Source organism: Pelmatolapia mariae, linkage group LG17 (assembly GCF_036321145.2).
Source record: "Pelmatolapia mariae isolate MD_Pm_ZW linkage group LG17, Pm_UMD_F_2, whole genome shotgun sequence".
NCBI classification, from domain to species: Eukaryota; Metazoa; Chordata; class Actinopteri; order Cichliformes; family Cichlidae; genus Pelmatolapia; species Pelmatolapia mariae.
In genome coordinates, this window is record NC_086242.1 from 26127320 (window position 1) to 26240073 (window position 112754).

Genomic DNA, 112754 nt, shown 5'->3' on the forward strand with positions numbered 1-112754 from the left:
TTGTGCTTGAACACGTCGAATCTGCGCAGGTTTGACACTGGAGGGCTCCAGCTGCAATCAGGAGAGAAACACAGAAATGATGATCACAATTTAAATATATAGCAAATATGAGATGTTTTGAAAGTTCATATTGGGTTACAGCAGGTTACAGTCGAGTCAATACTACTCACTAACTTTGGAAAAAAATGACAATGTAAGATTAAAAAAAAAATTAAAGCTTTAAATTAGACTGTCTTCTACCTGCAGGTAAAATGAGTGTAGTTACCTGTGGTGGAGAGTGCCCAGAGGAGAAACAGAGAAAACGGCAGCTTCATTGTGATGAACAGGTCAGTTCTGCAGATTAGTTTGCCTGGACTGTGATACTAAAGCTACCACTGGACTTTATATACTGAACAGGTGACCTCACAATTGTATGTGTTCACATTTTTACAGCATGACCATTCATATAATTAACTCTTCTTTCATCAAATCATCATGTCAAAGCACCTTACCACACCTTTCCTCTTCAATTCAACAACAAGTATTCGTGCATCACAATAAACACAGGAATTGTTTTTACATTCTTAGGTTTTTAATAAGTGAGAATGACCTTGCGTCTCATGTTCATTAAGCCATCATCTTTAATTTTGACGTTGAAACCATGATTTACTTTTTGTTGATACAATTCAATTTGTTTATAACAGCTGACGCTTCCAAATAAAATCAGGACCAAATGTTATGAAACAAACCTGGAATAACCTTTCTACAACTAATGAAGGTCAAGCCTAAATGCTTTACATGAAGTATTGTCCACTACATATACTACTAATGATAAATGCTGTCTAAATAGATCAGGGGTTATCAACTACCTTTGTCCAAGGACCAGAATTTTATCAGCACACACTGTGAGGGCCAGATGCTCTCATAAAGTAACAAACTCACATTACCTGTTCTGCAGTAAGCCACTAGGGAGTGACTGCAATATTTTAGGCTTCATATTTGTGAGGCTAATAATGCACGCAGTGCTTTAGTTTGTGGAGTTGACTGGAGAACGGCCTGAATATATGTCACCCTTCAAGAGCCTTAAGTGTTGTGCAATTTGATACAATTTCATACAAAAGCTGAAATTTCTTAGGTATTGAACAGCAGAAATTGGGTTTTCTTGTCAGAGGTCATTGTTGCAAAACAAAATCAATTTTAAAAAGGGGACAGCCACACTGTACATACAATAGACTGGTGCATAAAGCATCTACGCATAACAAGCAAATAAGGCTGAAAATAGTGATGGGAAACAACTCTTGAAGCACACTGGAAGATGGAGCTGTGCGGGAAGGTTCAGGTGGACTTTTGGAAGCAAGAGAGCAAAGATAAAACAAAATTCATGCTAATGTTTTTCAAACTTGAAGAATTAATTTTGTCTTTTGCTGCTGTTTGATAAATTTTGCTTGGAGCCTGGCGAAACTTGCAGTTTTGGAATCTGTGCTTTCAGAGTGAACTCTGGCGATTCTGTGGAAACAGGCAAAAGTGTTTAACAGGTTAAGTAGAAAGTTAATGCAGAAAACCATAGCTTTAATGAAGAATGGACTGATACGTATGTACTCATAGTGCAAACTTTTAGAAATGCTGTACCTGGGTGCCTCATTTGCAAACAAAGAGTCACTGTTGCTAAATAATAATGTAGTTTATAAAGATAGGCTAACAAGTTCCTCTGAAGACAGAGAAATCATAGAAATCATACAGTTTTTGTCATAATGTAGCTTCGAGTTTGTTTGTCTAAGAGAGGGACAAAAACTCAGAGATCCCACAGAGGTCAAAACAAAACAGAAGAAAGAAGTCCAAAAGGAACTATTAAATTGCTAACAAATGTTGTGTTTTTAATTTCAAAATCAATATATCTGAAAAAATAGTGATCATTGTAGATGTCTATTTAATCAACTTTTACTACATAACAGTTTTCATTCCTACTTGAATGCCAGTTGTTGACCATTTCAATATAAAAACTTGATTTTACTCACTAACACAGTACAAACAGTGTGGTGTGATATCTGTTTGATTTTATGTGTAAGTTGAAAGAAAATCATCAGATGTTCCTTGATGCAAGAACTAACAATCATCACCGGGAGGTAACTGTCTGAATAAAATATAAAACAATGATGTTAATCACTCTTTATTTTCTTGCCCCACACCTGCTTCATTTTTTCCTGTAGATCTGGTTTGTTGAGAAACTGACGTCTATGTGATCAATGGTGTAAAACCTGCTGAAGGTGTGGCAGCTGCCTTACCTGATCAAGATCAATACTTGAGCAGTGGAGTAACTGTACTTTTACTCAGCTACTGTACTGAAATGTGTTTTAGCTCAAACATTGATTTTCTGTTTTATGCTTCTATGCTTTGTACAGTTTACTCTTACACGCCTCAAACAGCCAAGAAATCATCTAAACCTCATGATCTACCATCTCAAATGTTTTCAAAAACCGTCATGAAGCACAACTGACGCTGTAACTCTGTCACAGTGTTGTGTTACTCTCTGAATTTACCACACCTGCTGTTGTTAAACGGATGTCATTGCCACGCTCTCTTTGTAATGTAATAATAGCACTATTCAAATCAAACATACAGCATGTTATTTATCAAGTATGATCATGTGTCACACACACCTGACTTACGTAGAACTTCTTTTTGTTCTATTATGGACTTACGCAGAAATAACACAGGTTGTTTCTGATGTACTTAATTAAGGGTTTGGCCATTACAGTAATTCTTCAGCTAATGCCCTGGTATGTCACCTGCACCCCACAGCCGAGTTATCTTTTAATATATGCTTCTCTTTACTATTTCTTTACTTCTTTCTGCTTCCATGTCTTGGATGAAACATCTGAAACACTACTGTGTGACAAACATGAACTATAAAAGGAAGCCTTTGACTGAAACTACAGGGGCAAAAACACAATTTTTATATTCAGCTTGAAATGGACACTTACAATGAATGCCTGTGCAACTGTCCAACTATGCATGGAATAAAATAAAATATAAACAGGGCAGCAAGAATAAATAACAGATAAGAGGAGTATATGCATCTTCACTTAGATCTTCCTGTTCTCCAGATGGCTCAGCATTCTCTGATGGGTGATGGTGATGGCATCCTCCGTGAACTGATTTGGTCTGTACACAAACTGATTGTGGTCAAGAGAGGGAGATAGGCAGTCTCTGATGTGCTGAGAACTTCTCGTCTACTAGTGGGTCCTGTGCTCTGCTCAGCACCATAGAGCCCCGTTGGGTAAACCAAACCAATTCAATTGCTAAAGAGTCAGTGATGGTCTGGGGAGGCATATCCATGGAGGGACCTCTACAAGCTAGGCAACGGAGCTTGACTGCTATTATCAGCAAGAAATCCTTGGGCCCATTGTCAGACCCTGCTCTGTTGCTGTGCATCCTGGGTTCCTCCTGGTGCCCGACAATGCCCAGCCTCAGCATTCTTATTAGCCTCATGCAGGATCTCAGTGATTCCGTGGACCAAGCATGCCTTAACATTACAGCATCCATACAAGCACATGGGGGCCGTAGAAACTAGAGATGGCACGATACCACTTTTTTATGTCAGATACCGATATCATAAATTTGGATATCTGTGATACAGATATAAATCCGTTATAACGTATTTTATAATCAATAAAACATTATTTTTCTCAAATATCTTGCTGCATTTTGTGTAAGTTCATACTCTCAACAGTGCTCAAGTCAGAGCACTGTTGAGCCAACAATCCCTTTAACGTTAACTAGTAATGACTTCATGAGCTTCTTCACAAATAAAATTTTTATCATTAGAGAAAAAATTACCAATAATCATCCCACAGATGTAATATTATCTACAGCTACTTTTAGTACCATCGATGTTAATTTAGACTCTTTTTCTCCAATTGATCTTTCTGAGTTAACTTCAATAATTACTTCCTCCAAACCATCAATGTGTCTTTTAGACCCCATTCCTACAAAACTGCTCAAAGAAGTCCTGCCATTAATTAATTCTTCAATCTTAAATATGATCAACCTATCTCTAATAATCGGCTATGTACCACAGGCCTTCAAGGTGGCTGTAGTTAAACCTTTACTCAAAAAGCCATCTCTAGACCCAGCTGTCTTAGCTAATTATAGGCCAATCTCCAACCTTCCTTTCATATCAAAAATCCTTGAAAGAGTAGTTGTCAAACAGCTAACAGATCACCTGCAGAGGAATGGCTTATTTGAAGAGTTTCAGTCAGGTTTCAGAGCTCATCACAGCACAGAAACAGCTTTAGTGAAGGTTACAAATGATCTTCTTATGGCCTCTGACAGTGGACTCATCTCTGTGCTTGTCCTGCTAGACCTTTGTGCAGCGTTTGATACTGTCGACCATAATATCCTATTAGCGCGATTAGAACATGCTGTAGGTATTACAGGTACTGCACTGCAGTGGTTTGTATCATATCTATCTAATAGACTCCAATTTGTACATGTAAATGGAGAGTCCTCTTCACCCACTATGGTCAATTATGGTGTTCCACAGGGTTCAGTGCTAGGACCAATTCTATTTACATTATACATGCTTCCCCTAGGCAGCATCATTAGAAGACATAGCATAAATTTTCACTGCTATGCAGATGACACGCAGCTCTATCTATCCATGAAGCCAGGTAACACACACCAATTAGTTAAACTGCAGGAATGTCTTAAAGACATAAAGACCTGGATGGCCGCTAATTTTCTGCTTCTTAATTCAGATAAAACTGAGGTTATTGTACTCGGTCCTGAAAATCTTAGAAATATGGTATCTAACCAGATTCTTACTCTGGATGGCATTACCTTGGCCTCCAATAATGCTGTGAGGAACCTTGGAGTCATTTTTGACCAGGACATGTCCTTCAACGCACATATTAAACAAATATGTAAGACTGCTTTCTTCCATTTGTGCAACATCTCTAAAATTAGAAATATCCTGTCTCAGAGTGATGCTGAAAAACTAGTTCATGCATTCATTACTTCCAGGCTGGACTACTGTAATTCACTATTATCAGGATGTCCTAAAAACTCACTGAAAAGTCTTCAGCTAATCCAAAATGCTGCAGCAAGAGTACTGACAGGGACTAGAAAGAGAGAGCATATTTCTCCTGTTTTGGCTTCCCTTCATTGGCTTCCCGTTAAATCCAGAATTGAATTCAAAATCCTGCTCCTCACATACAAGGTCTTAAATAATCAGGCCCCATCTTATCTTAATGACCTTGTAGTGCCATATCACCCTATTAGAGCACTTCGCTCTCGCTCTGCAGGCCTACTTGCTGTTCCTAGAGTATTTAAAAGTAGAATGGGAGGGAGAGCTTTCAGTTTTCAGGCCCCTCTTCTGTGGAACCAGCTTCCAGTTTGGATTCGGGAGACAGACTCTATTTCTACTTTTAAGATTAGGTTTAAAACTTTCCTTTTTGCTAAAGCATATAGTTAGGGCTGGACCAGGTGACCCTGAATCCTCCCTTAGTTATGCTGCAATAGACGTAGGCTGCCGGGGATTCCCATGATGCATTGAGTTTTTCCTTTCCAGTCACCTTTCTCACTCACTATGTGTTAAACCTCTCTGCATCGAATCATATCTGTTATTAATCTCTGTCTCTCTTCCACAGCATGTCTTTATCCTGTTTTCCTTCTCTCATCCCAACCGGTCGCAGCAGATGGCCGCCCCTCCCTGAGCCTGGTTCTGCCGGAGGTTTCTTCCTGTTAAAAAGGAGTTTTTCCTTCCCACTGTCGCCAAAGTGCTTGCTCATAGGGGGTCATATGATTGTTGGGTTTTTCTCTGTATTTATTATTGTGCTATCTACTGTACAATATAAAGCGCCTTGAGGCGACTTTTGTTGTGATTTGGCGCTATATAAATAAAATTGAATTGAATACTCAAGTTTAATAAAACAAAACAAAATTAAAGCTATTCTATTATACCTGTATTCAAAAAATATACTGCACCCAAAATATTTCATACTTCAGCAATACTGATCAATCTAATAAACTTCAACCTACACCATCCTTCCTACTCTGGTATTTTAAAGAGTATTTAGCGAAAATATTAAGCAACCTAACTAATAGGGTTGCCTTTCTCTGAGTTTAAATGCCGGTTTGGAAGCACGTAGCATAGGCTGACCATATTGGCCCAGTCATGAAGAACTTTAATAATACTTTTTGCTTAAAGAAAATTTTAACATATTTAAACGATGCTCTCTGTGCGGTTAACGAATGGTGAAATAAAAATGTCATACAGGCTTTTACATGTCAACAAGGGCAAAAAAAAGCCCTTAAAAACCTCTGGAATTAAATAAGGGTACAGAAATAAGGCCTCATGTGTATGAGAAAAATGACCAGTACCGGGACGAGGGAAATTTCTTTTGCAGTTTGTGTGAAAAGCTGCACTTGCGCTTTGCATCTTTTAAACATCATCAGGCGCGCTTCTGCGCCCTGTCTGTCCCATCTGTGAGCGCAGAACAATCACTCACAAAGCAGCTGCTCGGGGATGATGCCACACATATGGGTCCTCTGTAGGACTATAGGAAAACCCGGACATTTTCATCAGTCTCAAAAATCCCCCCGGACAGAACGTGAAAAGTGGACATGTCCGGGAAAAAAGACGGTTGGTCACCCTAACGTAGCGGTTCTCCAAATGCTTAACCAGACCGCCGACAGGTCTCACACGCCATAGCCGCTCTATCACGTGATGCATACTCCTCCGACGTGCTAAGGATATTAGCTGGGTTACGCTATGTTGCAAGTTTTGTGAAGTGCTTTTTTGATATTTAATGGATCGGATTACATTTTTTATTTCTCTCCGATGTCCGATCCAGTAATTTAGGTCAGTATTGACCCGATACCGATACTTAATATCGGATCGGTCCATCTCTAATACAAACTACTCATGCTAATACAAATGCTGCATTGAAATTTCTGCAAAATGAACTAGGCTACAGCATCATTTTTTCACTTTGATTTTAAATGTGTCTTTTATTTGAGAGATATACAGCAAAATAAAAAAATAAAAATCCCATTTTGAGATGGAGCGTTTTGAAATTGTTTCGTGCAGTGCATATATACAAATACTAGTGTTATGTATAAGGAATTTACAAAAATGTAAATTTTTCTTTTCTTTTTTTTATTAAAATGTATGTAATATGAGTAATATAGCAACACTTCAATGGAAGTGCTTATATTTTTCAGAAACACTGGCAAAGCCCCATTGTATTTTTGCTCTGTAAAATCTGCCACCATCAGGGTGCAGTGTTGCTGTCAGTGAGCCTGTAGTAGAAGGAGAGGGCACAGAATTGTTTCTGACTATTCTCTGGCTCATAATGTTGACCTGGACTTTGTTGACTTTTGTTTGATATCTTTATTAGAATGCTTTTGGGAGAAAATAATTTGGTTAAAGAAGTTATTTATAAAGTCACATTTGGAACAGTAGATGTGACACAACTACTTAGTCATTATGTTACAGTCAAATGAAGACAAACTGAGTCTAAGGTTTGTCTGTGAATGGCTGTGACGGGTGGGATATCCACACACCATTAAATGCTGGCTCTTCTCTGGAACTTAAATTCCAATATTGAGAATTACATTACATTAATAACATTTCAGCACATTAACAGAAAACAAATGACAAAGGTCAAATGTCAGTGCCTAGTAGTCAGAACATCCGCATCACTTTTCGGGTAAAAACAAGTGTTTGATGGGTCCAAATGCACCTGTATTTCCCTAAGTGAAAAAACAAAACAAAACAAATTTTAGCTTTTCTTTAAGGTAGCTTGCATCTATCAAATACAATGTAAACACATCACATTGCTTTACACATACAAATATAAAATTTGTACTTACTGTTAGTAATATTAGAGAGTGTTGCTAAACAAAAGCGATGACTCTGAACATTATGTACACGAAGAAGTTATCATGGTCCTTCCAATTTGCAAGTTTGTTGAATGTCCTTCGTTTCTACTTTATTTAAATGGCATGCACTATTTGTATTCTTGTTTTTCATCAGCTAGATTTGTAATGTATTATGTCTATTTATATAGGATATATATATGAAAAAAAAAAGCACCCATCTCGCCCCTGCGGGCAGTTTTATCCTTCAAGCTCGGGTCCTCTACCAGAGGCCTGGGAGCTTGAGGGTCCTGCGCAGTATCTTAGCTGTTCTCAGGACTGCACTCTTCTGGACAGAGATCTCCGATGTTGTTCCCGGGATCTGCTGGAGCCACTCGCCTAGCTTGGGAGTCACCGCACCTAGTGCTCCGATTACCACGGGGACCACCGTTACCTTCACCCTCCACATCCTCTCGAGCTCTTCTCTGAGCCCTTGGTATTTCTCCAGCTTCTCGTGTTCCTTCTTCCTGATATTGCTGTCATTCGGAACCGCTACATCGATCACTACAGCCGTCTTCTTCTGTTTGTCTACCACCACTATGTCCGGTTGGTTAGCCACCACCATTTTGTCCGTCTGTATCTGGAAGTCCCACAGGATCTTAGCTCGGTCATTCTCCATCACCCTTGGGGGCATCTCCCATTTTGACCTCGGGACTTCCAGGTTATACTCGGCACAGATGTTCCTGTACACTATGCCGGCCACTTGGTTATGGTGTTCCATGTATGCCTTGCCTGCTAGCATCTTGCACCCTGCTGTTATGTGCTGGATTGTCTCTGGGGCATCTTTACACAGCCTGCACCTGGGGTCTTGCCTGGTGTGATAGACCCCAGCCTCTATGGATCTTGTACTCAGAGCTTGTTCTTGTGCTGCCATGATTAGTGCCTCTGTGCTGTCTTTCAGTCCAGCTTTGTCCAGCCACTGGTAGGATTTCTGGATATCAGCCACCTCCTCTATCTGCCGGTGGTACATACCGTGCAGGGGCCTCCCCTTCCATGATGGTTCCTCGCCTTCCTCCTCTTTCTTGGGTTTCTGCTGCCTGAGGTATTCACTGAGCACGCTGTCAGTTGGGGCCATCTTCGTGATGTATTCATGGATGTTTCTTGTCTCATCCTGGACTGTGGTGCTGACACTCACCAGTCCCCGGCCTCCTTCCTTCCGCTTAGCGTACAGCCTCAGGGTGCTGGACTTGGGGTGAAACCCTCCATGCATGGTAAGGAGCTTTCTTGTCTTTATGTCAGTGGCTTCTATCTCCTCCTTTGGCCAGCCTATTACCCCAGCAGGGTACCTGATCACGGGCAGGGCGTAGGTGTTGATGGTCCGGATCTTGTTCTTACCGTTCAGCTGACTCCTCAGGACTTGCCTGACCCTCTGCAGGTACTTGGTGGTTGCAGCTTTCCTAGCGGCCTCTTCATGGTTCCCATTTGCCTGCGGGATCCCCAGGTACTTGTAACTGTCCTCTATGTCTGCAATGTTGCCTTCTGGTAGTTCAATCCCCTCAGTTCTGACTACCTTCCCTCTCTTTGTTACCATCCGACTACACTTCTCCAGTCCGAACGACATTCCAATGTCATTGCTGTATAGCCTGGTAGTGTGGATCAGTGAATCGATGTCTTGTTCACTCTTGGCATACAGCTTGATGTCATCCATGTACAGGAGGTGGCTGACAACCGCTCCGTTTCGTAGTCGGTATCCGTATATATACGTATATGTATATATACATGTATGCATCCATACATATATTCACACACATATTTCCACAAACACGCTTACATCTATATACATACACATACATACCATCTGACTACCAGGTGCATTGAGAGGTGCATTGAGAGGTGCAGTGTGATCAGTGATATTGCACATTGAATGGGTGGGTGCTGTTGCAACTATATTAAATAAGGTTATAATAAATACAGTTTAAAGAGGTAGGGGTGTTGGTTGCATTGAAGTATAAATAGAAATATGATTTATAAATAAGGTGTCATGTCCATCAGTGTTGGCAGTGCAGTTATCCTCCAATCAGGGTGGAGGTAGGGACCTGTAACGTTTACCAGAAAGAAGGAGGGGGGGGGGGGAGAGTGAGTGTCCAGAGTGCGAGGGGTCTTTGATGATGATGCTGGCTTTCTGCTGAAGTCTGCCAGTATAGATGTCTCTGAGGGGCGTTAGTGAAGTGCCGATTGCCCGCTCTGCTGCCCTCACCACCCGCTGCAGTTTCCTCTTGTCCTCCGCGATGCAGCAGTTGAACCAGAGTGTGCAGCCGTAAGTCAGAAGGCTCTTGATGGTGGAGCAGTAGAAGTTTACTAGCAGTCTTTGGGGTAATTGGCCCTGACGTAGTTTCCTGAGGAAGTACAGCCTTTGTTGTGCTTTCCCTACCTGGTGGGAAATGTTTGTAGACCAGGTAAGGTCGGCCGAGATGTGGACTCCGAGGAACTTAAAGCTTTCTACCCTTTCTACCTCCTCCCCATCAATGTAGAGGGTAGAGTGCTTAGATCGCTTTGTTCTCCTGAAGTTGATTACCATCTCCTTGGTCTTGGCTGTGTTCAGATGCAGGTTGTTGTTGTCACACCATTGCTTCAGATGCTGAACCTCCTCTCTGTAGGCTGAATCATCGTTGTTGTCGATCAGTCCTATGATGGTGGTGTCATCAGCAATTTTATAATGGTGTTACTGGTGTGGACTGGTGAACGGTCATGGGTGAAAAGTGAGTATAAGAGGGGAGTGAGGACACAACACTGTGGGACACCCACATTCAGAATGAGGGTGGAGGAGGTGTGCTCTCCCATTCTGACGTTCTGGGGTCTGTTGCTCAGGAAGTCCAATATCCAGCTGCACAGTGAGCTGCTGAGTCCTAAGTTGCTTAGTTTATTAACCAGTTTGTGGGGTTGAACTGTATTGTAGGCAGAGCTGAAGTCCACAAACAGCATTTTAACATATGTGTTACTACTGTCCAGGTGTGTGAGGGCTGTGTGAAGAGCTGTTATTATGGCGTCTTCTATCGACCTGTTTGCCCTGTATGCAAACTGGTATGGATCGAGGTCTGCAGGGATGGCAGCTTTAATGTGCGACATGAGCTGCTCAAAACAATCTAATCAAAACAAAGAACAGAAAACCAAGCTTGGTGGAGAGCCTGCATGATCGTGGGGCAGACGGTCAGCAGAGTCTCACTGAGCCTAGCATGGCTCTCAGTTAAATACCGTCTCCAGGAACAAAAGGCAGTACACAGCTGTTTCACACCTTAAGGTTCACACTCCCTTGCTACCTCCCAGAGTTGTTGAAGAGACAAAAGATTCTCCCTGTGGAGTTGTCTGCTTCCCCCCAACTTCCTTACCAGACCCCCACCCTCTGTCTAACTGCATGAGTGTGAGACATGTTAAAATCCAGTGGCACCAAGGCATTATACAATAAAATAATGTGAATAATACATAAATAAAACAAATTCCTATACAGTAACCTTGTAAACCAAAATATATTAAAATTTTATCTCTGCATCTACAGATGAGAATTTGTGTGTGTGTAAAAAGGATTTGTGCTTGTAAAAAAATATTTAAACGAGTTACAATTTTTTTTTGTTAAGGTCTGGTTGCAGATACAAATCAAAAAACTAAGTGCAAAACTCTGCACTCAGGTTCCCTGGCTGCGTGTGGATTTCAACTTACACATAAAAATTTTGAGGCGACCCAAAACACCTGAGAGCACACACTGAGAGACGGGAGCGAAAAAAGAGAGAAAACAATAAAACACTACACACAGAAAGAAAATAAACAGGTACAAAAATACATGAGCTCTGGGTCCTTAGACCCAGGCCATGATGGCACTATACTGAGAGATCTATGGTTTGATGTGTGGATTGGATTGGTTGTTACTTCATATCAATATCATCTTTAGCAAAAAAGTCAAAAATAAAAAAATTAATTCCCCACTCAGTTTTGTCAGAAGGCCAGTTGGCTGGTAAGTGAAGTGGACCCACAAGTCTGTTTTTTTAACTCAGTAATTCTACCCACAAGTTCTTGGCAGGGAGAGAGAGTCACAGGCGTGGAGTCTACTGCAACAGAAGGAGAGGCGAATTATTGTCAGGCAGAGAATACCGGAAGCAAGATGAATCTTTACTAGAGATCATGCTTACTTGGAAAGCGAGGAGTAATGTGCTCCAAGGGGGAGGCGACCAGGTGAGTATCGAGGTGAGAGGCGAAACGAATGAGCCAAGATGTCCGGCCTTTTCTTCCTGTTGCAGTGATCTGGCTGAGCAGAAGGACAGCCAGGTAAGATGTCTGAGCATTTTAAGGAGGTGAGTTTTGGATGCTTCAAAAGGAGAAATGCCTGTAGCAGAGAAGGTGAGAGTTATGTGCCTATTCTATCCAAGAGAGCAGCATACACTAGAAGGAAGGGTTCTGAGATGTGACACAGTAGAAGGTCCTCTCTGGTTCCTGATTCAGTCCTTTACTTTGACCATTACCTAAGCTTTGCAGCACCTGTGTGTGCTTGCCAATAATGGTACCCTGTTTGGAAATGACAATACGGATTGGGTCTAATGGTTCCATGAGGTCTGTATCCTTCAAATTCAGGTCCTCTACAAGAGACCTGGGAGCCTGAAGGTCCTGCACAATATTTTTGCTGTGTTCTGCCTTTTATAACTTAAACTGCATATTATAGTTGTAAACTGCCCTAGAGCTCCCTCTAGTGGCTGCTTTGTAATATGGGTTTGGTTACTTTGGGAAGTGAAAAAATGAGAACGTGAAGAAGAAATCAAAGATGGCGGAAAGTGATGCCAAAATGTTATCGTTCTAAGCTGATACGGACCTTAAAATGTTGTTGCCTTGGACAAGATATGTCTGTAAGTAGGAGTGACGATAAAATAATTATTATCTTTTGTTTTTTGTAAAAATGGTACGATAATTTGTACATTTGAAAGTTTCATCTTGTTAGCTTGCAATAAGAGTGTAACAAGCTAGTTTACAATGTTAGTTAGCTAATACAGTATTTTGTACTTTCAGTTTTACGATGGTCAAAGAGAAGGCAATGGTCAGAGGCCATTCTTCAATAGATCAGCGCAAAAAGGAAAATAAGTCTGGTTATTGGAGCATCGTTATCTCGCTGTCTAGTTGGTGAAACTAAGCAACTCAGGGCGAGGACAGCACACTGTGCCTTAGGACTGTCCTCCTTTGGAGGTCTCAGATGTTGTTCCTGGGACCTATTAAAGCGACTCGCCCACTTTGGAGGTCCTCCGGTTACCTCAGAAACCAGTGTTGCCTTCAAACTCCACATCTTCTTGAGCTCCTCTCTCAGCCCTTGGTATTTCTGGAGCTTCTCACTTTTTCCTGTTGCTCTTGTCTGTTAATATAGCTATATCTGTTACTATGGCCAGCTTCTTCTGCTTGTCCACCACTACTTTGTCTGGTTGCATCTTTATCTGGTAGTCTCACACAATCTTCGCTCAGTCATGCTCGATCACCCTAGGGGACATATCCCATTTTAACCTTAGAATTTTCAGGCCATAGTCGGCATAGATGTTAATGTATATTATGCAGGCCAGTTGGTTATAGTGCTCCATGTATGCCCCGACTACTATGACCCTGCTGTTATGTGCTGGATTGTCTCAGGGTCATCTTTGCACAGCGTGCACCTGGGGACTTGCTTGGAGTGGTAGAACCAAGCCTATGTTTAGAGCTTGTTTCTGTACTACCATTTGTAGTGCCTCTGTGCTGTCTTTCAGTCCAGCTTTGTCCAGGCACTGGTAGGATTTTTCTGCCACTTCTTCTAACAGCCGGTGGTACATGGGGTCTGTCCTTCCATGATAGTTCCTACCTCTTGTGCCTCTTCTTTCTCTGGTTTCTGGTGCCTGAGATAATCATAATAAGCAAAATATCAGTTGTGGTCACCTCCCTTATGGATTTCTTTGTTTCATTGTGGGTAATGGTTCTGACACTCACTCTTACTACTCCTCGGGCACCTTCCATCTGCTTAACCTACCCTACAGTCTCAGGGTACTGAACTTGGGATGAATTCCTCCATGCATGGTGAGGAGGTTCCTTGTTAGTAGCTTCTATCCCCTCCTTTGGCCAGCTGATAATTCCAGCAAGGTATCTGATCACCAGCAGGGCATAGGTATTGGTTGCCCAAATCTTGTTCTTCCCATTCAGCTGACTCCTCAGGACTTGCCTTACTCTCTGCAGATATTTGGCTGTTGCAGCTTTCCTAGGGGCCTCCTGGGGTGGGTGCTAGGCCCTGTGATGGCTGTAGCTTAAGAGGTAAAATGTGACTCCCAAGCTAGGCGAGTGGCTCCAGCAGATCCCAGGAACAACATCCGAGATCTCTGTCAGGACTCTCAAGCTCCCAGGCCTCTGGTAAATGACCCAAGCTTGAAGGACAGACCGCCCGCAGGGGTTAGAGGGGATTTTTTTTTTTGAGATGCTAATTTATTCCACACCAGAAATTTAATTGTTTAATTATATTATTTGGATCCCTTAGTATCATTAAGATTGATACTTAATATCCATATGTCCAAATATATTTTAAAATATACAAACTTTCATAGTGTGTCCTAATTTAGTCACATGACTACATAGATAGATAGATAGATAGATAGACACTAACCCCAAGTTTTTCTCAAATGCATCCATTGGAGTATGAATTTGTGTGAATGTTAGATAGAAAGCATTTATGTAGAAAAAAAGGTGCTTGCGTAAATGGGTGAATGAGGCAAGTTGTGCAAAGGACTTTGAGTGCTCAGTTAGAGTAGATACATGTTAAATAAGAACCAGTTCATTTACCATTTACTCCTCATTGTTCCCATTTGCTACCCAGAATCATTTATTTCTGCAATCCCTTCTGGTAGTGGAATCCCCTCAGTTCTGACTAGCTTTCCTCTTTTTGTTACCAACCTACTACACTTCTCCAGTCTAAATGACATTTCTATACTAGTAGTGTAGATCAGTGAATCGATGTCTCGTCTCGTTCACTCTCGGCATACAGCATTTATTCAATACTGGAATTTGAGGAATAATGGTACTGTTCATCCGTATCTGTTTCACATGATTGTTCGGGTTTTTTCTAATTGTACTGTAATTAACTTTTACATTTAAGATATTAAGTGTGTGATAGATGGGGCGGAATGATGAATGTCAATACAGGCAGGAGGTAAAAAGGCTGAAAAAATGGTGCAGGGATACCAGTCTCAGCATTTCATGAAGGGCAGAAGCTCCCTTCCACCCCTACACGTTGAGGAGCATCTGAAAAGGCGTTCAGCTTTAAGTACCTTGTTGAACATCCCTCTGAGGACCTGATCTGGAGCCACAGTTTTTTCTTTGTGGTTAACAAGGTGCACACTCTACTTTCTCAGGAAGTCAAGGAACACTGGACTTGGAAACTCAGTCCTGAAACTACTCTACAGATGTGTGGTAGAGAGTTCCCTGTGCTCCTGCATCACTGTGTGGCATGGAATCTGCTCTGTGGCAAAGAAGATGACTCTGCCAGCGGTTGTGAAAGCTACACAGAGGATTGTAAGCAGCAGCCTCCACACCATCAAATAAATCTATACCAGCAGATGTCAGAAATGTTCCCTGTTTAACACTGAAACACAGAAGGATATAGGACGAGGGCTTTATTGTATCTTTATCATCAGCAGGGGCAGATCTAGAGAAATTTCCTAAATTCTAAAGACCTACACCCAAATTTTGTAAACAATAAAGTTCTATACAACCATTTACCTAAAAGTGCAACCAATTTAACTGGAGGTTTTGGGTTGGTTTTTTTTGTTACATCCATTTAAAACTGCTAAATCTAAAATTAGATAAGAATCAGTTGTCACAGTAAGATGCCACACAAACTATTTGTGCCAGTGCAAAAATAGTTTGTCTGCCACAAGACAGAGGAGAACACCACAAGCTTAAACCCTGCAGGTCTGACAAAAGGAGATGCGAACTTACTGTAGTGCTCACTCTGTCAATGTTAACTGTAGCTAGGATCAAAGTGTTAATGCTAGCTTATTTTAATAAACAACACTGTCATATGCGAAACTTGGGTGCCACTAGCGGTGGCAAGAGATTATTTTTAGGGGGAACACATGCCACCCTTGTAGATCCACCCTTGCAGATCCACCATTGATCACTAGTAATATAGATCAGATTAGAGAGAGAGAAATGCAGAAAATAAAAAGCACAAAGCAAAATAAATGAATAAATAAGAAATAGAAATTGTCCTTCTTTCTTTTATTTCCAAAGCATGCTTTGTTATTGCTACACGGATTCGGTTGTATCACCCATTTAGTATTAAATAAATTGCATACATTTACATACATGGAGGAATATACATGTATATATTATATATGTCAAATAAATATAATGAATAATGTCATTTATTTTGGACATAATGGACATAATTGTCCATCATGACAACAAACAAAGAAGTCTTACATACGTATTCCAAGTCAGCTTCAACAAGACTCTTATCGCCTTTTTCATGGACTTCAGTTTAACAGTGGTTTGTAAACACAAGGTTAATATCCAAAAGGTTTTTGAGTCTTGTTAAAGCATCATATGTTCTTTTGTTTGTTTTTGTGTTATTCTGGACTTTAATGAAAGGTAAAGAGAAGGAGTCCAAGCAGCAGATGGATCATTCCCAGTCTGATAGAACAAGCGTCACTTTTGGTTGTAGAGGCAGTTGTTGTAGTTGATGTAGCAGTTGTAGCTGTAGAGCTTGTAGTTGAGGCGGTGGTTGTAGTTATGGCAGTGGTTGTAGTTGTAGTTGGTTTGGTGGTTGTAGTTGTAGTTGGGGTAGTGGTTGTAGTTGTGGCGGTGGTTGTAGTTGTAGTTGGGGTGGTGGTTGTAGTTGTGGCGGTGGTTGTAGTTGTAGTTGGGGTGGTGGTTGTAGTTGTAGTTGGGGTGGTGGTTGTAGTTGTGGCAGTGGTTGTAGTTGTAGTTGGGGTGGTGGTTGTAGTTGTAGTTGGGGTGGTGGTTGTAGTTGTGGCGGTGGTTGTAGTTGTAGTTGGGGTGGTGGTTGTAGTTGTAGTTGGGGTGGTGGTTGTAGTTGTGGCGGTGGTTGTAGTTGTAGTTGGGGCGGTGGTTGTAGTTGGGGCAGCAGTCGTAGTTGGTGCTGCAGAACAGGCAACACCTGATACGGTACCAACGCTCTGCATGAAAGGTAGAGAACCCAGGCTTGAAGCAGCTGCACACAGGTTTGCAGATGCGCAGCCCTGAGCTGGATACGTGGTGGTGCCACTGTTGACTGCAGATCAAAAAGAAGAATTTCAGGATAAGTTTCAAACTGGCTAATTTCAGGGAAGCTTAATATATTTCACACAAAGAACAACTTAACAGCTTTTTAAAATGTTTATTTGTTTGTCTGACTTTCAGGCTTGAAATTTTAAATCTTATCACAGTAACTTTCACACCCAAGGATAACATTTAGTATAAATTAGGGTAAATTTTTCCGCTCTTTTATATGTCAGATGTATGACAAAAGAATTTGAAATCATCTTTGATAGAAAACCGATGACACAACTGATACAACATAAAGACTTACTGGTTGATTGGAAGCATTGGTTCTCCACTCCCTGACACTGTAATGTGGAGGAGCACTGACCGGTGGAAGGGTTACAAAAGTTGCATACTCCGCCATTATTTGACTGAGAAGCAGGATCTAAAACAGAAAAGAAGATGATTTCATTTCAGAACAGAGACTCTTACAACATCAGATTATTGTTTTTATTTCTTAATATTATTCTTATGTCTTCAATGAGCAACATAGTATTTAACTTACTTGGTGGACTTGCTGAGTTGCAGTTATCTGTGTTGCAGCATTGAGCAGAAGCCAGAGCACTTTGAAAACCCAGGTTGACTGAAAATGTCTGAGAGGTTACAGCTGGACACAGGGAGGAAGATGCACATGCCTTGTAGATTTGTGTGACCGGAGTTCCAGATGAAGTAGCTACAAAGGAAAAGTGCAGCTTGTTAATGTTGATGGAATACAAATAGCTTCACAGTGGATGTAATTTAGTGAAATATGATATGAGAAAACATTACCTAGAATGGTAGCTGTAACACACATTGGTTCCGATGAGGAACATGTATTTGCTGTTGTGCTTGAACACGTCGAATCTGCGCAGGTTTGACACTGGAGGGCTCCAGCTGCAATCAGGAGAGAAACACAGAAATGATGATCACAATTTAAATATATAGCAAATATGAGATGTTTTGAAAGTTCATATTGGGTTACAGCAGGTTACAGTCGAGTCAATACTACTCACTAACTTTGGAAAAAAATGACAATGTAAGATTAAAAAAAAAATTAAAGCTTTAAATTAGACTGTCTTCTACCTGCAGGTAAAATGAGTGTAGTTACCTGTGGTGGAGAGTGCCCAGAGGAGAAACAGAGAAAACGGCAGCTTCATTGTGATGAACAGGTCAGTTCTGCAGATTAGTTTGCCTGGACTGTGATACTAAAGCTACCACTGGACTTTATATACTGAACAGGTGACCTCACAATTGTATGTGTTCACATTTTTACAGCATGACCATTCATATAATTAACTCTTCTTTCATCAAATCATCATGTCAAAGCACCTTACCACACCTTTCCTCTTCAATTCAACAACAAGTATTCGTGCATCACAATAAACACAGGAATTGTTTTTACATTCTTAGGTTTTTAATAAATGAGAATGACCTTGCGTCTCATGTCATTAAGCCATCATCTTTAATTTTGACGTTGAAACCATAATTTACTTTTTGTTGATACAATTCAATTTGTTTATAACAGCTGACACTTCCAAATAAAATCAGGACCAAATGTTATGAAACAAACCTGGAATAACTTTTCTACAACTAATGAAGGTCAAGCCTAAATGCTTTACATTAAGTATTGTCCACTACATATACTACTAATGATAAATGCTGTCTAAATAGATCAGGGGTTATTAACTACATTTGTCCAAGGACCAGAATTTTATCAGCACACACTGTGAGGGCCAGATGCTCTCATAAAGTAACAAACTCACATTACCTGTTCTGCAGTAAGCCACTAGGGAGTGACTGCAATATTTTAGGCTTCATATTTGTGAGGCTAATAATGCACGCAGTGCTTTAGTTTGTGGAGTTGACTGGAGAACGGCCTGAATATATGTCACCCTTCAAGAGCCTTAAGTGTTGTGCAATTTGATACAATTTCATACAAAAGCTGAAATTTCTTAGGTATTGAACAGCAGAAATTGGGTTTTCTTGTCAGAGGTCATTGTTGCAAAACAAAATCAATTTTAAAAAGGGGACAGCCACACTGTACATACAATAGACTGGTGCATAAAGCATCTACGCATAACAAGCAAATAAGGCTGAAAATAGTGATGGGAAACAACTCTTGAAGCACACTGGAAGATGGAGCTGTGCGGGAAGGTTCAGGTGGACTTTTGGAAGCAAGAGAGCAAAGATAAAACAAAATTCATGCTAATGTTTTTCAAACTTGAAGAATTAATTTTGTCTTTTGCTGCTGTTTGATAAATTTTGCTTGGAGCCTGGCGAAACTTGCAGTTTTGGAATCTGTGCTTTCAGAGTGAACTCTGGCGATTCTGTGGAAACAGGCAAAAGTGTTTAACAGGTTAAGTAGAAAGTTAATGCAGAAAACCATAGCTTTAATGAAGAATGGACTGATACGTATGTACTCATAGTGCAAACTTTTAGAAATGCTGTACCTGGGTGCCTCATTTGCAAACAAAGAGTCACTGTTGCTAAATAATAATGTAGTTTATAAAGATAGGCTAACAAGTTCCTCTGAAGACAGAGAAATCATAGAAATCATACAGTTTTTGTCATAATGTAGCTTCGAGTTTGTTTGTCTAAGAGAGGGACAAAAACTCAGAGATCCCACAGAGGTCAAAACAAAACAGAAGAAAGAAGTCCAAAAGGAACTATTAAATTGCTAACAAATGTTGTGTTTTTAATTTCAAAATCAATATATCTGAAAAAATAGTGATCATTGTAGATGTCTATTTAATCAACTTTTACTACATAACAGTTTTCATTCCTACTTGAATGCCAGTTGTTGACCATTTCAATATAAAAACTTGATTTTACTCACTAACACAGTACAAACAGTGTGGTGTGATATCTGTTTGATTTTATGTGTAAGTTGAAAGAAAATCATCAGATGTTCCTTGATGCAAGAACTAACAATCATCACCGGGAGGTAACTGTCTGAATAAAATATAAAACAATGATGTTAATCACTCTTTATTTTCTTGCCCCACACCTGCTTCATTTTTTCCTGTAGATCTGGTTTGTTGAGAAACTGACGTCTATGTGATCAATGGTGTAAAACCTGCTGAAGGTGTGGCAGCTGCCTTACCTGATCAAGATCAATACTTGAGCAGTGGAGTAACTGTACTTTTACTCAGCTACTGTACTGAAATGTGTTTTAGCTCAAACATTGATTTTCTGTTTTATGCTTCTATGCTTTGTACAGTTTACTCTTACACGCCTCAAACAGCCAAGAAATCATCTAAACCTCATGATCTACCATCTCAAATGTTTTCAAAAACCGTCATGAAGCACAACTGACGCTGTAACTCTGTCACAGTGTTGTGTTACTCTCTGAATTTACCACACCTGCTGTTGTTAAACAGATGTCATTGCCACGCTCTCTTTGTAATGTAATAATAGCACTATTCAAATCAAACATACAGCATGTTATTTATCAAGTATGATCATGTGTCACACACACCTGACTTACGTAGAACTTCTTTTTGTTCTATTATGGACTTACGCAGAAATAACACAGGTTGTTTCTGATGTACTTAATTAAGGGTTTGGCCATTACAGTAATTCTTCAGCTAATGCCCTGGTATGTCACCTGCACCCCACAGCTGAGTTATCTTTTAATATATGCTTCTCTTTACTATTTCTTTACTCCTTTCTGTTTCCATGTCTTGGATGAAACATCTGAAACACTACTGTGTGACAAACATGAACTATAAAAGGAAGCCTTTGGCTGAAACTACAGGGGCAAAAACACAATTTTTATATCCAGCTTGAAATGGACACTTACAACGAATGCCTTAATATTTTAGATGATGTAAAGTACAATATAAATGACTGAATATTAATAGATTTATGCACCCTTACAATTTTCTTTACAGCGAAACTGGGAAACCATTAAGGGAGAATAGAATAGAATAGAATAGAATAGAATAGAATAGAATAGAATAGAATAGAATAGCCCTTTATTGTCATTGTACATGTACAATGAAATTGTGCAACAACTGTGCAATTGTCCAACTGTGCATGCAATAAAATAAAACAGATAAGAGGAGTATATGCATCCTCACTTAGATCTTCCTGTTCTCCAGATGGCTCAGCATTCTCTGATGGGTGATGGTGATGGCATCCTCCGTGAACTGATTTGGTCTGTACACAAACTGACTGAGGTCGAGAGAGGGACATAGGCAGTCTCTGATGTGCTGAGAACTTCTCATCTTGTAGTGGGTCCTGTGCTCTGCTCAGCACCATAGAGCCCCGTTGGCTAAACCAAACCAATTCATACCTTTAGCATGATTGGTTTGCTAAAGAGTAGGGCTGCCACGATTAGTCGACTAGTCACGATTACGTCGACTATCAAAATCGTCGACGACTGATTTAATAGTCGACGCGTCGTTTGAAGCTTTGTAAGATCACAAAAGACGCAGGAATAAGTAGTAGGATTTAAGAGTGTAATAACGGACTGAAACAGAAGATGGCAGCACTGCATGTACAAGGATGCCAGCTGCCGTTAAACCCCGAAGAAGAAGAAGAAGTAGCTCTGTCCCAGAATTCATAGCGCAGCCCAGCTCAGTTTCCAACAATGGCGGCAGCTAGTTAGTTTTAATATTACTGTTATTATTCTTTCTGGGTCACAAAATAAATGTTTAACATATTTTCAGGCGAGAATGTAACTGTGTAAACCTCAAATATCTGCTCAGTTTATCAAGACACCACATATTTTCAAAAGCGCTCCGACGTTTTCGGAGACGTCTGTTAACCACTAGCTCGATAGCTAGCCGGGGTTCATGGCTCACTAGAGCCCGTGAGAACACTGGACTCCCGGCAAATCGTTTTCAAACCCACCGCCGTCTTTCGCTACTCAGGTTAAACATATATAAGTCACTTAAATAACAATAATTTTATTGTTTGGCTTTTTTTTAGTATTTCATTTGAAACAATCTGCAAATTTCATTTAAATTTAATAAACTATCATCTTGTCTTTATTTTTAGTTAGCACATACTTTAAACACTTAAAGTTGTAAGCTAATGATAGTTATATAAGTGCAGATGCATGCTGGTGCAATAAGCTGTATGTTTTACGTCCAATGGATGCATGATCTGATTAGTCGACTAATCGCAAAAATAATCGGTGACTAGTCGACTATCAAAATAATCATTTGTGGCAGCCCTACTAAAGAGTCAGTGATGGTCTGGGGAGGCATTTCCATGGAGAGACCTCTACAAGCTAGGCAACGGAGCCTGACTGCTATTATCAGCAAGAAATCCTTGGGCCCATTGTCAGTCCCTGCTCTGTTGCTGTGCATCCTGGGTTCCTCCTGGTGCCTGACAATGCCCAGGCTCAGCATTATTATTAGCCTCATGCAGGATCTCAGTGATTCCGTTGAAGCATGCCTTAACATTACAGGCATGCATACAAGCACATGGGGGCCGTACAAACTAGAGATGGCATGATACCACTTTTTTATGTCAGATACTGATATCATAAATTTGGATATCTGCGATACAGATATAAATCCGATATAACGCATTTTATAATCAATAAAACGTTATTTTTCTCAAATTTCTTGCTGCATTTTGTGTAAATTCATACTCAAGTTTAAAAAAACAAACAAAATTAAAGCTATTCTATTATACCTGTATGCAAAAAATATACTGCACCCAAAATATTTCATACTTCAGCAATACTGATCAATCTAATAAACTTCAACCTACACCAGGGGCGATTCTAGGATCAGAGCTTTGGGGGTGCTGAGCACCCAGAGAGCTGCCCAGCCAGGCAAAATAATCTTTACTCGTCAGGATGAGACTTCTTCCCCGTCCCTGTCAGTCCCTGCATCCTTAAATGTCTCCAGTTGTACAGAGTTCCCTCTGACTGTCTCCTTGGTGCATTTAAACCCCTGTTCCTCCCTGTCCTCATCGTCTGTTGTCTTCATCTCCGTTATCAGTCATCATAATTTTACCGTCTCTGTGCAAGTCTGCAAATTTCTTTATTGAATCATAAGATTCTTAAATTCATCAAGTCTCTCTGTGCCGGGGTCTTCGTCACAAAACATGACATCAATGTTTTGTACATTTTAACACAATTTAATCCCCACATTTGTGAAAGAAAAGTAAAACACTTTTTTTAAAGTCTGTAACAAAACCATCAAATTTGATAAAGGTTATATAAATGCTGCAAAAGAAGAATGGATTGGAATAAAAAAAAAATACATATCCTAACCTTAATTACTGGAGGAGAATAATGAATGATGCTCCTATGAGTAAAAAGTAAACTGAGTGCATTTTCTGGACAGAGATTCACTTTTAATGTGTATGTATAATATAATACAGATACATAAAAATGCACTCCAAAAATAGAAGAGTCCTTGAAATGTACAAATGTACAAAATATTGATAGAAAAATTATAAAAATGGATGCAACTTTGCCTATGGTACAATGTATACAATGTATGAAAATATCTTTACTGCAGATACTACTATGGCTCTGCAGATTTTTTTCTTTTATTTTAACCTATGTCGCCTCACCTTGACGTTGGCTTATCTGTCTATCACTTTTGGTGGTCAACTCTCTCGAGCAGTTTAACGGTTTCTGTTTTCCCTGTCACTGTTCCCTGTCTGTTTTCTTCCCTGGTTCTTCCTGACCTTGTACTTTCTGCTCACGTTCCCCTCTTTCGACTCTCCCTCTTTGGACTGACAATCATACACAATTAGATTGTATTCAATTAGATGAAAAAATTACATTAATATGAAAAAAAAAAATACTATTGAGATCACTAATAAAAAAAGGTCCTCTCTCAGTGCACTTTCAACCAAAAGGCAAATAACCAAACCACATGTACATCTAATAAAAGATATAAATATTGAAACACTGATCCAACATGATCCTTTTTTGACGGATCATTTGATCTTACACTTTTACCTGAATGTGGCTCCTGGGTTTAATATCGGCACATACGACAAAATAACCAGCTTCTCTCATTCCATTTCAAACAGGACAGTGGTAACAACAGTAGGCTAAGGATAATTTTAAGTTTTCGATTTTAAATAGGCTGTATAAATTTCAATGGGAGCAGCAGGACGGTCAGATGTCACTGATTTTACTACAGAGTAGAATGGATTGTAGGGTAGCAAACATCGTCGGAAAACACGTTTTCAACACTGCAGGTTACCTGGGTGTAATGTTTTTCAGCTAAAAAGAAACATGGTCTGACTCCTACCTAACTATATACAGAGTAACTGAAGGTTAAATGCAGCTAATATGTCCTGTTTTACGCCAGGCACTTACACCTCCGCTCCGCTGCGTCTCAGCCACTATTGCTCTGGCAGAAAGGGCGCTAGAGCCAGAGTAGGGGAGAGGCGAGCTGGAACAAACCATTTGGGGAGGGGGTTATCTATACTTTTGTTGTTAAAATGTTCCATCTCAATTAAGTACTGTATGCTTTTTGTGTGTCACACAAACAGCAAATATTGTCAAAAAAAGTAAGAAATCTTTGGGGTGCTTTGATTCATTTTCAAAATAGGCTAAAATTGCCCCTGACCTACACCATCCTTCCTACTCTTGTATTTTAAAGAGTACTTAGCGGAAATATTAAGCAACCTAACTAATAGGGTTGCCTTTCTCGGAGTTTAAATGCCGGTTTGGAAGCACGCATAGGCTGACCATATTGGCCCAGTCATGAAGAACTTTAATAATACTTTTTGCTTAAAGAAAATTTTAACATATTTAAACGATGCCTTCTCTATGCGGTTAACGAATGGCGAAATAAAAATGTCATATAGGTTTTTACATGTCAAAAGGGCAAAAAACCCCTTAAAAACCTCTGGAATTAAATAAGGGTACAGAAATAAGGCCTCATGTGTATGAGAAAAATGACCAGTACGGGGACAGTACGAGGGAAATTTCTTTTGCAGTTTGTTTGAAAAGCTGCACTTGCACTTTGGCATCTTTTAAACATCATCAGACGCGCTTCTGCGCCCTGTCTGTCCCATCTGTGAGCGCAGAATAATCACTCACAAAGCAGCTGCTCGGGGATGACGCCACACATATGGGTCCTCTGTAGGACTATAGGAAAACCTGGACATTTTCATCAGTCTCAAAAATCCCCCCGGACAGAACGTGAAAAGTGGACATGTCCGGGGGAAAAAGACGGTTGGTCACCCTAACGTAGCGGGTCTCCAAATGCTTAACCAGACCGCCGACAGGTCTCACACGCCATAGGCGCTCTATCACGTGATGCATACTCCTCCGACGTGATAGGGATATAGAGATTGAAAATGTGACGTCATTCAGGGGTAAAACCGCAAAGGATTCTGGGAACGAGTGGCAAGCGGTACTAGCGCACGCAGGCTTTCATATGAAAACAGTCACACAGCGATAAAAAGAAACAAAGAATGGCAAGAAGCTGTTGTATTATTAACTGCAATAGCCGGTCGCATGACAGCCACGGGAAGCCGACGGATAAAGAGATCGGTTGTTATCGGATTACGTCGTGGTAGAGAAATTGTTCAAGCCATGTTTCCAATGTAACAAACAGCCGACGGATGGCCTGGATTGCAGCCATTCGAAGACCAAATATTAGTGATGGTGAGATGAAGCCTTGTTATGAACTGAAGCTTTCCATCCAACTGGTCGACTCATGGTTCGAAGCATTGTGATGATTCATTTGCTCTACTGCGCCATCAAGTGGACGATTCAAGTGAAACAGGCTCTGTGATAATAATGATGTGATGTGTAAACCTCTAAACTGAATAAATAAATTGTTTTCGTGGTTATTTATCCCGAATATTGTCTCAGTATGTCTGATACAAAAGAGAAACTGGAAACTATCAGGACAGAGTTTTGGTATGATCGTGTAACTGTTAGGGCTGTGTGTCGTCACTGATTTCTAGAATCGATTTGATCCACAATTAGATTCAATTCGGGGAAATTTTGCCTCAGACAGTCAGAAATATATAATTCAGATCATGCATCAGTACATTTCTATATTTTTATATCTATAATAAGAAAGCTGACACTTGCGAGACTTTATCAAAGGTGTAAACATCACAGCAGATGCCTTTGTGCCAAAGTAACTGAGGATAAAACACAGAAAAACGTGAAGGCGATTTTCCTGGCCTGGGATTTTATAAAAATATTCTGCAGTAGATCAAAAACAAAAGAAAACCATTAATCAACACATGGACGTTACCTGATGCTGCTGAAGTGAAGCAGAGCAAAGTTACAGAGGTTTGATTAGAGACACAACTAAGCGTTTTGCAATTTTGCATAATTTTAAAAAGTTTAAATTTGTTCAGTATTGAACGGCAGAAATTAGGTTTTCTTTTCGGAAGTAAGTAAAAGGAAAAAACCAGCGGCCGACAGCGCTGTCAACAACGGTAGACTTGTGCGTAACAAGCAAGCGAATAATGAAGAAAACAGATTTTTAGATGGGAAACTGTTCTTGAAGTACACTGAGAGAGAGAGAGAGAGAGAGAGAGAGCTGTGCATGAAGTGTGATTTTATTGTGGTGGAAGCAAAACAGCAAAAGTAAGAGGGAATTCATAACGATGGTTATGTGAAGCGTAGTTTGGATCTTCTTTTGCTGCTGGTTCGGTCAATATTGTTTGGAGAGAGATAAAACTAACAGCTTTAGAATCAGCGCAAAAAGGGCGTGAACACAAAGCCCGGACCCGCCGAAACATCAGAATCAGCGAGCTGTCGGTTTTCAGCCCAGATCGTGTATGTGCCGTCGGGTGAGAAAGGCGACATCTCACTGATTGTGATCCATCGGAGGCTCTGCGCTTTGTGTCTACATCTATGTGCAGAAGTGTACCTGCTCTCATTTACTGTTCTAGCTGTTTGGTGGTTGTTGAAATTTTGTGAGGTTTAACCTGAGATTCTGGCATTTCGGGCAAAATACATTTATATTAAAAAAAAATGATTCAGGATTGTAATGAATCGATATCAAGTTATCCAAGCCAGAATCGATTTTAATCGATAATCAAAACCCACCCCTAGTACCTGTGTAATCATGCTTATGTACATTTGGATAATGACACAAACTAGTATGTGGCGCTTCACTTTTTCAAAAACTAAAAGACAGAAATCAGATTATAGGATCTGTAGTGTTATTTATATTATGGTACTTATCATTAGTGATATTTATTACTGTGTGCTTTATTAGAAGAGATGAGATTTAAAAAAATCTCTTCCTTGCTGGTTCCATCAAAGAAGAAATGCTCAATTAACTATGTAGCACGTACGTAATCCAATTCCAAAACACAATGTGATGGGGGAAATCCGCTGTTTTGCTGCCCATTTTATTTCGAATCTGGCGCGAACCGGCGAGCCAGTTACTGAATCAGTCACATGGTACGGACTGCCCGCGAGGCCTCGAATGTCACTGCATACGTAATCGAAGCAAGCCTCGATACGCGCTTCACAAAAACTCCCCCGAGATTACCCGACACAGATATCGAAGCTTCGACACACAGGACACATCACTACCAAATATAATGTCCCAGAACACTCCAGCTCACATGTTAGTCTGCTCCAAGCATTTCCACAAAGGTAAGTCTTCTGTTGTAGTTATTACGTAATTTATCATAACATAATTGTTGATGTAGGTTACAAATAAGTCTTATATTGATTTGAATTGAATTCGTTGCGCTATGCTGCTTTGTTCACTGTGGCTTTGCGGGCTAATGCTTGTTGTGTTTTGTAGGAAAACCAGCCTACAAAATGCTGGAATGCGATCCAGACTGGGCACCCTCTATCAACCTGGGGCATACCAAGTTTAAAGCTGCTACCACAGCGAGATTTGATTGGTTAAGAGAGAGAGCGATATCAAAACAGCCATGAAAAGTCCTGCATATATGTGCCCAAGTGTTGTATTGAAGCAATCAAGTGATGAATAACTGTTTTCCAGTATGTTGTTTTGCAATGTTTTGTTTTGTTTGTTTGTTTGTTTTTTGAATTGTTGATATATTTTTTTTTTTTACCGAAGCAGCTAATAAAGCATAATGGAATACAATTTTGCCTCTTTCTTGTAAGATTCTATAATAGAATGAAACAATAATGCCAGTTATAAATAAAGACAATAAATTGAATGAATTACGAGACACTCATTTTATTTCTATTAGATCTGAAAATGTTGTGTAATACTACAACCTGAAACGACAAATAGATTGCGTTTGCCTGTACAGGAGATAGAGGGGGGAAAAAAATTAACAACAGCTGTGAAATGGAATAGTCCAAATCACCAAAGTAAACTGGACTTGGGCTTGTTGCAGGGGTCTGAAGTTACTAAACATTTTGTGAGTGTATGCACTCACACTTAGGACCATATAATAATAAATATGTGCGTGATGAAAGTTGGGCAGCACGCTAACGTCCTTACTCCACTCAGTATGCTTGTATGGGTCTGACCCTTTCACTCCTTTGATTTTTTTCCTCGTCCTTTTTTTTTTTTTTTGCCTTTTCGTCAAGTCTGTCTTTGTACAGACCTGCCGTGTTCTCCGTCGTTTTGTACATAACTGTTTTTGGGGCAAATAAAATGCAAGTGGGGATTAAAACCGCAGAATTAATGATTACCGGTGCTGGAAATACTAGGGCTTGATGCAGTGTTTTGATTTTGCTGCCACGGGTACCCACAAAGCAATGCGCGAAAGTCAAGTGGTCTGTCAATCTCTGTCTGTCAATCTGGGTTACGCTATGTTGCAAGTTTTGTGAAGTGCTTTTTTGATATTTAATGGATCGGATTACATTTTTTATTTCTCTCCGATGTCCGATCCGGTTCTATTAAGTGAAAACTCTCACTGACCTCCACCAGCTTACCAACTCAATGGTCAATGAGATATAGCCAATAGCTAAAAGCTGATTTTGTTATACTGTATGTTAAAGACTGCTGTGAATTAGACAGAAATCTTTAATCAGAGCCATCTTTATTCATTCCGGCTGCAGCTCACAAGCTGCCAACCGCACATAATGCTACACCACAACTCTCAACTCCTGCTTCCCCGTGGTTTTAAATATGGCGGGCGTGATAGCGGATGCCGTGCAGGTGCGTCCGCACGGTACCGCCGACCACGCCTCACCACAAAGACCTACAACAGGGGTGTCCAATTCCAGTCCTTTAGAGCTACTGTCCTGTAGCTTTCAGACACATCCTTGTTCCAACACACCTGAATTAGATGAATGGCCTGCTACCAGGCCTTTGCCAAACTTGAAGGCATGCTGAGGAGGTAATCCAACCCTTTGATTCAGCTGTGTTGGAGTAGGGATGCATCTAAAAACTGCAGGACAGTAGCTCTGGAGATGGATACCCCTGCTTTACTATATATATTTACCACCTCTCCAGTCTTTAATTTTATACTTACATTTCAAATCCCACAGGTACTCCTCTATGTTTGTCCCTTTGTGCGTTCTGTTGTACTTATTCAGATTTTCAAAATTGTTAGATTTGAAGCACAGGCGTCAGTATTGAAATGTTTCACTAAAGCAGTTGCATGATCCTGAACATAAAACTCATTTAAGACACTTGTTGGTTTAAATCAAATATGACGAGGAAATAGAAGTGCAAGCAGTGCAAATAGCAAAAAGCTTGTGGTTCAAAAGTAGTCCTTCTGTCCAAATGGCAAAAATACCTGCTTCACTAAATTTCAAACACAAACCCTACACCCATAATAACTCAGCGGATGTTTTGAAGACACTTCTTCACTTTTTTCCCCCCCAAACCAGATTAACAAGTTTGCCACATAGTACAGACGGCTTCTTGCACTTATATACTCATAAAACACTGACTTCCAAATATATTTTGTGGAGAATGTTATTGAGAAGCTGTAACAGATATACATTGCATTTTGATTTCATGGTTGACTGATTCTTATGTGTCCAGAGTCAGGTGATACGACAAGGTGTTGCATTCCTTCACTTTTTGCTGCAAATTATTTTCACTTTTTATTTTCTCTGTCTTTAGCATTGCTACTATACTGTCAGCCAGTCATGAAATCCTGCAGGTTAGAGCACAAACATGATCCCTGCACAATCTCACTGAAGATTTGCTCACATCTCCCAACTCAATAAAGTCAGCATCAAAACACAAAAATATCTCATAACTTGAAAAATCCAGCAGCATAGCAGTGATGAATTGAGCCCATAAACAGTACAGCATTTTCACTACTGTGATGCACTTACTTTATTTTTCATATGTTAATCTTACAAAATCCTTCATATACATAATGATCTTCCTGGTGGTGCTGTTGCACAAACAGGTCTGTTAAAAAACATTATAAAAATATGGCTTCCAATTGATGTATATTTATTATATTATAGTATTCATAATGACACTGTATCCAGGGTACTGTAAATTCTGTTTGTCAGTTTCACATTCCACTTTACGTTTATGTAAGATTTATTTCTGTTACATGTATCAATGATTTGGATCAAACTTTCATGTAATTTGAAAGAATGTGTCATACCTATCACAGAGGTCCGCCAAACCTCCTCACTCAGGTAAAAGGTCTTAGGTTCCTCCGTGCTCAAAGTTGCTCTTAAACTGCTAATATCTATATTACATACTAATATTTGTGGATATATGCCCTAGTCACAAACAAACCAACTGAAGGTAGATTAAGATTCCATCCATCCATTCGCTTATCCTTTTCAGGGTCGTGGGGCGCCCTGGAGCCTATCCCAGCTGTCATAGGGCGAGAGGCGGGGTACACCCTGGACAGGTCAGCAGTCTATTGCAGGGCTAACACACAGTGACAGACAACCATTCATGCTCACACCTATGGGCAATTTGGATTAATCAATTAACCTAGCCTCACAAACTGTCTTTGGACAGTGGGAGGAAGCCGGAGGGAACCCACACAAACACGGGGAGAACATGCAAACTCCACACAGAAAGGCCCCTGCCTGATGGTAGAATTGAACTCAGGACCTTCTTGCTCTGCGGCAACAGTGCTAACCACCATGTCACCCGGTATGTTAAGATTAGATCACATTTTAGTTACACAATAAAAAAGCACAGTTTCAGAATTTCCTACATGCATTATGGCCTCACACACAGGAGATTTCCATGTAGGTATGGCAAATATAAAAGGCTTAGACCCTTTGCAGATGAACTGTTAGAGGTACAGGTGTCTCTCCTAAAATGATAGTGTTTGAAGAACGCAGCTGTAAGACTAAGAATGAGTTGCTCCTTGTAAGCATATGTTTGTGCTATCATGAATTCAGAACTATCAGGATTCCCACATAACTGATAAATTCTTGATCCTTGAGTCATTTGGGTTTAAATTACCATTCAGATGTTTTTTTTCTCAAACTTGGTATTATCACAAAATAACTTGGTGCATGGTCGGAAACTACAGTGCTATCATTGTTTACTCTCTTACATACATTAGAGTTCCAAAGCTGCAGAAATACCAAATATAAAATGGTGTTCTGAAGTGTTTGAAGGTTGTATCTGCATGATCCTCAACATAAAACAGGAATATATAGGACAACATTTGACTATCTTACTTTAATAAAATGTACTGCATGTAGCAAAGTCATTGTAGGTAACTAAAACTAAACTCAAAAACTAAAATTAGATGTGAAAAAATATTTTAGTTAACTAAAATAAAAATATAAAAATAAACTAACTGAAGTGATTTTGTGAACTTGCAGAATTTAATAAAATAAAATAGAAATATAGAGGAAATATTAGTTTTAGTTCCTGTTAGTTTGGTCAAAATGTTATTACAACTTGCCTGATTTGACATTTAATCAGACACCGGATGTCTAAAAGACTGTAAATTAACTGCTTTCAAAAGCTTTTTGTTTCTATAGCAACGTTTGTGCTGGTTTTTCAAAACTGTGCCCCTGACACATGCCAGCTCTACAATAATAATGAAAAAGTCTAAAATCAACAATGAAACTAAATAAATAAAGTAAAACGAAATATTTTCAAACCATATAACCTAAACCGAAACAAGAAAAAATCCACTGTGGAAACTAACTGAAACTAAACTGGATCAAAATCAAAAAGTCAAAATAAAATAAAAAATAAAAACTTACTAGAAAATTCTAAACTAACAACTCTGGTATGTAGGACGTTTTTTTCATCCAAGTCAAACAACACATAACAACGCTCATTCCCTTTGGGTGCGCTTGATTCTTGCCTCGAGACATCCTGAGGCCAAGTCACCTGGGAATTTGCACATCCACCAAGGCAATTGACTTTCAGGGCATTATTTACTTTTAAAGGAATAGTATTGTATTTTGTGTGGGGGTTGGTTTTTTTTTTTTTTTTGGTATCTTTTTAAAGAAATTTGAAGTGCAGTAAAAACAAGTGCAAGTGCAAGCTGTTGTTATTTGCTATGTTAAAGCCCATTTCAAAATACTTCAATATAAAACAAGTATGTTGTGAAGTATGTTATGTGGCTGTACTTTGTATGTAACATTCATTTCCTTGTCTGGTAAAATTCATTGAAATGTTTACTGAAAAACATCAAATGAAAAAAGCTAATAGTATATTATAATACTAAACATGTCTCTATATAATTTATATTGTTGTTATGTTATGTTTTATCTATCTGTTTATTCCTCCTGTCTGCTCTGCTGATGTACAGTAACAATGTGAATTTTCCAAATCTGGGGCTAATAAAAGTTATCTTATCTTATTATCACTTTGACATTCATATCAATCTACTAAACTTGAAGGATAGGCCAGAGGTCAACTGTGACATGACGTTCAAAATCTTTATACAATAATTTCTATATGTTGACAATAAAAACCACACTTGTAAGAATGATCGTTTTCACGTTGAAGGACTTTTCCAATCAATAATTCATTAAGTTGACCTTGAAGACCTTGTTGGATGTAAGCCCAATTTTACTGGATTCTTAATTTGACCCCACTCTACAATGCAACACACTGTTTTTTCAGAATTTATTGAGAACCTTTTGAGCAATCATTTTTATAGACAGAATGACAAGCACGTAGGCAAATGCTCTCAAATAAAAAACCTTTTCTTTTAAAATTTCACCAGGAGCTTTTATTATGACGGGGAAGCCTTGTTTAATACAGGAGCAGTTGATTACTTCAAGACCTATCCTATAATGGTACCCGCAGCCACAGCAAATGTGCCATTTCAGAGCCTGTTATGTTACCAATTCTGTTTGGTTGTTTTTTTTTTTTTGGGGGGGGGGGGGGGGGGGGGGGGGTTCTGGTACTATCCTGATGATATATTTAGATTTTGAACCCCTGTCCATCACTTTACCCTATGTGCATATTTTGACTTAGCACCTCGAGGCAGCTGTTGTTGTGATTTGGTGCTATATGAATTGAATTGAACTCAGTTTGCATGTTCTCCCTGCGTTTGCATGGGTTCTATCCAGGTACTCGAACTTCCTCCAACAGTCCAAAGACATGCAGTTGGTGGGGTTAGGTTAGCAGGTTAGCAGGTTACCAGCGACCTTTCCCTGGTGTGGCTGGGATAAGCTTCAGCTCCCCAGTGAACTGAATAAGAGAACTGATGGATGGATGAATCAAACTGAATTGGTAGACTTAAAGCGCAGGTGTCCGTAATGAAATTAAAATGTTTCACCAGTGCAACTGCTCTCACTAATGATCCTGAACATTAAGCAGGAAAAACTTTTATATGTATTTTAATTTATTACAAGGTGCTCTATGTGGGGCAGTTTTTGGTTCAAATCAAACACAATTCTTACCTTTAATATGCAAACGTAAGAATGGAGGTGGAACGGAGGAGGGTTGCAAGGCGGAAAAAAGATGCTTGTACTTAATGAGAAATATAATTCATGAGAAATAATGTCATAGTCCAGATGCCCTAAATACCTGCTTCCTGCTACAATGGGTTCCAAATACAAACTTAAAAACAAGTTCTTGAGGAGTTGTTTGTTTTGACATTTTACCTTTTTTTTTAAAGATGGTTTAAAAAGTTTGGTACATAATTAAAGATAAAGGCAACTTCCTGCTATAGCTCTAACAATTTAAACGGCGGTATTCAGTGATTCTTTGTCGTCCAACAAACAAACTGAATGCATTTAAATACTAATAAGAATTGATTTGCTTTCTGTGTCCTGCAAAATGGCTTTTTGGGTAACACACACACACGCAACAATGTTATCTTTAGCAACCAAAATTACACCTTGAATGAACTCTTGAGTTGTTGATGTGTATCTGGGATCTGATCCAGACAGCTCCTCTTCTACCAGTCTGTCTGCTGCTGCAGGCTGAGTTCCTCTTCTGTCTCCAAAGTGGAACAGCTAACAATAAATACGTGAACAGTACAATGAGACTGATGTACTACTGGCTTTATCTAAATCCAACTTCCTAGAGGATGCATTCAAATAAACCTGATCACTCTTTCTTGAGCAGTTAATATACAATGAGCTAACGCTGTAACAGAAACAACGTGTACTCTGTGGTTATGAGGTTAGTACCAACTAATGCAACCAGTCACTGTCAAACATGTATTTTACTGCAGGTGTAAACTTTGCATCTGACAAATAAAGGCTTCATCCATCTATCATATCCTTGGAGCATAGGGTTGGACTTCACATTTTTCTATCGCAAACCAACAAGTCAAAGACATCTGATTTTTTTTTTGTTTTGTTTTTTTAGGATGACCTGATTCTTATCTAAAAAGTCTTATTTCTGTTTCACTACACTTTTAGATACGGTCAAGTAAAATAACAACATAGGTATTTAGTATGTAAAGATTACACTTAGAATTCTATTATTCTTTTCTAATTTGTCGAGCCTCATGAAATATACGCGTGTTAAATCTGCATTTCAAACCCGTGCATGATATCATCCACTAGGTGGCAGCAGAAAACAAATGACCACATTGCACCACTTAAACACTTCCGGGTAACGTTTTAGATTGTAAACACTTGAGGCTTTAATCTGACTTGTTTAAGGTGTGCAAATAGCAGAAACACATAGGCTGTCGTTTGTGAAACACCACATTTTCGGTTCTCGTGTTTAATACGGAGCATATTTACTCTGCTCGGTTATGTTGTTCCTCCGGACTGCGGCTTTCAGCGCTAGAGCTGTGGCCGCTCTGCGCCGCGGACCAGCCGGCTTAACCGCCTCCAGAGCGACCGCTACGTACGTCCAGGGCCAAAGCCCCACACCACGCATCCGAGAATACTTCTACTATATCGACCATCAAGGACAGGTAAGAAAGTGAACTAGCACTTCAAAAAGTAAACATCCAGAGTCTCCCTTTAGCATTAAACAGCATGTTAACTTTCATTCCTCTACTTGCAGCTTTTCCTCGATGATACCAAAGTGAAAAACTTTGTCACCTGCTTTAAAGGTAAACAAGAAACATACAGCACAGACTTAAACAACTTATAAGGTGTATTACATATGTGGCTGGTCCTTAGCTATGTACATTAAACACATGACGTAGAAATACTTCAGAAAATAAGTGCTTGAGACCACTTATACCAGGTATTTCAGTTAATTATAAAAATGTCTGGATTCTTGGATGCAAGGAGGAACCAGACTAAAGAAATGAGAGGTAACGTGTGACATTTCACAGAACTGTACATTGATTCTTAAATTGCATCCAGCTTGACTACATTGGAGTGTTGTACATTAAACTGGGAAAAGAAAAAAATTAACTTTGTTCGAATCCTTGAGAGACATTTAAATTGTGTTACACTGAGATGATAAAGTGTGACATTTAATTATGGATTTAATATCATATTCTTATGTTATAATAAGAAATGTTTTATACAAACTGTAGTGCGATGTTCATATACAGTTGAATTATTTTATTTTCAAGTAAATTACATTAATAACACTTGTGAGACCATTACTGATGCCCTCATTTTTTATTTATTTATTTATTTTTGCCAGATAAGGAATTCCTAGTCTTCTTCTTCACTCGTCTGCGCATGAATCATAGTGGTCGTTACGAGGATGACTTCCCCTTCCTGTCCCTGTGCGGCAGGGAGAGGAATTTCCTGCGCTGCGATGACCGACCTGTGGTCTTCACCCACCTGCTGCAGAGCCCCACTGGACCGCAGGGCGAGCAGGAGCTGCTATCGTACTGTGGCGGCGCAGAGAAACTCTCCGTCCCGTTCCGCCCTGAGGCGCTGTACATGCATCCTGTCAGCGGGCGAGTTTACCACCCCTGCTCAGAGGTCTCAGGTGGGGTCGGCCTGGTCAGGTCGGCTCTGGCAATTGAACTCAGCCCCTTCTTTGTGTATACACAGGAGCGAGACCAGTCAGGACAGCCTACATACTTTGTGTGGGCAGGACAGAAGCACGCACTGACCAATGAGCTTGCAGGATACTTTCCTGTAGCTGAGCAGGGCAACCAGGGAGAAGTGGGATAATTTGGTAATGATTCCAGACTGAGTTTAAAATCTTCTTAGTGATGGGATGTGTGAGAAATGAGAATCACTAATGGACAATAGTTCCAACATTTTTTGGCTTGCAAACAAAGAAATGCCTCCTTTTGTCTTCTTGTTTGAGGCTGCCGCCCACTAAAGGTGTCACATTTGAATTCTGTTTATGGGCCTGAAGTGATGAAGTTATCCAGACAGTCAAAAGAGTACAGCCGTCTAGTGTTTAGGACTGTTGCATCGCAGCAAGAAGGTACCTAGTTCAAATCCAGGCTGGGGCTTTTCTGTGGGTTATTTACTCTGTTGTGGTCTTCCTGTGCCTGCGTGGGTTTCCTCCTCTTGCTTTTTCCCACAGTCCTGAGATATGTGTATTTTAGGAAGGATATTATTTATACTTCTGTTCAGAAATCTATTAATTAAGCTGTTCTCCTGAGGAAACTTGAAAAGAAATCCAAGTTGTTGTATCACAATAGAATGTGGTGTAAAACTGAGGTTGTTTTAACAGTTGTATATATCATATTATAGTTACAGTTTTTGCAGATTTAGGTACAATTCCTTTTAAAGAAAGATTCAGATGTAGTCTCACTTCTAAAAGTTGAAACTTGATACAAATTCATTCACCGTGTTGAATGCAAAGTCTAAGAGCATTCATTTTAACACTGTAAAATCACAACCAGTGTGAACTGAAGTGTGCTTTGGAAATATTTTGGAATTAAACTAATAACATATTCCAAGGTTTAATTTTCAGTTTATTTTTGTCACATTTCTAAAACTTTAAAATGCTTCTTAAACACAAACTTATTTATGATTCGGTAGTCATGGAGAGGGCATTGTTTAACGTATAGTTTACCTCAGTAATATGGTGGTTTTTACAAAGATGTCACTGTTTCATTAGTCATACTCCTCCATGCTGCCACACAGATAACTGTTTGGAAAATCTGAGGATCATAGTGAAGGAAATGTTGTCATTTTGAATCATTCAGGCAGCACGGTGGTGTGGTGGTTAGCACAGCTGCCTCACAGTAATCCTCACAAATCTGTCATCATGTTCTCTCAGGATACTGTGGCTTCCTCCCACAGTCCAAAGACATGCAGTTACTGGGGTTAGGTTAACTAATGATTGTACATTGCCCATCCAAGTGAATGTGAGTTTGAATAGTCTGCCCCTCTGTGTTAGCTTTCCAACAGACTGGTGACCTGTTCAGGGTGTACCCTGCCTCTTCCCCTGTTGCAGCTGGGATAGGCTCCTGCTGCAAACCACTCAGGTCCTGTGGCTGCACAAGCCCAAATCATTAACCCTCCACCACTGTGCTGTGTATTACAACTAAACTTCTCCACTTTGCTCTTATCTGTCCAAAAGACATTGTTCCAAAAGTCTTGAGATTTGTTCAGGTGCAACTCTGCAAATCTAAGCCATACTACCATGTTCTTTTTAGAGAGAAGAGACTTTCCCCTAGCAACCTTCCAAACACGCTTGTTCTATCTTTTTTATTTAAATTCTGTTGTCATAATGGTTAACATTTAAAATCCAGAGGCCTGTGGCTTTGTTTTTGTTTTGTTTTTTTTTTCATTTTCTCTAAGCATTGAGCAGTATGACCTTGGAGTAAATTTGTGTGATGTTCACTTCTGGGAAGACTGTGGGAGTGTGTTAAAACAGCCCCTGCTGTGACTGGCCCTCTCAATTACCTATGGAAGCACTAAGGATGTGTTAGTTTTTCATAGGACTGCATGGAGTCCTGGGAAGACTTTTTCACATGACTCTAGCTCAGGGGTGTCGAACTCCAGGCCTCGAGGGCGGGTGTCCTGCAGGTTTTAGATCTCACCCTGGGTCAGCACAACTGAATCACATGATTAGTTCATTACCAGGCCTCTGGAGAAGTTCCAGACATGTTGAGGAGGTAATTTAGCCATTTAAATCAGCTGTGTTGGATCAAGGACACATCTAAAACCTGCAGGACACCGGCCCTCGAGGCCTGGAGTTCGACACCTGTGCTCTAGCTCATTGCAAGATTTAATTTCAGCTTGACATAGTGGCCTGCAGAGAACAAACTAAGACCAGTCATTACTAGATTGTTCATAACTATGCAACTGACAAACAAAGAATCTTGAATAAGGTTAAAACCGGAGGATGCTTGCTGACATTTTGGAATAAATTTAGTCAGAAATTAGAAATCATCAAATAAGATATTCCAACATTTTCATGGCTCATTGTCTACAAATAAAGACTAATTTTGTAGTTGCAATACATACATAGATGGTGGGTTTTTACATTGCGTGCTGAAGGATCTCGCTCCTTCACAGCAGGTGGCCACATGGACGCGAGTCTTTGAAAGTGAATCCAGTTTTCATGATCCAAAATTGCGTTCGGTTAAGCGCATGACTCGTGACACGGGCTGACACTAATAGGAATCAGTAGACCATAAATGTACGCCGACACAGAGACTAACTGAAAAGTCTGAAAGTGGAGGTGCAACAACGTGAGCCGTGGCTGTATTTCCCAGCTGCCCCACTCCCTCTGTCGCAGGGGTTAAAGGAGTCGGTGGGAGAACTGCAAGTCCCAGAGGTCTCGGCATCAGGGCTGGGAGAACATGGCAGCGCCGTCCAGCAGCAGCACGTGCAGCGGGGTTATAGAGAGGTCTATCCGGGAGCGGGTTCCCCCGCTGCTCACCGACTTGTACCAGTTCACCATGGCGTACGCGTACTGGCGGGCCGGTCGCCACGAGGAGCACGCCGTGTTCGAGCTCTTCTTCAGGGACAATCCGTTCGGCGGAGGCTTCTCGCTGTTCGCCGGGGTGCACGACTGCCTGCTGTTCCTGCGCAGCTTTCGCTTCGCAGACGAAGGTGAGGAGATCAACTAACTAACTAACTACATGTTAGTGTCACTGACTACAAACTGGACATAAACGCTAGATTAAATAATAAAAGTTTCGTTATTAATCCGCTGACAGTGACTTTTCTCTCCCGTGGAGCTCTGGTAGGCATACAGAACTGGTTGCGCAATACTGCTTATTATTTCTTAAGAACTGGAAAAGAGAAAGTAGCTGGACTTGTGAAAACTTCAAAAACTTAAAGAAGTCCAAGAAGCAACTGGACTTCTTTAAGTTCGTAAAGTCCAGTTTATCCAAAGCCGTTAAGAATACCACCATTAGTATAATCGTGTTACCAGTGGCGGTCCAAGCCTGTTTGGCGCCCCGGGCGAACACGCCCTCTGCCCCCCCCCCCCCCCCCCCCCACACACACACACACACACGCACACACGCACGCACGCACACACATATATGACCCTATATATGAAGAGAGAGAGAGTATGCATAGTATGCAAACGGCTACCAAACAGACATCATAATTCGTCATACAATGGGAACAGGACAATTCAACAATTGACACTGACTAATTAATATTATATTATTGTATATATTGTTTGGAGTTTAGTCTGTTACTGTTACTATTTTTACCATTTCTTCTTGGAGGAACTGTAACCCACATAATTTCCTTAGGGATTAAGAAAGTATTCTGATTCTTAATGTTTTAGGATACATGACCTGCCATTATCCAATGACACATCTGCTTACCTGTATCTTTTGCTCGTTTCTCCTTGTAGGAGCCATAATTAAATGTATTGAATTTTAATGATCACTGGGTTTTCATTTGTTTGGTTGCTATGGTGATGTGTAACGGGAGTCACGTGGGTGGTAGCGGTGACATTAAGAGGGCGTTGTCAGTCTGTCTTTCACTGGTTTGATTTTGACAGAGAGGAGGGCTGGGTAGCCGTAGTTTTTGTTGACCGCAGCACAACGAGTTTCCCCTTGTTGCATTAGAGCTGTGATGTTTTAAGAGTTTGAATCGCGAGCCGATCACATTGCTCTGTAAACTTTTCAAGCACTTTAATAAACAAGCAAGCAATTCCACCTCTCACATTATTGCGTACAGTTGACAGCGCGTCAGGCAAATAGGCAGGCTCCATCCCCGGCCTCTAGCGACTGTGGAAGTCGCTACACTCCTCCGCTTCTTTTCTCTTTTTTTAAACTTTAAAAACGGGTTGTGTGTGAGACTTTAAATCAACAAAATATAAAATATACATTTTAAATTGTTATTGATCCCTTTACCCCTGGTCCTAAAGTGTATATTTATTTTCTTACTCTTCTTATATTTATTGTTTGTTTACTTGCACTGCTGTAACTGGAGCCTCGTCGTCTCGTCTCTCTATATACTGGACTGTATGTAGCGGAGATGACAATAAAGTTTACTTTGACTTCAGCAGCGAGCAGGCGCACCGAGGGCTCTCGCGCTCACTTTTCGCGTATAGAATTTCGAAAAAACATCGGTGCAAATTATAAGTCTGTATAATAATGTCTGCTGTTTTCGTGTTGTTGGTTTGTTTTTATTTTGTTTTATTTTGCAAGTTGGTTATTAGACGCTGCTCCAGCCACCCAGAGAATCCCCCGCCGCCCCGCCCTCTCCTCCCTGTACCGCAAGCAGCAGGCGCACCTGGCAAACGGAGGGCGCCCTCCCAGCAAATGGGCGATAGAAAATCGATCGGTACCTATGCCATTCCCAATATGCGCTGGCATGATGTCGGGGCAGCATGAGTACGAGCAATTTTTTTTTGCCGATGCCCGTGATGCCGCCCCCCACCACGATGCCGCCCCGGGCAACCGCCCGTATCTAAAACCGCTACTGCGTGTTACTATTTGTTCCACCAGTAGCAGCTTTGCTACTCCAGGACCGATTTAACCGCAAAAGGCACACAGGGGCTCTGCAACCTTGGTTTTATGTAGGAATATAAGCAAATCATCTGTAGCCCACTGCACATCTGCCTCAGACAGACTGCCAGGTGTTAGTGTTCTGTCTGTCTGTATGAGAGTGACAGCAGTCAGTCCGATTGGGACCACTGTTGATTTGGGATACACAGATATACCAGTCCAGCATCAGTATCAAATAACATGACAGCATTAGATGTTGCTACCTATCCCAGTAACTAATGTTAATATGCTGCGCTCGCTTTGATTTGGGACTGTTTCAGTGTTTGAAAATGATGAGGTTTGCACAGTAGTACACAGCAGAGGAGCACTGTTTCACACTGCCATCAAGTTCAAAGTGGTGGACCTATGATGTTTCTTCTATTCATGTGTTGGAACGTGTACTTGAGTAAAAACAGGAAATCTATTTTCTCTACCACAAAAGTATGGTCTAAAGTAGCATAAAATCCTCAGTTAAGTAAAACCACCGATTTCTGTGCAATACTTGAATTAATACACTTTTTAAAACTTTAGCAGCTGCACAGGTGAAAAGTAATCGGCGCTAAGACAGGATCACTGTGCCACTCTTGTGTGGGTTGCCTCCACAGCTAGGCAACAAACATGTTTAGTCTAACCTTCATTACAGTCGCACCACTGATTTACAGGAAACTATGTGATTTTGTTCTGTTCCTATGAGTGTGGGTGTGTGAGACAGGAGGACAAATAGAGAAGTGAGTCAGGAGAGTGTTACAGGGTTGTGTTAACATTTTGTGTTCATGGATCCAGATGTGGAGTTCCTGCGCTCTGTCATGCCTCCGGACACTGACCCTGCCTTCTTCCAGTTTCTGCGATGCCTCGACTGTTCGGGTGTAACGCTCCATTCCGTCCCCGAAGGCACTGTGGTCTTTGCCAGGGTGAGCTATGAGTCTTTAAGGTTAAACTGAGGTTCAAAGGTCACAGTCTGAGGGACTAACTAGTGCTGCATGTCATCATATCTTCAGGTGCCTCTCATGGAAGTGGCTGGTCCACTGGCTGTGGTACAACTACTGGAGACAAGTCTATTGTGTCTTGTCAACTATGCCAGGTAATACATAGTCATATTTCTGTTTTTCCTGGAAAAGTAACGTCCTGATTATTTTCCCATGTTGTGCCATCTTTAAAGCTACTGCGTTCACCCCGAGGACCTTAGGAAATATATTTCTGAAGAATTCTATTTCATATTCAAAAGATTCAAGAGAAACTAAAGAAGTCTGTCAGACTTTTGGGGAGATGTAAATAAGCTTCTTTGCGATATTTTGTTTGTTTCTTTCATGCAATATAAATGTCATATACTGTAGCTTCATTGAAGCAAAGCTAAATTTATACAATGGACCTCTGCTTCAATGTCCTCTCTCTTCTCTGTTGTCAGTCTGGTCTGCACTAATGCTGCCCGTTTCCGTCTGGCGGCAGGCCCCAAGAGGAAGCTGCTGGAGATGGGCCTCAGGAGGGCTCAGGGTCCAGATGGAGGACTCACCGCCTCCCGATACACACACATCGGAGGTGAATGCTGTGTGATTACTTTGTTTTGATCCTTGGCACATCTGTGGATTTGTCACTTAAAGGCTGCTTTCCTATATTCCTTTAAAAATGCCAATATCAAAAATCAGAAATGTGATTTTTGATATTGGCATCCCATCCAACAAAACTCATGAAGAGGACGCCTGTCTAATGAGAGGATAAAAGCATCTATCTGTAACCTCTGAAGGAATGTAGCGATCTGGACTTCATTTCCATGCTGTCTTACACAGTGTGTCTGCAGTATTTACTGAAATTCCCAAAGAACATTACTATATGATATCAAATGAACAAAAACCAGCATGTTTTGTGTAGAAATAATGACATTGAATTGAAATGATTTTCTTCTGTTCTGCATGCACACAGAGACTTTAAGCTTTTTTCCATCTTTCAGGGTTTGATCTTACCAGTAATGTTCAGGCTGGTTTCCTGTTTGGAATCCCAGTTGCAGGGACCATGGCGCACTCCTACGTAACTTCTTTTACCTCCCTGGAGGAAGTGTGGCCGCAAGTGAGTATGCGCGCTCTGCCTTTACGTCATCTGAATGGAACCATACCATTCAGATAATTGAGCTACACATCTTATGTGTTTATACTGGCAAACCAGAACATGACTTCCATTTTACACTCAGCAGGCTTTGTAAAGATCAGCTGTGACATGTTCCACGACTCATTAATGCAAATATCTTATGAACCAATCACATGGCAGCAATGCATTTAGTCAAAATGATGTGCCATAGTTCAAAGTGAGCATCAGAATGGGAAGGAAAGTCGATTTAAGTGAATTAAAACATGACTGTTCTAAAGACAAAAAGATGGCTCAACCCAGTACTAGCAAGGTCTACCAAAAAAAGTGGTCTGGGAGTTTATGTAAGGTAAAGGTGATGTAATATTAGAGAGAGTACAAGAATCAGACCACTCACTGACAGTGGGGCGGAAGCACTTCCTCTTAACTGGATGAGATCATAGAGCAAACGTTAACAAAAGACACAAGAGCCCCCCCCCCCCCCCCCCCCCAGGTGTGGGGGCCTACCTCCCCTTACCACACTCCCTGCCGGTGCCTGATGCCCTCGTGTGTTGGTGGTTTCCGGTGTCCGGGGCTGGGCGCTCAGGTATGTACTGGCTCACTCCCGGTGGCTGCTTGACAAGGCCTGGCGCCCGTGACTCGGTCGGGCCCCTTCTAGGGGTTGGGGCACCCCCTGACAACGGGCCCCCGGGCCCGGGGTTCGGTCCGCTCTGGCGCGGCTAGCTGCCGGCAGAGCCTGCAGGCACGTCACTGCAGCCCCCTGTGGCTTCAGCACCGTGGCTGCTGGATGACCCTCAGCTCTCCTCAGTTCTTTCCAGGAGGGTGGCGCGGCTGTAATAACTTAAAATAAAATAAATGAATAATAATAAAGATTAATCAAGTGGACTGATATGGCAAAGCCATAATGACCCACTTGGAAAAATAAATCCGTTGGGCGTCTTTCTTAGCCGTCAGACAATAATTCTGATTGCTGAAGTACCAAACGGGACAGGCAAAAAAACACCCAAAAAACAGAAACTACCAGAGAAAGCTGACAAAAATGAACGACGTGCAGCATTGGCATATAAACACCACAGTCCCCAACCACCTGAGTTATTACCACCATAACTACGGGATGGTTCAAAGGATTCAGCTCCCATTTGAACCCTAATTTCAAAAGTAGAGAGGGTATCAGTCTCCTGAGGGCTGGTTTCACAGGAGTTTCTGTTGTAATTTGGTAACTGAAATGCTCTATTGCATTTAACAAACTCTTAAATGTCTCGTTTGTCTCTTTACAGACGCTTTCGGCGGTGAACGGGGACCATAATCCAGTCGATATCATTTCTTTAACAAAAGGCTGGCTGAGTCGTGTGTGTGAACTTCTGGGAGCAGAGCCATGGAAGATCCATGAGGGAGAGCTGGCTGCTTTCTTGTCTTATGCCATCGCTTATCCTCAGAACTTCCTCCCAGTGATTGACAGCTACAGTGTTGGCTGGTAACTCCTGCCTTACATTAAGTTTTTAAAGTTTACACTGCATATATGAGATAAAGCTGACGAATTGGCAGTTTGGCTAATGAAAGCCAGAAAACTAAGAAGCTATAAAAACTAAAGGAACACTTTTTAATCAGAATAAAGCATCTAGTCACTGAAACTTCTGGAATTAGAGTTAAAATAATGAGACAAGCCCCAAAACAAAGGTGGAGGCCACTGACATTTTTCCCTCATCTTTTCTGACTGATTTATTCATTGGTTTTGCATTTGGCTACGGTCAGAGTCACTACTTTTAGCATGAAGTGATGCCTGGACCCTACTGATGTTGTAGAGGCAATCCAACTCCACATCAGCCTACCACAAGGTAGGCTGGGTCTTGCAGCAAAGTTTGAAGTGGACTGGGCAGGAAAAGGTCCTTAACCCACCAGCAGGACCTGTATCTGCTCTTTTGTGCAATAAGGAACAGGACGAGTGATGCCAGAGTCCTATGAAATGACTTTCAACAGGCCACTGGTGTGAATGTCTCTGAGCTAACAATCACAAACAGACTTCACAAGAGTGGCCCTAGTGCCTGATGACCTTGGAGCCCAATTAGCATTTTCCATAGAATATAAGAACTGGCAGGTCCACCACTGGTGCCCTGTGATTTTCACATTTGAGAGCAGGTTCACTTTGAGCGCATGTGACTGATGTGTCTGGAGAAGCTGTGGGGAATGTTATGTAAAAATCATTAAACATGACTGGTTTGGTGGTGGGTCATTGATGGTCAGGGGAGGCATATCCATGGAAGGACACAGACTTGTACAGGCTAGGCAGTGGCACCCTGACTTACATTAGGTATCAGTTTCATGTGATGAGAGTATGCAGTCAGCTCCTGGAGGATGAAGGAATTGATACCACTGACTGGCCCTTCTCTTTTAAGCCTTCTCTTTTCTCCATTCCCTAGCTTTGTTTCCATCAAACAAAGCTAAACACAAAGCAGTTCAATGATCTCATCTATTCTGTGCGTAAATATAATTTCAGTAGCGGCCTGTTGAACTTCTGTGCTGTGGCACTGGTACTGTGTGAGCTGGGCTACAGGCCTGTGGGGGTTCGTCTTGACAGCGGGGACCTTTGCAAGCAGTCCCTTGATGTGCACCGTGTCTTCAGACTCTGCAGCGAGCAGTGAGTAAGGTGTCCTGCCGTCTGTCTTTAAACTTACAGTGAGATATGTTCTGACTCCTCCAGACATCTGTGGCTCATGTCTAATTTTGTGTCACTGCTTTTTGATTCCTCTCTTATTGTTCATTTCATCTCTGCAGATTCTCCATTCCTGCTTTTGATTCCCTGATCATCGTTGGGACTAATAACATCTCAGAAGAGAGCTTGGCTGAAGTCAACAGTAAGGTAAATTGAGTGACCATACAGAATAATTCATTAGGAATCAGTCAAATTTTGTGACTTGTAAAAGCGACTCCCTGCAAGACCTTTCCATGTCATCTTGATGTGTCATTGTCTTAGGAGAACGAGATCAGTGTAGTTGGTGTTGGAACACATCTGGTGACTTGCACAAAACAACCTTCCCTTGGCTGTGTATATAAGGTAATTTAATGAGAAGTCACACTTACTAGCCTCTCTCCTCTCCTGCCATGTTAACACTTGTATGGTTTTGTTTGTTCCTCTGTTCATTAGCTGGTGGAGGTGAGAGGAAGACCCAGGATGAAGGTCAGTGAGGACCCAGAAAAGAGCACTGTTCCTGGGAGGAAAGCTGTCTACCGGCTAATAGATGCTGAAGGTGAGAATTATTGAGTACTACCTGCTGCAGCTGAGCTTCTTTCTCTGTGTGGCACAACAACGGGAATGCCACAAATTACTTGTTATAAATGATCACAGAGACAGGTCTGTGAATGGCAATATGATCGTCCCTTCAGGCAGAAGAGCTGTCACACAGTCATAGTGTATAAGCTGCAGTGGAATAACAGTCTGATCTACTCCTTTCTGTGTTTTTTGTCAAGGTGATGTGTGCCATGTTCTGTTTTGTTGTTCTTAATAGAGTTTTTTTTTTTTTTTTTATTTAAACTGTCTGGTCTGTTTAAGTGTGTATGAATATGTTCCTGTAAATCTATAATTGGTTTCTGTCCTTTCTCCTCTGCAGGTCATCCATTTCTAGACGTGGTATGTCTGGCGGTGGAGTCTCCTCCAGAGGCGGGACTCCCACTGAGCTGTTACCCCCTGGGATGCAACCACACCGCCCTCTCAGTCACTCCAGCTCGGGTCACCTGTCTGCGTCAGGAAATGTTTAGTAAAGGACAGGTGAGGATGGGCCGCTCGCTCAAACATTAGCAGACAGCTTATGAAGAATTGTGGGATAATCACACTGAAGACATACTTTTTTTTTTTTAATCTTTGTATCTTAAAGATTTTCCATTTAGATTTTTAATCAGCGACTAAGAAGTTTTACAAAGAACACCAAACGTATGTAATATAACAGCAAAAAAAAAGTACTTTCTTTAAAAACTATTAAAAAGAAAAAAAAATCACACTTCATGTACTAAACAGTACCAAACAAGCCACTATAGTGTGTGGGAGATTTGCCTTTATGAGTGTCTCCAACATTTTCTAGGTCACACAGCCTTTGTGCAGCGCTGCAGAAACTAGAGCAAAGGTCCAAAGCTCCCTCCGGACTCTGCACCCTCGGCACAAGAGACTGCAGAAGCCGGATTCCTACACAGTAAGTCTCAGTACAAGCTGTACTGAATGCAAGAGTACAGACCAACTTAATTTCTGCATCTTAGTGAAGGACTAACTCTCACAGATTGCCTTAAAGTGAAAGATTTCTTTACCTATGCCTGTGGCTTTCTCTTCCACTAGGTGGCACTCTCCCAGAAACTCCACAACATGGTCAAAGAGATCCAAAAAGGAAGCAGCAACAACACCAACTTTCTTTTAGCCAACTAAAGAGAATCAAGTTTTTCCTAAATTGCCTCACAGGAGTTCTTATATTTATAGAGCATCGTCTGAATGAACCCTTACAGTGGGGACACTCTCCAAATACTGGAATAACAGCTGTTGTGTCGCCTGGGTTATTCAGATGTAACGAATGTTTTTAAAGAAGGATTAAAATAAAGGTGTTTAGTGCAAAGAAAGACCATCAGGGTTAGACACTCTTTTAGACATATCCTTATAGTTATGTTTTCTACATTTGGAAACTTTCGACAATAAATGTCCAACAAATCTAACAGGAGCCGCACTGTGAAATGAAGACATAACAGTGCAGAAGTAATCATATTCTCTGAACCAGACTTTGCTGCCTTGTTGCAGATGAATAACATTAAGTTCATGTTAAGGTCATCTGCTGAAGAAAGACGTGGTTGGAAACTAGAAAAAAAATAGAAAGCTGCCCGTGCATTAATTATTTTTTCATATTAATAATATTCTAAACTTGGGACTAAGACTTAGGTTAGTGGATTTTTAAAATAAATATGTACCTCAGACCCTTTGATCATGCTTTTGAAAAAGTGGAAGTAATTACAGGTTGATATTTTAGTTCATGTCAAAGATTATGATTTTGTTTGACAGTTTATAAGCTAAGGAAGTTTGACCCTAAAGTATTTGTGGTTTCTTATCCATAACACTTCATCCATAATCACAGTAATCAACATTTTTATGTAGGTGAGACTACACAGGATGGAGACACGGTTTTAAGGCACTGAGGAATATCGAAATTTCAGGTTACTTTAGGTTCATGACACTGTCGTCTTTTCACTTAAGTTGAGAGGAAATGTCCAGATTATAGATTAAGTTTCCTTTGTCTACATGATATTAATGTAAAATGATTCATATGTAATATGTAAAACACACACTTTTCATATTTAATTGTAAAATTCCAGAATTCCTGCCATGCAAAAAAGTAAGTTATCTTCATATAATCACCTTGGGGGTGGGGGTCTTTAAAATTCTTACTGATAACTTGTATTGAACAATAAAATGTCATCTTCAATAACAAAGGCTGCTTTCTGTGAGCAAGAAATCACCACTTCAGTTGTAATATGAAAATAAAATGACACAACAATTAGGTTTTTATCAAATATTTGCATTTATGTTTTGAAAAGGTATGCTCAAGTTAAACAGAAATGTAACAAAAAAGTTGTAAACATAAAATAATATTCTTTATGTTAGTAATAAACAAGCCCAGTTTCGTAGTGATATGTGTTAGTAATAAAAACCTATTCACAACTAAAGTCTGTCCAATCCCATGGAAGGACTCAGTAAAAGATAAATGGCTGCTTGTGTTAAATCCACAGAGGGAAAAAAAAAGTTCTAAAGCTGTGTATAAGTCCTTGGACTCACATGTAGCTTATTTCTTTCAGCTGTTCTGACAGTATCTGTGTTTCTGTCCAGTGATGGTGAAGAAACTTAAAATCAAAGACTGCAGCTGTTTCCAAGTGTTGTTCTCATTTACCTACAAACCAAACGTATTCCACTAAATCAGTATTAAATGTGCCATGATAACAACTTTAAGTTCATTTCAACATGTTTTTCTGTTTTGTTTTGTTTTTGCAGTTTATGGTTTCTTTGCAGGATTCATTTTAAGTTTGAAAAGAAGCAGCAGAGTAAAGATGGAGACAGAGTGTAATGGTACTGCTCTTAGTTTAGATGTAAAATTTAACCTTTAGGCGATTAACTGAATGCTCACCATTCCTCTTTACTCTGCTTCAATCTGAAAACTGTTGGCTACAATTCTCTGCATTCCCCCCCCAGCCTCTTTTCCTTGCTGCTGCAGGACATGTGAGAAGAGTTCTATTGAATTCTGATTGGCTGCCTGCTGACCAGTGGTAGTGGAACTGGAGATACACCCAGTGGACATATGGAGCTGATTAAACACAGAGAGGCAGTGATATCATCCTTGACTGTCTTAGCGGTGGATCAGTCCACACTCTTTTACAGCCTCAGGGAGTCCTGCTAATGCACATTACTGAACTTCAGTCTATTTCACTACATAAATAATGGTCAGTAGTGGGGGAGTTAATCCTTTAGTTACGGGGATCAGAAGGCACAAATCCTCTATCCAAAATTCCACAACACTACTTTTGAGCCATCCCTAATTTCTTTATATTTTGCTGGAAAAATGGGAAATAGGTGATTTATTGAAATGTGCATACATATGGCAATGCAGCATATAAGGCAAAAACAGAGTTTGTGCTGTTCTATAGTTTGAAAGTCTGTAAGGCATGACCACCTTTACTCGATAAGTAGTTTTCAGGAATAGTTCTCCAGGATTCTTGCAAGACATTCAAGCTCTTCTTTTGGATGTTGGCTGCCTTTTGTTCTGTTCTCTGCCAAGATGATCGCACACTGCTTCAATAATGTTGAGGTCTGGTCTCTGCTGAGGCCAGTCCATGATTGATAGTGTCATGGATAAAACACTGTTTTGGGATCATTGTCATGATGAAAAACTTTCTATTTTTGTGTTCATAATGCCATCAATTTTGACAAGTTCCCCAACACCACTGGCTGAAGTGCAATTCACACCCACCTTGTTTGTGCAAAGATACAACTTAATGCCTGTTAAACAGTCTTTTCTTTAGCAATTTGTCAATTTGTTTTTTTGTATTTGTGTAAAGAAATGGGAACCAATTATGTGTTTTTTGCCTCTGGCTGCTAGTAACAAAGTGTCTAAAGCACATGTGTCAAAGTCAAGGCCCGCGGGCCACATTCGGCCCGGCGTACATTTATATCTGGCCCGCGAGATCATTTTATATAGATGTATTATTATTGTTATGCATGGCCCGGCGATGTGAGGCGCTAATAATATACAAACTACAGATCCCATAATGCAGCGCTGCAGCCTCCTTGCTGAACGCTAGGCTAACTGGGAACATTCCCGCATCAATCAAGTCAAACTTCTGTAGTTCTATCAATCTGAGCTTCACCCGGAACCGGATGTAAGTTCCAAAAAACTGAATTTTGGAACTGAAATTGAATTGTAGAACTGAAACTGAATGGTGAGAAGTGAAACTGAAATTATTCGAGAGTTGAATTTTTAAAGGATAAAATGCAGTTTCAAAGCAAATCAATTCATTTTCAAACCATAAATTCAATTTCAAATTAGACTAATTCAAATTCAGTTTTCAAAAGCATTTATTCAAGTTACAATTCAGATTCAATCTGAGCAATTCAAATTCAAATTTAACTTATTCAAATTCAGTTTCTGATGGCACAGATTTCTGCCCATAAATCCATCAAAATGCTCCCTAACATGCTCCTCTTATTAACAGTATTAGTTTAAAACGATTATCTGTATAATGTCCTGGAAATCTAAATTTCAGCTACGCCATAAAATCAAAACAAACAAAAAGAACAACCTCTAGCGAGCTCACCAGTCGCGTAAAACCTTTGATTTACTGCTACTGGCTGACACGTCAGTGACCTTTGTAATTTGAACCGCACTTAACCTCCTGACATGCCCAGATACCCGCTGAGTCCACTGTGCATTTGCTGCAGAAAACGCTTTCACCTGCAGATCTTGTGGAGGCCGGCAGAGGTCGCTCTGTTCTCTGGCTTCTCTCCCTCTCTGGCTGTCCCTGCGACTCTCCCTCTACTCCTCTCATCTTCCCTCAGATACTGTACAGCAGGCAAAAAAAAAAAAAAAAGTCGGATCAAGCTTTTCCGGTCTGCTGGCAGTAATTTCCTCTCAAGACCTCTGGCGTTGAAGCTGAGGATACGCACAGATCCAGAGACAGAGAGCGACATCCTGGGGAAGGAGCAGCAGGGAGGACCTGGTGAAATTAACGGCACAGCCTCGCACCCGTCTCAAGGGGTTTTCTACCACGGGTGAGTGGATCCTGTGCGCTGGGAAAGGAGGAACAGAGAGGGAGAGGGGAGCAGAATGCTTCGGCAGATGGGAGCGCTCCCGAGTCTCGTCGCGGCCGCTCCGTGCTCTCCCATCCGCGCGTCTCTTCGTCTCCGTGAAGCCGCCACATAGCGGCCGCCGCTGCCCGTCCTCCTCTCCGCCGCCCCTCCGGGTATTTGCCCGGCTTGTTATTGCATAACCCAGCGTCTTTGTCGCCAGCCCCGACTTGATTCTCTCAAAGCCAGCGGTGAGGGGATCCACGTCTTGTTTACCGGCCCAGCGAGAGCAGCGAGGCGTCCAAGCAGGATCTAAAGCCGGATCATCACGCTGTCGTGGACTGAAGGACTAGCAGGGTGGAAACCTGAGTCTGGCGGTGATGAGAACTCACCCCGAGTGGATTTCACTGGTGTGCTGCCAGAAGCATCTGGAAAGGATAACATAGGAATACACTCCCCCCTCCAGAGTACCAGAGGATAGTTCACATCTCAGACGGTTCAGTGTTTGAACTGTGCAGCTGCTGACTGATGTCTTTTAGCTTGTGTTTTATTGGGGAATAGTTTTATTCACTCTGGCTGCCCCAACTGACACAGTTCATAACCAGATTTCCTCCTGACCCCAGTGGGCTTGCACATGTTGAATACCCCTGTCCTTGATGCTTGCAGCTGGTGACTGAAGGATAAGCATCCTATTCGAGAAATCACAACAGATTAGTAATCCAGCAAGGTTTACTTTTAGCGATGCAGTGAAGATGTGTGCAGCCAGATTCAGTGGCTGCCTCAATGGCTGTGCTGAGGAGGCCCCCAGTAGTGTTGCAGGGGCTGCTGGCTCAGTCATGGTCTCCAGGATGCTGGACTGGTCTGAGGCAGGTGCCCGCATCCTCCACAGCCTGGAAATGGGCACAGTGATGACCATCTTCTATCAGAAAAAGTCTCAGCGCCCTGAGAGGAGAACGTTCCAGATAAGGCAGGACACGAGGCAGATAGTGTGGAGCAGAAACCCAGACAAAATAGAAGGAGAGAGTAAGTATAAAATTGGGGATTGATTTCTGGGCTTCCCCGGCCTGTGAAATGTTTAAAGTCAGTAATTCATGTTGGAAAGTCAAACAGTTCTTCTAAACTAGCAGCAGTGAAACAGTTGTGCTTTTAAGGCTTTTAATGCTAATCTAGTGTTTGTCTCTGCCGAGTTTAAACCACACAAGCATGTTTAAACCATGTAAACATCTGTCTCACATTTATAACATGCAGAAGTTTGTTTGAGTCAAACAAAGAGTCAACCTGGTTGAGCCTTTCCATCTTGGAGCTGTTCTGAAACAAGACCACAGATTCAGACAGCAGCGCTCCGTATAAAACAACCTGAAGAACCAATCCCATAAACTTATAGGTTTGCTCTACATCACAGGTGTCGAACTCCAGTCCTCGAAGGCCGCTGTCCTGAAACGTTTCCATGTGTCCGTGCTGCAACACACGTGGAGAAAATTAGTAGATCATTATCAGAACTCTATGGAACTTGACTGCATGCTGAGGTGGCAATTCAGCCATTTGATTCATGTTACAGCAGCTCATGAATATGGTGCAATAAAAGTACGTTTAGAAGTTAAAACTTAAATTTATTTAAACTTACTTGCACAAGGTTAGGGGTTGCCACCTCGGCATGCAGTCAAGTCTTTCCAATTACCTAATTTTATTCAGGTTTGTGCAGCAGGGACACATTTCAAAGTTTCAGGACACCGACCCTCGAGGACTGGAGTTTGACACATGGTCAGAGCTGCTGATCAAAGCGCATGTAACACATTATTAGAAATCTGAGTATGATGTTATTTATGTGGACTCTTTCAGCTCATTGTGAAAGTCTCGACTGCTGTTTTGGTACCATTGTGCTTGATTCTCTCCTCCGCTCGCTGTTTTCTGTCTGGTTTAGGTTGATACTTAGCTTTTTTTTTAAGTCAGTAAATGAGAATTTTGTTTTAAAATCACCATCACTTCATCCAGATTGGGTTACTAAAAAAAATCCAATATTCTGATGTTCCAGTTCAGTCTTTACCGGAAAAATCTTCAAAATAGATGTTATGCTCCATATAAAAATGGTTAGAAACAGTCTCACATAGATGCAGTGCCAACACTAGACAGCAGAGTTTCCCACGTCAGTTACATTAAAGGTTGAAATGAAAGGCAGTGAACAATACAGTTTTCTCCAGGCGTTAATCTGCTTAACATGGCTAACTAGCATAAGCAACATGAGCACTTGGCTAATTAGTCTATCAATATATAATTCACATTATCAGAATTATTTCCTGACCCCTGTTTCCTTTCTTTATTTACAATCATCCCATTACAAACTGTAGTCTTAATAAAAATGTTAAACAGTTAAACTTTCCGTATCTGTATAAAGCGTGCTCGCATGCTCCTAGTTTATGTGTATGTTCATACGCTCCCTAACTTGCTGCACTTATGCAAGATTTCTGTATCCTGTTATTAAATAATGAGAGCTCAACAGCAGGGGCAGTGGATCATGTGTTTGATGACCTGAAGCTGAGGCAGCAGCACAGGAAGGCCTTCTGTCTTGAACCATCACACCCATGTTCATAGACTCATCAAGCAACTACAAAGATAAATCTGTGGATGTGACAAAGTTTTGCATAGCTCCCTTGACAAACAAATGAATGTTAATGGCTGTGTTTACGCTATATTTATGAGTTAAATGAAGGAGAACAATAGATCCCATAGAACTTCTTACACTTTTTTACACACCTCACACATTACAGCCTCTGTCTGAGTGCTCACTGCTGATCCGTACTGAGAGAATACCTTGTTCTGAAAGTGTACTGTGTTTTTTCTTACTGTGTACTTTTCTTTTTTGGGAGGTGGGGCTGCTGTAGGGCTATAAAAAGTGGGTAAATCTAGAGAAAATAGTTGATATAGAGATATATAGTTGGCAACACTGCTGTAAATAAGGGATGCAGGCATACAGAGAATTCTCTTTATTGAAAAAAAGAGAATCTATGTCTATTATTAAAAAAGAATATATACAACAAACAAATATCCAGATACATACAGTGATTACATAGTTATGAAAAAGCATTATAAAAATGCAAAATAACTACAGCTAGCAAAATAACAATAATTGGGTGTCTTTCTCTGTAGCAGAGGTTTGATTGATTTAAAATATTTGTGCTCAGAAATCTTTTAACTATTGAGAATAACACATTCATGTAGTATATGATGGCGCTGTTTTCCACAAATCACATGCACAGATTCTGTATCAGAAGATGTTGAAGAATCAGCCAACGATTAGGTGTCAGTGAAATATGCCGACAAGCAAAGAAACAGGACACCACAGTCTGCTTCCTCGGCTCTGTGTTCACGCTTTTAAGAAGTGATTACCAACTATAGACTGTATGTAAAAGATGGATATGGACACCTTGATGTTGGTCACTGGGCTGCAAAGTTTTTTAAAGCCTCAAGCTGAGGATTTTTGCAGGTGCCATTGTCAATAGAGACCTGTCCTAAACCACACTCTGCTTTAATGTCCTAAACAGTGTGAAATCCACTTCTTGAAAACACCACCTTCAAACGGTTACATCTTTTAAATCCATCCATCCATCCATCCAGCCATCCATTTTTTTAAATACAGCATACCAGCTGTGACCCTTTAAGATACAGTTTACTGGCACATTTGTAATTTTTATCTGTTATGGCAGCAGGATAAAGGATAAAAGTACAGTCAAGTGCCTAGTGAGGCCTTATACTGAGACAGTGCAAATTTACAAAAATGACATATTTTGTTGCTTTTATGTTAGCCAGTCTCAGTTTCTTTGTCCATAAGTTCACTATGGATAAAGAAAGTGAGGTTTTACAAACCAAATGACACAAATATTTACGCACAGCGTGTGTGTTTGTGTATACAGCACTTTCTTTCTCCGCAGTGTGCTTGTGGGCAAAGAAACTTTGACTGCCTAAAATAAAACCAACTTCAAAGTAAATGTAGGAAAAGCATGCTTTGAAGGCTTAGCCAACTGTTTAATCAAGTTTCTTCTGATTTAAAACTAAACTTGTCCAGTTTTATGCTCTAATTCAGATTCCTTGTATTTAACAATTTTATGAGTGTTTTAGAGCTTTAAAGTTTGATTTCTCATGGAACTCATGGCTCAGTAGCTGTCCTTTTTCGGGGGTTTTGAGCTATGAGATTCCCTCTGTAGTCACTGGATGAAAACCAGACCTGATGTGGTTAGCTCAGGAAAAAGGCATTGTTTTGCTGGTGATGCAAAAAGCTCTGAGATCTGGATGCTGCTTAAGCTTGGAGGAAAAACAATATATAGTTAACTGATCCTTTGAAAAACCAGGTTTCAGGGGTTTTCGTTCTGCTGTGGCAGGCTGTTCCCCACAGTGTCAGAGTGTCTCCCATCCCGGCACTGTGACAGATCACGACCCTGTGACCTCTGTTTCCTCCAAGTCAGCCTGCCTGTCACTCTCAGCACACATGCTGCTGCGGCGTGGATCTTTGGCCAGCTTTAGCATTTCTGCCAGCTGCCCAACCTCCTGACTGACTGACTGGCGGGTTGTGGGCTTAGACGACTGAGACAGCCTATTGGAGTGGAGTCAAGTGGCAGTGGTAAACTTAAAGCAGGCGGTTGTTGTTGGGCTGTTGATTCGTCCTGTCTGGGGTGTGGACGCTATTGTCTGTGTCCTGGATTTTGTAGCCCGGGGGTGGATTTGTTACAGATTCTGTTAGCACTGAGAAAACTTATGGCATTCACAACTGGCATGATAGAGTTTCCTTCTGTCTGCCATGTGTTATTTTAACTCCAGCAACTCTTCAGAGGCAAACCATCACCCTGACAACCAAGAAAACTGAGGTTTAAAATAGGTGTCAGGTGTTGTATTTTGATCCAAGCCATGATTTTTTTTAAACCAAACCAAGTAGATCATATATACAAATATATATACAGTATTCTGTAAGTCTTGAGACAACTGAATTTCTGTGAAAAATTGGAAATTGGTGCAGCGATTTATTGAAAGCTATCCAAACATAAATGGATATATAATCTATAAGGCAACAAGAGAGTGGTTCAGGACAGCCTCCTTGTAATTTAAGCGTAAGCTCTTCTTTGGATGGTGGCTGCCCTTTGTGCTGTTATTTGTCAAGATGATCCCACACCACTTCAGTAAAGTTCAGGTCTGGACTCTGGGGAGGCCAGTCCATGACCGATAATATTCCATTGTGTTTTTGTATCTAGGTATGCTTTTACTGCATGTGTTTGGGATCATTGTCATGCTGAAAAATGAGGCTGCTGCCAATCAGACATTTTCCCTGAAAAGCAGCCCTAAACCACGACATACATTTGAAATTAGGATTCACTACAGGATCTGATGCCACTGATTTTTATTAAAGTTATTGTGTAATTTGGCTTACGAATGGCTAAATAATAAGATATATTGTGTTATTTGCTTTGTGAGGGTTTCGCTCATTGTCTGTTGTGTGAGCAGCAGAATGAAATTATCGGTCCCACTGCCAATCTCTTCAGCCTTCAATTGTGGACTCTTTCCTGTCCCAGGTGTGGACATAATCCAGCAAATGAGGGTCACATGATGTGGTCTTGTCCGAACCTGGATAATTACTGGGGAAATATATTCAAAGTATTATCTCATATCAGTGCGAAAAATTTAGTGCTTGATTTCCGCATAGGCATTTTTGGAGTTATACCACCTCAATACGAAATTAGTAAATCTCAGGAAAATGCCATAGCATTTGCTACATTGCTTGCCCGTAGACTTATCCTATTCCACTGGAAGTCTGATAAGGCTCCTTCATACATACAGTGGTTAAAGGAGGTGCTTTTTTTTTTTACCACTGGAAAAACTCAGATATAGAGTTTTCTCATCACAACAAAAATTCTCTGCGACATGGAACCCATTTATTGACTATATAAAAACGTATTTTCCAGATGTGTAACATACATTTTTTGTTTGTTTTGTTTTGTTCTGTTTCTCTTTATATGAGCCTCGGGTGAGGAGGGAGGGGGGGTTTCTTTTTGTTAGTTTTTTTTTCTTTTTGTTTTTGTTTATTATGTATAATCGCAACGTTTTCATTTTGTATTGTGACCATGATTTGTGTAAAGCGATTAAATTTGAAAAAAAAAAAAAAAAGCGGACTCTTTCACCTTTTAAAAGCAACTTCAGTTTGTGCCCATGGACACAAATCTGTAAATTTGGGTCTGATGACAAATTGCCTTCAAGTAAACAAAAGTCAAAAGGAATTTGTGTCCCGGAACATAAATAAAAAAACTTTTTTTCACATCTAACAACACAAAACATTAAAACTTTTTACGAACTATTTCATGAACACATTCACAATGAAAAGCTAAAACATACAGCACAGAAGCTGGGAGAACACAGAAAAGCTAGCCTATAGTTTTAGATGACATACCTTTTTTGTCTTTCAAATTGTTGAGCTGTGATATGCAAACTGTAGCAAAGTTAATGTGTGCCATCTTGGCCCTCTGTTTCAACAACAAACAGTTCAGTATCAGTAATCATTTCTTAAGCTAGCAGTCATTTAAAGTGTTGGGCAAGTCAACAGTTGTTAGAACCACAGACTATAAGTAAAAGATGGTTTCTGGACTTATCTGCATTTCATTTTTCACAATCGTGTCCAGTAGGTGAATAATGAAGAATTTATTAATACTGTTTAGTTATCTGTAGTTGCCCCTCCTCTCTTCTGAACTCTCCTCTGCCAATCTTTCTCTGAACGCTTAGAGGCTGATTTAACCTTAATTGTAAACCTCGCAAAAAACAGCACCTTGGCTAATGAAGGGAAAAACATTCAAGTGTGAGCATGTACACAATCACAGAGAACATCTACTCTGTCCAATCACACTAAGTCTACACATTCCCACAATGGTAAAAAAAAAAAAACACACCCCGTTTACACAAAAACACAAAAAAACCTCCCACTGGACAAACTCATCAGTAGATTCTAGGAATTCAGCAGGTCTCTCCTTGACTTTAGCTCCCACAGCTCTTACTCTCAGCTACCCATGTTTGTCCCTCCTCCACTCGCCTCTCCATTTTCTTCCCCCAGCTGTCCTTTCTCATTTTCCGGCCCCCACGCATTCACCTAAACACCCTTCTCATTTCCAGATTTTCTCTGACCTCCCACATTATTTTCTTGCTCTGCTTTCTTTCACTTTCTTTTTGCAGTTACAAGCTCATTTATCTCACACTTAGACCATCATGACCATCTTCCCCTTCTCTCCTGCTTTTCTTTCCTTCGTTTTTGTTGCTTTTTTCCTACTGTTTGCTCAGCTATGTACACACGTGCATGCTTGGATTCAGTGTTTTTTGTCTGAGATGAGCACTTTGGCAAACAGTGGAGGTATTAAATCTTGAGGCATAGGAAGTGTGGGGTTATCAAGGAGTGTCTCACTTCCTGCTTCAGATTGAAGGGCCGAAAACAAAAGGCCCAGCGTCATCTACAGGAAGCAGAGACATGGTCCACAAATGAGGAGTTGGATGTTTGAGATACTCAGAGTGATTTGAATCAACAAGGAACAATTTTGTTCTTGATTAGGGTTAGCCAGAGCTCAGTTTATCTGAAATGTGCATATGTAAGATCACTATGCTGAAAAATATGAGATTGCTCTCAGAGGTGTCGATTGTCCTCCCATCTTTAAATTTTTTCTTTAGCTCCATTAGGCTGGGACCATACAGAGTACAGAAAAGTAGCTTCAGAATCTGAAAAATGAAGTCTGCATTCTTTATAATGGCCAGCAGGGGGCAACTCCTGTGGTCACTAAGGCTACGTTCACACTGCAGGTCTTAATGCTCAATTCCGATTTTTTGATCAAATCCGATTTTTTTGTCTGCTTGTTCACACTACAAATAAAATGCGACAGCAAACGCTCTCTAGTGTGAACGCTCAAAGCGGCCCGCATGCGCAAAAGAAGATGTCACACACAACGCGCTCTGTTTAGACCCAGAGCAAACAATATTGTTTGACTGATGGCCCTTAATATAAAGACTTCGGACTTTACGTTTCCCAGTTTTTGCTTTAAGTTATTTTGTTATTTACATAATAATGTAAATAACCTAATAATTATCCTTATTGCTGTTTTAGAGAGGAGCGGTGCTTCAAAGGATAGTTGCAGATTTCTGTCAGAATCTGCAGATTATACAGTACAAATAAAATGTTCACGTTTCTCCAGCGTTGTCTTCCCAACAGTTTCACTGACATCTACGCTGGATGGCCAGGAAGCGTTCGCGATGTCTTCTCCGGCGCTGATAATTGGCGTCTGACTTGTGTCAGTGACGTAAAAGACGGATTTAATGCGACATGACCATTCAAACAGCAGTCGCTTTCTAAAACATCGGATATGTATCGGATTCAGTACCACATACGAAAGTGACCCAGATCAGATTTGAAAATATCAGATTTGTGCCGTTCACACTGTCATACCATGATCGGATATGGGTCGCATAGGGTCAAAAAAATCGGATTTGATGCGCTTTTGCCTGCAGTGTGAACGTAGCCTAAAAGAAGGTTGTAAGTATGTGGAAAAACTTCCCCTTTGTTATTTGAGCTGTGACCTCAGTAAATGTTTTCCTTCTAAATTATTGTCTCCATTAGAGTGAAAAAACGAGGATAGAGCCAGGCATTATTCAGTGCTTAGCAGTTAATCGAATATAAATTTTAGGTATGATTTTGGCTTTTAGTATTTATGAAAAAAAAAGTAGTGCTATCAGCGTTAATCTCCGTGGGGCTGTATGGCGCTAACGCGTTAACAAGCTAACCGCTCTAATGCGTTGACGCCGTGCAGTCCCACGCACGGGACGACCCGCGCTAATTCGCTAACGGAGATTTGCCGTGTTAATGTGGTTATGGCGTTAACGTCATTTTAACGAGATTAATGCTGACAGCACTAAAAAATGGATAGATTGCATTTTTGTATTCATTTTTACTATCAAGCTCTCATTTTCTCTTGTCTAGCATGAACATTTTACTTTACAGCAATGCACTTTCTCCCCTCCTTCAAAGCCAACTCAAAATTTAGTTCAGCTACATTATTTGTTTGACAAGATTGTCTAAAAGAAGTGAAAGGTGTTGACAAGTGAACCTGCCTATTAGCAGTGGTACGTGCCTTTGTGTACAGATCACCAGAGGTGTTTCACCTCACCAGTCCTGGAGCACAGTGTTGGTTGGCTTCAGGCTCTCCATTGCTCCCTGCATGGCTACCACGCATGTCTCTTCCTGACGATGCAACATAATTACCAGTAGAGCCCTACCCATTTATACATGGGCCTAAATTATTGTCTGTTATAAGCTGTTTGGCAGTCTTTCAGATCTACATTTATAACTAAATGAAAACAAAAAAGTAAAGAAGAGAGAAGAGAAATATCCTTTAGTCGTGTTGCATAGTTTGTCCATCAGAGGGCACTGTATCAGTCCACCTCTGATGACCAGTTTACATGTATTTGAAGTGCCTGAATCCAGTTCTGCAGCTGTGTTGGTCTGGGAGTTGGGAGCACTGGACACTTAAAGACTGCTGAGTTTAACTGGCTGATTATTAGATTCTGCCATGATTTGGGTTGTGACCTTGATTCTCTTTCGGTGAGATTGGTTTATGGCCAAGCAGGAGGGCATCTAATATCTGTCTTCCACATTTCTTAAAACAATTTTCACTCACTGCCCAAGGTTCATTAGACTCCTTTTTGGAGAGAATTGTTGACACAGCATACAACTTTAGCGATTAATTGCAGAGAACACTGCTGTAACTTTTAGAAGTTGTCTTCATCCACAGCCTTTCCCACTCCTTTCTGCTCTTATTAACAGTAAACATCTGTGAATTACAGTAAAAAATGGAAATCAGAGCCAGAAGTGGGGCAACGTGGCCTTTTTGATGCTTTGTATAACTACAGCAAGTGCAAGAGGTTCACATCATCGACCCAGAGTGCATTGCTAATGCACGGTAATGACAGCTTCCATAAGTCATAATATGTATTAAAGTGGGATTTTTTGATTATTTTTTAAATATTTAAATTCCAAATTTGTAATCTCCATTAAATTTTACTTCATTTTGCCTTATCTAGCTGTCAGTTTTGCGCAACAATAATACTATTAGACCATGTTACAGTTATGTCATATCAAGCTTTTCAATGAGGAGTCCTTCTAACTGTTCATTAAGTCCTTGTCTAACCTGAACACCTCCCTCCCTTCAATTCAAATTCTTTGAGCTGCCATAAAGTATTTGTTCCAACTGGCAGGAAATGATGTTACTAGCTGTACCAGGAGAAATTTGTTTCACTGGAAGTCCACCGCAGCTATCAGTGGTGTGTGGTTTTAGGTCAGCTGTGCACGAAATGGCCTTTAGGAGAGTTTCTTCAGCCAGTGCCCGTCTAGCACTGAGTATTGACAGCAAACCAGAGAAGTTCATAAGCTGCTCTCATGATAAAACAACTGATTATATCTCTTTTTGTGATGGAGGTTTACCTTGTATTTTCATTCTGTGAGGCTTCTGACATTACCTCACACTCTTACATACTAAATGCGCAATTGGCCCTTTGGATACTTCCTCTTATGTCTCCCTACTTATTCTTTAAACTTTACTTTAGATTGCAGAGTCTGTGTGTCTTTATCACAGCTATGTTTACAGCTTAGACCCGGATTAAAGACCGTAATATGTGTGATATTTATCAGTCTCTGCATACTGCGGAGTGGGAAAGGCTGGGTGTGTGCTGCCATAGTCATGGTGAGCGAAGTGTGACGTTTGGTGAGCTGAGCGCCTGTTTGCCTTATTGTCTGGAGTCCAAACTAAATGGCAGGAAATAATAACGAGAGTGAGCAGAGGAAAACAAATAGGAGGTTTTTGAGGTATTTCTAAAATTAGTTTGGGAAGAAAATGACTCAGCTTAGACTGTGAAGCACTTTGTATAGCTTCATGACTGATGCATATAGTGAAGCATTTTTGTTTTTTACATGTCTAGCTTGAGGGATATAAAAAAGGCCATGGCCTAAATAGGCAGAGTTTTATGATGCAGCAGACAAACAAAAATAAAATTAGACTTAAAAAAGTGAAAGTTTTTGGTGTTGGGCTCTGACTGGGTCTTTTCTTTTTCAGCCAGTCTGTTGCAGGCTTGCTGCTGTGTTTGGGATCACTGTCCTGTTGCATGACATCTATCTGTCTTCTCTCTCCCCAGCAGATGGCCGCCCCTCCCTGAGCCTGGTTCTGCCGGAGGTTTCTTCCTGTTAAAAGGGAGTTTTTCCTTCCCACTGTCGCCAAAGTGCTTGCTCATAGGGGGTCATATAATTGTTGGGGTTCTCTCTGTATGTATTATTTTAGGGTCTACCTTACGATCTAAAGTGCCTCGAGGTGGCTGTTGTTGTGATTTGGCGCTGTATAAATAAGATTGTATTGAATTGAACCCAGTTTCAGACAACTTTCAGCTGTCAGACAGATGGCATCACATTTGACTCCTTGGTATACAAAAGGGTTTATAGTTGATTCAATGACTGTAAAGTGTCCAGGTCCTGTGGCTGCAAAACAAGTCCACTTCCCCCAACCCCCCACTGTGCTTGATAGTTGGTATGAGGTGTTTGTGCTGGTATGCTTTGTGCATTATGTGCATTATGCATTATGGCCAAACATTTCCACTTTTGTCTCTTTTCTTGTTAGAAGTCTTGTTGTTTGTTCAGATGTACCTTTGAAACCTTAAGCTCTACTTCTATGTGCTTTTAGAGGTTTTTCTTGGTCCTCATTCGTGTGAAGACTTTCTTTTTCACATGACTGTGCATGATCATGAAGACCGCTATTAAGAGTTACCAAGCAAACATTAGCTGTGTTTCCTCTTGGTTTAGTTTGAGTGCAACACCAGGTTAGTATTTCCAAGTACAAACAATCTGGATCTTGTTTTAAATTTCACCATGATTTTCACTTTGAGACAGTCAAAGGGATATTTTTTAAGCTAATATATGTGTGAATCATTTATGTTTATAATGGTGTTTTTTACATTTTATAAAGTTATTATTTCCATGTACTGAAACCAAGCAGGTCTCTGGTTAAGAAATTGCTGCTTCCAGTGCTGGACCCCATCTCAATGAAGTACGGCCACATTTCCATCTGAGGAAAATGGCTTTCTCTTAATCTCATGCCAAACGTGCTCCATGTCATCTCCACATGCAGGAGGCTCAGATAGGAACCAGATTTCTGTTTGATTCCAGATTATTTACAACCTGCTGAGGATGGCCTTGGCTTGATAAAGACCCGGAACACTGTTCTTTCCCCTGCTGTGTGTTCCCTGTTGTGTAGCCCCTGCAGTGTACATTTTGGACAGATAGCTTTTTCCTGGTGGGATTTGTTTTATGCCAATGGGAAAAAAGCTGTTGGGCTTCTGCTTGATTCCTGTTTTTATTCGGAAGAAGCTCCTCTGTGGTGGAAAAATCACATCCAGGCTTATAAAAGTCACATTCAGTTCAAGTGTGTGTGTGCTACAGTGGGTCTTTCTGTGGTCTGTGAATGGCAGAGCATTTTTGAGCCTATGTTTATGTGTGTTTGCACAAGACATCTGCTATGTCAGTAAGCTGGGGTTTTCTTTGTGGGTGTGTCGACTGCTGCCAGTGTCAAAGCAGAGGCCAGAGTTTACATCATATTCGCGGTCTGTCACCCGACTCCATAAGCTTACCAGTGGAGCTTTCACTGACTGAGCCACAAGTGCGCATTACATCTATGAAAACCTTTATATGACACAGGAAATAAGCCAACGGTTAGATTGCATGTAAATCTTCATCAAATAAACAAAACTGCTTGACATGTGCTATATTTTGAGAAATAAAAATGACTTATTTATAATAACTTTATGTTATGAAAGAAGACTGCAGTGCCTACAATATGCCCTACTGGTGTATTAGTCACAGAATAGTTTAGGACTGTGTGCTTACCCTGACGTTGAACAGGCATGTTCACAATTTGCTTCAGAATCCCAGAAGAAGTTCCAACCATCAGAATCAAAGTAAAGTTTTCTCATGTTTGGTTTTGTAATTCTAACCAAAGTTTATCTCTATTTATGTTGTTTTCGTGGTCACCGTCTGGCTACTTGCACAGAGACTAAAGGTACAAATTGGTTTTATAGCAGGCCGAATATTTTTTTGTCCAGATGCTTAAGACTGAGACCTATCCCAGCTGTCATAGGGGGAGAAACAGAGTACACCCTGGACTCTTGAAATATCGTTGAGCATCCTCAGTACATTTTAATTAAGTTAATAAAAGAAATTAAGTAAATTTAGTGGCTTAAAGCCATGATTATAAAAAGGGGCCTAATCTATTTTTCTGTTTCATTGAGTTCTGAATATTTCTAAGTAATTCCCATGACCCAAAAGTTTAGCTCTAAACTCGCAATTTGAGACATTTTTCTTTCTTCTCTTTGCTCTGTGATGTCATTGAGAGCAGATAGACCTAATATGGTCATCTCAGGCACACAGCTCTGGCTCTGAGTACAGAAGCCCCACCCACCTGTTATTCAAAACTTCTTTTTCCAAGGAGAAGCCAATCAGAAGGGAGACTGAAAGTGTAATCTCGCACTGTTAATAATGCAAAACTACTAAAGTAGAGTCTCAAATCAAAAATACATTAGAGAATCTTTTCCCTTAATAATGTGGAAGGAAAGCGTAAACATCGGTGTGTTTGCAGACATTCTGCAGTCAGCAGAAATGTTAGTGTGTGTTTTTGGGCTCTCACACACAAACACTGAGCATTTGTTCAGCTCTTCAGCAGCAGATTTCTGTGTGTTTGGCAGGGAAATGAACAACGTGCCAAAGTGTGATTTATGGTTGTGCATATTTGCAGTCATGCAACACAATCCTTCCTTCCTCTCTCTCTCCCTCCTACAGTTGACATACGGGAGATCCGGGAGCTGCGGTTGGGGAAGGGCTCCCGTGATTTTGAGCGCTACCCTGAGGAGGCTCGTAAGCTGGACTCCACCCACTGCTTTATAGTGCTGTACGGCCTGGAGTTTCGCCTCCGGACCCTCAGTGTAGCTGGTCAGTGTGTGTGTGTATATAAGCTACTGTCTGTGTATGTGTACTGATGATTCCCAAAGTGTTTTCACAGCTACTGTTTGGTTTTTCTCACAGTCATGTCTGCTGCTCAACTAGAACTCGCATCACATCACATAACATATTTTCTGTTACTCATTTTCTCAACTTTATTCATCTTAAACAATCAGTTTAGCACTGCTGTTTATTTAATTACTGTCAAAATGCCACATTTTGACACAATCTAACAGTGTGCTTGGTTTCTCTATCATGATGTTAAGGCTCTAGTGGAAACATATGTCGGTGGCCCCTGGTGTTCACTGTCATAGCCTACAGTATCATAATTTGCCCAGTAACCATATAAGCAAAGCTTAGTTACGTAATCAACTTAAAATCACATCTTAAAATTTGATTTTCAGATCAACAAAAATAAAACAACCATGTTTTATATTGTACTGTAACTTTACAATGAATCATACAGACCTCAGTTATAATGAGTAAACCTGGAACCTACGTGGGTTTAAAACTACTGGTTTCCAGGTGAAGATGTAAATCTTCAATTATGGGGGGAAATGAACTCATATTTGTTTGTGTGTGTTTTTAATAGTTTTGATACAGAGTTATATTTGTTATGAGAATCCTTTTACTGTTGGGTATGGTCTTTTATTTCTGGGGGAATTCAAGACAACAATAAAACTACAAAATTTAAAATACCTACAATTCAGTTTTAGCAGGACAATTGTTGTCCTAAAAACATTTTTTTGCTTGCTCTGTGAATTTGTGTTTGTAGCCTTCAGTGAGGAGGAAGTCAACATGTGGATCACTGGACTCAACTGGCTAATGATGGACACGCAGAGGGCACCGGCACCACAACAGATTGACAGGTTTGTGTGTTTGTGTTTGAGAGAGCTGTAAACCTGAGGGTTCATATACACAAATGGATATGCTCCTATATCAACACAGAAATCATTCCTGTCCATCATCTTAAAGGACAGTTTGTGCTGAGAAGGTAGAGGAACGACAAAGAGCCTCTCAGATTTATTACAGTTGGTCGTCTGATCACATCAGTGACAAGTATCACAAGAAACCTGTGGCAAACATCAGAAGAAACTCTGGATGAAAATCTGTATTATGAGTAATAATAAGAGTAGAAGAGAATAATCATATACTTACAATATATATAGACCACTGGAAGGAACCGGTCCGGTCTGTGAGATCTTGAGGATCAGGACTGTCCAGCCTTTGGTAAGCCATTCCGGGTGTCTCTCGTCGACTAGCAGCTGGTTCATTTGTACTGCCAGAAGCTTGTGGAGTGCAGTCAGCTTCTTCAGCCAGTAGGTGTGAACCATGTCGGGGCCTGGTGCTGTCCAATTCTTCATACTGGAGACCCTTTCTGCCACTGTGATGGTTACTGGACCCTGTTTAGGGAGGTTGCTGTGGTCTGCTCTTAGATCCACTAGCCCCTGAGCATTGCCATTAAGGGTTGCGTCCTTCTCCCATAAGCTCTTCCAGTATTGCTCCGTCTCCAGCCTTGGGGGTGCTGTTCTCATAAATTCACATTACCTACTTACATCCAGGGTCTAGATAGAACCTCATAGATTTGAAACTGAAAGTTAGAAATTCCTCCACAAATAGTGATCCAGTTGCTGCAGTATGGTGATATAGACACTCTGCAGCTTTGCTTTACATAGAAATATGTCGAGTGTCCTGATTTTATTCGGTGTGTTAAAGAGACAGTAAGTATTACTGTACAGGATGTTTTATTAAATGTCAGAAGTTTGTGAAGCTTTCATTTTGACATTTAAATAGACAGGAAGCTGGAGGTTCAGAGAATAATGGGGAAAGCATGGCTGCACCTTTGAGACCATTTACATTCATCAAAACAATCCTTTGGAAAGCAAAGGATGTGGGTTCCATCAGTTCTTTGGGAACTGATTATAGTGTGTTTTGTGACAAACCAGTAATATAAGTATATTCTAACCTGCTCATTTTTTATTGTGTTAATATAAGATTATATGTGTAGGAAACTTAACTTGTAGTCTCTTGTGTTAGTACTTATTTATGTGACAACCTATTAAGATTTTTTTTGGCTTTCTGATTTCACTCCAGTTGATGTCAGTGATCTCAGTTCGATGTGATGGATGTGTACGAAGTCAATAAAGGAGCAAGTATGCTCTCTTTCCTTTCCCTTGAAAAGGAGTTTGGCTGGTTGATTATCTATAACTCATTTATTCAGATTGATTAGTTAAAAAGAAGTTAGCCCCACTCAGAGTTATTATGAAGAGGGAAGTTTTCTAAAGAAGGCTGTAAACATGCTTTTAAATGCTGTAAAGTTGGCCACAGGAACCTATATGGACTGGCCAGCTGGGTTCATCAGAAGCTATAGGTTAACAAGTAGCTTTTCTTTAGTCAAAATCTAAACATGAACTTTTTCTGGAATGCCCCACTTCAACAGCCCAACGGGTCAAACCCCATAGCCCACATTTTGTATCAATTATTAACAATGAAAAAAACATCTATGTTGAATTTGACTTAAATAGAGGTGAAGATAATCAGTGCAGTAACAACAGGAAATTGTCCCTTTCTCTGGAAAAAAACAGGAAACTGTTAAACAAAAACTAAACAAAATGAACAGGAAAATCATACACCCCCTCCCGCTCTCTTCCCCAAAACTAAAAAAAAAAAAAAAAGGCTTTTCAGTGCCTCACCTGCAATGTCTCTGCGTCTCACGTTACCTATACAGTCACATCATTTGGTAATCATTTTCAATTCAATGGACAGCAAGAGAGAGGGGCAAATGAACAGCAGCCACTATCCATTATGAATGAGAAGCAATGTATAACTTAGGGCTTTTTGGAAATACAATGTGTGGAAGGCAAAATAAGACACACATATGTGTGTATGTGATTTTGGTCTACACAAAGAGTCTTCAAATCCTGAGGCTTCTGTTTTTCTGTGAACTTGCAATTGGATTCAGGTCAGGTGATTGGCTGTGTCATTCCAGCTGCTTTATTTTCTTTCTCTGAAATAAATTGATAGTTTTCTTGGCTGTGTGTTTGGGATCATTGTAGTGCTGAAACTTCCATCCCTGTTTTATCTTCATCATCCTGATAGATGGAAGCTGGTTTTTCACAAGAATGTCTCAGTAAATTTTCCATTCGTTCTTCTAGCTCTGCACAAGTGGTCCTTGGCTCTGGGGAAACTCTTCTGATAATTCTTTTCAGTTCTCTTTCTGAAATCTTGTGGGTAGCATCTGGTCGTGGCCAGCTTACGGTGAAATGATGTTCTTTCCACTTCCAGATTATGGATCCAACAGCGCTCACTGGAACCTTGAGTAGTTCCGAAATTTTTCTGTAACTAATACAAACAGTATATTTTGCAACAATAACTTTGCAAAGGTCTTGAGAGAGCTCATTGGTTTTACCCATCATGAGATGTTTCTTCTGTGACACCTTGGTAATGAGACACCATTTTATAGGCCATCAGTTGGGACTGAAAAAGCTGATTTTAATTTGCACTAAGTGGCAGATCCTAGATTTCAGCTGGTGTCCCATGCCTTTTTGCACCTCCCTTTCTTCAATACTTATTTTCCTTGCTGTATATCCGTGCGGAAATTGGGTTGTTTTTAATATGAAACATTAAACTGGACAATGCTCCCCACAACCACCAAAACGGGAGGCCAATTGGTGCCAATTAAAAGTACAAAACTGAAGTAATGGAAACCAAAGTGACATCTGGGTATATCAAAGGAGTGGTGACCTGGACAGAAACGGAATTGTGAGTCAGCGGCGAGGACAAATATTTGTTTTGGGATGAAAATATTTGCTCCAGACAAATGTGCGGAGGCAGTTTTTTGGCTTATGTGGTGAAAGCAGAGGAACAGAGAGGTGTTGTATGGCAGAAAGGCAGTTTTGTTGTCTACATAGTGAGCACAGTTTATGTTTGGAAATGGTCGTAGGGAATGAAATGGAGAATTTTATCTATTTATGAAGTTAAGGAGAAGAACCATTGGCTGAATACTTAAAATACACGCAGGCGCTATGACAAAAGTCAACTTCATTGTCTTTGAAAGTTTAATAGTTAAACAAAAAGGGAAACTCTGTATAACATTGGTAATGTGTGTCTTCATGTGTTTTAACACTGGAACACTAATTAGATTAGCTTTGTAATGTTACAGTATGTTGTAAGTAGCACTAATATTGAAGACATTAAAAGTGAAACTTTTTCATTCCAAATATAAATGATGATCTTTTTAAAAGAAAGAAAAAGAAGGATACTCTTAATGAAAGACAATAAAAATATCCTACTGGAATGACTGGGCACTATGACCGGCAATTTTCTTTCATGGAAACTGTGCAAATTTTCACAGTATATTATTATTTATTTCTATTTCAATTCCATTTTATTTATATAGCACCAAATCACAACAGCAGTTGCCTCAAGTCAATTTATAATGTAAGGTAAATACCCTATAATAATATAGAGAAAACATCAACAATCAGGCGCAAGCACTTGGTGATAGTGAGAAGGAAAGACTCCCTTTTAACAGGAAGAAAGCTCCACCAGAACCAGGCTCAGGGAGAGGCAGCCATCTGCAGCAATCCCAAGTTGTTAGGAAATGACCACACCATAGATAATGTTCCTTCCTCACACTAATAATAACCAAAATCTACAACATGGACTTGATGTTTTAGTTAGTATGACCAAAAATGATGCACTGGGCACATTATCATCAGGAAAGTGTTTATTAGTTTTACCTAAAATAGCACGACTTCTTTTCAGAGCATAGTCCGTCAGAATACATGTTCTGCTTCTATGTTAACAGTTAAAACAAAGTCTAAAAATATTCAGTGCTTTCCTTTAACTTCAGTGTTTTAGCACAGTACCCAGAAGTTGTGCATGTTAGGTTTTAATGCTTTTAAAAGTTGCTTTCTCTCTCATATTACTTTACCCTCTCTCCCTCTGTAGGTGGCTGAGGAAACAGTTTGAAGTCATGGACAGGAGCCACGAGGGCAGGTGAGTGACTTCAGCACCCAGTTGTAACTTTCAGAGCAGCCTATGACGGATGCTCATTAGTTGGTGCCGCAGCAGGTGGAATTACGGTGAAATCATATCCAGATCTCATCAAAGAGACTCTGCCAGGGACCTGCCCATACACCTCCATGCTCCGAGGCAAATATCACGCAGACTCTTTTAAATCCAGGCTTCTGTTTGGGTGGAAGTAGCTCCAGGACAAACAGCCTGCCACCCCCTGATAAGAAGGGGGAAGTGATGTGATGCGATGCCGGGAGAGGGCAACTTCCTGTCTCCTGTGAAAATAGTAACAGTAGCTAGACAGAAAGAGGTGGGAGGTGGCAGGTCTGAGACCAGTAGTGATAGCGGTCATTGAACCTAAAAGATCCCAAGAGCGCTGACCTAGATTTTTTTCACTCTACCTGCTTTTCTAGCTTCCTTCTGCAATCTCTTATTGATTTCTGAGGTTGCATATGTTTTTTTCTTAATCTCTAATCCATGTGCGATTTGTCTACGAAAAAAAAGTTTAACATTAAACACATCAGCGGCTCTACAAAAGCTCATGCAGTCTGCTAATACACTGTTTTATCAAATCATGTATTTCTATTTTTGACCATCAGTTTAAACATTGTTAAGGCATTGTTAAGTTTAGTTAACATTGAGGATAAATGTTTTCACATTGGAAAGTGCCCAACTTTTAATGTAACGGTATAGTATTTGCCACCAGGCAACTCAGTCTGAACAAACTAGATGATTTTTTCATGTGCTGAGTTTAGATTCACTGCACTTGAATAAGGTTTTTCTTTCTTTTCTTTGGTCCCTTCCCAGCATTACAGTGAAGGATGTGAAAGCTCTGCTGCCTCAGGTCAACTACAGAGTGCCCAACATGCGCTTTCTCAAAGACAAGCTACAGGTTAGAGTGAAACATAAGTCTGAGGATCATTTTAATGTTTTACTGCCTGCAGCTTCTTTGTCTTTTTGAATTTGCTCTCCTGCATGTTCTGACTTGGCCACAGCACTGTTTGTCACTGTAACTCACACCAAACCCATTTATATAGGAGGTGGAGGCCAGGAGCGACCTGTCATACCCCAACTTTGCACAGCTCTACAGAACACTGATGTTTGATGCACAGAGGAGTGTGAGTGTCAGATATAAACCTACATACATTTGCAGAGCACTGGAGGAAGTATTAAAATCTTATACTTAATAAGTAGCGTCATCAGGATGGAAAAGACAATAAAGAAGGTTTTTCTTAAGTCACTATTATAAACCATATACTAAATGTTATGCAAGGAAAGTTTTACTGTCCGAGTGGTTTCAGGGGTGGGGGGAGTGGGGGGTACACTTTGCCACACCAGAATGTGAAATAAGCCAGCGAGCTTGAGCTTGAGCTCAGCCTTAACTAATGATATGATAAGGAACTCATTATTGGAGTTTGAATTTCATTAAATCTATATAATGAGATATAGTAGGTTGTTCACCAGCTAAATTGTTTCATGTCCTCTGGAGGATTCATTTTGACATTAGGAACTGAAGGAAAAAAATCAGAGTTAAGTTCAATATCAGCAACTAGCGCTATAAACTAAGCATGCTACGTCCTGTGACGTTGTTACCAACATTTTTCACTTTGATCAGAAATAAGCTTACTGAGGAAACTGAGACTCAGTTGCCTTTTTTTAGGATGTCATTACATGTTGTTACTGCTTCATAGCTACAGGGTGTTATACAGCATGACCCAAAGTGGCAACTGATGAAAAACTTTCAAGAACCTTTTTTTTTTTTGTTGACTTAGCAAGCATAGACAGTATAAAGGAAATGGAGCTGCCATGATGTCAACCATCAGTTTCTGAAGTAACTTTTGAACCCTCAAGAGGAACGTTTTCGCTGGCTTCATGTTGGTTGCAATAAACTTGACATGAAAGGCAGGTCTGGCTGAAAAGCACACTCATTGGCAAATGATGCCACTAACAACTCTTTAGGCAGTTAGCTTGCTGTTTCCCACGGGTCCTCCATTTTGACACATAGCATGACCAAGATGTACAAAATAGGCTTCATTTTTTTATTTAGTATATCCCAAAATGAGTAACTGAGCTCACAATTTACTATGGTCAACGCATAAAGTTGTTTTTTCCCAGAATTCTATGCTATGTTAAGTAGCTAGCAAAGTGTCTGTGTTAGCATGCAACGAGCACACATTGGTTTTGATACCTAAGACCAAACAGAGGAGAGGAGTCCTGTTCAGCCCGTTTTATTCAAGAAAGCGTTTCTTTAGACCCACGTTAGCCAACTTATTTATTAGCATATCATGCAGCACGATTTTAGTCGTTTTTATATTCTTCAATTTTCTAAAGCTCTGGCTGCTACAACAGCAATGTAACATAATTGTTTTCAAAACATTTGTAGACAAAATTAAAGAGGTATGGATGAGAGTGTTCGGTAGGGTTGCCAACTTTCCCGTTTTAGCCTGGACATGCTGTATAATAAGCAAAATTAGTTTGTTCCTTATTAATGTTCCCAGATGCTTGTGTCCAGTCACAACCAACATTGATGACCTATCAGGCACACCACACGTAAGGAGTAACACGTGATTTGTAAAAATAAGGTGCCGTTTGGTCTCCGTAGCATAAACTGGGTAATTGAAGCCTGTATTTACAGTACTTTATTTGAATATTTTTTTCTTTTTTGCTTATTTTTCAAAGAAAAGGACCATGTGACTTCTGTTATCATTTACTTTATTTTTCTTTATTGTTTTAGAAAAGGCATTGAAACTGATTACCAACATTTTACTGCATTGTTATTTTAAGAATATGGACATAAAGTGCATATTAGACTTTGCCCAGCTGACTGTGCATTGTGCTTCTGGCACACCAGTGTCCCTATTTGATAGTTAAAAAGTTGGCAACCCTATGATTGGGACATGGGCAGAGAAGCGATGGGGATATATTGGTCAAAGGATGTTAACCATTCCGCTGCCAGGCAGGAAGGAAAGAAGAAGATTCCAGAGAAGATTCATAAATGTAGTGAAGGAGGACATGCAGAGGATTGGTGTGACAGAAGAGTTTGCAAAGTAAAGGGAGAGATAATCCACTGTAGCAACCCCTGGGGGGAAACAACAGCAATATTTTATATGTTTATACATTATTATATTTATCTGATCTTGATTGTTGTACTTAAATATCACTTAGTAAAAAGTTTCAGTAGCTCAGAATTCCGCTGAGTAAACACACCAGTACTGTGATACTTCCTCTTCTGCTCTCATGCACGCTTTGCTCACTTTGTCCTTTACTGCTCCCTCCCACCTGTCCATCACCTGGTTCCTTCCCTTTGTTCTTCAGATTATTGAGCAGCTGGAGCTCTCCTTCCCTCTGCGGTGAGTCCCTCCACCTCTTCGTCCTCAGTGTCTTGTCCTTCATCCTCACATCTCCTGCTATCCCACTACTCCTCCAGTTTTCTCAGTTTATCAGGGAAGTTTTGCATTTCAAATAGCTTTTTTATATGATTTGTCACATTAATGGAATTTAATAATTGTTTTGGATGTCCAAAAAAGTGAAATGTTTTCTTAAAGTTATGTATGTGATGGGGCGGTGGTTTAACTAGATTTGGCAAATGTAAAATAAAATAAAGAAAGCTATCACAATGAAATTATCTATCACTAAAATTCTTGATGTTTCATGCCTGCTTTCTCATTCAATAGTACTTTCATACGTCTGCCATCTAATATCTTGTAAATCACTGTTTTTTCAGAAATGTTGACAGACCAGAGCTTTGTCAAATCTCCCTCTATGACTTTCAAAAGTTTTTACAGATGGACCAGAAGGTACAGAAAAAAATTCAATGCCCATCAGCACACAGAAAAAGCTTCCCAAAACTGCTTTGCTTATTTTTCTTTATCCGGCTCATCTCAGGAGTCCTGGGCGTCAGATCTGGGTCGTGTCAGGGAGTTTCTTATGGGCTACATGAGGGGGGCACCACAGCCTGAGCCGATGCTACAACTGGATGAGGTGACACACTAAAAAAGCACAAAAAGTTAACCTCTCAACTAGGGCTGCACGATTAATCGTTAGAAAATCGCGATCTCGATTCATACTTATGTGCGATCTCATTTCCAAATGACAACGATTTCAAAAAAAAAAAAAAAAAAAAGACGACGACGATTGTACCGCATTTTGATCCGGGACGTAATCTGCATGAAAACAAGCGCTCACTCTTCCTGCTCAACAAATGACAAGGGCGGAGCCTTATACCACGTGATACAGAAGCTGTGCCGTGATGCTCAAATTGGCAGGGAAAAACAACGGAGAACACATCAGGGATGACGAGAAAGTGACAGGAGAAAATTCGTCCCGGTCAACCACCCAAACATCAATAACGGGAACCTTATACAGCGCTTCCCCATACCCGTCGAACTCCCTCAGGCACAAAGAAATTACGGAGGCTATTACTTATCACCTGACCAAAGATATATCAACACTGTGCAAAACGAGGGATTTAGGAAAATGATCAACACCCTAGACAAACGCTACACAGTGCCGTCCCGCAACTATTTTTCTATTGTTGCACTACCTGCTCTATACACGCAGTGTCGAGCAACGGTGGAGGAGGAATTTCAAGCAGTACATTTTGCGGCAACCACAAAATGTGAGGCATTTATTGTTTTTATGTTTATTTATTGTTTTTATGTTCAGTTTCAACTGTTACGAAGTTGATGTGCAGTTAATAAGTGCGATAAATATTTATATTGGAAAAGAAAATCGTGAGAGAATCGTGATCTCAATCCTAAGCAAAAAAATCGTGATTCTCATTTTATGCAAAATCGTGCAGCCCTACTCTCAACAATCCACCAGGTCACTGACAACCTCGTTGTACGGCTGCTTTTGTTATAGACACATACGTGAATGGTCAATGCTGGTGTTCCAAATGACCAAAGGAAAATGGTACATTACTGAAGTGAAACCCTAACCTGAGATGAAATGCCATTGGCCTGATGGATGTTCTCGATAAACTTGAGCATACAGTCAAATTACAGTGTTTTCCTGACAATTAGATCTTTTTGCTGTTTTTTGTTTTTGTTTTTTTTTAGTTCCTGACCTTCCTGTACTCTAAAGAGAATTCTGTGTGTGACCCTCGTCTTTCACCCGTAGTTCCTGATGACATGAAAAGGCCATTGTCTCAGTACTGGATCTCATCTTCGCACAACACGTAGGTCTCACAGGAAATCTTTCAAGTTCACAAATATTCATAATTCAAAGTTTTTTCAGGGAAACCACAAATAAGAACATCTTTTAAGCTAAACACAGATGACAGTTTAAAAAGTTCAGTGATAAACTACCAACTTTATTATTATAGAGAGCACGTCATTAGAGACTGAGTTTGCAGATAGGAATTTTATTCTGCTTGCTAATATTTTTAGGATTTTTATACATTTTTGAATGTTCCAATGCAGAAGTGAAAGGGTTGTTGCTGTTCTTTGACATCTAATTATCAAAAATGTTGAGGTGAAAAAAATTGAAAAGCATCAAACAAAGTCCTACAGGACGTACAGAGATATTCAAAATCCTCGGATTTGCTGGTAACTGCTGAAAACAACTCGATTCGATATTTATGTGGAAATTTAAAGACTGGAATCTGTTTTGTTTTGTTGTTGGTTTTTTTTGCTTGCTGAGCGGTAGTGCCGGGGGTCGCTAGTATTTATTTATTTTTAAATATCATTACGGTATATTTTTACTTGCTACAGTATTAGTTATTCTATAACCACCGCTGCTCTAACAAGGTTGTTTTCCACATTCATGCTTTTTCAGGTACCTGACAGGTGACCAGTTTTCCAGTGAATCATCTCTAGAAGCCTACGCTCGCTGTCTGAGGATGGGCTGCCGCTGCATTGAACGTATGCGAGATGTTTTTTAAACTCACTGGTGAACTGCTCCTTCCTGCAGTTTATTACATACATAGTGCTGTTCCACAAGCTTTGGGTTAACCAATACAGGCTTCATTTCAGCGTCTAAAATCTTAGCTATATGTTTGATTTTTTATTTCTAATCTAAGTGGACTGCTGGGATGGACCTGATGACCTGCCAATCATCTACCACGGCCACACCTTAACTTCCAAGATCAAATTCCTGGATGTGCTGCATACCATCAAAGAACATGCCTTTGTTACATCTGAGTGAGTACATGATTGTGTTCATTTACTGAGCCGTATTGCTAAAGTAGCAGTTTTAAGTAGCGACTGAATCACCATTTTTTTTCTGAGTTTAGCATTAGAGCTCTTCTACCTACTGTTGTGTCTTTGCAGGTATCCTGTGATCTTATCCATCGAGGACCACTGCAGTGTGGTCCAGCAGAGGAACATGGCCACGCACTTCAAGAAAGTTTTCGGAGATCTGCTGCTCACCAAACCGGTTGACAATAACGCAGAGGAGCTTCCTTCGCCCTACCAGCTCCGCAGGAAGATCCTCATCAAAGTATATACTCAACACTGAACTGATTTTTCATTTTAAATTGAAGTAAATATCACACAGTGATGTTTGTTAGGTAGTAACAATGTGTGCAGAGATGTGAGTTAATTGAGAACAATGGAGGAGGTGTAGATAATGGAAAAATAAAACTATTTTAAAAGTTGCCTTCAAAATAGATTCAAAGCTGTATTGCTCTCAGCTCTGTATATATCTGGTCAAAGGTTTCATCATATCCTGAAAATTTACACCACATGTTCACCAGAAAGCTTGACTGTTCCACAGGGTGGTAGATAGAGTAGCTGACAGTAATTACGATGCTGCCCTCAGCTCTCTGTCATCAGCCCCAAAGCACAGCGTCCCACCCTGTCTATTACCAGCCAATCCTTCCTGATTATAGGCTAGAAATGCACGCAAGCACAATTAGTCTGCCTATAGTTAAGACAAAGAGTTACTTTTGGCCATTTGAAAAACAAAAATCTCTTTGAAGTTTAAGTTAATGAAATGCCACCTACAAAAAAAAGGTGTTAAATGAAATGTCGAAAAATAGTTTTATATTTATACAGTGGTGTGAAAAAGTGTTTTTGCACCCTTTCTGTGTTCTTATTTTGTTTTGTTGTTTGTCACACTTAAATGTTTCAGATCATAAACAAAATGTAAATATTAGACAAAGATAACACAAGTAAACACAGCATGCCGTTTCTAAATGAAGGTGTTTATTATTAAGGGGCAAACCTTAGTAATAAACTGCATCGCCCTGTGTGAAAATGTGATTGCTGCGAAAGCTGTGGGACTCCAGTGAACCATAGTGAGAGCCATTATCCACAGATGGTGAAAACATGGAATAGAGGTGAACTTTCCCAGGAGTGGCCGGCCGACCAAAATTAGCCTAAGAGCGCAGCGACGACTAGTCCAAGAGCTCACAAAAGACCCCAGAACAACGTCTAAAGAGCTGCAGGACTCACTTGCCTTAGTTAAGGTCAGTGTTCACCATAAGAAAGAGACTGGGCAAAAAGCAACATAAAGGCTCTGTGGACTGATGAGACAAAAGTTAAACTTTTTGGAAGGTGTGTGCCTCATTACATCTGGCATAAAAGTAACAGGAACATCATATTAACAGTGTGATGGTCTGGGGCAGGTCAGGACCTGGAAGTCTTGCTGTGGTAAATGAACCATGAATACTGCTGTCTGCCAAAACATCCGGAAGGAGAAAGTCCAGCCATCTGTTTGTGACCTCAAGCTGAAGCGCACCTCAGGTCTGCAGCAGGACAATGATCCCAAACCTCCCACTTCTCAAAAGCTTAAGAAAAACAAAATGAAGACTTTGGAGGGGCCTGGTCGAAGTCCTGACCTAACTCTGATTGAGATGTTGTGGCATGACCTTAAAAGGGTGGTTCATGCTGGAAAACCCTCCAATGCAGCTGAATTATAACAATTCTGCAAAGATGAGTGGGTCAGAATCCCTCCACCCCTCACTACCAGTTATCGCAAATGCTTGATTGCAGTTGTTGCTGCTAAGGGAGGCCCAACCAGTTATTAGGTTTAGGGGGCAATCACTTTTTCACACAGAGCCATGTAGGTTTGGATATTTTTCCCCCCTTAATAATAAACACCTTCATTTTGAAACAACATTTTGTGTTTACTTGTGTTTGTCTAATATTTACATTGTTTGATCTGAAACATTTAAGTGTGACAAACATACAAAAAAAGGAAATCAGGAAGGGGACAAACACTTTTTCAAACCACTATAAAATGTATAATGCCAGGTATTTATTTCTTGTCTTGATATCAACCATCGCTTGCATACTCTTACCTCCACCTAGGCAAGATATATTTTTTTCCACACAACTTGTCATAATTTAAAAAGAGAAAGAGGTTTCTGATTATGACAAGAAACTCAAGAAAAACTGCTTTGGGCGGCAAAATAGTACACTGTTATGATTTGCATGTGTGGATTTTTCTTCCCTTTGACCAGTTCTTTGACATCATTTCAGGCCGTGTTGAAATCGTACAAATGCAAACACTGACAGTTTCATTCCCTAAATGGCGATGTCTGACAGTGAGATCACTGTTTACCTTGAGCTGTCAATTAACATTTCAGATTCCACATTAATGGAAAATACACCTGGTTGAGATTTTCCTGGGACAGTAAACTTGTGGTGCTCAGCATCTCTTTCTTTCTTCCTCTGTCACAGCACAAGAAGCTGGTGGAAGGAACCCTGTATGAAGAGGTGACGTCAGCCAGCTACTCTGAAAACGACATCAGTAACTCGCTAAAGAACGGCATCCTTTACCTCGAAGACCCCATTGACCATGTGAGTTTGTGTAAGCTTGGCTAAGTGATTATGAAGAAAATATACTTTTACCTCTAACTCTAACTATACTGATTATTGTGTATCTAAAATGTGTGTATCCATTTGCAGACATGGACGCCACATTATTTTGTCTTGACCAGTAATAAGATTTACTACTCTGAGGAGACATCTCATTATCAGACAGCTGATGAAGAGGAGGATGATGAAGGAAAGGAGGTAGAAAAGTGGCAAATAGCAACATATGACAAAACTTGGTGATTTCGCAACCAACTTTGGTATTACTACCTCATATGTCTTTGTAATTGGTCAGGAGTGCAACAACAATGAGCAGCACTGTGCAGAGCGCTGGTTTCATGGGAAGCTGGGTGGAGGACGCGATGGCCGCCAGGTGGCTGAGAAACTCCTGCAGGAGTACTGCGAGGGCGGGGCCAAAGATGGCACCTTCCTGGTCCGGGAGAGTGAGACGTTTGTTGGCGACTACACCCTCTCCTTCTGGTCCGTGTGTTTTCTGTCATAAAAAAGCTGATAAATTAGTAACACAATCTGGTGCAGAGAAAGAAAAAAAAAACAGCATTTGCATTTTGTATTCATGATCAGACATCTCAAATTGAAATTATCTCCAAACCCCGTATCCAGGAATGTCAGAAAAGGTTTCTAATTATCTTGAAAGTTGGTATAAGAGTTTCCTTTACCACAGCAAATCCATTGAAGCTGAGCAGTAAGCAGCATCTCATTACACCATCCTTTAAAACACGGAGGTGATTCTGATTTGCATTTCAATAAAATTAATCTTGGGCTTGTAGCGGTCATACCTTTCCTTGGAGCTTGTCTTGGGTTGGACAGTAATGCTTGTCTCCCATCCAACCCTGGTGAATGGCTGTGGGAGAGACAGTAAAAATATTTAGTTTAGTCACAGAATAATGAAGCCTGTGCAAGACATTAACAGAACAGCTTTAAACACTAGACAGACTCACTTAGAAAAGCCCAGGCTTTCCTAAAATGACTAGCGGTAACTAGGCTTAAAAAAAAACTTTAGCAAATAAGGAACCTAAATGTTTAGAAGTTGGCTACAGAAGAATAAATCATAGACAGTTCAGGGACCCACATATGATAAAACTCTGACTGAAGAAGATAGGACTTGATTTGTAGTTGAGAGAAGAAACTAAATCGCAGTACTAATGCAATCTTATTCGCCTTCCAGGCGCTCTGGTCGGGTCCAGCACTGCAGGATCCATTCACGTCAAGAGTCTGGCTCCACCCGCTTCTACCTGACTGATAACCTGGTGTTTGACAGCCTCTACCGGCTCATCTGCCACTATAGAGACACGCCGCTCCGCTGCAACGAGTTTGAGATGAGGCTGGGAAACCCTGTACCTCAGCCGAACGCACACGAAAGCCGAGAGTAAGTGACTGACATATTAATATAATAAAGTAGAGGGTAAATGTATTCATACTTTAGTGTATAAATACATTACAAGTTAAAGTCGTGCATTAAAAATGTCCTGTAATGTAAGCAAAATGATGCTAGACTAGAGGGAAAAATATGAATCTTTATTATTGATGCCTTTAATATTTATTGTATTTTATAGACTGCAGGTTACATAATTTTCATTACTGAATCAAGTCATCTTTGAATTATGTTAGTAATTAGTTTATTAAAACAATCATAAAATTAAAGTAACAGCTTTTGTCCTGCCAGCAATTCAAAAGGTTGAAGCCCGGGGAGCAAACTGAATTCATTGCTCAATGTACTCCACAAGTGACAGTGCAAAAAACAAACTGTTAAAATGAAGTTTGTTGCTGTTCAGGTGGTACCACTCCAACCTGTCCCGTGTTCAGGCTGAACACATGCTGATGCGTGTGCCCAGAGACGGAGCTTTCCTGGTTCGAAAACGCAGTGAACACAACTCCTACGCCATCTCCTTCAGGTAGAACTCGACACACCGTAAAGGACAAAAATATGAGTTCTGGTCTCTGCTCAGTTAATTCTAAAAGCCAGCATAAAAATGTCATTTATTTTTGTCTATAACTTTTTGTTGTGTGTAGGGCAGAGGGTAAGATCAAACACTGCCGTATCCAGCAAGAAGGCCGTCTCTTCATGTTGGGTAGCTCGGCAGAGTTTGAGAGTCTGGTGGATCTGGTTAGCTACTATGAGAAACATCCTCTGTATCGTAAAATGAGGCTCCGCTACCCCATCAATGAAGACACTCTAGACCGGATGGGCACCACGGTTGGTCAAGACACAGCTCGCTTCAAAGCATAACCTTGTTGTACAGTATTGTGTAAAAGTCTTAAGCGCCCCCTCATTTCTATTTATTTTCCCCACAGGGAGACAAAATGTAATGAAATTTTCACTCCTTTTCAGTCCAGTCCTTGTACTGGACCATTTTCAGTGTTTTGATTGTTTGTTGAGCCACTCAACACTGAATTATTCAAACATAAAACAAGCATCTAACTCAAGGCACGAACCTGTGTTGTTACACATAACAAACAACTTGGCAAAGAACGAATTTTACATTTTATCGTTTGGCACTTTGTAACTAGCAGCCGGTCGCAAAGACACATCATTTGTTTACATTTTACTGGTTGAGTCACGAAAAATGCACAGTGCAAAATCAGACATATGCCAAATTACAGAAGAGCTGGACTGAAAATCAGTGGCAACCATTTTTATACACTATTGAATTTCAGCCAGTGGGGATGGGGATCTTAATAGAATTGATGGAATTATGTAGAAAAGTACCATCAGATTGTGATCAGTCATGCAATAGCATCTGGAAAGCACCTGAATGGCAGCAGCTATATTTTTCAACATAAGAATGATCCCTGACACATTACGTATGCAGTAAAAGCATAGCTGCATACAAAAACACACCAATGGAACACTGTCAGTCGTGGATTGGCACCCCCAGATCCTGAGTCCCAACATTGCTGTAGTGGTGCGGGATCAGTTTGACAGAGAACAGAACAAAAGGCAGCCATGATCCAAAGAAGAGCTTTGGAATGACCTTAAAGAAGCTTTGAGACCCATTCCTGAAGAATATTTACAGAAATGACAAGAAACCTTGCCTAAAAGATCTCAGGCTATGTTGAAGAATAAAGGTGCTCATACCAAATATTGGCTTTCATGCTTTTTAAAATTGTACAAACTCAGTTTTTACATTATACTACTACTACTCATCAGGAAATGCTACACAACTAAGTTAATTTCCATTCAATATGAACATATAAAAAGCTGATTTTCAGAGTTTTAGGTTGCAACGAAGTCATTAATGTAATAATGGCACATGTAATAATATGTGCTTAGTATTTCTTTGTTGTTTAGTCTATGTCTGACAATAGCAAACAAAAAGGCAGACCTTCTTGTCTGTATTTCCTGTTAAACATGCACACTGTTCCAATGGTGGATGCTTCTATTAAACATGGCCAAAGTCAAATATTGATGTTAGTGTATGTTGAATTAATTCAAAGTCAGTCAGAAGTAACAAAACAAAAACAAAAATGGTGGCTGAAAACTTGATTATTTATTTTTCCAGGAGCTTGACTATGGAGCGCTGTATGAAGTTCGCACTCCTCATTTCTATGTGGAGGCTAATAAGATGCCCACAGCACGGGTGAGTGTGACTGGAAACACATGGCCTATGGCCCTTAAGTTTAATGGGTTTATTTATTGATTATAACATATTATCATATTCTTTAGTAAATGATTAGTAGTTTTAATTGCCTCGTTTTGCTAGTATGGAAACACGGTCTAATAGCCATTGGCAGCTCTCTGCAGTAGCAGCACAAGTACAAAGTACAGGAAATGTTTGTTTTCTGTCGGGTATTGGGAGTCCAATGTCCTTCTTGAGGGGCTAACAGTAAAACTACTGGCACCAAAGAAGAGAGTGAGGTTTGTGCTTTTAGAATAATTAAAGGAAGGCTTGAACCAAAAAGAGAGACTGTTTATTTAAAAAGAGAAAAGCTGTGACTGAAAGAAACAAACGAAGAAAGGACAGAAGGAAAGAACCAGCTGTGTTTTTAAGAGTGGATCAGTTTTAAAAACTAATTAACTTTGGCGCCATCAAGCGGCTGCATCTAAAACACAATGTGGCATAAATGCTGCAATGAACTCCGTGAAAGCAACACATTTGATGCTTCTTATCACTTTAATTCACGTTTCAAACCTCCACGGCATTAGTTATGTCTCAAAGTGCGTTCTCATTTCTCTAAAATTGTGCTTTCTTAATTGCATCAGAGTTTGTGAATTGGTCCCGTTTCTCCCTGCATGTTTTAGTGTACGGTCAAAGCTCTGTATGACTATCGAGCTCAGAGAGAAGACGAGCTATGTTTCCCCAAACAAGCACTCATCCTGAATGTGGATAAGCAGGATGGCGGCTGGTGAGTGACCCTCAGGTGCACATGTACCTTCTTCTGTTTTCTGTATACCTTCTTGCCGTTGATATGCAACCTGCCTTTAGGTGGAGAGGTGACTATGGAGGAAAGAAGCAGCTGTGGTTCCCTGCAAACTATGTAGAAGAGGTCCCTAGTTCCCCCACCAGAGAGATGGATGAAGCAGTGAGCTCTGATTCACTCACTACTTTCAAATGAGCTTCCAGCTTTTACTGTGTATTATTCTGATAAATGTTTATTCTTTTGTGTCAGTCCACAGAGAACAGTCCTCTGGGAACTTTCCTCAAAGGCTTCATAGATGTACCAACCTGCCACGTGGGTTAGTGGATAAACGTTCTTATACATTATAGTTTTATCAGGTATATTAAATAATTATTGCAGGAAGGGACTAGTTCCTGCTCAAAATGATGTTGAAATTTAACCTTGATCAAAAAGATCAGTCCACAACTAGGATCACTGACTATTTTAGAAATCGAGGATTTGGTCTTTTAAAATGAACTGCTCACTGGTTTGTATTTTAGACAATGCAATGTTTTTAATAGTTTAACTGCATACATGTGTTTACCAGAACAATTTATTGTTTTACATGTCATATTAAAAAATTTTATTTTAAAGAAAACAATTTCTTACATGCAAAAGAAAAGAAATAAGTAAAGTAGTGTCAAATAAAATAAGGTATACATGCAACCTAAATAAGGTATATAAAAAAATAAGCCTTTATCTTCTTGGAATGCTTTCCAACATTATTAGGATGCAAAAAAGGACTCTGACAGTATTGTATCTCCTGAGTGAGGTAATTGTGGGTTTTTATGTGAAATACATACATCTTGTACACTTCAAGCCCTTATTTAAAGCTGGATAGCTGCTGTCAACCTTAAGCTACCAAACTGAAACATGGTTTCAGGCTAAGTTAACAGCTGATCTGAATCAGTGTTTTTGTTGAAAAATTGGGCGTCACTTTTTATTGATACACACGCCTTGATACATTTCTACTGCAGGTGTATTTTTAGTCACAAATGTGGGTGAAGCGGTTGCACTTACATGGTGACAACTGAGCTCTACAGAGTTATATTAGTATTGATGTATTAAGTAAAAACAGCATAACAGATTTTTTTAATGCTGTTTTTAGATTGCTCTGTGGAAGTCCTGTTCTCACTCCTTGCAGTTTTCCATTGGCAGGTTTGCCCCTGCTGTGACTTCCACATGTCTCAACTTTCATGTGGAAATCCTTAATGGTGAGAGCTGGATGCAAAGAGCAGAGTTCAAAGAGCCCAGTGTCCATTCAAAGCCTGAAAGTGACCTATCGGCTCAGGGAAGAGGCTTGTTGTCTCCATCTTTTTTACCCTGGATGGCCTTTCTTAAACAACCCCACAACACATAACTCTTTGAAAAAAGATTTTTCACTTACTGCCTGCCCCGCTCGTCACACTTAAGACTTCATCATCTTCACCAACATGAATTTCAAGTTCAAGATTTCTGTGTTTTGACACAGAATGAAAGAGACTTGTCGTGCGTCACAGAGGCAAGAAAACAGAGCAGTCTAAAAAAAAACCATCACTGGTAGCGAGGCAGAAATGCAAAAGATGATGAACTTGAAGGTGAGATTGGCCTAAATAAATTAGTTAGGGTTTTAGATTTGCATAGATTCATTAGTGGAAAGTAAAGCTCTGGGCTCTTACCTAGGCATAATACTGCTTTGCACATGCAGATGATACTGGGCTCAAAATTCAAAACCAGGAAGTCCAGCCAGTTGTTTTAGGACTGAAGAAGCCTCTTGGATGATCAGTAAAGTGGTTTCATAAACCACCTCTCAAGACTATCATGACCTAGATGAATGAGAAACTACACAAGCATATATATCCGATTCTAACTTTTTCCCTCACTTTTTTCTCGTTCCACTTGTACCTCCTTTAATCTCTGCAGTGGTGCATAAAGACGGAAAGAATTCCCGGGCCTTTGTGTTCACTATCCACTCCCAACACCTCTCTTCTCATCCGGTCCAGACTCTGGACGTAGCAGCTGACAGTCTGGAAGATCTCACCGGCTGGGTCAGCAAGATCAGAGAGGCTGCACAGAATGCTGATGCACGAGTGAGTGCAACTCTGCACACATACATGGATGAGTGCAAACACATCTGTTAGAGTTTTTGCTACTTGAATAATTAGACCGCAGATTGTCAGGACTTCACTTAAGGACTTTCCTTGCTCACATGAAAATGTGACAGAACCTCGATTACGCTTCGCATCACAACTAAATTTGTAAACAGCACTACTTATGACTGTGTATATGATATATGTGGCTTTTCTAAAACAATTAAGTATGAATGTTTTTCAGATGTTTGTGTAAAATGATTTGTTTTATCTTTATGCTCGATTGGACTGGATGTTTGCTGTGTTTGTCAAACTGACTTATGGTTACTCTTTTGAGCATAAAGCAGGAAACTACATATAAAAGTTTTAGAGATTAGGAAATGTTCTCATCTCTGAGCAGAGTCTGCATTTATGGGTCCGAGCCTGTGGTGAGCTTAGCAGTTTTGTCTAGCTGAATATCTAATTTTGGGGGTGACAAACTGAGAGATTAATGGGTTGGTGAGTTATATTGAGTTTAAATTCACAGATTTCTGTGCTATGAAGGGGGCTCTCTCTTTACCTGGTAAAAGCGCTTGGTCACTTGCCGAGGACATCATCTGCTCCTGAGAATGTTGTATTCAGATTTCACTTTAAAATTGTCTACATGCACCACGTTTTCATGTCTTCTTTAATACTCTACAGCAGGGGTGGGGGAACTCCAGGCCTCGAGGACTGTTGTCCTGCAGGTTTTAGATATCACCCTGGGTCAACACACCTGAATCAAATGATTAGTTGATTACCAGGTCTCTGGAGAACTTCAAGACATGCTGAGGAGGTCATTTAGCCACTTAAATCAGCTGTTTTGGATCAAGGACACATCTAAAACCTGCAGGACACCAGCTCTCGAGGCCTGGAGTTCCCTACCCCTACGTTATGGTGTAGTGTCAAACTTGAACACGCCCTCAGTCTGCTGCCCCAGCAAATCACAGCATAGACGGGAGATGTTCAAGGTATTTAGTCGTCTCTGAAGATAGATAGTTTCTTCTTGCAGAAGTCCACTTTACTGTTAGTGTGAACACTGAGGTTCTTGTAACCCTCTGCTGTCTCCAAACAGAGCCTGGGAACGGAAATGGGGATCACTGGTGTTGTTGTCCTCCTCATGCCCACAACCAGTTCCTAGGTCTTTACCTCATTAAGCTGCAGATGGTTGTGCTTTGCTGCATTCTTCCTCATCACCAGCCTAAAGTCTGTGGTGTTTGGGGTGAAGAGAAAGGGAGATAGGATAGGAGATATGTTTCCTGTGTTTTGTGATCAGCAACACATAAGTCTGTGAGAAACAGAAACACTGTGGGAATCACTTTGTTGACTCTCGCATGCTAACTCCCCACTTCTTCGACTCCACTGCTGTTGGTTGGCCTTAAACCAGTGATGGTCTTCAGACCTCCCTCATGTTGTTTTGCTGAGATTTCCACTACAGCTTCCTCCTGTATTTGTCCTTGGCCTCCCTGACTTATGCCTTCAGTTCATTTTGAACTTCTCTCACTGCCTCCCTGTTAGCAGACCTCAAAGCTCTCTTTTTCCTGTTGAGCAGTGCTTTGATGTCCTTTGTTACCCATGCCTTGTTGTTTGGATAACACTTCACACTCTCTGTTGCAATTATGGAGTCAGTGTACAAATTTATGTAGTCTGTGGTTAATTCTGTGAGCCCATCGATATCCTCCCACAGAGTGCTTGGCAATTTGTCACCTCAAAACAGCCCTGGAGAGCCACAAAAGCATCCACTGATTATTTCATTGTGGTCACAGGCTATCTCTTGACTAAAGGGGCATTGCACAGCGTGATGTGAACCAGGCTGTGATCCAAACGACTAAGCGTGTGGAGGGGGAGAGCATCAGGTTTGGAGCAGATCTATTGTCCTGTCATTTTTGGTGGGGCAGCTAACCTACTGGGTGAAGGTGGTTAAATTCTCAAGCGATAGCAATAAATGCACTTGGATGTTGTCTCTGTAACTGGGCTACGGCAGAGTGGATGGTGTTAGATGCAGAAGTAGGGCTGGTACAGGGAGGATGGTATTCACAGCATTAATAATGCTGTAGTTTTTTTTTTTTTTATATAGCTCTCTTGCAGCTATGTTTCTGATAATGTGAAGGCACACGAAACCTGAAGCAGAAAACCTGACTTAACAGTTGATAAGCACTATCACCATACCTTTTATTTCTGACGGGGGATTTAGGTTCAACATGGCAGTGGAGAAAGCAATCCCCTCAAGATGCTTGGATCTGTTTCCTAGTCCACTGTTTACATCACAGAATGATACATGGGGAACTTAGTTGGAAGTTGCTGTCAGTTTAAGTTGATATGAGAGTTGTAGGTCATAGGTGGGTACATTCCAAATGGGATTCCTAGAAGCTGCTGAAGCATGTTTTTGAATCAAACTGCTACACCACCAGCAGTAATCTCAGCTAGAGTGTGAATGTATAACGTTTTCTACGGGACAACCTTGTCAAATACTGAAACTCCAAACTTGACAGTTTCCTCATACTCATATGTCAGATACATGCTGTTATGTCAGTTGTTTATAGAAAATATAGCTAATGTTCTCAGAAGATGATGCCATGTTCAAGATTCAAGATTCTTTATTTGTCACATGCATAGTCTGAGCGGAGCGGTCAGGAATGTTGTTCCTTGTTGTTGTCCATGTTGTTGTTTTCATGGTGTGAAAACCATTTGCAGAAAAAATGTGACAGATATGTTTAACAAATGTTCATATTTGTATGGTTGTCTCATCTCCATGGTAACAGATGCAGGAGGAGAAACAGATGGAGAGGAGGAAGAAGATTGCAGTGGAGCTGTCTGACCTTGTGGTCTACTGCAGACCAGTGCCCTTCAATGAGGACAGTAAGGACCATACCATTTCATTTCTTTTACCATTATAAACTATTGCTGTATGCAGTCTCATGTCTCACTTCCTGTTTAATTTGCAGAGATTGGGACGGAGCGAGCATGTTACCGGGATATGTCCTCCTTCCCGGAGACAAAGGCAGAAAAGTTTGCGACCCGTGGCCGAGGGAAACGCTTTCTGCAGTACAACCGTCGTCAGCTTTCCAGGATTTATCCCAGAGGACAGAGGCTGGACTCCTCCAACTATGACCCTCTACCTATGTGGCTCTGCGGCTCCCAGCTGGTTGCACTCAATTTCCAGACCCCAGGTCAGTGTGTGGATGCATTACTGTAGAGAGCCTTTCTATCCACACAGTGAGTCCAAGACAGCATGGGTTGATGGCAAGTTGTAAGATTTTCCTCATCTCAGACACTAATTCATGTCTGTTCTCAGAGAAAGTTATCCATCCATCCATCCATCCATCCATCCATCCATCCATCCATCCATCCATCCATCCATCCATCTTTTTCCACTTATCTGGGGCCAGATTGCGGGGGAAGCAGCCTAAGTAGAGAAGCCCAGACCTCCCTCTCTCTGGCCACCTCCTCCAGCTTGTGTGGGAGAACACCAAGGTGTTCTGAGGCCAGCCGAGAGATATAATCTCTCCAGCGTGTTCTGGGTCTGTCCCGGAGCCTCCTCCCATTGGAGGAGGGAGGAGGCCCAGGAGGCCGGGCAGACCCACCTCACCCAGGAGGCGCTTAGGAGGCATCCTTGACAGATGCCCGAACCACCTCAACTGGCTCCTTTCGATGTGGAGGAGCAGCGGCTCTACTCTGAGCCCCTCCTGGAGGGCTGTACTTCTCACCCTATCTCTAAGAGAGAGGCCAGCCACTCTTCGGAGGAAGCTCTTTTCCACTGCTTGTATCCACAGTCTTGTTCTTTTTGTCACTACCCACAGCTTGTGACCATAGGTGAGGGCGGAGACGTAGAACGACTGGTAAATCGAGAGCTTCGCTTTTATATTCAGATCTCTCTTCACCACGACAGACCGTTACAGCATCCGCATCACTGCAGTCACAGCACCAATCTGTCTGTGGATCTCCCGCTCCCTTCTACCATCACTGGTGACCTGTCACCCTGGATACTTAAACCCCTCGACTCAGGGCAGGAACTCGTGCCTGACCTGTAGTGGACACACACCTTTTCCAGCTGAGTACCATGGCCTCAGATTTGAAGGTGCTGACTCTTATTCCCACTGCTTTACACCCGGCTGACGCTTGCCCTCAGGCACGCTCCCCGGGCCTGGCTACTGGCTCCAGAGCAAGTTATCCCTAACAAATTTGACTCTAATATAGAGCAGTGGCCACCAGGGGGAGACATTGATGCAGTGTAACATCTGGCTTACTTTAACAGAAAATCTCCTATTTGCCTCTAAGAACAACAGGCTGCAGTCTGTCTACATACTCAACCTGTGATGGTTCAGTAATCAATCAGTGATGCTAAATACGATTTTACACTCATTCTGTAAAACCTGTCTGTTTGTAGATAAACCCATGCAGCTGAATCAAGCTTTGTTCATGCTTGGAGGTGGGAGTGGCTACGTTCCCCAGCCTGACATCATGAGGGATGACGTGTTTGACCCTTTCGACAAGGACACATTGCACGTGGAGCCAATCACCATCCAATTACAGGTCAGATTAACTAAGCAGGATAGAGGGAGTTTGATTGTACAGATAACAATAAGTCAATCTTCAGAGAAAGCAAAGGAGCAGTTCACATTGTCCAGGCATGCTCCCTTTCTAGGTGAGAACAAGCTTAAAACTACACTTTTATTGTTCTATGAACCATAATGAAACTGACCGTAGCTAGAGTTAGAAAGGCCACAAAGTCATACTCAGCCACAGTTCTGGCAGATCAGTTCATACAGAAGGTGGTATTTTTGCTCTCCCTTTTTTCGAAGCGGAGTGAAAAAATATCATATGAAGTCAGTTGTCTGACAATATGATCATTTTGAGCAAGTTTGCTGGGAAATATTAAACAAAACTTGCTTTCTGTAATCGTATGAAATAGTGTATTGATGGCATTTCAGACTGATCAGGAGCCAATTTCAGCTGATTTCTAAAAAATACAGACCAATTTTACTTTGTCTATAAGTGTTCCTGGCCCACTTTAATATTCTAAGTGTCCGATTTTCCCACTTTCTTGCTTATTCTTGCTCTGTGTTTCCCAGGTGCTGGGAGCTCGCCATCTGCCTAAGAATGGCCGGAGCATTGTCTGTCCCTTTGTAGAGTTGGAAATCTGTGGAGCCGACTATGACAGCTACAAGTGCAAGACAGATGTTGTAGGTAAGACAGCTGCTGCATAGCAGCAATGAAAATGCAACATTTCAGCAGTTTATGTACACTCACTGCAGTGTTAACCCTCTGCTTTTCTCCACCATCCTAGCTGATAATGGTCTGAATCCTGTGTGGGTGCAGAAGCAGTTTGTGTTCGATATCCACAACCCCACCTTCGCCTTTCTGCGCTTCACTGTCTACGAGGAGGACATGTTCAGCGATCCCAACTTCCTGGCACAGGCAACCTACCCAGTCCGTCTGCTCAAAACAGGTCAGTGCGCAAATGTCTCCAGAATACAAACTTATGAGTTATTTATTTTTGTATTTTTTAGATTGCAATGTTTCTGGAAATATTTCCTAATCTTAATTTACATTGAATTGGTTTAATTTTCTTTTTTACCAGGTTACAGGAGTGTACCTCTAAAGAACAGCTACAGTGAGGAGCTCGAGCTAGCGTCCCTTCTGGTTCACATAGAAATCGTCAATGCTAAGGTTTGGACTACTTTATCTCTGCAACAAACAGGACGTCTGAATAATAGTACTCTGCAGGCATGAGGCAAGGTTTTGGTTTCCATTTGTAGTTCAAAGTTCTGTTGATGTGGAATCTACACACAGAACCCCTGACGTTCACCGCTGTGAGATACATAGCCACAAATAACATGGTGTCAGCAAATAAAGTTCACTATGCACAGTCATATTTGGTGATTTCTGGATCTGCAGTTAGCAGCACTGCTGTTAGTTGAAGCTGAACACTACCATCTGAACGTGAAAATTCCAGCGTGAAATAACCTTTTTGTACACGTCTTCATCATTATTTCCACAAAACAAATATCACACAGCCTCTTTCTTCAACTAGGCACGAAAAGTCACAAATTCATCAATTGTTAAAAATTTTCAAAAATTATGATTCATTACAAAGCCCACTGTTGAGTATTACATTCTGAAATAAAGCTGTTGCATTCTCTATCCACCTTGTGGCTTCAAGGAGGAAGACGATGAGAACTTGTACACGTCCATCCAGCGGTTGCGAGATCGAACCTGCGAGCTGTCCAACCAGGTTTCTCTCCTGGAGAGGTCAGGCTCCGCAGACCTGAGCTATCAGCAAAGTCTGGAGGAGCTCCGAGCCGCTCAGGACCAGCTGAGTGAGCTGGTGGAGGCTCGCAACCGCAGGTTAGTCCCTCAGCAGTGGCTCCTGCAAGCTTTAATTTAACATCTCCAAATTACATCTGTATCTGCTACATCTGCTATCTGTCTGTCTTCCACTAATCTGTCGCTGTTTTTCTTGCTGCTCTTTCAGGCTGATGGAGAAGAAGAGAAGGGAGAAGCTGAGACAACAGGTGATAGCAAAGCGCAGCTAATCCTCCTGTCCACCAGAGAGCGCTAAACTCCAACACAAACTGTGCCTCATAGGTTGTGTGGTGACAGCCTGAATAGAACCGGGCCCTGTTCCAGGAAGCACATTCAATAAACTGTTAGTCTGATAAACTCTTAGTTGATTAACTCTGATATCAGAAGCTCAAAGTTTTCAGTTTCAGAACAGCTCATAAGTGTCATAAGTGTCTTTCTCTACTCACGTGTGTGAGTAGAGAAAGAAAACACTCATCACTGTAGATCAGATACCACAATGCAACAGGTGAATATAGAGCAGTCTCAATTTTAATCAAATGAATGGAGGAATGTGAACATGTGTCAGTGCTGACTATGACATTTATCAGGAGGGGGAAAAAAAGAGTCCTTTTAATTTGCTTGGACCAATCTGTTATCATCACAGACCTTATAAACTTTTATATGAAATCTTAATTTTTCTATCCTGTTCAGTCCTTTACATAAGATGTGGATCCAAAACGGACCAAAAACGCATGAGCTGGGAAATTACCGAAGCTGAATTCGATCCAGGCCCGATCCAGTCTGAATCTGTGATTCTTGTCCATTTTTAATCTTTCCTGTTGTGCAAGTGGATTCCAACCTGAACATAGTTTTTGATCCATTATGGAGCCTATCATAGGCTACCTGTGGGCAAATCTGGGTCTGAGTTGATCCAATGAGAAAGATTCAGGTGATTTTTAGTCGAAAACATCAGATTCAAACTCTGATTTTCAGACTCTCTACCATTCAGTCTGATGTTTGACTTTAATTTAATGAGTTAATGACTGAATATCAATCTGTGAACACATTTCAACATGAAATCTACAGAACACAACGCATTTTGCCTAAAAAGTCACTTTAAAATACATTTTTAGACTCTTAATGCCCTTTCAGCCTCATCTTCATTCAAATATTCTTATCATCTCCAACATCTGTGACTGACAGTATGACCGATAGCAACACAGGAAATGAAGTTCATTGACCAGTGTGTTGTCTGTCTAACGCTTTATACAGATCAATTTAACATAAACAGTAATTGCTACAGAGTAACTGTTTCCAGTGCACTCAAACTGTCCGACAGGCTGACAGTTACACAACTGTCCACAGGGTCACAGAGTTAGAACGATGGAGAAGAGATGGATCTGAGTGAGGGTAAAAGCGCTCATATCTAAAAACAGCTAACTAAGGTCTAACTGGGATTTGTGTTTTTCTAAAAATGTAAATTTCCTTAAATGAATTACCTCTGCTATGCACTTTCATAGTGAATGAGGAGCTGAATCAGAGTATCAGTCAGCTGATTCAGCAGCAGCAGGACATTGAGCAGGTTCTGTTTCCCCGGTGACTGAGTTTAAGTTAACTCGCTTTCTGGAACAGAAAACCTGGAGTTTTCCTCATCTCAGGGTTAACAAAGAGTTGTTAGATAAACCTGCTTCCTGGAGTAGACTCGAGCAGGCTTTCTACAGCAGCCACATGCAATCCATTTAGAAGTGAAGAAAACATGTTCTTTGACAAGAAAATATCAGATAGTACAGCAACTTTCTGAGCTGAGGGCAGAATGAAAAAAGTAAACACAAACATAAGTATCTCATGGACTGAAAAGACATAAAACTAAGCTATAAAAACAATCGTGGACTAAAGGCTGAAACATATTAATTGCAAACTGGTTTTTCTGTGACAGATTTCATGAAAAGTAGATCGCTTAACAAAAATGCAACGCGTTTCTAATACTTCTTGCAATAGTGTCCAATGAAATGGAATCTGGGGAAGTTTAAACCATTGGTAAGAAAAAGAAAGTGTTTGAAAATGAAATATTTATGAAAAACAGACATTATTCATTATTTTGATGGACCTGGAAGTTATTTAAAAAGGAAAAACAATCAGTACAATAACAAATAATGAAATTATTCTTTAATTATTATTTGCCATTATTATAAAGAGTCATTGTGGGAATGAGCAGTAAATACAGCTAGCACTTTTTCAAATGCAAACACAATATAAATTTCCATTTGACATTTTCAGATGAATGCTGTACAATTTAAATAATAATTTACCTACAAACTTCCCCCCTGAAATTTGCACTTACTGTGTTTCAGGCTTTACCAAGAAAAACAGGATTAAAAGGGAGACGAAAACTCAGGTTACACAAATGTGGGGAATGAAAAATTTAACTGTTCGTAATGGATGGAAAAAGGGATTAGAGGGCACTTGTAGCAAAAAGGAAGTATCCTGTATGTGCCTTTGTTCTTGAGTGTAATTACTCTTGTATTTAAGAAAGAACAGGAGCTCTCTTTACAACTGGAATAATTTCCCTTTTAGGGAAAACGATCAACAGTCTAGAGGAACATGCTCATTTGGTTTGGACCACTACCCATGAAATAGGGTTTAAAGGGATCTAAAGACGCAAGTCTGTTCCTCCTTATCAAGACCAAGTCCTCGGACGATCACTTGAACTCTGCCTCCAGGTGGTGGGGGCTTCTGTCATAGACTTTCTTGTTCTGCCGGGGAGAGCACAAATTCTCACCAAACCACGTAGAGAAGTTTTTTTTAATACTTCTTCAAAGGGCTCTAAATTTATCTATACTACCTTCAGAGAAGTGTGAGAACAGTGAGGGGGGGAGGAGACGAGAGCGCTCCCCTGGATGTCTGCATAGGGGCTCAGATGTGTTCACCTCTACAGGGACACACCCACAAATAAAGGGCTATCACTAAAAAAAAAAAAAACAAGCAAAGAAAAAAAAACCAACAAAAAAAACCTAGTAAAGCATTCTTTTTACCTGCCAGCTCTGATTTCATGCCTTGTTTCTAAACCATCAATCAAGATCAGTTTCCATCATCTGACTTTAATCAACAGATGTGGCCCAACTGGTCCTGAATTTGCCAAAAGCAGCTTTGATTGGACCCTCTGCATGACTTTATATTTAACCACCCACCCCTGTAGCTACTTCATCTCCTCCCCTGTCTGATTTCTCATTGTATATAACTTCTTTTATTTATCAGACAGCTGTAGATCCTGTTTTAATAGATGAAAGAACGTGCTACAAGGATGCTAGCGGACTTCAGATTGAAGATACTATAACTTTATGTAGAAATTATTATTGTGTACCTGGAGCTCCCTTTAACTGTCCCCGTAGACACAAACCTCTCTCTTTCTCCCTACACTGCAGTTGCACTGGGTAGGGACTTCTATGCAAAGGTCATCGTTTTGGCCTATAGCCATTGTGTATTAGGCGGTTGACTCAAGTTGTGTTTTTCTCTCTGCACCTATGCTAACTGTCCAGTATTATTACTCTGCATTGCAAATCATGTGCAAGTTTCCATTTAATAAAGCTCTTTCATGTAATCGCCAGAGTGTCTTTTCATTTTAAAACAAAAATCCAGAAAAAGGAGTGATCACATTTTTATTGATATATAATTTTTTTTTTTTTTTAATGATTAAACAAAATTGCATTCAAACAAATTCCGTCCCCTAAGGCACGGCAACCAGCTGCTCTCCACCTAGCTCCCTCCTCAGGTATGGCTCCAGGGTGGGGCCCTGGTTAACCCTCTCAGGTAATTTCACCCCATGGCAGGAAAGGGACCGTCTAGTCCAGGGGTGTCAAACTCAATTGCACAGGGGGCCAAAACTCAAGGCACACTTTAGGTCGCGGGCCAAGCAAGATAAACATTTATTGAACACACTAAAACAATGTTTTTTAAACATAAATATGAATAAAAACAGACAGGAATATTATTCCAGATTAAATAAACTTAAAAAAATAAACTTTAACTTTAAATATTTTGCTCTTTATAAAACTATATTCTGTCAAAATTATGCAAGTTAGAAATATGAACATGCTGCCAAAAACCCCAGAAAAAAATTAATGAAAGCATATACAAGGTTGGAGCCGCATGTAGACGGAGCTGGGCATTGCTTCAGGAATGGAACTAATAAACTGTGCAGGCCATTCAGTGTCGTACTTTGCCTTGAGTGTATCATTACACTGCAGCTCCTGAATCTGCACAGGTGCAGTTCAGCAAAGTCCGCTGACTTGGTTCAACATTACTTGGCAACAGGGAAAGTGAGGCAAGTTGCACTGGTGCATTTGTGACAGCTTCACTTGAAATGCCTTCACCGCATCATACATGCCATGTCCATGAACTGACAGATTTCCTTGCTGAGCTCAAAAACTCTATTGAGAATTTTTATCCCAACTCAGCCAACGGACTTCTGTATGATAAGGAATGTCGGCAAACTCTGAATCTATTTCCCACATAAAAGACTGAAATTGACAGTGATTTAAACTTTTAGCTCAGATAAAATTTACGGTTTGCGTTACGGTGATCATTACATGCTCCATTTTTAGGATTTTACCACACAGCCTTTCCTGGTGTATGATGCAGTGATATGCTGTTAACTCACCGGTACAGTTCTCCTCCTGCATCTTTACTCGCATCCTGCTGACTAGTCCGCTTTTTTCACCGCACAACACCGGCGCTCCATCTGTTGTAAGTCCAACAAGTTTGTCCCAGGGCAGTTTCATGTCGGTTACACTTTGACATACGTTTTAAAAAATGTCTTTTCCTGTCGTTGTCCCGTGCATCAATTTAATGTTCAATATTTGCTCTCCATGGGTGAAGATGGCCAGCTGTGCAATGTCCATCATGTCTATACTTTCATCCACAGCAAGAGAGTATGCAATAAAGTGTTTGCTTCTTTCACACAACTGTGTTCTTAAATCAGTGGCCATCTCACAAACCCGATCAGCAATCGTATTTCTCCTCAGGCTCACATTTGCCAAAATCTGCGTTTTGTCTGGACACAAGACCGCGGTCAAGTGAGCCGTCATTTGTGAGCCGCGGTCAAGCCAGCCGCTTCTTCTCCGCCGCATAAATTTCCTTACGCTTTTACACCACTCTTTACGGTAGCGCCTTTTCGCTTTATATCCCGATTGAAAGCCTAGACCCGCGCGCACGTGGACGCGCGCGAACACTCACACGTGCACGTGCGCACACATATTGCAATGGAACAGCCCAATACAACCATCGTGACAGTCTGGTTGTATATTCAAAAATTCATTAAAAATCATTGTTAATAGTTGAGGTCCAACTTTCAACGCATCCCTCCTCTGGGACACCCACTGTACCTCTGTGCCAAGTTTCATACATATTTACTGTAGGATTCCTCAGATATTAAAGGACATTTATATTCAATTCAATAATGTCAATACACTACAATTATGTAATTTTCAAAAATTCATTCAAAATCATCCTTAATAGTTGAGGTCCCACTTTCAATGCATCCCTCCTCTGGGACACCTACTGTACCTCTGGTCCAGGTTTCATCTAAATCCGCTGCATCAATAATTGTTTAATATTGATGGATCAAAAGTGTTGCTGAGAGAGTCATGATAGGGACTATAAAGAGACAGCATATTTCAGCCATATTTGCTTGTCTTCACTGACTCGCTTTGAAATCCAGATTTTAATTTTGGAATATTAGGCGTACTTGTGGTTCCTATAGAATTTTAAGGTTGAATGGGAATCATAGTCTTCATCTCTCAGGCCTCTCTTCTGTGGATGCAGCTCACATCATTCTGTACAATACGATAATTTTTAATTCTACAGCTGTTTGTAACCTGCATAGTTCACATTTCTGTATAGCTGTATATCTCATATTTCTGTATAGTTTTTTTATTTCATATTCTGTATAGTTTTTCATATTTATACCCTGTTCATAGCCTGTACATAGCTTGTACTCACTACAGCCTGTACATACTTATAGTTATAGCATATTCATAACATACCTTCATACCGTGTACATTGTATCACACCATAATAGAACCATTTCTGTAATATACTTACATACCTATATTATTGTAATATATCTATATCATGGCTAAAGCACTTCTGGATGGATGCAAACTGCATTTCATTGCCTTGTACCTGTGACATGTGCAATGACAATTAAGTTGAATTCTATTCTATTGTATTCTATTCTATTCTGTATTAATTCAGAAGACAAACACCCATATCTGCTTTTCAGATTACCATTAAAACCTTCAGTTTTAATGCTGAAATAATACAGTTAGAGTGGATCAGGTGACCCTGAATCTTCCCTTATTTGTGCTGCAATAAGCGCGCGAACACTCACACGTGCACGTGCGCACACATATTGCAATGGAACAGCTCAATACAACCATCGTGACAGTCTGGTTGTACATTCAAAAATTCATTAAAAATCATTGTTAATAGTTGATGTCCAACTTTCAACACATCCCTCCTCTGGGACACCTACTGTACCTCTGTGCCAAGTTTCATACATATTTACTGTAGAATTCCTCAGATATTAAAGCAAACTTGTATTCAATGCAATAAAATCAATACACTACAATTATGTAATTTTCAAAAATTCAATAAAAATCATCCTTAGTAGTTGAGGTCCCACTTTCAACACATCCCTCCTCTGGGACACCTACTGTACCTCTGGGCCAAGTTTCATACATATTTACTGTAGAATTCCTCAGATATTAAAGCAAACTTGTATTCAATGCAATACAGTCAATACAATTATGTCAATTTCAAAAATTCATTAAAAATCATCCTTAGTAGTTGAGGTCCAACTTTCAACACATCCCTCCTCTGGGACACCTACTGTACCTCTGTGCCAAGTTTCATACATATTTACTATAGAATTCCTCAGATATTAAAGCAAACTTGTATTCAATGCAATAAAATCAATACACTACAATTATGTAATTTTCAAAAATTCATTAAAAATCATCCTTAGTAGTTGATGTCCCACTTTCAACGCATCCCTCCTCTGGGACACCTACTGTACCTCTGTGCCAAATTTCAGCCAGATTTACTGTAATATTACTCAAAAATTAAAGGACATGTATATTTAATTCAATAAACTTACTTAAATATTGCATCATATTCAAAAATTCATTAAAAATCATACTGAATAGTTGATGTCCAACTTTCAAAACCGTCTTCCTCTGGGGCGACCTACTGTACCTCTGGGCCAAGTTACATCTCAATCTGCTGTAATCTTTATCAAAAATTGAAAGAACAATTATATGTCAAGGCTGGCTGTGTGCCTTTCAAAGTGACAGTAAATAACAGAACTCAGGCACATCAGGGAATAATCCAAAAAGCGGTTTTATTAAACAAAAACAACATACAAAATATCCCTAACCCATACTACATAACCTAAAAAGAAACATAGTGGAAACAAAGGGACACTTAGAAGCACAAGAAAACAATATTATACTGAAAGGGCAAGAGACACAGCCCAAACATAATCCACAACTAAAACGCCAAAAGAACAAGTCATCCCACATAGCAGACGGGTCTGGCCTGGATCTGGTGTCAAGCCGGCACTGCTGGCTGACTTCTGGCATGGTAAGTGGTATGTCATCCAGATATGGGCCAGGCCTGGCGTAGATGGCTCTGTTTATGTGATGGCATGCTATATCTGGCCTGATTGTGGTTTGGTGTATGTGGCCCAGGCTCATAGAAAACAGGTCTGGCCCGGATCCGGCATCAAGCTGGCACTTCTGACTGACTGGTGTCATGGCAGGGTGTATGTCAACCAGATGTGGGCCAGGTCTGGCAATGATGGCAATATTTATCTTCATGTTTTCCTATTTTAGTTAGAAGACCCAAATGCCATGTTGCAATACTATACTGCTATGGTAGCCAACGTTTCAAATGCAGGTTTGTCAAGTTTGTGAGTGTACACTTTATCCAAAACATAGTGAGGGTTTACTCATGTTTACCACCTGGTAGCTCAGGAGGTAGAGCAGGTCACCTACTGATTGGAAGGTTAGTGGTTCGATTCCTGGCTCCTCCAGTCTGCGTGTCAAGAGTGTGAATGTTGTTAGGAAACACTCAGTTTAGAGAAAGTGTGTGATTGGGTGAATGTGACATGTTGTATAGAGCACTTTGAGTAATATGGGAGAGTAAAAAAGCGCTATATAAGAATCAGTCCATTCACTGTCTGAACAGAGTTTCGTCATGTTGCTTTTGCACTATTATGTTCCAGCACATGTTGTTATTACATGGCTTGATTAAGGTACACATTAGGCTGACATCTGGGGCCAGAGCTGAAACTGTTCTGGGCCAGCACAGGGCCAGCAGTGTGTCTGCAACTGGCCTTGTGCTGGCCCATGTGTGGGTTTACCTCTGGTAAACCAGATCTGGGCCACCAAAGGGCCGTCATTCTTTGCGGTACGCAGGCCATGTGTAAGCACATTGTGTGGGACAGATCCGGGCCATACCAATTTTGCTATGTGGGATGAATTATGTAAAAATAGAAACATCATAAAAATGAAAATGAACATAAATTAAAATGTACTGAAATGAACATCAGTATGGCCATCATTATTTGCTTGGAAAGTCTAAAGTTCCATGGCTTTGAACAGCCAGAGAACACAATGCCCAGCTTAGAGTGACTAAAAGTAACTTCTTTTAACATTCTGTCATTCTGCTTCTATATCAAAAATCCACTAAAAATAGTAATTTGAAAAAAAATATTCGCCATTTTTCATTAGTTTGGGTTCCTCTGTTTATAGCAATTTTTAGAATAGAATCGAATACCTTTGTCACTATACAGTTGTACAGTGAGATACAGAGCATCTCCTACTCATTGCAAACATGCTGGGGGGCTGGCTCTATCTGCCTTAGTGCAGCTGCCGTACCATACTGTGATGCAATAACTTAGCAGGCTCTCAATGGGCGAGTGGTGGAAGGTCAGCAGAGGATGTCTGGGATGATTGTATTAAAGACTGAGCTGTAATCCACGAAGAGCATTCGGACGTAGCTCTGCCGCTGTTCTAGGTGACTCAGCACCGAGTGGAGGGTGATGGCGTCTTCTGTGGATCTGTTTGCGCGGTATGCAAACTGGTGGGGGTCGAATTCTGGGGGGAGGTAATCCTTGGTGTGCTGAAGGACTAGTCTCTCAAAACATTTCATGATTACCGGCGTGAGGGCCACAGGGCAATAATAGTTCAGGCTGGTGATGGGAGACTTCTTTGGCACTGGGATGATTGTGGCTGATTTTAGACAGGATGGGATGGCTGCTTCATCCAGTGAGAGGTTGAAGATTCTGGTGAAGATGAGGGTGAGCTGGTGGCCACATGCTCTTAGCACTTTACCACGTATTCCGTCAGGACCGGCCGCCTTCCTGGGGTTCACTCCTAGGAACACACATCTGACATCATGCTCCGTTACAGTGAGTGGAGCAGTGCAGGAACCAGGTGAGGATGAGGATGGGAGCAGGGTTGAGGCAGATGAATGCTGCTGTTGTGGTGTTTCAAAGTGGGCGAAGAAGCTGTTTATCCTCTGCTAGCTGCACACTCAGGTTTTCTGTTTTCACAGTTCTGCCTCTGTGGTTTATGATGTCTATTATTCCATGCCACACCTCTCGTGTGTTGTATCTGGACAGGTGGGACCCCTTTTCAGGTGAGCTTGAGCAGCCCTGTACAGACCTAAAGTTGGCATCGTGGGCTTTGAGGAGTGTGCAGACCTCGCTGGTCATCCAGGGTTTTTGGTTTGGGAAAACCCGAATGCTTTTGTCCACAGTCACATTTGCAATATAGAACTTGATATAGTCCAGTACTGATCCTGTGAAAGTTTCTAATGCAATATATTATACTTTACCAATGTAACACTGCAGGCCAAATCAGTTTTGAAAATATCTGTGAATTTTGTATTGAAAAATGCAGGTATCTCTCAGAATTTATTTTTATGTTATCAAAAATGTATTAAAAGTACAAGCATGAAAAATTACAAGAATGCAATAAAAAATATAACCAAACAAGCTTAATTTACAGTTTGAAATACAGAAAATAATGAAAATATATAAATAACTACCTATTAATCCCCATATCCAAGTATCAAGAAGTGTAAAAACAAATTACATTCTTTCCTTAGTTTCTATTAATAAGACTTAAATTTACATGAAATTATTCAAAATTATATACATTATTCATAAGGTGACAAAGAATTCAGAAACAACACGGAGAATGTCTTGATGCATGCTCAATCATCCAGGTAATTAAATCCCTAAAGTTTGACTCTGTTCATCTGGACATAGTGTTTTCAATGGGAGAAAAGTTTCGTCACTCATCCAAGTGACTTCTGCGGTCTCAGCTGACTGCAGGTTTCCCCTATCTTATAATAATAATGGATTGCATTTATATAGCGCTTTTCGAGACCCTCAAAGCGCTTTACAATTCCACTATTCATTCACACACGGGTAGAGGCAAGCTACAGTTGTAGCCACAGCTGCCCTGGGGCAGACTGACAGAAGTAAGACTGCCATATCGCGCCATCTCCCCCTCTGGCCATCACCAATAGGTGAAGTGTCTTGCCCAAGGACACAACGACCGAGACTGTGGGAGCTGGGGCTCGAACCGGCAACCTTCCAATTACAAGACGAACTGCCAACTCTTGAGCCACGATCGCCCTATAAACAGTACGTTGCATTTTCAGTCATTATGCAATGTACTGTTTAAAAGAAAAAACTTTTTTTTTGCCTTGACAACATACATTCATCTTCATTTCAAATAAGTAGTTATTTTTCACACAGAGAGCAATACCATTCTCCAGCCTCTGCTGTCCAAAACTACTCTGTATTCATCTGGAGGCACTGTGTGCAAAACCACTTTAAATTGCTCTCATGCAGGAACAAAGCAATTGTATAAAATGAAGTGAGGGAATGGAGCTATAAATAGATTAATATAGAGATATGAAAATAAACATATATAGACATAGGAACACAAGTTTTAACATTAATGTTTCTGGGATATAATAAACAATATAAGCATACAGCTGTCTAAGCAAACATTGTGGTATACAAACTGAGAGAGTGCAGTGAGTCATGTTTATTCCTGTTCAATATGTGTCTGACACAAGTGGATGAATTAAAAAGTCTGACAGCAGCAGCAACAATAGGCAATGGCTTCCTGATGACTTTCTATCTGTTTAAATCTTTTTCTTTTATGCCTGTATCCCAGCTTGAAGAGTCCTAGACCCTTTTTATAGTCAGTGGGTGTGTGGGCAGACAACTCTGGCTTGTCACCCAGTTGGATTTCCTGGTATTTGTAAGATGGCACTATCTACAAATCAGGACACATTAACTATGATATTAAAAAATGACATGATGACATAGTCCCTGGTCAGTTTACCGAGCATTTCTCAGTTTTGTTCTTTATAGTTCTGTTCATCATATCATTGTTTGTGAGTCCTGGATTATTTGGTGATATGTTTACATTATGTATTCTTTTGTTTTCAGTTCCATATTGCTTTTCAGTGTAGTTCTTCTTCAGCGTTCCACAAGTGGATGGAACACTTGTGAAAATACTCCAGTCTTGTCTTCATGTCTGTTTACGGTTTTGTCTGTGTCAAGCTCGTGTGTCTTAGTCTGGGTTTTAGTTTGGTGGCCTCTTGCCTCTTTCTTGTGTTGAGTCTTACTTCCACTGTCTTCTTATTCCCAATGTATCCCTGCTGTGTTATGCATCTGTCTCCAATTACCCTAATCGCCATCCTATTTATACATTTTGCCAATCTCCCGGTCTGAAGTACATTATTCTATTCTATTCTATTCTATTCTATTCTATTCTATTCTATTTATACAGCGCCAAATCACAACAACAGTCACCTCAAGGCACTTTATATTGTAAGTTTGATTTTACAATTATGCATACAGAGAAAAACACAAACATATTTTTCCATATAAGCAAGCACTTTAGCGACAGTGTTAAGGAAAAACTCCCCTTTAACATGAAGAAACTTCCGGCAGAACCAGGCTCAGAGCCATCTGCTGCGACCAGTTGGGGTAAGAGAGAAGGAAGACAGGATAAAAGACATGCTATGGAAGAGAGCCAGAGATTATAACAAGTATGATTCAGTGCAGAGAGGTCTATTAACACATAGTGAGGGAGAAAGGTGACTGAAAAGGAAAACTTCAGTGCATCATGGGAATCCCCGGCAGCCTACGTCTATTACAGCATAACTAAGGGAGGATTCAGGGTCACCTGGTCCAGCCCTAACTATATGCTTTAGCAAAAAGGAAAGTTTTAAGCCTAATCTTAAAAGTAGAGATAGTGTCTGTCTCCCGAATCCAAACTGGAAGCTGGTTCCACAGAAGAGGGGCCTGAAAACTGAAGGCTCTGCCTCCCATTCTACTTTTAAATACTCTAGGAACAACAAGTAGGCCTGCAGTGTGAGAGCGAAGTGCTCTAATAGGGTGATATGGCACTACAAGGTCATTAAGATAAGATGGGGCCTGATTATTTAAGACCTTGTATTTTGAATTCAATTCTGAATTTAACAGGGAGCCGATGAACTGAAGCCATTATAGGAGAAATCTGCTCTCTCTTTCTAGTCCCTGTCAGGACTCTTGCTGCAGCATTTTGGATTAACTGAAGGCTTTTCAGGGAGTTTTTAGGACTTCCTGATAATAATGAATTACAGTAGTCCAGCCTGGAAGTAATGAATGCATGAACTAGTTTTTCAGCGTCACTCTGAGACAGGATATTTCTAATTTAAGAGATATTGCACAAATGGAAGAAAGCAGTCTTACATATTTGTTTAATATGTGCATTGAAGGACATGTCCTGGTCAAAAATGACTCCAAGGTTCCTCACAAAATTACTGGAGGCCAAGGTAATGCCATCCAGAGTAAGAATCTGGTTAGATACCATATTTCTAAGATTTTCAGGGCCGAGTACAATAACCTCAGTTTTATCTGAATTAAGGAGCAGAAAGTTAGCGGCCATCCAGGTCTTTATGTCTTTAAGACATTCCTGCAGTTTAACTAAATGGTGTTTGTTATCTGGCTTCATGGACAGATAGAGCTGGGTGTCATCTGCATAGCAGTGAAAATGTATACTATGTCTTCTAATGATACTGCCTAGGGGAAGCATGTATAATGTAAACAGAATTGGTCCTAGCACTGAACCCTGTAGAACTCCATAATTAACCTCAGCATGTGAAGAAGACTCCATTTACATGAACAAATTGGAGTCTATTAGATAGATATGATACAAACCACTGCAGCACAGTACCTGTAATACCTACAGCATGTTTTGCAGCCATCTTTTATGGTGTGGTCTGCTGGGGCGGCAGCATCTCTGCTGGGGACAGGAAGAGACTGAACAGGCTGATCCGCAGGGCCAGCTCTATTCTAGGATGCCCTCTGGACCCAGTGGAAGTGGTGAGTGACAGGAGAATGGTGGCTAAGCTTTCATCCCTCCCACCCCATGCAGGAAACTCTAACAGCACTGAACAGCTCCTTCAGTGGCAGGCTGCGGCACCCACGGTGTGGGACAGAGAGATTTTGCAGGTCTTTCCTCCCTACTGCTGTCAGACTCCACAACAAAGACTTCAACTGATCAAACACACACAAACGAGTTATCTGCTTTAGGCTACGTGTTTGAGAATTATACCACGGGGTCAAGTACTTCTAATTTGAGGCATTATTTTTCACAGGAGCTACATTATCCAGTGTCATATGTGGTGAAGAGGCAAAATCAATTCACCTATATATTGTGTATTGTGCCTTAATTAAATGTTCCCTGGTGTTTCCCAGTTGCAGTGTGTGTTACTACCAGTAAGTTTGGTAGTTCATGAAATAGAAGAGCTTCTGTTCCTGTAATACTGAATGTTGTTTTAAAAGGTGTCCAAAAACAGAAAATAAAGTATTTCAAAAGACAAGGAGTATATCACAATGAATATATAATTTGAATTTATACAATTTAATTAATTCCGGTGTTAGCAGTTAAATGTTATGTATTTAGCACCAAATCACAACAGCAGTCGCCTAAAGACACTTTATGTTGCTGGGTAAAAACACAACAATAATACAAAGAAAACAACAACAATTTAATTACCCAATATGAGCTAACATTTAGTGAGAGTGGGAAGGAAAAACTCCATTTGAAGAGATAGAAACATCTGGCAGAAACAGGCTCAAGGAGAGACAGCCATCTACTGTGACTGGCTGAGGTTGATGAAAAGGAGACAGGACAACATATACACTGTGCAAGAGAGCAAGAGATACTAACTAATGATTAAATGCAGAGAGGTGTATAAACACAGAACGAGCAAAGAAGGAAAAAATTCATACATCATGGGAAGCCCGCAAGAGCCTAGGCTTATTGCAGCACAAATAAGGGAAGATTCAGGGTCACCTGATCCACTCTAACTGTATTATTTCAGCATTAAAACTGAAGGTTTTAATGGTAATCTGAAAAGCAGATATGGGTGTTTGTCTTCTGAATTAATACAGAATAGAATAGAATACAATAGAATAGAATTCAACTTAATTGTCATTGCACATGTCACAGGTACAAGGCAATGAAATGCAGTTTGCATCCATCCAGAAGTGCTTTAGCCATGATATAGATATATTACAATAATATAGGTATGTAAGTATATTACAGAAATGGTTCTATTATGGTGTGATACAATGTACACGGTATGAAGGTATGTTATAAATATGCTATAACTATAAGTATGTACAGGCTGTAGTGAGTACAAGCTATGTACAGGCTATGAACAGGGTATAAATATGAAAAACTATACAGAATATGAAATAAAAAAACTATACAGAAATATGAGATATACAGCTATACAGAAATGTGAACTATGCAGGTTACAAACAGCTGTAGAATTAAAAATTATCGTATTGTACAGAATGATGTGAGCTGCATCCACAGAAGAGAGGCCTGAGAGATGAAGACTATGATTCCCATTCAACCTTAAAATTCTATAGGAACCACAAGTACGCCTAATATTCCAAAATTAAAATCTGGATTTCAAAGCGAGTCAGTGAAGACAAGCAAATATGGCTGAAATATGCTGTCTCTTTATATTCCCTATCATGACTCTCTCAGCAACACTTTTGATCCATCAATATTAAACAATTATTGATGCAGCGGATTTAGATGAAACCTGGACCAGAGGTACAGTAGGTGTCCCAGAGGAGGGATGCATTGAAAGTGGGACCTCAACTATTAAGGATGATTTTGAATGAATTTTTGAAAATTACATAATTGTAGTGTATTGATTTTATTGCATTGAATACAAGTTTGCTTTAATATCTGAGGAATTCTACAGTAAATATGTATGAAACTTGGCACAGAGGTACAGTGGGTGTCCCAGAGGAGGGATGCGTTGAAAGTGGGACATCAACTACTAAGGATGATTTTTAATGAATTTTTGAAAATTACATAATTGTAGTGTATTGATTTTATTGCATTGAATACAAGTTTGCTTTAATATCTGAGGAATTCTACAGTAAATATGTATGAAACTTGGCCCAGAGGTACAGTAGGTGTCCCAGAGGAGGGATGTGTTGAAAGTTGGACATCAACTACTAAGGATGATTTTTAATGAATTTTTGAAAATTACATAATTGTAGTGTATTGATTTTATTGCATTGAATACAAGTTTGCTTTAATATCTGAGGAATTCTACAGTAAATATGTATGAAACTTGGCCCAGAGGTACAGTGGGTGTCCCAGAGGAGGGATGTGTTGAAAGTTGGACATCAACTACTAAGGATGATTTTTAATGAATTTTTGAAATTGACATAATTGTATTGACTGTATTGAATTGAATATAAATGTCCTTTAATATCTGAGGAATTCTACAGTAAATCTGTATGAAACTTGGCACAGAGGTACAGTAGGTGTCCCAGAGGAGGGATGTGTTGAAAGTTGGACATCAACTATTAACAATGATTTTTAATGAATTTTTGAATATACAACCAGACTGTCACGATGGTTGTATTGGGCTGTTCCATTGCAATATGTGTGCGCACGTGCACGTGCGCGCGGGTCTAGGCTTTCAATCGGGATATAAAGCGAAAAGGCGCTACCGTAAAGAGTGGTGTAAAAGCGTAAGGAAATTTATGCGGCGGAGAAGAAGCGGCTGGCTTGACCGCGGCTCACAAATGACGGCTCACTTGACCGCGGTGACACAAGACATGGCACTAGTGATGGTAAATTTGATTCTTTTTACTGAATCGAGTTTTAATGAGTCACTCACCAAAGTGAATCGGGTTTTTTGAGTCATTTGATTCACTGAGTCAGTTGACCAGAGAGTGCAAAAAATGTACATTTTCACTCAAACTTAATTTCTTTTCTCTTTTCATGTAAATCCTACTGCTAAGATGAGTGATTCTAAAAGAAAACAACAATTTTATAAAGCAAAAAAGAGCAAAAAAATTTCTAAAGGGAACATTTATCTTGTTTATTTTTATTTTATTAGTATTTTCCTTAAATGTGTCAAGTATATATTTTCTCATCTAAATGTCCACTGAGCTGTGAGCCAGGGGGCGGTAATGCGCCTTAACATTGGTTGCCAACCAAGACGAAGAAGCTGTGAGCCCGGAGGGAGGGGGTGAGTGAGTGAGTGATTCGTTCGCTCTATGATTCAGCACAGGAGGGAGGGGGTTAGCGAGTCCTGAGTGACTCGCTGGCTCTACGATTCAGCACAGGAGGGAGGGGGTTAGCGAGTCCTGAGTGACTCGCTGGCTCTACGATTCAGCACAGGAAAGGAGGGGGTGAGTAGCTCAAATGTGCTGTTAGCATGTTAGCAGAGCGATGCTACTGTGAACCGAGGAGCTATTGTCTTGATGTGAGCTTCTACTCAGGGTTTTTTCTTCCAGTTCAGAGCAGAAATGTTTTTGTTAAGATACTGGATGTTGTGTTTTTCTCCACAATTTTAATTATAAGCTAGATATATTGCTGCTAACAGCAACAGGGATGAGTCAGTGAGTCAGTTGGGCTTGTGAATCATGATTCATGAGTCAGTAAAGTGATTCTCGAGTATTGAACGATTCGTTCATGATTCGCGCATCACTACATGGCACCGCTTCATCATGCAGCTCTTCAGAGTGGTACCGGGCTGATTTGGCTATCTCCTCTGCTATAATAAAATTTGCTTTCACGACAGCTTCACTTTGTGATTTTTGCTCTGGTGAAAAAGGTCTGCTGAAATGTCAGATTCTTCTTTAGACTTCTACTTTCTGTAGTTTCTGCTCTGCATTTAGGTTTTTCAGCTTACGTTTTGTCTCGTAGTGCCGTCTTGAATTAAAATCCTTAATTACAGCCACATTAGCTCCACTAATAAGACACACGGGTTTACCGGCAATGTCTGTAAACATATATTCAGTCACCCACTGGCGCTGAAAGGCTCTATTTTCAGAATCAACTTTTCTCTCCACCATTGTGAGCGGCTAGCTTCGCAATAACAGAAGTTTGACTTGATTGATGCGGGAATGTTCCCAGTTAGCCTAGTTCAGCAAGGAGGCTGCAGCGCTGCATTATGGGATCTGTAGTTTGTATATTATTAGCGCCTCACATTGCCGGGCCATGCATAACAATAATAATACATCTATATAAAATGATCTCGCGGGCCAGATATAAATGTACGCCGGGCCTAGTCCAAGTCTGCTCTGTTGTATAAAAGCTAAACTTAGACAATTATATATGTGTCAAGTAATCGATAAGCAACATTTTTCACTGAGTCATTATGTGAACCAAATCAAGAACTGTTTAAATGCTGCTATGCTGACAGCTACCAGTTAAAGAAAATTCAAAGTTATGGGCTAGCGCAATCCATTTCATTCCAAACTTCCCAAAATATTCTACTTTTGCACTTTGTCATAGTTGTCTGTAAAAAGATTTCCCACTTTATTTTAATGTTGTTTTATTAGTTATTATTTTTCCTCTGCAGTGTTTATCCTTATTCCTATGTTGCATTTCTAAAGAATAGTTTTTGCCAAGCTTTTTATCCTTGATCGGCAAATGAAGCAGATTTCTATTCTGATTTTGTCAAAGCATTACATTACAAGCATTACAAAGAGCTTGTTCAACAGTGAGTCATATGATAAAATATTTATTTACCCTTATTTATTTATTTATTTATTCGGAACATGCTGATATGTGACTGGAGCCCCAAAGTGTAAAATAAATAAGAGCCTTATAAAATGAATGGTGTCATTAATAACTGCAAAAACAGCTATGTATTAAAACCACAAATTTCTAAAATGTTGTGATAGTCCATGGATGACCAAAGGACTACAAAATGCCAGCAAAAAAAAGAATACCCTATATCGAGAATTCATAAAAAAGAGAACAATAGAAACTGAAAGGAAGTATAAAACTTACAAAAATAAATTAACTAATATAATGAGATCCTGTAAAAGAGAGTATTTCATTAAAAGGTTAGAACACAATAAAGATAACACAAGAGATATATGGAATGTATTAAACAGTATAATCAAAAATGAATCAAGGAATAATGATTACCCTGGGTACTTTATAGAAGGGACAAGAAGTATTAATAACATGGAAGAGATAGTAAATGGCTTTAATGAATTCTTCGTAAACATAGGGCCAAAACTGGCAGAAGAAATAAAGGTTGATGGAATAGAAAGGGACACTGGGGAAAATATTGAAAGGAATAGTAGCTCAATGTTTTTAAGAGCAGTGGAAGAGAAAGAGATTTATGACATAGTTAGAGGACTTAAGAACAAAACCAGTACAGACTGGAATGATATTGATATGGTAACAGTAAAGACAGTTATTGATGGGATTGTAAAACCATTAAAATACATATTCAACTTGTCGTTTCAAAAAGGGGTTTTTCCACAAAAAATGAAAGTTGCTAAAGTTATTCCCATTTACAAAACCGGTGAAAGGCATCATTTTACAAACTATAGACCAGTGTCAATACTCTCCCAGTTCTCTAAGATACTGGAAAAACTTTTCATAAAAAGATTTGACAGTTTTGTGGAAAAATATGAATTACTGACAGATAGTCAGTATGGGTTCAGAAGCAACAGATCAACAGCTTTAGCACTGATAGATTTAATGGAAAAGATAACGGAATGTATGGATAATAAGAGGTATGCACTCGGCATTTTCTTAGATTTAAAGAAGGCGTTTGATACTGTTAATCATGAAATTTTATTAAAAAAACTGGAAAAGTATGGGTTTAGGGGAGTGGTTTTGGAATGGTTTAAAAGCTATCTAGGGAATAGGAAACAATATGTACAAATAAATGAATATAAATCTAATCTGATGGATATAGCTTGTGGAGTACCTCAAGGTTCGGTATTGGGTCCAAAAATGTTTATTATGTACTTAAATGATATTTGCAGAGTATCGGAGATTTTAAAGTTTGTAATATTTGCTGATGACACAAATATACTATGTTCAGGTGTGGAATTGCCACAGGTTTTGGAGATGATCACACAGGAATTAACAATATTAAAGAAGTGGTTTGATATAAATAAATTATCATTGAATCTAGATAAAACCAAATTTATGTTGTTTGGAAAACAAAAGAAAAACATCAAAATAGAAATATGTGTTGACAATGTATATTTAGAAAGAGTAAATGAAATAAAATTTCTTGGTGTGATCATTGACCACAAGCTCTGTTGGAAGCCACACATTACTTATGTTCGGGGGAAAATGGCACGGGGCATTGCCGTCCTGGGGAAAGCAAAGCCTATGTTGGATCAGAAAGCACTGCAAATATTATACTGTGCTTTACTACTGCCATATATGAGCTACTGTGTAGAGGTTTGGGGAAACACATACAAAAGTAATACACAAACAATAACTATAATACAGAAAAGGGCCATTAGATTAATAAATAATGTGGGGTACAGGGACCATACAAATGCACTCTTTGTCAAAATGCAAGCTATTAAATTCAAAGACTTGGTGGAGTTTAAAACAGCGCAAATAATGTATAAAGTAAGAAATAAATTGCTTCCAAAAGAAATCTGTAAATTGTTCATAGAAAGAGAAGGTGGGTATAACTTAAGAGGGAAATGGAATTTAAAAATACAAAGTGCTAGAACAACTTTAAGAACTATGTCTCTCTCAATTGCAGGAGTTAAATTATGGAACAGTCTAACAGAAGAAATAAAAGAAAGTAAAAACGTAAGCCAGTTTAAAGTAAAATATAAAAAACAAATTTTAAATAAGTATAAGAATGAAGAAAACGGGGTTAACCCAGGACGGTAATGTGGCTGGTAATGGTATTGTGGTTCTTGGTTGTTGTTTTTTTTGGTTTGTTTGTTTTTCCATAACTTATGAATATGCAAATATACACATTCTGTATTTTTCATATAAAAGAAACTATACTGTGGTGGGGCTTGCTAATTTCTTTTTTTTTATTTATGTATGTTTTGTTTTGTTTTGCTGTACTTTTGTTTCATATGTTGTTTGTTTAATTTAAGACTAAAAGAAAATTAAAAGAATGAGAGGTAAAACTTGAGGGGGTAGGGA

At 40.3% G+C, this 112754-nt stretch overlaps 3 protein-coding genes across 4 annotated transcripts; all 3 read left to right on the forward strand.

Moving 5' to 3' along the window:
* Window positions 1-34994: 34994 nt before the first annotated feature.
* Window positions 34995-37231, forward strand: lg17h8orf82 (linkage group 17 C8orf82 homolog). Its single transcript, XM_063501232.1, has 3 exons — window positions 34995-35310; window positions 35403-35451; window positions 36000-37231. Exons 1-3 carry the CDS (start codon window positions 35146-35148, stop codon window positions 36479-36481), a joined length of 696 nt encoding a protein of 231 aa, XP_063357302.1. The 5' UTR covers window positions 34995-35145; the 3' UTR covers window positions 36482-37231.
* A 1504-nt stretch (window positions 37232-38735) lies between these two features.
* naprt (nicotinate phosphoribosyltransferase) lies at window positions 38736-49246 on the forward strand. The gene is made up of 13 exons (XM_063500352.1): window positions 38736-39331; window positions 42016-42143; window positions 42231-42313; window positions 42638-42768; window positions 43178-43293; window positions 44586-44782; window positions 45803-45943; window positions 46081-46165; window positions 46280-46360; window positions 46451-46553; window positions 46914-47071; window positions 47382-47489; window positions 47630-49246. Exons 1-13 carry the CDS (start codon window positions 39079-39081, stop codon window positions 47714-47716), a joined length of 1671 nt encoding a protein of 556 aa, XP_063356422.1. The 5' UTR covers window positions 38736-39078; the 3' UTR covers window positions 47717-49246.
* Window positions 49247-50854: 1608 nt separating this feature from the next.
* LOC134646552 (1-phosphatidylinositol 4,5-bisphosphate phosphodiesterase gamma-1-like) lies at window positions 50855-95794 on the forward strand. 2 transcript variants are annotated; one of them, XM_063500350.2, is made up of 32 exons: window positions 50855-52630; window positions 65487-65636; window positions 66421-66514; window positions 70599-70646; window positions 71472-71556; window positions 71702-71782; window positions 73980-74014; window positions 74389-74461; window positions 74550-74645; window positions 75725-75843; window positions 76443-76528; window positions 76687-76807; window positions 76937-77105; window positions 79292-79411; window positions 79520-79627; window positions 79722-79906; window positions 80613-80813; window positions 81220-81339; window positions 81458-81641; window positions 82948-83025; window positions 83688-83791; window positions 83872-83968; window positions 84056-84122; window positions 85727-85893; window positions 88674-88770; window positions 88857-89081; window positions 90299-90444; window positions 90984-91098; window positions 91199-91360; window positions 91493-91581; window positions 92075-92259; window positions 92387-95794. In XM_063500350.2, exons 1-32 carry the CDS (start codon window positions 52360-52362, stop codon window positions 92445-92447), a joined length of 3939 nt encoding a protein of 1312 aa, XP_063356420.1. In that variant the 5' UTR covers window positions 50855-52359; the 3' UTR covers window positions 92448-95794. The 2 variants fall into 2 exon arrangements, with proteins under 2 accessions (XP_063356420.1, XP_063356421.1); XM_063500351.1 differs by lacking the exons at window positions 50855-52630; window positions 65487-65636; window positions 66421-66514; window positions 70599-70646; window positions 73980-74014 and having other exon boundaries at window positions 71473-71556.
* The last annotated feature ends 16960 nt before the right edge of the window (window positions 95795-112754 follow it).

Bases quoted from the DNA above. Each gene is read 5' to 3' on its own strand.
- lg17h8orf82 (XM_063501232.1), top strand. From the start codon at position 35,146: ATGTTGTTCCTCCGGACTGCGGCTTTCAGCGCTAGAGCTGTGGCCGCT. The intron at 35,311-35,402 runs GTAAGAAAGTGA...CTCTACTTGCAG, and splicing joins ATATCGACCATCAAGGACAG to CTTTTCCTCGATGATACCAA. The intron at 35,452-35,999 runs GTAAACAAGAAA...TATTTTTGCCAG, and splicing joins CTTTGTCACCTGCTTTAAAG to ATAAGGAATTCCTAGTCTTC.
- naprt (XM_063500352.1), top strand. From the start codon at position 39,079: ATGGCAGCGCCGTCCAGCAGCAGCACGTGCAGCGGGGTTATAGAGAGG. The intron at 46,166-46,279 runs GTAAATTGAGTG...TCATTGTCTTAG, and splicing joins TGGCTGAAGTCAACAGTAAG to GAGAACGAGATCAGTGTAGT. The intron at 46,554-46,913 runs GTGAGAATTATT...TCTCCTCTGCAG, and splicing joins CCGGCTAATAGATGCTGAAG to GTCATCCATTTCTAGACGTG.
- LOC134646552 (XM_063500350.2), top strand. From the start codon at position 52,360: ATGTGTGCAGCCAGATTCAGTGGCTGCCTCAATGGCTGTGCTGAGGAG. The intron at 74,462-74,549 runs GTACAGAAAAAA...GGCTCATCTCAG, and splicing joins TTTTACAGATGGACCAGAAG to GAGTCCTGGGCGTCAGATCT. The intron at 88,771-88,856 runs GTAAGGACCATA...TTTAATTTGCAG, and splicing joins AGTGCCCTTCAATGAGGACA to AGATTGGGACGGAGCGAGCA.